This window comes from Rattus rattus, chromosome 15 (genome assembly GCF_011064425.1).
Source record: "Rattus rattus isolate New Zealand chromosome 15, Rrattus_CSIRO_v1, whole genome shotgun sequence".
NCBI lineage: Eukaryota > Metazoa > Chordata > Mammalia > Rodentia > Muridae > Rattus > Rattus rattus.
Genome location: NC_046168.1, coordinates 31,654,050 through 31,797,861, shown reverse-complemented (window position 1 = coordinate 31,797,861; position 143,812 = coordinate 31,654,050). Strand labels below are relative to the sequence as shown.

At 48.6% G+C, this 143,812-nt stretch overlaps 1 protein-coding gene and 1 pseudogene across 1 annotated transcript; one reads left to right on the top strand and one right to left on the bottom strand.

Annotated features, from left to right (window-relative positions):
* Window positions 1-30,054: 30,054 nt before the first annotated feature.
* On the top strand, window positions 30,055-132,385 carry Cables1 (Cdk5 and Abl enzyme substrate 1). Its single transcript, XM_032886110.1, is given in 11 exon segments — window positions 30,055-30,748; window positions 30,751-31,381; window positions 74,077-74,148; window positions 78,376-78,468; window positions 93,277-93,354; window positions 110,338-110,434; window positions 111,588-111,744; window positions 112,413-112,516; window positions 126,574-126,680; window positions 128,036-128,243; window positions 131,219-132,385. Coding segments are annotated over 11 exon segments (1,932 nt in total). The 5' UTR covers window positions 30,055-30,504; the 3' UTR covers window positions 131,360-132,385.
* LOC116884882 lies at window positions 51,620-60,502 on the bottom strand (annotated as a pseudogene).
* Window positions 132,386-143,812: the final 11,427 nt, after the last annotated feature.

Genomic DNA, 143,812 nt, shown 5'->3' with positions numbered 1-143,812 from the left:
CTTCTTTCTAAATTTCTTTTTTTAGTTTCTTAAAATTCTTCAGCTACATTTAGGGAGTGTGTTGCCAGCTCTGCACGGTATACATATCAATTCTAAAAAAAGTGTAAATTATAAATATGCTATTAAGTTGCAGAGCATAAAAGCGTGACTATGAGGTCATGGTGGCATAGCACCAAACCTGGTACTGAGGAGGTGAAGGGAGGAGGGCTGGGAGTTCTAGGCCAGCCTCAGCAACACAGTGAGACTATATACAAAAGAAGTGGGGCCCAGGGTTGTAGCTTAGGGTTGGAGCCCTTCTTAGCATGTCTAAGGCTCTCCATTGGATCCCTGCCTCCAACATCCAAACTAATGAGGCTAACTCTGAATATGTATACGCATAGATTTGGTTCCTAGCATCATTCCCCGATGGAAGTGGTTCCTTCAGCGACTATGAAAACAAGCCTACAATCTGGGAGCAGGCTCCTGAGCCAGGCTAGGAAAAATAACTCCCTAAGTGTGTTGCCTGGCTGTTTGTCTAGCCACACCAACCCAGCCATCAGGTCATGTCTGGGTCCCAGAATACCAGGTCTTTCTCACTGTTCACAGGGTTAGCAGGACACTCCAACGATGCTCCTGTGCTACAATGTATCAGTTCTCATTTAACAAAACTCCAGCAAACAAGTCATTGTTATCAAGTATCTATTTAAAACCATTTTCCTTTATCTGTTTACCAAGAGAGCTGGGAGCAAAGCTGGCCTGAAGCCTGCTCCATGTCCTGCCTCCGTTCTCATAGCTGTGTAGGCCGCCTAATCTTTTCAGCATCAGAATTCCTCGGTCCTCAAAATACATTTGTAACAAGGTTTGCTGTTTGCTTACTTCTCTATTCCTCCATTCTCTCTGCTCTGTCTCTGTCTCTACCTCTGTCTCCCTCTCTCTCTCTCTCTCTCTCTCTCTCTCTCTCTCTCTCTCTCTCTCTCTCTCTCTCTCTCGGCATGGGTGTGTGTGTGTGTGTGTGTGTGTACAGGAATATATGTTCTGGGTACACACAGGTGTGTTCCCATGCACATGTGAGTACACATGGAGGGTGGCTCAGAACATTGGTAATCATCCTCAATCATTCCTCCATTTTCCTGAATAGGGCAAAGCAAGAGCTTGCCAATATGGCTGGTCTGGCCAGCCTGTTGGCTCTAGGAATCTCTTGTTATTTGCCTTCTGAGTCTTGAATAACAGGCAAGTCACCACCACCAACCAGGCATTTGGTACCCTATGGTGTCCAAACTTTAACTTTCACGAAAACTGGGCAAACATTAACTCTTGAGTATTTCCCTATCCCAAGTCCCCTATTTGTATTGATTCAGAATACAAGGAACCCGCTCTCCTCTCGTTTCGCTCCAGAACCTCTAACCCTGTCTGAGACGCTCCCTGGCAGATGGCATCCTTCATGGTCATGACAATTGGAGACAAACCCAGGCCTTGGCTCACACTGGGCAAGCATTTTACCACGAAGCTGCATCTTCAGCCTGGCTTTTGCTTTAGATAGCAGTGTGCTTCGGAAGGTTCTCTTAGCTTCCTCCTCCTGTAGCTGGTCACTCAGGCACTCAGTTGCCAGGGGCCGGGAAAGCATTGCGCTCCTTTGGTCATGGAAAGTGAAATTGTGACTCTTGAAAGACCAGCAAAATCAGGCAAACCCACCTAAAGATGCCCGGGACCTCACACTACAGTTCATGCTGAGAAAATGTCATCCCATCCTGCATTTCCCTCTGACATCCACCAAAATGTTTCACAGACTCACAGGTCATGGTTGATTTTTACACAGCAGTGACTTCTAGAGAACATAGCCACATATTTATGTATGTATTTTGAGATACCCTTTTCTCCGAGCTTTTGAAATATTTCCCACTACCTGAGAAGTTGGTTCTCACAGGTCCCTGGTAGCATGTTCTCAGGGGGTGATCTGAGGTTCGTGGGAAGAATCAGGAGCCTTGAACTTCAGCAGAGTTGGGAAACATTCCCAAGTGGATATCACGATCATGGCTCTCCCACTCGGGTCTCTCCGCAAAGCACCTGGAGAACGTGTGACCAGGACCCAAAAGCCTCACATACACCAAGTGTGCTGTGCACTGGAAAACAGTGTCTGCTTGGCTTCCTCCATTTTCACCCCAGCTACCCACACGACTATGATCCTGGACGCTCCCAGTTGGGCCAGTGATGCAGAAGAGGTGTCCGTTACATGTGTCATGGGATGTATTTCCTGCTCTGAACATGAAAGCAGATCTAGTCCAGAGTCTGAAAGTTTGTGGTGATTGCTAAATACATCACAATTCTGCTCCTCATCCTCCCAGAGCCCTCCCCGAGGGCTGCTCCTTGTCCTCTGGAAACAGCCCAAGCGTGGGGAGCAGGAAGTATGAAGTCTGCTTGTGCTGTGTGCAGGCCACGCAGCCTCAGGCAAGTTGTTTATCCTAAGTCTGGAATTTCATTTTTGCGAGGAAGACGTGACCCTGTGAGTTATCACATCTAAGAAGAACTCTAGTTGTTTTTGGTAAATTCTGTACCCTCTGTGTGTAGAGTTGGTAGAAAGTTGGGACACGGGAAGGGCCAGGGTTGGCTTGATCGGATGTGCAGATGAAAGACCAGAGATGTCCAGGGAGAAAGAAACCATATAGGAAAAGAAAGAGAAGATGGGAACAGACAAGAGCATAATGAGGCTGTGTTGAGGGCAAACTGAGAGTGAGAAGATATCAGAGATGGCTGGGGCTCCATGGGGTGAGGAGACTAGAGAGAGGGGGAGGGGGGAGAGATGGAGGAGGGAGGGAGTGGGAGAAGGGGAAGGGGAGGGAAAGGGGAGAGAGAGAAGGGGAGGGAGAGAGGGAGGGAGGGAGAGAGGGAGAGAGGAAGAGGGAGAGCTGGGGCATGATAGGGTGAGGAGACTACAAAAACATAGTAGGGGATGGTGTGGATTATTACACCTCTCTTTAGCATTTTTGGGTAACTCGGTTAAATAAAAAGATCACTTTTAGTGTGCCTTTGTATTCTGCTTTGACCTTGGTTCTGTGGTTTAGATAGCAACATTGTCTCTAAAAAGCACCAGTATGTTTAAGTTCTAATGTCAGGATCCCAGTACCTGTTGTTCATCTTTAACCCTGTTTTCAGTCTCTATGTGTATAGCAGTACTTTTAATAAAGAGTCACAGAGATTTAAAAAAAATCACTTTTTATGCACTGGGTTGTTTGAAACCATTTTTTTCCTTTATTTGTGCAAACATGATTTCTCTAGTTGGATTGCTCCATTCTCATGCCCAGTCGATGCCGCCACTAAGACCCTGACGGCTCAAGGATATGCCAGTGGCCCAGGAAGGGGGCAACCCCATGTCATTGAATGTACGGTTTTCTGCACTGCCTTCGGATTTCAAGCCTGAAGAAAGCTGAGAGAATTACGACTCTTTTAGACTTTGACTCCTGGGCCTATGAAGTGTGTGCTATGTGTGTGACAGCTTAGGAAGAGATGCGTTGGGGTTGGGGATTTAGCTCAGTGGTAGAGCACTTGCCTAGCAAGCGCAAGGCCCTGGTTTGGTCCCCAGCTCAAAAAAAAAAAAAAAAAAAAAAAAAAAAAAAAAAAAAAAAAAAAGGGTGCGTTAACTTTGTTTCCTTTCACGACCCACTTCTCACACCCACCCCAGCCAGCCTCCCCTGCAGGGCGTCAGTCACGGCAACGCCCACCTGTAGGAACAAATGGTACCGCTGCCTTATTGCTGATGAGAGAAATGATGCAAATCCACGGGTGCTCCTGCCCAGGCAGAGATGCCCCAAGGGGGTGGAGTGGCATCTGGAGGGGAACCCTTCCCTGGCAGATCTTTTCATCGATTGGCAGAACACCTAGTCCCACCAATCTTAAACACTTACCACAGCAACTGCAAGTACAGCCACAGCAATTCCCCCGGCTGCTCTGTTCTCGCGAGAGCGCGAGAGCGGGTTGGTAAAATGCGCCCCTAGGATGACTAGAGATACAACAGTCTTGCAGCCATCTTTGTCTGTATTCAAAAGGTCATTTCCACATCCTAAAAAAAGATCCTGGAAGTTATTTCTTTCCTGAATAGGAAAGTATATCTTTGTGTTGAACATTTAAAATTGCAAGAGAGAAGTTACATAAAAGTTTGGTGAAAAAACATCATTCTAGCTTCTTTTTTGTTTCTTTCAAGACAGGGTTTTCCTGTGTGGCCCTGGTTGTCCTGAAACTTGCTCTATAGACCAGGCTGGCCTTAAACTCACAGAGACCTGCCTGCCTCTGCCTCCCAAGTGCTGGTACTAAAGGCGTGAGTCACCGTCACCTGGCTCTATCTTCTTTTCTTAATAGTTTTTATTAATTGTGAAAGCCATACGAGGTATTTCTATCATATTCACTTTTGACTCCTCTAGGATCCACCACCCCATGCCTCCCAGCTCATTATAGCTTCTTAGGTGCACTTATGTTTGTGGAATGGGAACATAATGGTGAAAATAAAATTACTTGTCAGACTGGTTTGTTGATTGGCGAGCGAGAAATGTTCCCATTTCGTTTGATAGTCTCTGATAGAAGCATCTGACGTGGCTGTGTGTGGCTGTCCAACGGACTCGTGCTGGGATTTAGTTAGCCAAGTCTGCCTGGCTACACATTAATTCACGTCTTTTGCTATTAAAACAGTGTCTCATGAGGAGTCTTTGATACAGATCTTGGCAGATGCCAGCAATAAATTCGTTGGCTCAAGTTTGGAGACGTCAGAGTGCCAGGTCATAACACGCCCACTGTAAAGGCCCCTGATACTCCGTTTCCCCAGGCCTGCCCTCCTGGCATGTTGTCCTAAAGGGCACTGCCAGTTTGATAAAAGAAAACACTGGGCTCCACGCCACGCCACACACTGGGCCATTTTGGCACAGTTAGAGCATGAATATATAGGATCACTTATGAGCTTCGGGGGCTTTTCTTCTTTTTATTGGCCACTAACATTTTTACTTTTGTTTGGCTATGTTCTCCATGTTTTTCAGAGCATTTGTCTGTTTCTCATTGATTTACAGGTGCTCTTTGGATACAAACCACGTTGAGTATGCTAGTAAGTCCTTCCTGGTGGGTGCATGCTGCCACACACGTGCTTTTTGGTGTACACAGCATTTTACTATTATGAAAACGAAGAGTGAAAGCCATCTTTGTTTTCAGATTGGGACAACAGTGCACCACTGAGGTCTGTGTAAAGTTCCTCCTGTGGTTCTGAGAGGCTAAGAAGATACAGAGAGGGAGGCGCTCATGCTTGCCTCAAGTACTGTGTGTTTAGTTCGTGGTGATCCATGCATGCATGAGAAGCAGGTTCTAGCTGAGCACCTTCCAGGGTGAGTCACTGTGTCTGAGGGGACACTGGCCTGTACTTGCTTCTCCGTGAAGCTCACCCAGCACATACTGAGTCATCGGCACAGGGAAGAAACCAGGCCACAGGAGTGGGGGCGGTGATGAATTGAACGCTGTCCACTAACAAGTTCAGAGTTCAATATACTTTCTAAAAAAATATTTTGAAGATGTATTTTGAATCATATATATGCACATGTGTCTGCGTATGGGTATGCACATGTATGCATGTAGGTGTTCCTGAAGGGAAGAGGCGTCGAATTCCTTGGAGCCACAGTTACAGGTGTGATCTAACTGACATAGGTGTTGGGAACAGAACTCGGGTCCTCTGGAAGAGCAGTTTTCTAACCACTATGTCCTCTCTCCAGATCCATCGTCATTGTTGTCATCATCACTGACATCATCATCGTCGTCATCATTGTCATCTCTTGTGTGCATGTGATGTGTGTGAGTGCAGCTATCACATGGGGGCCGGAGAACACATTTTAGAAGGCAGTTCCTTCCCTGCCTTCCACTATGGGAACTGAACACAGAACTCAGGTCATCAGGTTGATGTAGTGAGCACTGTTACGGTCTGAGTCACCTCAGGGGTCCTCAAACCACTCACACAAGCAGCTCAGCTTTGCCATCATTGACATGAAAACTGTGGGTCTTAAGGTGACGGCTCCATGTTCTTGAAGATGAAAGAAAGGTAGGACTTAAAGACACAAGGTAGGAGGTGTAAGCACCTGTTCACTGGGTCAGCCAGGGTGTGTGGAAAGGACCTTCTGAAGCAAGCGTTACCAGTGAAATGAGGTAATACTCTCCCCTTCCTGTTCTCAGAGAGACTAGGAACACACAGGACAGACTCGGTTTCTCCCTGTAGTATTATAAAAAAGTGTTGCCAGCTAAATAAATATGCTTGTTACTGACTCATAATACTCAGAGGGCTCAAGGAACAACGAAGGGAGAAGAATTCGATTTCGTTACTTCTCTTTCGCCTTTATATTTTGCTTGTGGTATTTTTGGTGTGCACATAGCTTGTTTCCTCAGAAGTTAAATGGTCTCAGATGATGCAGGAGACTCTGTTTTCCCAAGACTGTCACACAAACACAGGCTCACGAGTTCTTTCTGCATTGTGACCACTGCTTTGGACCTGTGGTAAAAATAGCACATCATGGTGGTGGCACACGGTGAAATGGCTCACCCCATGATGAGGATGTGAAAGAGAAAAAGACAGAGAGTAGGGTCTCACAATCACCTTTCAGGTCACACCTCTGATGACCCCAGATCTCTCACTAAAGAGCCCCTCTTAAAACTTTACCACTGTCCAATAGCACCAAGATGAGGATTAAGCCTTTAACATGTGGGCTTTGAGGGGTCACTTCAGATCCAACATTGCAGACCCCAGTCTGCTGACGGAATAGTCACATTATTCTCTGATGAGCAGGTAATGAGAAATACTGCTTTGCTCATGTCTGGAAACTGCCATCTGACACAGAGCACTGGAACTGAGATGCTTAGGAAGCAAGAGAGAATCCCTACACCGACTCTCAGCATTCAGAGAAGCCAGTGACCAGAAGGAAGCCTGGAAAACTGCCGCTTCCTGCACTGGCCACCCACTTCCAGCTTATTTCTTAGGAAGTGTACTAGAGTAAGTTCCTGTTCCCCAAACCTGACTTCCCATAATTTAATTCTTTATTTACTTTTCTTCTTGAGTTTTCAAGATAAGATTTCTCTCTGCAGCCCTGGCTGTCCTAGAACTTACTTTGTAGACCAGGCTGGTCTTGAAAGCAGGGATCCACCTGCCTCTGCCTCCTGAGGGCTGGGATTCAAGGCTCATGTGTCACCAGTGCCCAGCTCCCATAACTTCTTTTTTAAATCACTTTGGCTTTAGATTTTTCAAAACCTGCTTTAATAAAGGTTCTTAAATGCTCCAACCTCCCTTCTAGCCCACAAGCCGCCAGAGGTAGTGGAGGAGAAAAGTTAATAGGAAACGGGGTTGTGGACTGTTTAGAAATAGTTCTTTGTGGCCATTCTAATCTTCATTGTTGGCAGTCCAGTCCTCTAGCAAACACCCACAGGAGTCAGCAGCCGCCATCAGCCTGCTCGGCAGCTGCCACTCACAAATCAGCAGCAGCAGTTCGATCCAGAAGAAACATCGAGGCTCTGCCAATTTCCTGAATCCTCAGAAGCGGGGGGGGGGGGACCAAACAAACAAACAAACAAACAAACAAAAAACCCTGCCAGACCATCACGAGACATTCCTTGGCAAGTTACTCTCTATGAAGTCATGACAAGTAAAGATCAGCAAGGCAAACCAATGCCACAGAAGAAGACCAGCAAGGTCCACATGAGCCAATACCAGAGCACTGTCTGTGGGGTCCTATTTATGCTATTTCTAAACATCATGTGTGCTCTCACAAGTCTGCTTCAGCAAAACATCCTTTCACCTGTTCGCCCCAGCAAAGCATCATGTGACATGACAGAGTTTCCAAAGAAACCGGAAATTTCCACTTCGAAATAATGGGGGGAAAAATATAAATAAGGCTTACCACTTCGATCATTTGACATTGTCTTCTTCAACGGACTTCAGTAGAGTTACCATATCATAGGGACGTCTCCATAATACTCCATTTTGTATTAAACACCCTGGCTCCACCCTTGGTAGCCCTCCTACTTGAACGCTATAGTTGTGAGTTTCACATAAGTGAAGTCGTTCTTTACTTGGCTTTTGGGGCCTGTTTGTTTCACATAGCACAGGTCCTCATGTCAGGAGCATCAGCTTAACCTCCCTGAGTGGTGCAGGAGTCAATCTAGCCTGTATCTCTGAGGCTCAGGTTCGGAAGAAAGTAAAAGTCTTTGAGATCCAGACCATTAAGGATACAGCTCAGTGGTAGAGGACTTGCTCAGTGTACTTGAGACTTTGGCTTGGGTCCCTACCACACAAACGGTGATTCTCCAGAAAAAACAACCCCATCATATTGGGTCAAGTTTAAAGTAACCATTTATTACATATTACATAGTGACCAAGAGATGAACTTCAGTCAGAATCATTTGCCAAAATTTCCCAGTTGGAATGGCCTGGAACCACAGGTTACAAGGGCTTATAAAGACAGACTTATAGGCCACCTTACTTTCCCATGGGGCGTTGTTATTTCCCACGAACTACAATTCCCAGAATTCTAGGAAGTTGCCTGGTCCCGGGGCAGGTAGGGCTTACAGGTTAATTTTGACCGAAACCAAACCAAACTAGTCCCAGGTTGGAGACGACAAGCACCACCAGTTTCAGAGCAATGACCTCTGATTCCTAACTCTGCCTCCGATCAGAGCTATTGAGTAGCTAAGCCAAGTGCTTGTAGCTTTACTTCCTGCCAGATGACCATTGCCTTATATCTTGGAAATTTTCTTTGGCTATGAGAACCACCAACAGCAAGTCCCAGTAACGAAATAATTAAGTCTCTCTTAAGCCTTCTGGTCTTGTGCAGAGTGGTTCTGACCTACTAGGAGTTACAGAGAGGTGGACCCGTGCTGTTCCTTTAATGCTGTTTTAGATCGTGCAAATGGCGCTCTCAACACCCACTAACGCTTAACTCCAGAGTTAAAAACAACCGCATGGCGCTTTGGCCCCCTCCAGAGTCTGAGCCCCGCTTAGTGGTTTTTATGTGATTTGTGCACTGTGTAGGAGATTTGACCTGGAGCGAGCAGCAAGAGCTTTGTAATTAGAAGCACTTCCCAAGGAAATTACAGTAACAAGTAAAGGCTTGGGAGTTTCCATGGGAGCCTGGAGCCATCCATTACAGATACTTGGGAAGTGCAGCTGCAGTGCTACCATCTGCCCAATCACTGTGCCCTCCTCCCGCTCCCTCCCCGCCCCCTCCCCCGTGCAGACTCCGGTCAAACCCAGCCACCCCAGCTCCTGTCTATGACAGCGCTCCACACATAGTTAAACTTTTTATTGCTTAGAAAAGAAAAGAGAATTGCCTCAGGTTTTCCTTTTTTCTTCCCACCATATCAGAGTTGGTACTAACTGTTGCTACCCTGCAGGGCCAGCTTTTCCTGGGAACTAATGACATGCTGACCTACATGCCCTGGCTTTACCCCAGTTGGTCCCCAATTGCTGCATTAAGAAGTGCTTTCCAATCAAATTATTGTTTAATCCAAACAAAAGAAAGTAAATTGTTATTGCTGTCAACAGCGATGGTTAGCTCTTCCTAGGAGTCTAGGAATGCAGAGATGGTGGTGGAGTTTAAGTGAGGAGAAAAAATGTTTCAGATTGCGTGAACATCCTTGGGGACTTCTGCACTTAAGCTCCCGGGTAAACAGCCAAGCCAGAACGGTGCGTATAAAAAAGAAATAGGGAAACAGACAAAACAGAAAGTTTATAAATGGTCCTCACCATTTCAATAAGGTATGCCCCTGTTAGCTGTTAAGAATAGGTTCCTTTACTCTTATTTTATGTGCCTGAGTACATGTGTGTGCACCACATGCACATACAGCCATCCCATGGGTGCTGGGAATGGAACCCAGATCCTCTGCAAGAGCAGCAGCAGGGGCCCTTAAGTGCTGAGCACTGGTCTGTGTGGCTCTTCATCACTTTAAAAGGCAGTTCTATAGTGTTGACATCCAGTCACATGGTCCCCATCAGCGTCCGGTCCCCATCACTACTCACCCACGGACTCAAACTTCTCCCACTCCATCTGATGCCCCACACCCCTTCCCACAACCTTGGCAGCCACTGTTCCTTTTGCCACTGTGTCTTTGGCAGTTCTGTGGGGCCAGAGTAGTGAAATCAGATACTATGGATCGGTGACTAGGTTTCATTCAGGTTTCCGCACATACCGGGAAACCGTCCCCTTTGGGGGTTGATTTATATTCCACTGTGTATACAAGCTAGTACGGATGTGAGGACGGCTCCATCCCCCAGTTTTTGTCAATAATGCTGCTGTGTTTAACTGAGCTTCACTGAGCCCCGGGGAGGGGTTTACTGCCTTGCTGCCTCTCACACCTGCTTCCCCCTCTCAGGCTGATAACTGAGAAACTGCTCAGTTGGCTTGAGGTTCTGTGCTCAACCCCCAGCACCCAAACAAAAACCAGCAGCTGCTTCTAGGCCTGGAGATGTGGCTAATTCTACTTATCCCGCTTGATTCTCTGTATTTGATCCCCAGAACCCAACACTAACCGACTCCTGTCTGCACTTGATGCTGGATCACATACCTGAACCATATCTGTTGGGGTCTGCACAGCTCATGTCCTGAGTCCTACATTCTTCTTGCAACCAAGTGGTACTTAGCAAGAATGAGGCCAGGGATGTTCTAGACCCAGGGTGCTCATAATCAACTTTGTAGGTTGTTGTTGTAAAATTATATTAAAAATGGTTTTCTTTTACCCCGCTAGGTCCGGCACCGCAGTTCCCCAACATATCTGTTGGATATCTTAATCTCAGTCAGCAAAGCATCTCACCCACTCTGCTCCATCCCATATCAAACTGCCAAAGGCCTCTCTCCGAGCCTGCAGCAATCTCTCTACCTATCTAGTTCCCAAGGCAGGTTCCCATGCAGAAACATATCTCAACTCCATGGCAGCCCAGACTAGCCACCTCGAACTCTCTTACACTTAAATCTGCACATGAAAGAACACACAACACAATAACCTTTGATCCAATTGATAAGATATAATTGCCCACCTAAACATACAGTACACATCCATCCCTTAAGAGCATTCATAACAACCTGTAAAGGTGTAGAGTGGAAACTTAATGTCACCTTCCATGATGTCTCCGCTGCTACTCTGCTGTCTCCGTCTCTCTCCTCCTCTTCCCTCAAACTTTTCTCCCGCCCATCCTTCCTTCCCATCCAATGACAGGCCTCATTCTATCCTGTACTGGCCCTCACCTGTATTTTACAAATTCAATGGGGAGAAGGTTCTGCTGAAGTCACCTGAGTCCTGAGTGTGTGACTAGGCAGCCGTCCTTGGGGCAGTGGAATTAGCATCAAAATACAGATAACTCCAGGGCAAACCACAACAGTAGATGTAAGAGGAATATTGGCATTGGTTTGCCATAAATAGGGGGCACTATATTGATAGTTAGCCTGTTAGGACAATGACTTTCAATAAGCGAGAGAGTCACATGAAGAATTCTGTCCAGCCCTAAATCCTGCCTGTATGTCCCACTCAGATGACCCGGTCAGCTCTGGGAGCTCAGCACTGCTGGCCTTCCTTGACTTCCCTTCTCCCCTTCCTGTCTCAAAAGTAAAGCTCTCCTTCCATGTGAAGTGGTTACCGCATCCACTGTGTGCTCTAGGAGGCGAGGTCAGATATTCCTGATGGAGGAGACCTCCCCAAACCTCCTGTCAGGATTAGTCACTCCTTCAGGGGGACCCTGGTAACTCTTGGTATGTTCATACAATCTAGATTGTTTTCTCGTTTTGAGTACAATGGGTTTTCAGGAAATGGCTCTGCTACCCTTTCTCACTGAAAGCTCTATCCGGAGCTCACTGTCCCAGGCCTCCAGAGTTACCTGTAGCTCTGGGACCAGGCACATTTTTGTCTGATTCTCCCGACCTTTTCAACTTAAGCATTCTTCCCAGTGAATCTTCCAAGACTGTGGAAACAGAGTCGAGACTTCTGAACTCCCAGCTCCCTGCTGTTCACTTCCTATGCACACTGCTTGGTGACTGTGTCAGTGAGGGTTCTCTAGAGAGAGGAACAGAACTGACACCAGAGTGGCTCACATATCTATACACACATACACATACATACAAGCTTATGCACATACATGCATATAAGTATGTGTATACACATATGTATACATATACACAAATGCATACATACACATATGTGTGTATGTATACACATATATACACATATACATACACACAGTACATATACATACACACTTACATATATATGTATATATACACATATGTGTACACATGCATGTGGCCTTAGTACTAACGTATAGCTACTTAGACTAAAACTTTAAACAAGAGCTCAGCTAATACGGCCCTTAATGTTTATTATTGCTACCCATGCTGGTGGCATATCTACAGGTACATCCCTAAAAATGGTCACAAGGCAGACCATGCCATCCAGCCACTGACTAGACCCTTTCATGCTATGCTACATCCACATGCTGAGATCGTAGCCTCCACACCTCCCTACCCCAGCACAGTCCACAGTGGATGGCAGTGTGCTCTCAGGTGCAGACTCTCCCATTTCTATACCTGACAGCTGCCAGTCCGCACCTGCTGCCCATGAGCGTTTTCTCCGTTATCAGAAGTTTGGAGTCCCTTTTTGTAGCTCTTGTTAGTCGTTGGCGTATCAATATTTTGGATTTCTTTGTAGTAATATTAAGAGAAGGGGGTTTAAATAAATGTAAACATAAATTTAAAAAAAGAAAAGGGGGCTATGGATGTGGTTCAGTGGTAAAGTTCTCGTCTAGCACGCATGAAGCCTCAGGCCAGCCCCTCAGCATGGAAAAAGGAAAAGAGAAACACTTTTGCACTCATCTTTCCTCCAAATCGTCATGCTTAATATTCCTTGGTGGCTGATCTGCCTTCTGCTTTCATTCTCTGGGTTTTAATGTCATACTTAGAAGTGCTGCTCCCATATCTGAGGCATGAACTCATCCCATCAGAGGTTTACTAGGCCCCGATCCAAGGCTGTACTGAGAGCTGCTGGAGAGCAGGGCCTGTGAGGCTGGACAGGGACCTGAGTGTCTCCCTAGGGCTGACGTCTCTTTCCTAGCACTTTTCAACACAATCTTCAGGTTTTACATTTAAATATTTTCCCCCACTGAGAATAATTTGCTTTGAACTATAAGGGATCCCCCCACCAAAATTTCAGTCTAGTTGTCCCAACATGCCGACTGAACAACCCCCCACCCCAACCTCAGCGACTTTTTCCTTCGAGATTGTCTCTCACTGTATTACCAGGGTGACTTTGAACTTACCAAGCTGTCTGGGCAGGCTTCAAATCTCCTACCCTTCTCCCTCAACCTCCTCTGTGCTGTGGTTTACAGCCATGTCCTGCCATATCTGGTTCTATATTTTCTTGACTCATTAGAGATGTCAATCTTATCATCTTCTCAAGAAAATGTCTCTGTTTAACCTTCATGGATTGAACCCTCTGGCCATTAGCATATCCCATTCTGTCCTTAGCAGACTTGGTGGGAAGTCTGAATATTACTAATAGTTTTTGTGCATTTAAAAATGTTTTATTGGAATTGGAGAGATGGCTCAGTAGTTAAGAGGACCCAGGTTCATTTCCCAGCACTCACATCAGTCCCTCACAGATCCAAGTCTGGCACCTCTGGTCCCCAAAGGTACCCACACTTATGTGCACCCACCTACATGCACATACACACACACACACACACACACGCAAACACCCACACACACTTAAATAATTAAAATATATCTTAAAATTTTTGCTTTATATGTGGTGTGTGTGTGTGTGTGTGTGTGTGTGTGTGTGTGTACTACATGTGTGTAGGTACCCACAGAGGTCAAAAGAGAACCTTGGACTCCCCAGAACTGGAGTTACAGGTGGTTGTGAAATGACTTGGGGCTGGGGATTTAGCTCAGTGGTAGAGCGCTTACCTAGGAAGCGCAAGGCCCTGGGTTCGGTCCCCAGCTCCGAAAAAAAGAACCAAAAAAAAAAAAAAAATGACTTATGTGGGAGCTGGGGACCAAACCCAGGTCCCCTGCAAGAGCAGTCAGTGCCCTCAACTCACAACGCTGATTCTCTGCAGAATGGGTTGTTTTCTCTATTTTGTAGGTGAGGACATCAGGTCAAAACCAGACTCAAACATAGTCTTGGTGAGAGCCCCCTATTGACTTATGTGTTCCACATCTGTATCTCTTCGCCTGGAATAAGCTCTCCTTGGCACCATCCACCTCCTTTCCTGTGAGTGGAGGCAACATGACTGGCCAGCCCATGCTTGCTCTCACAAGCCTTGTCAGTCTGAGCGTTTCATAAGTTTGCAATGGAAACTTAGAGTAGCCACTCCTTATAAGTCACAAAAGTTGGAATTTGTCATGGGCCACACTTTTGCCCCGTGGACCAGAGAGGCATGGGGTGTGTGGAGGACACTGGAGGCTCAGGGCATCCTCCTTGTACTGTGCTCCAGTACACTGGGCGTGGCTGCATGGCCCTCTGTGCTCTCCCAGCCCTCGGGCATCCTTGGGATGTTTTCAAAACTTCTCCTGGGCTTACCATGGAGATGGGGAGGAGAGGAGGAAACCGGGCAGATGACAGAATCCCTGCTGTTCAGAAGGCAAAGCAAATGAATCACAAGTTCAAGGCCAGCTTTGGCTATAAGCAAGAATTTGCATCAAAATAAAATGTGTGTGTGTGTGTGTGTGTGTGTGTGTGTGTGTGTGTGTGCACGCGCACGCAGGTATAAATGAGAGGAAAGTCTCTTTGGTGCCTAATTTTTTCGTCTTGTTTGTTAATTTAAGACAAAGTCTCCCTACTTGGCTCAGAATTCTCTCTATTTACCAGGCTGGCCTCGGCCTCGGCCTCTGGGTGTTGGCTTAAAGGAATGAAGAACCACACCCCACACCCTGCACTGGTTTTTCTGAGACAGGGCTTCCTACTGGCCTGGAGCCAGGGTTCTGCCTTCCTCACTTGCCAAGCTCCCAGATTATAAATATGGGTCACCACGCCTGGTTTTTATGTTTTAGTATGAGTTCTGGGGAATGAACACAGGTCTTCGTGCTTGTATGCCATGCTTTTGACCAACTAAACTATCTCTCCAACCTCCTCAAAGCGCATGCTTCTAAAAGGGATAGATGGTGACTGACTGGAGGCCTACTTCGCTCAAAGTCCTGGGCTTGGTCTCCAACAGTGCAGTAAAAGGTGTGTGTAAGCCTCAGGATGCTTTGACCTGTGTTTCACAAAGCAGATGGAAAGCACCAGTCCCCTGTTACCCGAAGGGGACACATCCTAAACCCTGTAGTGAGTTGAGATAGATAATATTAAACCGTGCACAGATCATGGTGGGGTTTTTCCTATGCACACATCCCATCCCCCATGAAAATATTAGCTAATAAATTCAGCTCAGTGGAAATAAAAACTAATAATAAAGTTGAACAGTTACGGCAATATTTGATAATAAAAGTTATGTGAACATAATTGCTCTATTTTGAAAGAGTCAAGGCAAATTTTAATATTTTGGGTCACGGTTGATCAGAAGTGACACGGGTTGGGGGTGCGGGGGTGGGGTGAAAGCAGCCTCAGGTAAGGAGCAACGCTATGTGAGAGCTCTTGCTGGGGTGATGGGCTCCAGAAGCTAGTGTCCTCAGCTGCCCATGGAGTGAAGGCACGGTAGATAAGCTGGAGGATCATGCCAGCACAAACTGGGTGAAGATGGGTGAAATTGTGGTTTGCTGAAGTCATTCATTGTCCCCTTCTGTGAAGGCCAAGAATTGACTCATGTCAAACTAGCCTGGGTTTCACCTTTGAGTCTGCCTTTCCTTCCCCGGGTACTCTTAGTTCTTTGGGGAATTACCACCGCTCCCCAGGTTGCAGGCCTGTAAACCAGTGCTTCCTCAGTGTGTCTGGCCTTTGACCTGGCTTTTCCACTCTCACGGCCACGTTCAATTTTATTGCCTTGGGCCTGAGCGGTTGCAGTAGATGTCGTGTTATTGCCCTTGGGCCTTGTATGGCCTGAAATGCCCTGTGTCACATGGAAACTAGAGTCCAAGTACAGATATGGCTCTCCCTGTGGGGCCTCTCTGCTCCTAGAGGTCATGGCCATAGTCCCTCCCACAAGCCTTTCCTGTCATCATCCGAGTGGCCTGAGGTGCAGTACACCCTTGGCTTTGTTGAGGGGAAAGAGCAGGGCTGTGGGTGACAGAAATGATCATCGCTTCGCTGGCTGGCACATGGGAGCTAACTGCCCAGCTGCCCATGCTCTCTCTGCCTGCTTCCCTAGCTGTCTCCCCAGGCTGTTGATTCTTCAGAGCCTGGGCTCTTGTGCTCAGCATATGTGGTTACAGAGCAGGCCTCGAATGCTGACAATCCCTCCTTGTCCCTTCAGGTTCTTCTGCAGTCCCTTCTGCCTGGTGCCAAACTGATGTTCTTCCCATTGATTTCCAGCAAGCATGTCACTTCTTGTTTAAAATATCATGTGACCATGCACTTACTTCTTCTTTATATAAGCAAAGGGACTGAGAGAAAGTTGCCATACTCCCACTAGTGGGTGATTTGACCTTCTCTTCCATATTCTTCAGACATACCTTATTGTTTAAGTAGTCTCGTTCATTGTAAACAAAATCGAGGTATTGTAATTACCTAGTTATGACTGTGTCTTGCTTGTTTAGCATTATTTAAAAATTATTTTCATAATAGCCACAAAGATTAGTGTAGACTTTTTAATCGAAACATCGTATCTAGTCGTTTAAGTAAACTACCATTCCCGTGCCTTCTCATTATTTCCTTTTTCCTAAGTTACTTATTTAAACAGTGCTATTTGTGGACTTTCCTGTGCATAAATCTTGGATTCTTTTTTTTCTACACAGTTAGGAACTATGGCAGTGACTGTATCTCTCCAATATACATTGTATCTAAGCTTTCTTTGTTGATGCCCTGAACCTTCAGAGCAGTGTTCAGAAAGAGATTTTATCATTTCCACCCCACAGATGACAAAGTGAAGCGCAAAGAAGCCGAAAGATGTACCAGTCACACTGGAAACGCCATAGGACACCCTAGTCTGTCTGTTAGTAGTGTAACAGTGTGGGTGGGTCACAGAGACATCTGTTTTGACTCCTGACTATGTCCCAAGGTCAGGAGCCACATCTGCTGACCGCCTTCTTTCTGGCAGTTTTGAAGCAGGACAGGGGCTCACACCATGAGAGATAAGGACCAGGCATGGCTCTTCTTCCCACACCCTTCTCAAAAGCCGCTAGGATTTACTCTCTGGGGCCCAACCTAGTGACACTATTTAAACCCAATCACCTTTCGAGGCTTTCGCCTTTTTTAGTTTGTTTTTAACTTTTATTGATTCTTTGTAAATTTCACATCATGCACCCCAATCCCACACATCTCCCCCATCCCTCCATATCCACCCTCCGTCCTTGTAACCTCACCCAAGAAAACCAAAAAAATAAAAGTAAAAACTAAAACACCTCTCTGTGGAAGCTGTACTATGTCACAGAGGGTCCCACGGTACCCTTTTGCCCAAACACCTTTACTTGCAAATGTTCATTGCAATGGGCCTTTGGTTCGAGGCCTCTGCCGTCTACTATATTATCAATACTGGATGCTTGTCGAGATTCCTCTCAGATGTCCCATGTTGCCCTGCCCTGGAGATCCTGCAGCTATGGATCTTCAGAACTGGCTCCTTCACGCCCTCCACAAGTTTACTGATGGAGTAATCTTAACGTGGGTCAACTCAAAGCCCTGGATCTGGGTCTCTGTGTTGGTCATCCTGCCTGCTCTCCTGTGCCCACACTGTCAGGGCTGGGTATGGGTGGGGCCAGCTCCCTAAAGTACCAAAGCTGGCAAGGGGCAGGAACAGCTCTCCCAGGCTGCCCAGGTGAGGGACTGGGCCAGCTCTAGGCAGCCCTCAGACATCAACATGGTCCCAGGTGGCAGTCCTTTGCATGGCCTTTGGTGGCAACATGGCCACAAACATTGACACAGAGGCTCAGTACTGCAGGGCATGGGCCAAGACCTCACCATAGCCTGAGGTGGCAGTGCAGGCTACTCACACCAGGCTACCCAGTCTGCCCCTCCCTGTGCACACACAGTCCCCTCTCCCCACCCCCCTCTCCCACCATGCCCACACAGTCTCCCTCTCACCACCATGCTCACACAGTCCCCTCTCTACCCCACCATGCTCCACACAGTCCCCTCCCTCCACCCTGCACACAGTCCCCCTCCTCCCCCCATGCACTCCACAGTCCCCCTCCCCCCCATGCTCACACAGTCCCCCTCTCTCTCCACCCTGCTCACACAGTCTCCCCCTCTCTCCACCATGCCCACACAGTCTCCCCTCTCCCCCCCCCTCTCTCCACCCACACAGTCTCCCTCCCCCACCCTGCTCCACACAGTCCCCCTCTCTGCCCTGCCCCCCTCTCTCTGCCCACACAGTCCCCCTCTCTCCCCACCATGCCATCCACACAGTCTCCCCTCTCCCCACCATGCCCTCACACAGTCCCTCTCTCCTCCACCCCTGCTCCACACAGTCCCCCTCCTCTCCACCATGCCCCTCTCGCACAGTCTCCCTCTCTCTCCCACCCTGCCCACACAGTCCCCCTCCTCCCCACCATGCTCACACAGTCCCCCTCCCCTCTCTCCACCATGCTCACACAGTCTCCCCTCTCTCCACCCTGCTCACACAGTCTCCCCTCTCTCTACCCTGCACACACAGTCTCCCCTCTCTCTCCACCATGCTCACACAGTCTCCCCTCTCTCTCCACCATGCTCACACAGTCTCCCCTCTCTCCCACCATGCACACACAGTCTCCCCTCTCTCCACCATGCTCACACAGTCTCCCCTCTCCCCACCATGCTCACACAGTCTCCCCTCTCTCTACCCTGCACACACAGTCTCCCCTCTCTCCACCATGCTCACACAGTCTCCCCTCTCTCTCCACCATGCTCACACAGTCTCCCCTCTCTCTACCCTGCTCACACAGTCTCCCCTCTCTCCCCATGCACATGCTCACACAGTCTCCCCTCTCTCCACCCTGCTCACACAGTCTCCCCTCTCTCCCCACCATGCTCACACAGTCTCCCCTCTCTCTCCACCATGCTCACACAGTCTCCCCTCTCTCCACCATGCTCACACAGTCTCCCCTCTCCCCACTGTTCTCCTTCCCATCCTCTCTCATCTCCTCACCACTGACTTGCTCCTTTTAGTGGCACCCAGGCCTTTGGGAGTGCTCCATTTCACCCGCAGGAGACAAAAAACGGTAGGAGGGGTCCAAAGTTTCCATCATTTTAAAAATATATTTTACATTTATTTACTTTTATGTGCACGGGTGGTTTATCTACATGAATATCTGTGCACCACTTGCTTACAAAGGCCAGAGGTCAGATTCCTGGAAACCGGAGTTATAGTCGGTTGTGAGCCTCTGCGTGGGTGCTGGGAATTGAAGCTAGGTCCTCTGGAAGAGTAGCCAGTGCTATTAATGATTGAGACAACCCCCCCCCCAAGGTTCCATCTTTAAACACTATAGCCAGGTTAAATTCTATCTTCTCAATACCTCACATTGAGTATTAAACTCCAGCATGCATTTCAGAGAGAAATTCAAGCTATATTTACAACACAGCCAGGGTGTCCATAGCAAGGATACCCTCGTTCCCCAACAAGTGCTCATTCTTGACCCCATCCCCCCTCCTCTCTCTATCCCTCCCCTCTCCTCTCTCTCTCTCCCTCCCTCTCCCCCTCCTCTCATTTTGAACCAGGCTCTCACCAAGTAGCCAGGCTAACCTTGAACTAGAGTTCTCTTGTCTAAGTCTACACATGCTGAGAGTCCAGGGGTGTCCCACCTGTTCAGCATCCACTCAGTTTAGTGCTCTGGGTGCAATTGCCGAATGAGCCTCCAGAAAGGTATCTCTAATCTACTACTCTCCAATAATGAGTTCCCACCATCTTGCCTCCTTCCCTCAAGAGACGATGTCAACCATCCGTTTCCACCTTTGTCAGCTGCCTGACCAGGAAAGCTGTGCATCCAACAGCAAAAGACTCCCATATACTACACCATGGAGTCTAAGCGAGCACAGTAAGTGATGCGCTTGCAGCAGACGAACTGGTGACATTTCCTACAGAATTTGGCCACCGCAGTCCACCTTGGACATCTAATGACCCAAGGAAAGTCAGCAACAGAAGGGATTGTTTATGTGGAAGATACAGAGGACTGGAGGCAACCTTGACTCTTGCTTTGCCGTGTGTGTGTGTGTGTGTGTGTGTGTGTGTGTGTGTGTGTGTCCGTGTGTGTGTCCCTCTGTGTGCCTGTGTGTGAATGTGTATGTGTGTGTCCATGTATGTGTGTGTCCATATATGTGTGTGTCCGTGTGTGCATGTGTGTATGTGCCTGTATGTATCTGTGTGTATGCATGTCTGTGTGTGTGTGTGTGAGTCCCTGTGTGTGTGTGTGTGTGCGTGTGTGTGTGTGTGTGTGTGTGTGTCCCCGCAGGCTCATATGGATATACATAAGACATCCAGAAGTCATGTGCTTACAAGCTGTAACTCCAGGAAAGTGGTTTCTTTATGGTCTATAAGCCCTTCCTATGTCCCAGTATAACTTCAAAAAAATGAAAAGAAAAAGGGAAACTGGTTTTCCTTTGCTATGTTTTAAGTGTAGAGGTAGTAGGAGAAAAAAAAATGGTGGGTTTTCTTGTGCCAACCAGTATCATCTAAATTCTGCAGCTGCATCACACAGAGTCTGGGAATGAACAATGCCCTATTGGGTCCACCTCCCCCAAGCATCTGAGACAATGTTCCTAACAGTTTTTCTGCCAGGTCTCTTCCATGCCAGTACCTGAGGCAGCATGCTATATGAAGAGATATACATCCGGTCTCTGTTCCTGGTTCCTGGCACAGAGATCCTCCCCCACCCCCACAGCTCCCTGACTGATGGGTGCCTAGGAACATATTTTGTTCTAATACTGATCTTGGAGCCTAGGCTCTGACTCAGAGTGCCTACATCTTATAAAATGTCATGGGCACTATGGGGACAGGAGCAGTGAAGTGACCCTGGCTCTTGGACAGCTTCAACCTGGGAGCTGGCCACCAGAAAGGAGAAGCTATAATAAGAGCTTGGAACATCCAACCTCACCCCTTTCCTCTGGACGGAGAACAGATACTAATCTATCTTGCCTGTTTGACAGCACAGAAGCCCCTGGAAGAGTCTGAGACATTCCAGATTGGTGGATACTTCTGTGCTGTGGTGGGGTGGCATGCCTCACTTCCACAAAGGCCCTTTCTGTCACCTGTGTGTCTTTTCTTCTGGCTGCTCATCTGGATCCTCTATAACATCCTATTTAATACGACGGTAGACATGAGTATTTCTGTCAGCATCACAGCACATTATTGCTTTCTGGAGACGCCCATGGGCCCTGGGCTAAGGGACCCAGGAGGAGAAGCCAATTACTGACTGAAGTAGCGACCATCTTATGAGACTGTTGTTCCAGGTAAAGAATATCAAGATTGAATTGAGTTGAACTACAGCACACTCAGGTGGTGTCCACAAGGTTGGAGAACTGGTTAGTGAAGTGTAATAGAGATTTGATACAGGCAGAAGAAATGGAGTCTTTCCCATTCTGACCACGAAACAGTGGATCTGTGCTAAGCAGTGTGCTTCTCTGGACTGTTGAGATAGCTTCTGCTCACAAGCATCCGCTAAGTGCCAGGCGCTTTCCTGGTACTTCACACATGGCTGCTATCCAGTCAGCACAGTAAGTTCACAAGGCAGGCTCCAGCCTGAAGCTCCAGAAACTGAAGCCCAAAGGCCTTGGAGTTACTGCCTGGCAGGACCTGCAGACTGAAGCACAGGTCTTCCTGTGGTGAGGACCGCATGCTTGCAGGATGGACCACCTCCTACCCGACGCCTCTCCCTCTTCCTTCCATAACTGATTAAGCTACACCTGAGAAAGAGTCTGAGGGAAACTGAAGATTAGATGCTTCTGTACCATTAACATTGTTCTTTAACAAAACCGAGAAGAGTGGTTACCAGAACGGCTCCCAGGCAGGTGAGGTACTGACACCCATTTTTGACAGCATGACTGTGGAACCGTCCTTTCCTCCAAGCAGATCGACCTATTGCCTATTTTCCTCAGCTTTGCACACAAGTCATAAAAATCAGAAGGCCCTTTATGATCTTTGACAGGGAATGAAGCACAATACTGTCTTCCTGTCTCCAAGCGTCAGGTGACCAAATGCTACCATGGTCCTGTTTGAGCCTGTTTGACCAAGTTGGAGATCGATGGTGCCAGTTGCTGAGGAAATGATAAATTCTTAGGCAGGAAATAGAGCTTAGTGCTCAGCTGTGTTGCTGTGTTGACTTCACTGAGGCCCGGCTTCTGAACACACGACACGCACACATTTCACATGCGTGCTCTCTCACCAGCAACACTACTGGCCACTGCCTGAGACTGCTAGATTCTGTATCACTCCGGCTTTGCTTTTCTTGCCTTTTTTCTTTTTTCTTTTGGTTTCTTTGAGACAGGGTCTCTCTATTGGATCAGGCTGGACTCCACCTTACAATCAGGCTGCCTGCCTCTGCATCAGGACTGCTGGGGGAAAGCATGCGTCTCCATTACAGTGTTTTACTGTACATCCAAAGTTCTCTGCTCTTCCAGAAATATAATGCTTTAATTATGAAAATCAAAGGCTTTAAATGCTTCCCCTCCAGGATTTCTCAGCAAATCAAATCACTATATCTTTGCTTGTACTATTAAAATGTTTGGTTTTAAAAAATCACTGAGACAAATTGCTGACATAAATTTCATAGACAATCCCCCTAGCTACTTTGTCATTGTGTTCACAAATCTGACAAAAGGAAAGGACTTGAAGGTTGTAGGGAGCAATTCTGATGCTAAGGTCCTGTTCCCTAATTGGTTCTTGATCTGTCAGTAAAGACAGCCTTGGGCCAATTGTTGGGTAGAAGGGAGAGGTGGAACTTCAGGGTCCCTGGAGGGAGGGAGAGAGGTGCAAGGGTTAGAGAGAGGAGAACCAGACAACCATGAAAGATCTCAAAACAAAGTGGCCACACAAGCTGATCCTACAGGCGGTTGGTCAGGGGACTTTAGCAACTGAAGTTTAGGGCAGGTAGAAAAGACTAAGATAAGAAATTGGTAGGGGTTGGGGATTTGGCTCAGTGGTAGAGCGCTTGCCTAGCAACCGCAAGGCCCTGGGTTCGGTCCCCAGCTCCGAAGGGGGAAAAAAAAAAAGAGAGAAGAAATTGGTAAGGGCACAATTTTCCAAGTGGGAAATAGTAGCACCTGGCAATTGTGTCCTAAGGCAAGTTGACAAGGAACAAACTGTGTGTGTGTCTTTTGTCCAAGTAGTCAAGGATTCACCTGGCTAGGTGGGGGCTGGTAACATAGTCACCTCCTGGACTAAAGGCGGGTAGAGCTTAAAACTACACACAACAGAGGGCATACGGGGCATCACAGTAATGGCCTGGCAGCTGGGTACCAGGGGCTGGTCCCATGCATCTGTAGGCAGGAAGCAGGGAGCCATGAACACTGTTCAGCTCACTTTGAGTTTATTCAAGAATTCTGCCCATGTATGGTGCTACCCACATTCTGGATGGTCTTTTTTCTTCAGCTAAACCATTTTGGAAACACCTTCACAGACCTGTGTAAACAGTGTCCCTAGATGATTTTACATCTGTAAATCTGGTTAAGTTGATAAGTGACTATTATAACCATTAAATGAATTTTGGGTCAGGATTAGGATAGGATTTTTAACAGTTTCTGAATGGCCTTGAAGATACTTCTGTCATTAACACATGTCTTTTAAGGATCTACTTACTTTATCCATGTGCCTGCACGTATGTATGTGTACCATGTACACACCTGGTGCCTGTAGAGGTCAGAAGAAGGCATTGGATTTCCTGGAACTAGAGTTGAGAATGGTTATAAGCCACCAACTGGTTGTTAGGAACTAAATTGGGGTCCTTGCAAGAGCAGCAAGTGCTCTTTACTGCTAAGCTGTCTTCTCAGCCCCCATTTCTGTCATTTTGTGCTGTGTATTTATGTGAAGTGTTGTCCTCAGTGTAGAGGAATTTTAATCCAGCAGCATGGCTTCTCTTGCTAGGGATCACCTCCAAAGGCATTCTAGGTCTAGGTGATCTGGCTGGAATGCAGACAAACTCTGGATTATAGTATGATCTGACTAGAATACAGATAGGCACTTAGTATCTACAATTAGTCCCTAACAGTGGAGGTAAGGCTAGTTTGTAGAAGGAAGCAGCCATGTTTGGAAGTGATGCCTAATTGAGGGGCAGACAAAGTGATGGATCAGAGAAAAATTTTACAGAATGAGTCAGAGATAGGATATGCTCTCACAAGGACAGGAAAGAGAGGTGACTTGAGAAGCAGCACACACACACACACACACACACACACAGAGAGAGAGAGAGAGAGAGAGAGAGAGAGAGAGAGAGAGAGAGAGAAAGTTTTACTAAGACAGTATTGCAGAGACAGGTTGCAAGTGAATTCAGAATGAACCAGAGAATAAAAAGGACCCAGAAAATTGGAATAGATTGCCAGAGTTAGTTTGAGGCCATGCAGAACAAACAAGTCAGTGAGAAGCTAAGAGAAGCTGGTTTGAATCAACCACCTTGGAGAGGCTTTTGGGCCAGAACAGCTAAGTTGAGTCAGCCACCCAGAGTTCAGAAAGAACTAGAAAGGGTGAGCTTACTCAGCAGTAAGTCTCTGAGATGACGATCACATCAGGCAAACAAAAGACACTTTACACTCGCACTGATGAATCAGCTCTGAAAATAAGGAAGATAGAATGAATCCTGTACGATCAAATATCAGGTTCAATTTTAAATATATCATTAGTGCGCACATTTGAGTTTATCTGTAATAAATGACAAATTTATGAGTAGCTAAATTGTTTAAAACACATTTTATGACTTATTCTCAGCCAAAGTTTTGTGTACATATGCTCAATACCAATATACCGCAGACAGCCATACAAACATTTCTTGGGCAAAAGGAGGCATGAGTGAAAATGTGTAAGAAGCCTTGTCCTGCTAGACAGTGGTGGTGCACGCCTCTAATCCCAGCATTCTGGAAGCAGAGGCAGGGGGATCTCTGGGAGTTCCAGGCTATCCTGGTCTACAGAGTGACCCTAGGACAGCCAGGGCTACACAGAGAAACCCTGTCTCAAAAGAAAAAGAGGAGGAGGAGGAGATGGGGAGTGGGGAGGAGAAAGAGAAGGAGAAGGAAGGGGAGGAGGAGGAAGGAAGGGGAGGAAGAAAGGAAGGGGAGGAGAAGGAAGAAGAGGCAGCAGCAGCGGCAGCAGCAGCAGCAGCAGCAGCAGCAGCAGCAGCCCTGTCCTGAAGAGTGGCCTTGGAAGCAGAGGTTGAGTAACTGTTGTTCTCAGTTAGGAGGTATTCTGAGGGATGGCCTGGAGATTTTCATTTCCTGTGCTTCCCACCCCCTTTTCTCTTCAATACCTACTGCATCGTCATGCAAATTGCTCTCCTGGCTTGAGGCTCCAGAACAGGTCCACTCCTCACCACTCCTAGAAGTCACAGAATCCACTGGAGAACCTGGCGTGGACAGCATTTAGGAAATATGGAGACGGGAGCTATAAGCCACCTTTTATAAGTTGCTTTATGGGGCTATGTGTTACTCAGTGAGCTTATTTTCCCATTTAATATCCCTCAGCTTCCGATTTTACCCAAATGTTGTATCACATCCCAGAAGCCCTAAGGAAAATCAAGGAAATCAACAAGGATATTCTTGCCAAATTGCCTAAGGGGAGGCGGAAGCCAGGCCCCTGTCTGCCCTCTCTGTCATTCTCTGTCTGCAGAGCCTTGGGCCCACCTCCTGGGCAGTTCCTCCTCTTGTCTCATTTTCACTGCACAGGGGAAAGCAGGCTTCAGACACCAGGCCTCTGTCTCAGCCCCACTGCTCATGCGTGTGCCCAGTGCAGGAGGCAGCCTCGACTCTGGCAGAACACATAGTAAAATCATCTGATCGGAATGACCAGGGTTTCTTACAGTCCTACCTGCACAAGGAGACCACAAACATAAGACCCAAAGGTACTGGGCCATCTTCTGTTTGGTTCCTGTATTTTGCATTTTTCTAAAAACAGCTATCTGTGAGTGCTAGACAGACAGCTGCTGGTTACATAACCTCTATCACCAGTAATGCTCACAGCCCTCTCAGTAAACACCACCAACCCCACATTCATACACCAGAACACCAGGACACGGAGCTCAGCACTAATCCAAGTTGGACCTGCTTGTAAGGATTTGAGCTAGCCCTGAAGCCTGGTTTTCTGAGTCTAAAACGTATCTCTCCTGTGTCAACCTCTGAGTGATGTCACTACCATTTCTAGGCTAATTCCCAGACCTGTTGGTTCGTGGTATTTTTAAGGACCAAAATTTTGTGTATGTTCTTTTTGTAAAAGCCCAGGTAGGTAATGAATTTGTTGATCTAAACAGTGCATGCATTTTGGGTTCCTGGGAGCAACAGAAGTTTCTAGACTTGGAATCTGAAAGGGGTAATATGAAGGTTGTAAGGTAAAAGGTCAGAGCTCACTTCTGAGTTTGAAAACCCACCAATTCCTGGACTTACCCAAAGCTCAGGACTTGAAATCCCACCAACCCCCACCCGGGAAATCCCCACCCTCACTCTGGAAACCTTACATAAGCCCCATCTCCTGCTCTGTTCCCAGCGCCTCTCTCCCAAAGAGAGGCAGCCACCCTCTTGCGTCTTTCCCAATAATCTCTTGTGTGAGGTTCATTGTGCAGTGCGACTTTGTGGTATTCCTTAGCGCCTTCTCCCTCAGTGCCATAACACTTCTATTGGGGAAACCTTTCTCCTCAGAGTGGTAACACTTCCAGAGGTGAAAACGGGGGTGGGTGGGTTGCAGGGAGAACTGCATTTCATTTTCTAGTCCCATATGGCTACAACACACAAAGAATTTAAATGCACAATTGTGTTGCTGGCTGGCTACTTACTTCTCTTAAAAATACTTGAGCTAATCAACTTACAGTAAAAAGGGTGGGAGAGGGGGCTCAACAGATAAAGCCTGGAGCTACTAAGCCTGATGATTTGAATTGAATGCCCAGAATCACATGGTAGAAAAACAACTCCCTAAGGTTGTCCCTCTGACTTCCATACATGTTCTATCACACACATACACGCACACGAACACGCACACGCATGCACACACAATGAGATATTGAAAATATATTTACGTTGGGGATTTAGCTCAGTGATAGAGCGCTTGCCTAGCAAGCGCAAGGCCCTGGGTTCGGTCCCCAGCTCCGAAAAAAAAGAAAAAAAGGAAAATATATTTAAAGAGAATGGTTTATTTTAGCTCATGAGTTTGGAGATTTCTGCATAAATGATTGCCCCCAAATCTTTCAGAGCCGTGGTGAGGCAGTAAGTACACTGTGGTAGGGGACGAGATGTCCAAAGCCACCCACTTCAAGGCTGGGATACTAAAAGGACAACAAGCGGCCCCAGCATCCCAGTCTTCGGAACATGTACTTCCTCTCGTCAATGCCCGCCTCTGAATCACCTACATGAGGAACAGGCCTTTGTCACATGGACCTTGGGACCCAGAGGTCAGCTCAAATTCTGGTCTTGTTTAATGCCTTCCACACAGGTCTCACTTTAACTTAGGAGCTCCTTTGGGCCATGTTAATGACACCCGGCATTTTTTAAAGCGCACTGAGGGATCATCAGACGTCTCTTGGACAGTTCCTCTGGAAACCAGAGCAACCCATAGAGGAAATGAATTCAGAGGAGTTAAGTGACCTGCGTTAGGAACCCAGAGCTCTTGCTCCAGTTTGTAGCTCTCCATTCTAGTGGACTCTCAAGGATGAGTAGGGGGATGAAAAGTGAAGTCTCATCTGCCTATCAAATAGCCTTACCAGTAGGGGGCGCAGGAGCATGCATGGGCCGTAGTGCCACTGGGATCTGTATGCTGGCGTGGCCACTGAGAGCTATTTATTTATTCAAATTTTCTGTTACTAATCTTTAAAATATTAATGACACTAATGACAATATTAATTTCACCACTACTACAGGGTGATCAAGTATGCAGTTGCTCACACACAGCTGGGGAGCATAAATCATGTCTCAGGCCCCTCACTGTGGGATCATAGAGACATAGAGGTTAATTAGACATTGATTCCTCTTTGATGCTTTAATAAACACTTGAGATCGATCTGCCTACTCGAAACTTAAAGTTAGCACATATATATGTCAAATACATGGATTTGCTGAAAAGATACTAGTACCCAGCAAGACTTTGAGAAGGCAGATTAGATCTTCTCTGGGTGCAAGGCCTTAAAACAGGGCAGGCCATCTACCCCAGAAACTATTTAAACTTTAAAAAGTTAATATTGTATGAAAGTCTGGGATCTTGCATGATGGGCCTAGCCGTCTGAGAAGTGAGGCTGGAGGTTCATAAGTTCAAGGCCTGCCTGTACTACAAAGTGAGTTCAGGGCCACTTGAGACTACAGAGACCTGGTCTCAAAATGTAAGAACAAGAAAAGAGAGCTGGGGATACAGCTCAGTGGTGGAGTACATACAACCCTGAGTCCTTCATATTGCCCCCAAAAGGTAAACGATTTTGCACACATATGAAATAATGTATTATAATATACAACACATTTTATATATTAAATATATATCATATATTATAAAATATTATGTATATATTTCATAGTACAAAGACTGATTGTCACTGTTGTTTTCTTGATATTTCACGATAGAAACAAAAATATTACTATAGATGATAAGACTGTTAGTGATTTCCCCTTTGTGTTTGTTTAAAACATCATTTATTGGGGGGGGGAGGCGAGTCATAAAACAGTATACATATTTTTTTTCTTTTGCAGGCGCAGAATTGGCATCTCACTTAACATTATCCATCCCCAGCCCAAAAGCTAGGCCAGTGATTAGGTAAATGAAGTCAATTGTAATAAAGTGACTTGAAGTTTCAAGGTAGTTAAAATATTAAAAACTTAATGAAATTCAGAGTTGGTCACTGGGCTTTAACGTGAGTCGGCAGCAGGCATAAGGCCTAAATATGGCCCAGAATGAAATATAAACAATTGTTCCTACAAACAGCCACCAGACCTGTTTGTCCCTGTACTTGTAACCCAAACCCCGCCTATCTCCAACGGGTTGGCCGAACATCTCCAAGCCGTGTACGCTTGCCCTCCGCTACATAATTTACTCTGCTGAACTTGAAAAGGAGTGGAATTTCAATGTAGAGTTACCCATTAGTTCCAAGGTTAAATTTAAACCTCTAATTAAATTAATCCGTTCATCCTAAATACTTTTCTTCTTCCTTAGAGAAGTGTCACACGTCTTCTTAGGTGTCACAGAGCCTAATTCAGGGTGACAATTGTTCCATACAGTATGTAGTAAGTCACCCACGCCTAGAGAACTCAGCGGGGGCCTTCGGAAGTGGCTGGGCAGCCCAGAAGATGCTCATCTTAAAAGCACTTGTTGGGGTTGGGGCTGGTTCTTCTTAGACCCAGAGTCACTGTGTCCCTAGGCAGGAACCCATCTTTCCGGAACATAAAACCAGGGGCCAAACAGATGTTGACGAAACAAATGAGAATATCAGTCCGTTTATAGAAGAATAAAAGACTCGCAGACATTTGAGTGTAAGATTATTTTTAACCTGCTCAGATCTTCACGGAAAATGCAATACATTTTCAGAGACCGAGTGAAAACCCCAGCTGTCCTTTGCTAAGAGTATCAGGGGTGTGTATATTAACCAGCTGGGCCAAATAGAAGGCGCTCACACACCCAAGCAACTAGGTAGGTGCCTTTACAGCTTGGCAGCCTCCCCCTGGGTCTGAGAAATAGTGGGGTCACATCCCAGTGATTAGCGGCACTTTCCGTGGGGTTGTCCACAGAGGACTCCCACGTAACTGTTAACAAGAACCGGTGTGTCCAGGCCCATGGGTAACGCCAGATTTGGTTATTGGGTCAGGTGTAACGGCTCCAGGTGATCGCCCCATAACTCTTCCAGGAGCACAAGCCTGGGCTGCGGCTCACCGGACTCTAGAGACACCCGCGGCTCTCCGCCCGAGCGTACAGGGGTGACGTGCTCGCCTCCAGCACCTGGCTTCCGCGCGCCCCAGGAATAGCTGGGACCGTGGGGATGGGCCCGATGAGCCCCCGCCCCGCCACGCGCCTGGGCTCTGCCTCCCTCCTCCTCTTTCACCTCCTCCTGCGCGGTCGCCTCCCGCCGCTGCGGCCTCCGCCTGCGGCTTTGTTTTCCTCCCAGGTCTCTTTCCCCACACGTGATACTGTGTTATTGCAAAGAGCGCTCTGGAGCGCGAGCGCGGGGCGCGCGCACTTATAAATACGGACCGCCCGGCCCGGAGCTCGTGATCGCGCGGCACGGAGGGCCCGGCCAGGCGCGCGTGGGTCCCGGACGCGGAGGGTGAGCCAGGCGCGTGTGGGTCCCAGCGGCGCCCGAGCGCCCAGGGCCGAGCATGGCCCGCCCGCGGGAGGGCAGGGCCGCCTCGCACACCGCCCGCGCCCCGCGCCCTGCCCAGCCCGGGTCGCCGGGGCTCGCACCGCCGCCAGCACTCGGCACCCGCCACTCCTTCTCGGACACCGCGGAACTGACGCCGCACACGGACACAATGGCGGCGGCGACCGCCACCGCGGGCACGGCCGCTTGCAGCAGCAGCAGCAGCAGTCGCGGCGGCGGCACGGACGCCGCGGCCACCGGCGGGTGCAGCCGCCGCCGCCTCCCGCCACCGCGCCGCCCGAACCTCTCCGTAAGCCGCGCATGGACCCGCGGCGCCGCCAGGCTGCCCTGTCCTTCCTCACCAACATTTCTCTGGACGGACGGCCGCCGCTGCAGGACCACGAGTGGGGCGGCGGCGAGGAGGGCGGCGCGGCCAAGCCCGGAGCAAGAGCTCGGTTCAGCCTGCTGGCCGCCGGCTGCAACGCGTTCTCAGCACCGGGCACCGCGGCCGCGCCGTGGATCGCCGGCTCCGGTTCCAACCCTTGCCCGTTGCCTCCGTCCCTGGTCCCCCGGGTGTTGGGAGAGCCATCTCAGCCGCCCCGCTCAGCCCCAGCCGTCACTGGTGCTCAGCTGCAGTTGTCTGACGGGCCCGGAGGCGCAGGGCAGGAGGAGCTGGAGGAGGACGATGCCTTCACCAACGTGCAGGTGCCACCGGCCAGCTTCTTGGGTTCCGGGACCCCCGGAAGTGCGAGCGGCAGTCGGGGCCGCCTCAACTCGTTCACTCAGGGAATCCTGCCCATCGCCTTCTCCAGGCAGAACTCGCAGAACTACTGCGCCTTGGAGCAGTCAGGCCAGGGTGGCAGCACCAGCGCCTTGGAGCAGCTGCAGAGGTCCCGGTGAGTATCATGGGCACCACGCACGCCCAGCTTTGCTGTGTCCGGATCACAGGAACCCCATTGGGGTCGCTCCCACCTTCCTGCTTCTGATTAGATACCGGGCTCCTGGGCAGAATCCCAAACCACTAGGACATCTGAAAGGGGAAGAGGCCCAGGGAGTGTGTGGCCACATGTGTGCACGAACCCGGCACTAAGCAGAACGGACGCACCATGCTCCTGCTTTGGCCAGGGAGTTGGGGGTTGGAAGAAGCGGTTAAAAAGCGGAGCGTGGAGATCACTAGCTTCCTGAAAACCGGTCCAGACCCGGAGGCGCGCGTCCCCAGCTCCGGGCGAGGGGCCGCTGGGCGTAGTGGGTGGGGCCGGGGCGGGCTGCGCTCAGAGCCCCAACTAGTAACAGACACGTGGGAACCCCTCTGGAAAGTTTGTGGAGCCCAGGAAACCATGTTTTCCTAAGAAATGGAAAGTTCCTTTGGCATTTCCTTGGTTCAGGCCTAGGATGTGGGGACAGAGAGGAAATGTGGCCTGAAACTTTTCCATTCTGAGAAAACTGGTGTGAGACACACCGTACGCTGTGCTAGTTATCTGCAGGTTTGAACATCTTAGCAAAAACGCGAGATCTGCTTATTGGAGAAATAGCTGGAGTTAAGTGCTATATGCTAGGGCAGTGGCCTTGGTTCTGTGTGGGATAAGTTTGACTACCTACCTGTTGGGGAAGAATCCCAAGGCAGTAGGTGGGAATCTGCAGACCTGTGGCAGGAGTCCTTCCTCATTAGTTAATAAAGCCTCCTGAGAAATTATAGCACTGACTACCTTAATTAACTAGCATTAACTTAGGGAACCAAAACCCCTGTTTCTGCTAAAGGAAGAGGGCCTGGGTGGGTACGGAGACCGGCCTCTGTTGCCATTGCTTTCCTGGGACGCTCCAGTTCAGGGTTCGTGCTCCCTGTGGCCTGTTGGAAAACCTAGCTTCCTTAGTTAATGAAATAAGAGAAGGACCAGCCAGGATTACACAGAAGTTTGCTAGCTTCCCAGCGCATGAAATCAGACGTGTGCTGCCACGGAGTGTTACAGTTCAAGTGTGCATGGGCCTTGGGCAGGGGTGTGGATGGAGTCTGGGGTAGCAGCCTCGTGACTGCTCTGACAAGCTACTGATACTGGGTACAGATGACAGTGCTGCTCTTCTTCTCCCGTGGTGGATGGGCAGCCCTAGGCCAGCAGAGCCGCCTTACCACAGGTCCTGGGGGTTATGATAGGCACTGTAGTAAACTGGTGCTATGCTAATAATAAGCCAGTGTCTCCTGGGGGCCGGCGAGCTGGGAGTGGGATGGCCCTCCCCCACCACTGCTCCGGAAACTCTGTGTGGAGCATCAGCATTTCTGTGTGAAGACATCCAGAGCTTACTTGCTAGTCCTAGCTCTGGGAACCCTTAGGATGGTTTATTGATCCTTTCTGTCCAAACACACAGACTGAGACTGAGATGTGCCCAGTCTCAAAGATGCATCCTCCCTGCACAGTCTCATAAAGCAAACTTTCCCAACAGCCTGCATTTGGGAGCCTGATAGGTAAGCTTTAGGACAGGTTGTTTTTCCCAGACAGGATCTCTGTGTAGCCCTGGCTGTCCTGGACTCTCTCTCTGTAGACCAGGCTAGCCTGAAACTCAGAGCTCTTCTTGTCTCTCTGCCTTCCAAGTGCTGGGATTAAAGGCTTGCACCACCACCTTTTGGAAGCTCTTACTAGAGGGGACAGAGGGAAGGTTAAAGTGGTTTAAGAGTGGTCAGTGTAGCCAGCGAGAGACCTTTGCCTGAGGTATGTTATTTTACGATGCTGGAACAGTACATTCACCTGTTTACAGTCACTAAAGCCCAGGTGTGGCCTGCCCTGCTCCCTCCTCTTCCTGGTGCGGGACCTTCTGAAGCCCAGTGGCCCTTGGGACTCTCTCTATAAGCTGCTTAGCAAAAAAATGAACCAACTAAACAACAAACAAACATGGGTAGGATCTGAGCTGCCAGTCAAATTGGACTTTCTGTGAATTCTTTCCCAGCTCTGTAAGAGATTCTCTGAAGCCTTTTTGCTGCTGACTGTGGGCTCCAGACGCTCATAGAGAGATTAAAAGGCAATCCTATTTCACTCTGACGTGTGCCTTCCTGTTGGTTTCCCCGGGTGATGGACAGGTGCTACAATAGTGAGTTGCAAATCTACCCGTTTTCTTGTGAATTTAAGGTTTCCTATATTGAGTTTGTCCTGGATATACAAAAATAAGAAAATAAATCATAGATAGACAAATAAATAAAATTTTTAAAATCACAACTTCAAGCCCTGGATCTAAAGCTCTTTGTGGTCTTCCTCTGGACACCGAAGATACTGGAACTGGAACCCAGACCTTACAGGTACCAGAGAAGCCCTCCAGCGTTCAGCTATAACCACAGACTCTTAGACTAATTAGAATGAATTGCTGTGCTGTCCAGTGTTTGAACTACAGCAGGGAGCAGCATTTCTGTGGTCAGGCCTTACGGTCCGTGCTCAGTAACCATGAATCCAAGCAGTGGTTACTCTCTGTACATGGAAACTAGACATCAAAGGCGTTAGGCCCTTACAGCTGCCTGGGGCGTGGATTCTTTCACAGACAGGGAGACTCCAAGGTTCAGAATGGTTGAGGTACTGTCTCATACCGGACTTGATCCTGAGAAGCACCTTGGCCATGAACCCAGCCCGGGACTGGACTGCAGCCTGGCTCTTTGCCATGCCACTGTGACTTTTCCCCTCTGACTTCAGCCTTCTTACTGCCTTACCATTTGTCGGGAGCACAGGAGGCTAGCGACTCCATGTGAACCCATAGCTCTTTCCTGACAGTCTCTGACATTTTTCTTCCCTTTCTGATTCTCCAACTTTGTCACCCTTCCTAGTCTCCATTTTCAGAGTTTCCAGGGCTCCCAGGATCCTGCCATCCTGTGCTAGGGGCTTCACACTAAGTCTGGGGAAGCCACCAGCTGTCATTAAACTTTACACCCTGCCGTGCCCCTCTGCTGGAGCAGTGAGACCCACTGGGCATTGATAGGCAAAAGGGAGCAGATTTTGAAAATGTATTTTACAGCTTCTATTTTAAAGAAAATCATCTCGGCCACAGCTGGCTGGCAGAAACCCATGTCCTGCTTCCAGGATCTTCTGACTGGCAGACAACCACCCACAGCGCAGAGTAGAGCTCAGGTGTGAGAGCCAGCTAGAAGGGCTGCAGTGAGGGAGAGCTGTTTAAAAAAAAACAGGCCGCTTTTTAAAACACCTGAGTTAGTATAGTGCACCAGTCAGAGTGTGGTCTGTGGTAGATGAAGTCATTTGACAAGGACCCATATCCTGGCTGGAAAGCTGGTGACTTCATAAAAACTGTGTGACCTTGGGCAGGTGAATCAGCCCTTCTGAGTCACTTTCTTTTTGAGCTCTTCCACCTTTGTTTTGGACCCTTGCAAATGCCTTGGCTGTATTTAACTTTCTGAATGCTAAAATGTATCCAATGTATCTAAATGTGCTCTTGGGGTAAAGGCTGTCAGATGTTAATGAAGTTAGCACCCCCCTGGGAATCTATTCTTTAAAAGCAGGTGGTCCAGGCAGGCATGGTAACCTTGTCTGTAATCTTAGCACTCTGGGCCGGAAGGCAAGAGGATAAAGGCCAGCCTGGGCTACATATTGCCCCAAACAAAAGCTAGCAGTCCCTTCTAAGCAACTAACCAGCCTCAGGCATAGAAGAGGAAATTGCATGGAGGCAGGCACAGGTCTAAGGACGTCTGGGAGAGGCTGGTTAAATCACTTGCTTAGGATCACCCAGCCCTTCAGGGCAGAGTCCAGGCTCTTGGCAGATTGCTTCTCTTGGCCACTTAGGGGTTTCTGCTTCCTCCCTTTGCTGTTCCCACCTCAGTGCTGCTATAAACTGTAAACACTGAGGGGAGATAGATGGTCATTCTTACCTAACCTTGTCATCACCTTCCTTCCTGACTGAATTCCCCAGCAGTCAGCAAACCCAGGTTACCTCTGAGCCATGTTTCCAGCAACATGAGCTTCAGAATCCTGGCTCTTGGGCAGAGCCAGGCTGAACAAATGGGAGGCCTGGTGTGAGCTCGCTAGAAGAGATGTGGACGCCACTTGGGACTCTGTCTTGTCCACCCATCAGCTACCCTAGAATCTGTTGCTGCCTGTACTACCTTACCCCAGGTAGTTAGGCGAGGAGGAGTGGCTGATGACAGTGGGACTTTCAGACAGAATAAAAAGAAACTGTATAAGCTGCTGGCCTGATCCAGGATCAGCTTTGAGAATTCTGGGCTCTCAGCCTCAGTTTTCTCCCGGTATTAAAGCTTAGGATAAAAGCACCTGCCATATCCAGGGCTGGTACTCGAGCAAGCTGTGAAGAGCTAGGGTGTGTCTGGCTTGAGGGCATAGGATAACTTAATTGTAGAATTAGCTGCAAAGAGGTGGTGAATTTGTTTATGGACCTGTTTGGGAAGCAGGCATGAATGAATGAGTGAGCCAATGCCTGGGCTACCTCAATGCAGGGCAGACTTTTTATTTTTGAGTAAGGTCTCAAGTAGCCCATACCCCTTTAAACTTGCTTTGCAGGCAAGGGTGGCCTTGAGTTTCTGCCCCTCCCAACTCCTGTCTCTTTAAATGCTGGGATTGTGGACAGGTACGGCTTTCAGCTGTGCCACCTGAGAAACTGGAGGGTCCCACTGGACTTGAGATTTCAGGAGGCTATCCAAGTGGGAAGCCTTGTCCTGCCTGAGGTGACCATTCCCAGCCAATACCCCTCCCCATCAAGGAAATGGGCTGTAGTAACCCTGACTGCCAAGAGGCCCATTTATAAAGTGCTTTTGTAGATAGATGTGGATTGCAGCCGTAGCCAAGAGTAGACCAGGAGTCTAAGGTCACACAGTGGACCTCCGACGACCTTGGATGCTCCGTTTCTTTGCCAGGTATGTAGAAGAGGCTCTAGGCATGGTCTTGGTGCTCAGTATTGTGTATTCATTCAAGAGCTGACTATGAAAAGTTTCTATTACAAAGCTCCACTGTGCTGAACTCAGGAGGTGTAGACATAAAATTGGACCCCTTGCTGTGTTGAGTGGTACAAGTTAGCCCGTGATCTAGCAGTGATAAATGGTAGGCGAGCTCTTGGTTTGTGCTCCTACCTTTCACCCTGCCCTGTGAGTCCTGGGGCGGGACCTTGAACACTGCACTGTTATTCAACACACAGGGAATGCATTTTGAGGCTTCAGTGAGTCCTAGTTATGACAGTGCTGAGACAGTGTATCAGTCCTGTTTTAAGGTGTAGAGAGGTTAAGTTGTAGCTTGCCTGAGGACCCTCAGCCAGTATGTGGGATGTGGCTTTAAGGGCTTCAGAATCTGGAATCTGCTGGTGCCTTCACTACTCAGAGTTACAGTTTCTTTCATTGACTTCAGCCCCAGGAGGCAAACTTGGTGACCTCACAGGTCACTGCCCACACTGCTTTCCTATTTAGATTCCTGTACCCTTGTATGATCTAAGGAAGACCTCCTCCGTGGGCCAGGGAAGCAGGGCTTTTTGTGACCACCGTAGTGAAATCTCATGGGTTCCTACGTGGGACCCCTTTGCTGTCCTCACCCCTCTGATACTGTCCTTCCTGTTGTCACAGTCTCCTGGGTGGGCCAGTTCTGCTTTTTATCCCTGCTGTTCTCCTTAGCCTGGTCACCCTGCTTCCTTCCTGGGCCTTCGTTTGGACTCTCTGTGTCTTAGTGTCCCAGTCATGGGTCAGCAAGGTGTGGCCCACTGGCCTTTTATATATCCATTCCTCGGAAACAGTTACACACACAATCTGTGTTGTCTTTGGGTCTCTGTGCTTAAGATGGCAGAATTGGGGAGCTGTAACAGACCAGGTGACCAACAGAAGCCTTAGCTCAAGTCCCTTGGCTTGTCCTGGGAAATCATGGCACCTGTGGTCTGATGTACTCAGTGCCCAGAAGGTGTGCAGGTGCCCCAGGCCCCATTCCACCCACCTTTGGCTCCATCCTGGATGACATGGTATTTTCCGAAAGGACCCCTTTCTTCTTTTGGATTCAACTGTCCTTCTCCCTGGGTGGGGAGACCTTTCTAAGACCTACATCTGATCCTCCAGACTCAAATTCTCTGTATTTCTTACAGAGTGGCCTTTGGTGATTCCTGGTTGCTACTGCCCCCTTCCTCAGCGTATGGCTCTTCCACAGGTGTCATTGCCACAGATGTCATGCTCCTCCCTCACTTCCCGCTTCCACTGACCTCTCTGGTTTGCATGCTGTCGGGCACTGTGGGGTGGATCATTTGGGGGCCAGGTCTTACCAAATGGACTTCCTTCTCTGCAGAATGTCCATAGCCAAAACAAAACCCAAGTGGCAGGAGGGAGGTTCGGTTTTGGTTTGGATGGTGCTGAGGGGACAAACTCAGGGTCTGGCTCTACCAGATGTACCATTGGGAGGTACATCCACAGCCCAGTGGAAAAATGGAATCCTGGCACTTGGCCAAACCTCCTCAAAGCTGGAGCCTACCTTTTTCCTCAAGGCCATCTTCCCGCATGCCTGCTTCTTCCAGTTTTCCAAGCCTTCATTTTTTTTCCCCAGCAGTCACTCCTGCCCTAGCTCATTCAATGAGGCAGGATGCGTATGTACCACTTCCTCTGTTCAGCAGCCTGATGGGCCCACCCCAACTGTAGGTAGCCATGTCCTGGAGTAAGTTGAGGCTTCCTGTGTGGCCTGCACTGTTCTGCCTGTCTTCCTCCTCCTCCTTTTCCTCTTCTTCCTCTTCTTCTCTTCCTCTTCTTCCTCCTCTTCTCTTCCTCTTCTCTTCCTCTTCCTCTCTTCCTCTTCTTCCTCTTCTTCTCTTCCTCTTCTCTTCCTCCTCTTCTCTTCCTCCTCTTCCTCCTCTTCTCTTCCTCCTCTCCTCTTCCTCTTCTCTTCCTCTTCTTCTTCTTCTTCTTCTTCTTCTTCCTCTTCTTCCTCTTCTTCTTCCTCCTCTTCCTCCTCTTCCTCCCCTTTCTCCTCTTCCTCCTCTTCCTCCTCCTCCTCCTCCTCTTCCCTCTTCTTCCTCTTCCCTCTTCCTCTTCTCTTCTCTTCCTCTTCTTCTCTTCTCTTCCTCCTCTTCTCTTCTCTTCCTCCTCTTCTCTTCCTCTTCCTCTTCTTCCTCTTCTCTTCTCTTCCTCTCTCTTCCTCTCTTCCTTCCTCCTCTTCTCTTCCTCCTCTCCTCTTCCTCTTCTCTTCCTCTTCTTCCTCTTCTCTTCCTCTTCTCTTCTCTTCCTCTTCTTCTCTTCTCTTCCTCCTCTTCTCTTCCTCCTCTTCTCTTCCTCCTCTTCTCTTCCTCCTCTTCTCTTCCTCCTCTCCTTCCTCCTCCTCTTCTTCCTCCTCCTCTTCTTCCTCCTCCTCTCCTCCTCCTCTTCCTCCTCCTCTTCCTCAGTGGATGAGAAAAGGGACAAAGCTTCCCTTCATTGGTATGTGCTTAGCTTTATCTATTCCATATCCTTGTGTGATGCAGATTCTGCCCACTTTAGAGCTGAGGAGACTGAGTCTGGGTGGTTTAAGGAGTCTTGTCTAAACCCCCTTAACTGTGACAGTGTGCTGGATTTGCATGGGGAAGTATAGTCAGAGCTGATTGGTGAGCTCAGAGCTGGGCAGTAAACTGAGCTCATCAGGATGGGACTGTCACCACCTTGGGAATCCAGACTGCCAGTCAGGTTCCTTCCTGACTTCCTGAGAGCTGATGGTGCCCTGTAGGCTGCCCCATGAATACATGTTTGTGTGTCATTTTTCCCTTTTGGGGGTCTGTGCCAATGTTCACATCAAAGGAAGCATGTGGAAAATCAGTTTCTGAAGAATCTGCTGAGTAACTTAGGCTTGGCAGCTCATGCCTGAATTCCACACTCAGTTGGAGACAGGAGGACCAGCATGTCAAGACCAGGTTGGGCTACATAGCAAGATGTTTGTCAAAAATGCTTGGTGGTGGTGGTGGTGGTGGGGTGTTGGAGAGATGGCTCTGTTGTTAAGAGCACTGACTGCTCTTCTAGAGGTCCTGAGTTAATTCCCAGCAACCACATGGTGGCTCACAACCATCTATAATGGGATCTGATGCCCTCTTCTGGTGTGTCTGAAGACAGCAACAGTGTACTCCTATACATAAAATAAATAAATAATTCCTTTAAAATAGAAAATACATATATACACATATAATTAAAATAAAAACATTAAAAAAGTGCCTAAGGGGAAGAGGAAATCTGATATGACTGTCCCTCGGGATTACCGTCTGCTTCCCACTTCTGACTACAGGGCTGTGGTTGTAGCTCAGTTGACTGTTTTTGCCAGCATACAGGAAGCCCTGAGTCCCATTCCCCAGCACCACAAAAGAAAACAAAAGCTAAACCCGTCGTATGAGTGTGGTCTGTGGTAAATTTTAAAACAAAACTTTCAGGGCTGGAGAGATGGCTCAGTGGTTAAGAGCATGTACTGCTCTTGCAGAGGACCCAAGTTGGTCCCTGGCATCTACACTGGGCCGTTCCTAACTGCCTGGAATTTCAGAGCCAAGGATCTAACGCCCTCTTCTGGCCTCTTTGGGCATCTGTAGCATCCCTAACTATGCATACGCCTAACTTAAATTTTTTCAGCAGATACTGAACCTAGAATCTTCTGCTCAGTGCTTGGCACTGTGTGGGAATCACAAACGTACTGGTAATTTTTTTGTTTACAAATTACCGTGCTGTGGTTTTGTTTTTGCCTGATTTTTCTGAGACTTCCAGGAACAAAGCCTTGATCAGGGCTTCCCAACCCTTCTGTTTGTGGGAGTAGTTTAGATAATTGCATGCCAGTTCGTACTGAGCGAGGCTATCCCTGGGGTGGCCTGGGGCTTAATGCTGCGTGTTTAGCCAGAGACGACAAACACTTTCAAAGCTCTAGACTCTAGAGTGTAGAACTTTAGCACTTGGGATTGCAATGTCACGGGAGGGTATGGAGGAATTCAGTCTTACCCTTGATTCAAAGGATTCATGTTCTTAAATCATGATAGAATTAAAACAAACAAACCGAGAGTATAATAGAGGATTTGTAAGCATCTACGTGCCTAGAACACTGATTTTCACTCATCAACCCAATGATTAATAAACTGAAATGTCTACTTTGTGGTCCCAGGTAGGCAGGAGCTGTGAAGACAGCTTGGAAAGGTGTAGGGAGCCTTCTGACGAGGGCTTGCTAGTTGCTGATCTCACTCAGAAGCTGGCTCTCCCTAGTCCAGTGCAGTCTGCTTTACAAGGCTGTGCAGGAAGGAGTAGAGGGGGGACCACTGTGAGCTGTGGTTGTGGCGATTGCTCTGTCCAGTGGGGACTGTAACTGTGACTTGTGTGAGGCCCACAGCTCACAGAGGTCCTCCCTAGGTGCTTTCTCAGCAAAGCATTGAGAAAGGCCGCAGGACAGGAGTACTGTGCTGCCAACATCCTGTTCCCCAATTCTGGGAGTTTTAAAAGAGCCAAAAACTTACCCCTAGAGTCAGTCATGTCTGTTAACAAAACAAGGGCTTCTATTAAGTACTGCAGAATGAACCCCGATTCCTGTTCGGAGTCCCCACTTCTGTTAACATCAGAAGAACAGAGAGCTTAAGGTCAGACCTGCCAGAACCCGTCACAGTCTGTGTTAAAGGACAGAGTAATGCTCACCAGGGTTTGGGACTGGAGCTGACCAGCAGGCATGCTGATTGGCACATGATTACCTCCGGGACAGGCCAGCAGGACCCTGGGCTGGAAGGAGTGGTGGAAAAAATTTCCCAAGAACCCGAGACAGCAGCTCCTCCCATGGGAAAGGGCACTGGCACCTACGCCTTCTCCTCTGCCTCTCAGCTTCTTTGTTCTCACAGTGGGTGAATGGACTGAGAAGGGGGAGGACCACCCTCCACGTCTCTGCCACTTAGCAAACCTCACTCCCACAGGAATTCCATAAGCCTCAGTGTTCTCCTCTATAGATTGGGATAATGATCTCTGCCTTAATGGAATATATTCGTTTTCCCGTTGCTGTTATTGAATATCTGACAAGGACCTGAAGATGGATTATTTCAGGTAATAGCTCAAAAGGGGCGTGGTCCCTCACGACGGGGACAGCTTGATGGCTGGTCACATAGTGTCTTCATGAGGAATCAGAAAGAGAAATGAGTGTTGGTGCTCAGCCCCTTTTGTTCTTCAGGTTGGGACCCGAGTCCCTGGGATGGAGCTGTCCATATCCAGGGTGGGTCTTCCCCCTCAGCTAATCCGCCAGGAACCTCTAATAGACACACGGACACACCAGTGCTCCCAGTAAGCCGACCTTGTTAGCAAACCATGGCAGCAGTGGTTGGGGGGGTGGGGCACTGAAGCATTCAAAGTGGGCTGCACCCCGACAACCATCTCGGCACCTCGGGGTAATGAGGAAGGTGCCACTATCCATCTTTGCGTGAAGGGCAGCCAGCAGATGATGGCCAGGAAGACCCCTGTCACCGTACTGAGCACCCTCCAGACAAGCCAAGGAGACGCTTTCCCACTCCTTTTGTAGAAGCTGGGTTCTCGCCCTGGGATCAGTCGGGTGCTGTGACTTAGCTTTCAGGGTCTGAGTGGGATGGCTCCTTGGGGGATGGACAGGACAGCAGCAGGGACACATGCAGTCCTTTCTGCTCAGTGACTTGGCTGATTCCTGTTTTAAGTTCCTCCTCACCGACCCCTTTGCACCCCTGACCAAACACTTAGAACTTTGCTCGAGGCTCTGAGGTATAATGTATTTGGCACTGGGCTAGCAGCTTCAATATCAGCTCTGTCCAGATGTCTGATAATGTATTTCTTGACCAGAAGAAGCACAATCTCTTTGCCAGGCTAGCAGCTTGGGTAGCAAATCAGCCACTGTCCAGATGTCTGGGCCCAGGATACCAGTGGCTGTTAGTAGGGAATCTTTTGAGCTTCTGATGGGCCTTTCAAAGACATACCTTTTTCTCTTGCTCTTGTGGGATTGTAGTCTGTTGATGCCCCTTTTCTGGGATGGACAGACAGACTCTCCAGGAAGAGTCGGCAGCAGTCACGTACTTTTGTGGCACTTTTTTCTCTTGCTCTTGTAGGGTGTACCTGGGTGAACAGCGCCTCCTCCTTATGGCCTCCTGGAATTGCAGAATGGGCCCTCTTCAAAAGTGAACACAAAAATGAAATCAGAGGACAGTCAGCCCTAGAGAATGGAGAGAGGTTTTTGTTGTAGATGTAAGGGAGAAAGCAGGCTGAGGAAAGAGTCCAGGCTGAACGTGGCCGGCAGAACATGGGCTGCAGAGTTCAGGTTATCGGGGTGTGTGTGTGTGTGTGTGTGTGTGTGTGTGTGTGTGTGTGTGTGTGTGCCAACCATACCCTGTAACAGGGAACTGAGGGATGCTGGGAGAAGCGGGCAGACAGGGGTCTGCTTTATTATGCTAAATGGCACCTCAGTTGGCCATTGGTCTTGGACTTGAGACCTAGCAGGAATGGATTGTTGTAGATGTAATTACGTAAGATGAGGCTATGCTGAATTAGAGTAGCTCCAGATGCAGAAAGACTGTGTCCTCCTGAGAAGGCCATGCCGACCAGGAAGATGGCAGCAGGGACAGGCAGACGGGTTGGTGTGATGCTTCTACCGTGCTCAGAGAATTTTAAGGAATCCTGGCAACCGTGGAAGTTGCCCTAGAGTGCCCAGGGGAACCAGCCTTGAAGCACCTTGAGTCTTCAGAACTGTGGCTGTCAGTAGTCGATGGTCACAGTGAGAAGTAGGAGCCAGTTCTCCATGGATACACCAGCCTTCCTCCCTGTGGCCAGCAGGATGTAGACGTTCTGTGGTTATAAGCTTTCTGTTGCTGTGACGAATAGCCATGCGGAGGTTGGCTCACCGTTTGGGAGGTTGTAGGCCACTATCTGTTGACTCAGTTACTTTTGGGCCACTGGCAGGCAGTCTGTCCCAGAGAGAGGATGTGATGGCACAGAACCGTGCAGCTCATGACGAGGAAACAGGTGAGGAGGAGACCAGGTTCCACAGTGCCCTGTAATTGACCCAATGACCTTTGACCCAAATTTGGAATCTTTGGATCCCAAAGGCCTTTTAGTAACCAGGGCACAGACCTTTAATACATGGCCCTTGGGGGACGTGTGTGTGTGTGTGTGTGTGTGTGTGTGTGTGTGTGTGTGGTGTTTTTGGTCAGATCTATGGCAGGCTCTAGAGCAGCATATTCTGAATATGTTCCCTAACAGCGCCCTTCTGAGGAGCAGGTGAAGGAGCACTGCTCACACATAGGCACCAGGGGAACCATAGGGCTGTTCTTCAAGGAAAGAAACGCAATCACTACCTGTTGTCTGCCGGAAGTCTGCGAGTGGGCATGCTTACTAACCTGCTGCCTTTTACCCTAACTGTGTAGTTAAAGACTTTCCCAACACTGGATTCTCCCATCCCCCTTTATCAAAGAATCGTTCTTTTCAGTCAATTTATAGAACCCATCCTTATAGAAATTACAAAGGGTTTTGATGTAGTTACTCCTGGCCTAAATGTTCTGCAGATTTTATGGGGGGCCAAGGCTATCACATGATCATGCTGGACTTATCCCCAAGTCTTTAGAATCAGCCGGGACCCCACCTGACTCTGAAGGTCATACCTTTTCCCCTCTGGGTACTGTTGCCCTTTGACATGAGGAACATTTTATCCAAATGAGTTTTGGGCTCAACTTTAGGACCTAGGTGCCCAACACATTCTTAACATTCCATTAAGAACATACCCTGATCACTGCACAGCTTGGCGTCTGACAAAGGCTGTGTTGGTAGGATGCTACTTTGTGTGCTGGGGAAGGAGGTCACATTTTACAAGTTTACTCTTTGCTTCAGACACCAGTGTTTCACAGAGGCCAGGCAGATTGGAAGCATCGGGAATGCTCTATCTGCAGGTATCCTGTCGGCAGTACTTGACAGAGGGAAATAATGTAACCAGCATGGCTGGGTTAAAAGGTGGTGTGACAATTCGCAATGTTTAAACATTCGCTCTCTGGAGGCAGGAAAGGAAGAGTCAAGACTGAAATACAAGGGACTCAGTAACATTGTATATAGGCTGCTGGAGCCCCGCCTTTCCAGACAGGAAAGATGACTCTCAAGCTCTTCTGAGTTGGACAACAAATCACTTTGCCGTTTGAAATGATTTGGAAGTTGTTTTCCCCTCCCATCCCCTAAAGGGTAAAGAATTGTACTACATACTTCTAAAACAGCACTTTTGTGAATGGTAATTAACAGATGATGCCCCAGGGAGGAAGTCTCCTGTTTCTTTTTATAACCCTGGCTGAAGCAACAGAGGTGACATTTCTAGCATTTGCATCTCCTCTCACTGGGAATTGGTTCAGCCTGGTGTAGCCATCTCCAGCCCTGGTCATTCTTTTTTCTTTAACCTCCTAGCACAGGAGAAACACAGAGACTTCTATCTAGGGCTTCAGGGCTCGTTTGGGCTACTGTGGTAGCATCCCAGGAACCAGACATGATGGAGTGGATTTCCCTATGGTTGAAAACAGTGTCTTTTCGTTTGGGGACATCCCCCAAATCCCCACCCCCGTCTAGTCTCGGCAGTCTTCTTATGCTGCAGGCAGTTTTTCTTGCTGGATGTAAATCCTTTTAAAATAAGGTTGGATGGTCTGATGGTTCCTGCAAGGCTTTCTCAGAGGGCTGAGCTGACTTTCCTTGTGCTTGTCAAAGGGTCACTGGGTAACAGGGAGAATAGTCTGCCCTGGCTCTGGTGCTGCGATGCCAGTAGACTGAGAACCTGAGACTCAGCCTGGAAAAGCAAAATGCATGTGAGGATGTGGTGGGCGCAAGCATGCCGGCCATCCAGCTGTGTATTTGTCACTGTCTCAGTCTGGGTTTCCACTGCCACTTGAAAACACTATGACTAAAACTACCTTGGGGAGGAAAGGGTTCATTTCACCACAGCCTGTGATTTCATCACTGAGGGAAGCCAGGGCAGGAATCTGGAGGCAGGAACAAGAGCAGAGGCCGGTGAGGAGTGCTGCTTGCTTACTGACTTGCTCTCCTGGCCCTGGTTTCTTATAGCATCCAGGGCCACCGGCCAGGGGCGGCCCCTCCTATGGTGAGCTGAAGCCCCCCCCCCCAATCAGTCATGAAATAAATGTTCGTGTCACCACAGGCCAATCTGGTGATGCGAACTTTCTCAATTGAGGGTTCTTCTTCCAAAATGACTAGCTTGTGTCAAGTGGACATCAAACCAAAACAGCACAGCCTCTCTTCCTTGTGCTGACAAAATATCTGAGAAGAAGCAACTTGGGAGGTAGGGGTGGGCTTATTATTGTTCGAGGAGTTACATTCTAGCATGGTGGAGAGCCAGGCAGAGGCAGGACGCAGGTGGTTACATTGTGTCTGTAGACAGGAAGAAGGGAGAAGAACTCCTCCTGACCTAGCTTACTTTCTCTTTTACTTTCTGTCTGGGATCCCATGAAATGGTGCTACCAGTATTTGGGGTGGGCCTTTCCTCCTCTTTTAAGCCTCTCCAGGAACAGGACCCTGATAGGCACACCAAGAAGTGTTTGTTTCCATGTGGTTAAGCCAGTCAGAAGGGAAAATGACTTACACAGCTGGGCAGTAGTGTAGCCATGGCCAGGCGGTGTACTCTCACGTAGTGACTCACTGTGTACACAGAATGAGATAGGATGAGGCCTCTCGGCTCTGCACTTCTGTTGGCCAGAGGTTTCCCAGCTGCGGACTGGAAACTCAAGAGGACTGAGGGCATCAACGTCGTGTGTAGAAGTCTTTTAGTGGCCAGGTGCCTATGTTCTGTCTACAGCTGCCTACATGCCACACAGGTGAGTTTCTAGAGTAAAAGTCCTGCTGACCAAGCATTCTCATTGTTCTTACTTATTTTTAGCAAAGCTGCTGGAACTCTGATTAGAGAATACTGAACCAGGCTCAGACTCCTGAGTGCCTCTCTCATCATACTTTTGTCATTTCATCGGTACATAGCCTGGTCTCCATGTGTTTTGAAACCCCTTATTTAATACATGCTGTAGGTATGTGGTTGAGCCCACAGATGACAGCCCTGCGACTCATGCCTGAATAAAAGGTCTCACATATATCCAAGGGCACATCCCAATTGCCTTGTGCTTGATAACACTCAACTACACACTAGCTTTATGGTTGGACCATTTCATTTCGGTGAAATCATGATAAAACTTGGAAAAATGAAGAAGAAAATCCTGGATAGACAAAGATGAAAAAGAAAATTACTCGAGAATTACAGAGAACCAGGAGAGGACACATGCTTGTTGGCGTCAACAGAAAGGAGAGCAGTCACCTGGTCTACCACCTCTGACATTCAGGTCACGGGATGACTGCCACTCCCACTGTGCGCTTTCCTGTCGTGGGCACAGCATGGGTTTGATAGAGGAGTTACTGGTGAGTTCTGTGGTTAGAGATGCACTCGAGTTGTGTGACGTGGGACAGGATATCCCCATTTACTTAGTACCAGGCACCGTGCTTGCTCCATGCCTAACCCATAGAGTGCCTGAGTCTTGAGGAGTCTGTGCATTGTGTTCGGCTGCTTATTGCCGTGTTTTCAGGGGATGGAGGCTAGAAAAGGCATCCCTTTTCTTTTAAAGTCTGCCATCATGCAATCCCGTTCATCCCTCTCCAGCCCCCTTCAGACTTCATCCTCTTCCTTTGTGGAAAGGGAGCCAGGGACAAGAGTGCTCACATAGCTGAGGTCATGACAGAAAAAAAAGACTACTTGGCTCCAGTCAGTTCTCATGCTGTGATGTTGTGCTTGGCAAGGGAGGTCAGAGACACAAAGACGACGCTTGACGACCTGAGTTTGAATCCACAGCACCCGTGTAAAAAGCCAGCACAGCAGCACACAGTGATCCCAGTGCCGGGAAAGCGGAGACACTCAAGTCCCAAGTCCCTAGTAATGTGCCGCCCTAGCCTAAGAGGCTAGCTCCAGGTCTGCATGCACATATGCACGCGCACACATGCACGCACACACTCGCACACACACGTCTTTCTGACTCTTGGTTTCCTGCTCATAAAGTAAAGGCAACAACAAACCCAACCAATAGGATTGAGTGTGAGGCTGGATTGCATGGATTCAGATTTGGTGCTAGAACCTTGTGAGGGACCCGAAGATGCCCTGTATTTTAGCCCAGAACTATACCGAGTGTGCTGAGTGCTTGAGATGAGCCTGGCATCTCACCTGCACCCTGGAATGACAGAAATGGCCCAGTACTGCTGTGATTCACAGCGCCAGGCCAGGGAGGATTTTGAAATTTTCAGCCTCTTTTTGGTCCATGTGGGTCACTTCTGAGCCTGGGAAGTCTGTTTCGAGCTTTGTGTGTTCAGTTTGACTGTTACAGTTTACAGGTTGAACTTCGAGTCTTTTTTTTTTTTTAATGAGTGGGCAGCTAATCAGATGAACAGTTATTATCTGGCACCTGCTGGGCTCCCCTCAGGGCCTGTGAAACTGTAAGCAGTAGGAATTGAGACCATGGGAGGTCACAGAAGAGAGCACCATTTATTCCGTGCTACCCCAACTCCCCCTCTTTAATATATACTTACGCATATTTAACCAGCCTGCCAGTTTCTCTCCTTCCCTTCCTCCTGCTGCCTAGCAGCACTAAGACAGGTTCATGCTCCATGAGTGTAGAGAGGGGAGAGCCACAGTGTGTGGGGCCCGCAGGGACAGACCCATCCTCTGGCCGTAACGTCTTTATGCAGCGATGACAAGGATGTGGTCATCGCTATACCTTTGTAGTTACTAATTTAGGAAATCGCTGACCTTTTCCTTGCTCTGAGAACCTACTCACACAGCTGTACGCGTCTTTGACCCCATTCTTACAGCCAAGTGGCACAAAATGAGTACCTCCAGAAACACCACTGCTATGAATGCTGTACTGGGGGACAAGTCAGTAAGCTGTTTGCAGTGGAGCAGCCTAGGAAATCCCACGAGGGTCCTCTCACCTTCCAGCCCAAGGGACCAAGGAGGAGCTCCTCCTATGTTGTCATTTGTCCTGTCCTGTGACAGACCTAACCTGCCTGTGTAACTAATGCATGCTCACAGGACCACCATTTGCAGAAAACCCCCCCTTTCCTTGAGAGGGAAGGCCACCATTCCCATGCACAGGCCTTTGTGCTGGGTTTTATGTGGACTTGCACTAAACGAGGATTTTTCTGCAGTGTATATACTTTCTGTAATCGAACAATAGACTCTTTCTTTCCATCTGTTGATTCTGCCTGGGGCGATGTTGCGAGATGCTCCGCTAAATAGAATCCGGTCAGATGACCGCAACTGTACAAGCCTGTAAAAGACATCTGTTTAAGTTTAAAAATAAATAATTAACACAGGCACCCAGACAGAAGGGTACTGCTCCCAGCGAGATTAGAATTTTCCTGCTGCGGCAGGGGTGCCTTGATTCCTCTCAAAAGAATCCTTCTCGTTTCATCTGAAGATAGAACTGAAAAGGAAACGAGGGTTTGACTCTTCCGCCCTCTTTAAAAAGGCACATCTGTTAGGCAGTTCCGTAGTTACACTTCCCATGGCCCTGGCTTTGTTTCCTCTCTGGGGCTCGGGACTCTCGTCTGCTCCTGCTTGGAAATATTCTTTTCTAAGAAGAAATTAACCCAGATAAGGTTTCGATGATATCCTGATTTTCAAGGAGGGATTTGGTAGAAGCTTGATGGATTACTAGAAGCTTGACTTTAGACATGGCAAAATGGAGGCTACAAGTGTGAGGACCTGAGTTCAAATCCCTAGAACCCGTGTAAAAAAAGCTGGGGTGGTGATGTGCACCCACAGTCCTAGTCATATGGCGAGCACGGGAGGTAGACGCAAGTAGAGGTCCTTGGAAGCTTTCTGGCATTTACACCCCTAAACGACAAAGGGATCCCACAAATCAGGTGGAAGGCATGAGTTGACATCTGAAGTTGTCTTCTATCCTTTATATGAGACCACACTTTGGCTACACTCTGCGTGAATATACACAAGCACACACATAACACGCAGCAACACACACACACATTCTCTCTCTCTCTCTCTCTCTCTCTCTCTCTCTCTCTCTCTCACCATTCCGAAGATACAGGCAGAGTTGTTTCTTCATAAGACTGTTTGTGACAGGGACAAGGCTAGGCAGAGCGTGTGTAGAAAGCCATGGAAACCGCCGTGGATGACTGTGATGTCCCAGCAGCACCCATACGGCCTGTCAGGTGTGCCGGGGGCTCTGCTTGGAGGGTTGTTGAACACATCACTAAATCAGCAAGGTCAGGTGTCAGGAACACATCCAAGAGAGTGTTGTAAAGAAGGTAACTGCTCTGGGTTGCATGTGAAATGTCTCACGTAGGCTTAGTCCTTGGCAGTAGAGCTCTGTTGGGAGGTTAGGGAGCTCTCAGGTCATGGAACTGAAACACAAGCCACAAGGGTGAGCCTTTTTATTTTTTATTTTTTTATTTTTACTTTGGGAATTTCATACACTGTTTTTAATCATATTCTTTCCCACCCCCTAACTCTTTCTAGAGTTTATTCCCCTCCCCCATCCATTCCCCACCCACCCAACTTCATGGTTTTTTTTTTTTTTTTTTTTTTTCAACAAAAAACAAAAGGCCATGAAACACTGTGGGATCTGATTTGTGTTGGCTCCTGAGAAGGGCCATCCCAGGCTGCGGTTGACATTCATTGTCACTCCATTGAAGAACACTCATTTCCCCTCTTGGGGGGCGACTCTTAAGGGCTGGGAGCACAGCACTCAACACAAAGTGCCAGTCAGGGATTTGGGGGCAAAGTGTTTACTTTTACTGAGGTCTTGCATGAGGCTCCCAGGCTCAAAGGGATTTGGCTTCTCTTTGCCTCCCAAGTAGCCTGGCAATGTGGTGAGTGCCATTTCCACTCTGGCCATGGTTCATTCAGAAGGGACTCTCACCAACAGAGGAACCTCAGGCTGAGGACGAGGCCTTGTGTTTCCTGCTCTTACCTCACAGTGAGAGAACACGTGACAGAACAGCCGAGAGGTAGAGGACTTATGTGGGCACATTCCGGGGGATCCTGGTTGGGGGAAGCATGGGCCCTCATTGTGGCAGTGGGAGCTGCTTGCTCACACCGTGGCAGACCAGGAACAAAGGTGGAGCAGACATTAGACAGCTAAATCCCAAGTCCTTCCACAGACCTGACGATTTTCTTCTTCATAGGTTCCTTCTGGGTTGTGCGTGTGTGTGTGTGTCTGTGTCTGTACGTGTGTACCAAAGGCTGGGCATGGGGCATTGAAGGAAAAAACCCTCCATTCTCAGCCTCAGGAAACGTGCTGTCCTGCACAGGGGACAAAGGCATAAGTAGACCTAAGGTGCAGTATATTTATATTACAAATATAACCCACATTAAATGTCCTGGAAGAACACTAAATTTAAGGGCTGTACTCGGGAAGGGTTGGAGAAGGCTCTGCGGCACATGGGAGGAGTCAGGGAGAGCTTTCAGAAGAGTCTTAGTTCCTGGCAGCTGGTGAGGAGTGGAGGAAGGGGTGCCAAGGCCAGGTAGCAGTCGAGAGAGCACATTTAGAGGGGGAGAGGAGACTGCATCAGGGAGCCGTGACAAGACGGTTCATGCCCTGTGGACTTCAGATCTCATGTAGCCCAGGTTGGCCTCAAGTTCCATATGTAGCCAAGTATGGTCTTAAACTGCATCCTCCTGCATTCACCACCATATCTGGTTTTAGGTGGTGCTGGGACTGAACCCAGAGCTTAATGCTTACTAGGGAAGTGTGTTCTCAACTGAGCTACAGCTCCAACCCCTGAAGCATTTTTGGATGCAAGGAGAGAGTCATGGGTTTGAAGCTTTGCCTGTACTGGCACCGCAGGAGGCTGAACAGGAGGGTCAGTGCCTGGTCAGTGGGAGTGGGCAAGAGTATGGATGATTCAGGGTCAGAAGTACACAAGATTGTGGTGATGCACTGAGGAGGCATGTCGGTGAAGGGCTTCAGAAGTGACTGTTGGGGTTGTGACCTGGCTCTCCTGAGGTTGAGCAGCTTGAGGGAGCAGGGAGGGGGCTGAGGTTGGCATGTGAGTGACAGCCATCTGTGCAGACACCTCTTGGACACTGAGGAAGGCTCACTGGAGCTTGGTAGTGAGGAGGTCTTAGGAGCGGGCTTGAAAATGGAGTCAGAAGTTTTGAGAGGCAGCAAGTGGAAGGAGCATGTTTGGAAGTTGAGTGGAGCGGATCACAAAGGGGTCACACCATGTGGAGGAAGAGGGACAGTGAAGGGGGCTGGGAGGAGCAGGTGTTTGGAGTACAGATGTTGCAGGCTCGGACGTGGAGGTGTGTCCAGTTGAGGCCAGCAGGGATGAACTGCAGGAGGACAGCTTGTCGGTGTGGGCAGTTAACACCAAAAGCAGGCTGTAGTCACTGAGACGGAGGGTCTTCTCAGACTGGGAAGCTACATGGATGAGCATGTATGTCTCTCACAACCTTTTGCTATGTCAACATGGATGTTCATCAGTATAGGTTTTCTTTAACAAGATTTAAAGGCAATTACTTTAAAACCTTAGCATGTATGACATATATGTTTAAAACATTGGTGTGTATGTAGTATGTGTTTAAAGCATTGGTGTGTATGTAGTATGTGTCTTTAAAATGTTGGTGTGTATGTAGTATGTATGTTTAAAGCATTGGTATGTATGTATTATGTGTTTAAAATGTTGGTGTGTATGTAGTATGTATGTTTAAAGCATTGGTATGTATGTATTATGTGTTTAAAACGTTGGTGTGTATGTAGTATGTGTCTAAAGCATTGGTGTGTATGTAGTATGTGTCTAAAGCGTTGATGTGTATGTAGTATGTGTCTTTAAAATGTTGGTGTGTGTAGTATGTATGTTTAAAGCATTGGTATGTATGTATTATGTGTTTAAAACGTTGGTGTGTATGTAGTATGTGTCTAAAGCGTTGATGTGTATGTAGTATGTGTCTTAAAGCATTGATGTGTATGTAGTATGTATCTTTACGATAGATCCCATTCTTCTCTTGAAAAACTGAGGCACAGGGAGCCAGTTGATCACATCTCAAGTTCTAGGGCTGGGCTGGTAAGCTGGCTCAGCAAGTAAAGACATCACTAGCAAATCCGGTGACGTGAGTTCAGTCCCTGGAAAGCCACATGACACTATGAAATCGATTGCCAGAATCTGTCCTCTGACCTCTACACATACAGGTGGCCTCTGCACACACAGTACACACAATGTGAATGTTATTTAAAAAATAAAACTCCAGACTGAGAGGCCATTCTGCTGGTCTGGGGTGGAGTTCTTAAGCATCATGCTTGCCCCGTCGAGCTCTGCGGTAGCCTGGTTAGCTTTCGGCACACTCCTGGAAGGAAGTGGGACTGTGTCAGGAACTTTTCCTCCTGAAGTCTCTGGGGCCCTTTCCACCTCAGACCTCCCAGAAACAGCGTGGGGAATGAACTTCACTTGGCAGGGTTAGCAGTGGGCCAGCTCTCCTTAGGCCTGTGCGTGGAGTCAGGTGACCCATTAAACCACCTCTAGAGGTGACCAGTGCACGTACACTCAGGGATGGATCTGGTGCTATCAATTATATTATGTGCACATATCGTAAGTAGTTTTTTAAATTAGAGATCGGACAGCATGCACTTTGGGAGGGTGAATTTTATTCATGAGCTGATACAGTGTGCTCATCCTGTGTCCCATTCTATGTGTGGCTGGGAGTGGCTGAGTTCTGCCCGCAGCGGCTCCTTGTCCAGAGTCGGTGTGCCCTGCAGTCTGTGCTGCTGAGTATCCTCTGGAATGGGGAGGTGGTTTCTTCTGCCCATTTTATAACAAAGCAAACCTAGGAGTAGGAACCAGCTCTGAATATGACTTCACCGGGAGACAAAAAGCTGGAAATAGAAACCTGATCACCCTTGTGCCTGCTCCTGGTTCATCTGATAGGATTCACTTGCCTCAAGATCGCTATCAGCGGAAATTATTTCCCTTAATCTCCTGGGAGCATGCTTTAATATTTTTTATGCTTGCTTTATGGTAATTTCCATTCTGCCTTCTTTAATTAAGAAAAAATGAAGTCTATCCAGGCTACTTCTGGAGACTTCATGGGCGTTTCCTATGTGTGAGAGAAATATGTGCAGCCACATCGTGAAGGGAACCGAGATGGGCTGAAGGAGCTGGCGCCTCACCGTGCTTATCAACCCTAGGAGTCCTCAGACTCTGGAGAGTCCAGCTGTGGGCCACTGCTTTCCAAAAGCAATTTGTCCATTCGGAGTCTCTCCTGTCTACTGTGTGCTTTCGCTCTGCAGTTTTATTAGTGGTTTTAGTGCACTGTGTAGGGCTCACAGGTGTCCTCCACGGACTGATAAGTTCCTAGCAGAGCCAGACCTGAATGCCGACCCTACCAGTGCAGGGATACAGATGAGACATAGCAGAGGCCACCAGGGCTCTACCTGCAGGGAATGTTGAGAGAAGGACAGAAGGGGCGACTGTAACCCAGGGCTTGCATTCAGTCTTTTAGGGGTGTCTTCGTGTGGTCCTGCCTTATTGAAGGAAAGGGGACATTTGTTTGGAGGTGTGACCGGAGGCTCTTGGTCAGCTTCGACATTTACAGCCACCCTTAAACATGACTGAGAAGGTAGGCTAATGGCTCCCAGGATGCCATCAATCACTGGGAAGGAAGACAGTGGACTTCCTGAGGCTGTCCCTCCCTGTTCCTTTCACTAGTGAGGCTTCTTGAGGTCACCCACTGATGCCACAGTTTGTCCTGAGAAAGTGGGTGGGGGAGTGTGAGTATTGTCCCCCTGTGTTTCCCACAGCATTGTTGACAGCCAAAAGGTGGACACAAGCCAGGTGTTCACTGGAGTGGCAGGCCGAGGGTATGGTGACACCCATGCCAGGGTATCATTCAGCCTTCAGAAGAAGGGAGTCACCCCAGGACAGACAGCCACTCCACCTCTCTCCCTTGTCTTTTAAAGTCAGTTGAAACTGTGGAAGCGTAAGGGTGGCAGCCAGTGGCCGGAGGAGTTGGGAGACTAGTGTTTGGTGGGTACAGAGGGTTTGGGGCAATGCAATAGGCGATAAATGGTAGCGAGGGCTGTGCGGTAGTGTGCGTGCATGCCTCAGTCCCAGTAAGCAGTACACTTGGATGTGGTCATGATGGTAAGCATGACTATGTTTCACCATAGCAGATCTGGATGAACAGCGGAACTGTGGCTCAGGCTTGTGGTAGAGCCTGGAGGAAAACAGCTCACCCATTCTCTTGGTGTGTTGAATTCCCTGCTTGGATCATCTGGTGCCCTATGCTGCAGCTCCCAGCAGAATTATTTAGCTTCCCATGGTACAGTCTTTCTACTGGGCTGCTGTTTCCTAAAGACTTGATCACATCGTGGAACACACGTCATCTCTCACCTGCTTCTAAGACAACTGCCTCTCTGATGGTGGCACCCCAGAACTCTAGGGGTAAAGCTATCCCCAGCCCAGCCCAGCCCAGCCTAGCCCAGCAGCCCAGCATTCTTAGGTTTACTGCTTACAACCCCAGTCATTTCTTCTCACCTGAGCAAAGCTTAGATTGCACCTCCACTCCCAACCCCCTTGGCAAAGTCACTTCCAATGGAAACAGCTTTGAAGCTGAAGGTGGAAGAGCTTGCTTTCGGCAGCCGTAGCTGGAAAGAGCTTCACTTCTTTTGAAGCAAACTTTAGGAGGAATGGCGAGACGTTAAAAGGAGCAGAAGGGAGATCGGCGCTGTGTCCCTGGAGTAAGTACTAAGGAGGTTTGAAGTAGTGTGATGCTCAGAGGCTCTCAAGACACTTTTGGAAACCAAATGTTTGCAGAGGTAGATATGCTAATTATGTGACTTGATCATGATATCTATCAAAGCATGGTACTGTTTCTCTATAAATACGTAGACAGTATGTGTGTATGTGTGTGTATGTGCATGTCTGTGTGTGCATATGTGTGTGTGTGTGGGGGGGGAGATAGAGACAGACACAGACACAGACACAGACACAGACAGACTCTAATCATCTCCCGTAATGATTAGGGCCTGCTTCTCTGTGTAGTATAGACAGCTCCCTGCAGGGTGAGTGAGTCTTGCCTGGATGAGTTCTTTATGTTGGTCTGCAGACTGACTCAGCATAGGCACACAGCAGGGAGCCACCATCAGAAGGGGCAGCAAGCCCCAGTGAGGGGACAGGATGGTGAGACAGCCTTCTGTCCCTCCCAGCTCCCCTCTCTCTAAAAGACAGCCCTCACGTTTTCCTGGAGACACTGAAGGGCTGCTTTGCAAGGCACAGCGTGTGCACCTTTTAAAAACGGGACCTCAGACATATCCCTTCCCTTGGCTCTTGGCTCTGACCCTGTGGGAGCTTCACTTTCTCCATCTGCAAAGTGAAACTCAAGGGCACTCACGCTGAGATGCTCTGAGAAGTTAGCACTACACTGTCAACTCATGGCAGAAGGCTTGGTACATCCATCTCATCCCCCTGAGGAACCAACACAGGATCGGTTCCGATGCCCTCCTTAAAACCTAAGTGCTGTATTAAGTAAGGACTGTGTGACCACATGAAAAATATGACTCTTCTCTGCCTCGCCTGCCCCCTGGAGGGGCCACACCTGCCCCCCGAGGGACTGATGGACAGGGCTGTTCCTGAACCTTACCCGTGTAGGAGTTCCTTGTCTCCCTAGTTGACCTGCAACATTTCAGCATGCTTTCATTGTGCTAATAGCTGACACCCAGCCCTGAGAGTTCTATGAACTCAGGACAAATGAGTTCCCGATGAGTACAAGGCCTTAAAGCCCAAGCTTATTTAACAGGCACAGTTCAGCGTCAGGATGAGTCTACTATGTCTCAGGGCTCTGCAGCCTCACCTCTAAAGGGCTTTGGAAACCCAGACCAAGCTTGAAGCAAGAACCAGAGGCAGGGGCAGCTGTGCTTTGCAGAAGAAAGGTTGAGAGCCTTTTCCCATTAGGAAAACAAGAACAGGGAACAAACTCCTGCACTCTCACACAGATTTGATAATGCTTACGGGGTGTTGTGTGTGTGTGCGTGTGTGTGTGTGCGTGTGTGTGTGTATGTGTGTGTGTGTGTGTGTGTGTGTGTGTGTGTGCGCGCGTGATGCACACTCAAGGTGTGCCTGGGCATGATTTTCCTACCCTGGTTAACGACCTGACTCAGGTTCATCCCCACACCAGCTTCCAGGAAGTCTTGGATTCCATGTAATCACCCCCAGGCTGGACTGGGGGCCTGTCCTGCCTCTGGCACCTAGGGAATAGCATTTACTCTAGTTTATTTTGTAATTATCTCGTAACCGCGTCTGCCAATCAGATCGTTCACTGTCCTTGTGTCCCTGCTGCCTTATAGTGGGTGCTTGATCCAGTAGGACGTGTGGCTCATAAACAAATGAAAAGTTTAACTTCTGGTGATTTTTTTTTTTTTTTAACTCCAGAGCAGAAGGAGGTTGATGGAGCCCTTTTTGTGGTGTGTGCTGTTCTTGTCTGCCTTGCCTGTTTTTAGACATGCCAATTTCTTGGTAAAGCTACATAAAGCCCATCTCGCAATCCCCATGTTTCCTTTGAGTATGGCTAAGTGGTATTTCTCCTTGCAACTCTTAGGTATGTGCCCATTTTCCAGATGTGGGCCTTATCTCCCACTCTTGTCTTTCAGCTTTCCTCTCAGCTGTCTGTCACTTACTGTCGCTCTAGAGACATGGACTTAGCCTGTGAGTCACAACCCCCTTTGGAGGTCCAACAACCCTTTCACAGGGGCTGCATATCAGATACTTACATTATATTCATAACCAAAACTAGAGTTATAAAATAGCAATGAAATAACTTTAAGGATGGGGTCACCACAACGTGAGGAGAGGTATTAAAGGCCACAGCATTAGGCAGCCTGAGAACCACTGTGGTAGAGCCTGGCCTGGGCCCCACAGAACACAGGCAAAAGTTTCTACAGGTATGGAACAGCCATCTGCTGCCCACACCATTAGAACCTGAGGTCCCATACTCGTCTAATGCTAACCTGCATCTGAAGCCCTGACTGGTGACCATTAAGGAACGTTGTAACCATTATGTGGCGCTTAGAACAAGGACCAAAGTCTCCCATTCTTCTCTTCATAGCTTCACCCTAAAACCGTGCACATTAGTGCATCGGTGGTGATGGGGACAGTGACAGCTTGCTTGGTGTCCTAGTTCCAGTTTTACTGCTGTGAACAGACACCATGACCAAGGCAACTGTTATAAGGACAACATTTAATTGGGCCTGGCTTACAGGTTCAGAGGTTCAGGCCATCACGATCAAGGTGGGAGCTATGGCAGTGACCGGGCAGGTGGTGCTGGAGGAGCTGAGAGTTCTGCATCTTGTTCTAAAGGCAAATAGAAGACTGGCTTCCAGGCAGCTAAGACGTAGGTCTTAAAGCCCAAGCACACAGTGACACACCCACTTCAGCAAGGCCACGGCTCCAAATAGTGCCACTCCCTAGGCTGAGCATAGTCAAACCTCTACATTCCACTCCCTGGCCCCCTTAAGCTTGTCTAGACACATGAGTCTAGGGAGGCCACACCTAAGCATAGCATAATTTAAAACTACATAGAGTCCCCATAGTCTATAACAATCTCAACAAGGGTAAAAGTCCAGAGTTCGAAGTCTCTTCTGAGAGCCATCCAATCACTTAACTGTAATCCCCTAAGCAAGACAGGAAACTAGCTGGGCAAGGTCCAAACTCTACATCTCCTCTCTGATACCAAAGCAGTCTTCAGGTCTCCAACTCCTCCTTCATCTTTGTTGGCTGCAACAAACTTCTTTTTCCCGGGCTGGTTCCACTCCCTATTAGCTTTCTTCAGCGGGCATCCCACGGCTCTGGCATCTCAAACATCTTGGGTTCTCCAAGGTAACCTCAGCGTTACAGCTTCTTGTTCCAATATCTGGGATCCACACATGATCTTCTGGGCTCCTCCAAAGGGCTGGCTTCACTTCTCCAGCTCTGCCCTCTGTAGCTCTCTAGGCTCCGGTGGACTCCACTCCACTGCTGCTGCTGTTCTTGGTGATCCTCCCATGGTACTGGCATCTCCAGTACACTGGACTCTTAAACGCTGCACTAGGCTTCACCAATAGCCTCTCATATAGGCTTCCTTCTTGTGCTAAACTTCAACATCTTTGCGTGGCCCCTTCAGTCCTGAGCTGTCAGCTGTAACCGAAGCTGTACCTTCACCAATGGCCTTCCATGGCCTCTCACAGTGCCCAGCCTCAGCTGCTCTCCGTGAGACCCCTTCATGCCTTCAAACCCAGTACCACCTGGGTGACTCTTACACATTACCAAGTCCAGCTGCAGCACGAGGTAGAACCTTGACTATCTCTGGAACACAGCTTCTTTGTGCTCCCAAAAGACACTTCCCAGAAGATTTCACCTAAGTGATGCTGATCTCCTCCTCAGCTCCAGCTGACCAGCGTCAATTGTCCCAGGAGTCTCCTTCTCCTCTTGACTGTAAAGCCAGAGCCACATGGCTGAAGCTGCAGAGTTCTGCTGCCTTCAGGAGCTGGAACATGGCCCCCTTGTTCTATTACATTATCACCAGCTTTCTGTTTTCCAGCTCCTTCACTGCCTAAGCTTGGCTGTCTTGGCTCTTGCTCTGTAGATTGACCTTGAACTTAGAGATCTGCATGGCTCTGTCTCCTAGGATTAAAAGCGCACCACTTTGCCTGGACTTACTTTGAGGTCGCCATTCCCTTAGGATTCTACTTCCTAGTGTCCCTTTAATACTAGAACCTTATATTGTATTCTTTTCTTTTCTTTTTCTCCTTTTACTTTAATGTCTAGTAAATAAGTTGGCAGTAAAAGCAGACCAAGTTGTGGAGGTTAGACTTCAGCAAAGAGCCCAACCCCATCTGTCTGCACTCCAGTATGGTCCTTCCAGGACTTAGAAGTATTCTCCCCAAAATCAGGACTACGAAAAAAAAAGATGGCCAGTCCCTTTCGGGTTGAGGTGGTCAGAGGTGAGATGCACCAGTCTCCTTCCCCACGGCCTTCTTTCTACAGTGAGAGCACTCCCTTTTCTCTTCGTTCTGTTCAGAAGGCCCTTGCCGCCTTCTGCCTTCTCTGCCTGCAGCTCTGGATGACTCCTCATGCTCATGGCAGCTGGCCTAGAAGGCCAACCAGGCTGTAGCCATTGTTTGGTATAAACTCAGAGTCAAGTCTTGTTGGGGGAGGTACCTCCAGTGTAGACCGTATACCCCTCCTGCCTCACAACTGTCTTCCCCCGTTACGCAATGGAAGAGGTTACAGAAGAGCTCGTACCAGAAGAGCATGAAGCCAGCGGAGAGTGCAGCCTTCACCAGACTGGGGACAGGCCCTTGAAGAACCTCTGTGTGGAGATGTCCAGGAGGCCCCTGTAGCTCTGCAGCCGGCCAGAGGCAGATAGGATATGTTCAAACCCACCCACCTGCAGGGGCTTCTTGAAGAGGTCCAGGGGATATGTAAGGGTCTTGCTGATGACTCCAGATCCACAGCTACAAAGCAGGTTTTTAAGGTTCCCTGTTTGCTTCTGTCTGGAGGTATGACCTATGACTATAGGTACGGTTCAAGGAGCGGCAGCAGGAGAACTGCGGGGCCCGTAGAGGGGAAGATGGTGATCGAGGTGGGAGTCAAGCCTTTGTAGAAGACGAAGGGGCCCTCGGTCCTATACATGGTCCGTATGGCCTCTTGCAGATTGTTATAGATCCGAGCTGCTAGGCAGGCGTGTAGCACATCCACAGGGTGCACGGTGAGGGTGGCTGTACCGGCAGACAGGCCACCATGTACATAGTGTGCTGAGAATTGGTGGGTTTGATTACAAGTTGGCTCGGTAAAGCAGTTCAGTCAGTTCTTCAAAGGCCAAAAATTGGACCTCTCCGTAGCCTATGGACAGAATCTGGGCTGGAACATGTCCTTTCCAGGACGCTCTTGGATCCTCCTCTTACAAAATCTGCTTGGCCGCCGGGAAGATTCTGTGGTATTTGGCACTGGGGTCACTTGGACACAGGTGTTCAATCTGGAGCTGGAAACGGATCTTGATGACGTCCGAAAGGCTGATCAGGACACAAGTGACAAATCCTGCCACTGATCCTGCCACCGCCACCTCTACCATTGCCTTTGGCACCATAGCCAACCATCCCTGCCTCTGGTCTGTCCAACGTCCAGGAGTATCAAGCTGACACTTCAGTCTTGGCCGGGCTCCTTAGCTCAGTTCTCCCTCCCTCTCAGTGTAGCCCAACAGCAAAACTTAACTGCCTGTTTTTTTCTTTTTAAGCTTGCTGTTTCATCAAAAACACTCTCCACGAGACGAAACCACAACACAGAGCCTAAACTGGGTTGTTTTGAGACCTCCTTTGTCAAAGCAATTAATCTGATTTTCTTCAACTTAGACTTAGCCTCAGGCTGACTCCAGACAAGGGCGAAGAAAAGCAGCCACATTCTTCAGGAAAATACCACAAAAACAGTCTCTAGGCCACATACTGAAACTGTTCTCTGAAACCTCTAGGGCCAGGCTTCCACAGTTCAAATCACCTTCAGCAACAAAGTCTTCCATATTCCTATTAGGATAGCCCATTCCTACTAGGAAGCCTCACATAAAGCATTCCACTGCTTTCCAAACCCAAAGTCCCAAAATCTACATTCTTCCAAACAAAAGCATGGTCAGGCCTATCACAGCAATACCCCAGTCCCTGGGACCAACTTCTGTCTTAGGGTTTCATTGCTTGTGAACAGACAACCATGACCAAGGCAACTCTTACAAGAACATTTAATTGGTGCTGGCTTACAGGTTCACAGGCTCAGTCCATCATCATCAAGGCAGGAGCATGGCGGCTTCCAGGCAGGGGGTGGAGCAGGAAGGATGGCTGAAGGCTGCTAGGAGAAGACCGGCTTCCGGACAGCTAGGATGAGGGGTTTAAAACCCAAGCCCACAGTGACACACCTACTCCAATAAGGCCACACCTCCTAATAGTGCTACTCCCTGGCCTAGGCAACTCAACCCATCACTCAGGGCACAGAGGAACCATTAGTGTTACAGTAGTCCCTAATCTTTATGCCCTCACCTCTAACGTGAGCAAGCCATGCAACCTCCAAGTCTCCATCGTTCCAGTCAGAAGAAACTGGGCTCCACCTGAAGTTATCCAAGTGGCATTCTGAGGGTCTCAGCAAAGGCTGTGGAGCCCCACAGATGGCTAATTTGTTTTCAGTGTGTGTCTTGTGCATACATAGATTTCATATATCCTACATAAATATTTTAGCAGTTCTTTTGCAGTAAACTTCACATGCCATGTGCTTGCTAAATCCAGTGAACGCTACACTTACTGTGCGCTCACGCATTATATAGCCGTCATTGCAATCTGATTTTAGAAAACTTTCATCACCTCCAAAAGAAACCCTGTAGTCACTGTTGGTCCCTGTTCCCTGGCAACCTCTAATCTAATCTGCTCTCCGTCTGTGGATTTGCTGTCCTGGACGTTGCATCTCGATGGATTCCTAGTTATTGTGTCTTAGCAGGATAGCCTCAAGGGTCATTTTGTAGCACATCTCAGGACTTTATTTCTTCCCAAGGCTGATTAACATTGTATTTTATTGAACATCCACCAGTTCTTGGGCTCATGGACTTGTGTAATTGTGCTGCTATGAGCATCTAGGCATTCCTGGTGAGTTTTTATATAGACACGTTTGTGTTTATCTACAGCAATGGAACTATTGATTATATAAGGTAACATGTTAGGGAATACTTTATATGAGCTTCTGTATATAACACACACACACACAGAGAGAGAGAGAGAGAGAGAGAGAGAGAGAGAGATTGATTCGTTTTAAATGTCAACTTGCCACAGCCTGTATCATCTGCAAAGGGCATCTTGATTGAGACCAAGTTGGTTGGCCTGTGGCTTATCTGTGGGAGATTTTCTTGATCATTGATATAGGAAGACCCAACCCATTGTGGGTAGCATTATTCCCTAGGCTAGACCTAAACTGTAAGAGTAGAGAGAGATGTCTATGCAAATAGGCAGCTTTTAGCTATCGACTGTGAATGTGATTGTGGCAAACTGTTTGAGTTCCTGCCTTCTTCCAAAATGATGGGTGATAATTGGAATTATATACCAAGTAAGCATCTTTTCTTTCCTGAATTGCATTTGGAGGGTTGGTGAGCAGGGGAGATCATTGTATTTTTACAGCCACTGAAATGACTAGAACAAATATATAGTTGTATATTGTGTTTTTAAACTACAGCAAAATTAAATAAACCCTATTATTACATAGCAAAGCCTGACACAGTAGTGACCTGTGTGTTGCTTAACTATGCACTAATTAACTCATGTTGCAAGAGTAGGTGAAATTTATGCAGTTTAATTCCTCTTCTCCCATCTACTAAAGTGAATTGGGTCTTAAGATGTTTGAAAGTGGTTACCGCTGGTACCTGCTTATCCTTGCCAAGAGAGATTATTCCCCTACTGTACAAACCAGGGCCAAAGGAAACAAACAAAAGGTCATCCTTGCCTTCAGGTGTTTTCGCATTTGTTTAAAGACCAAAAGAGGGGGCTTGAGAGATGGCTCAATGGTGAAGAACACTGGCTTCTCTTCCAGAAGAATGGGATTCAATTATTAGCACCCAATGATGCCTCAACCATTTGTAACCACAATTCCAAGGCACAAATACACTCTCTGGCCTCCCAGGGCACCAGGCGCATACGTGGCACACTGACACACATGCAGACAAAATATTCATACAGATAAATAGTAAGTAATTTAAATATCAAGGAGCGTGAAGTTTTATAGCCACGATTGAGCCCTAGATAAATATTGAAGCAATTGTGATTATAAAGTTTTGGAATTCTTTTATTTGGCTTTGGGGGGCATTGCTGTTGCTGCTTTGCGGTTTTTCTGAGGCAGGGTCTCACTACATATATAGCCCTGGTTGTCCTGGAACTCACTACATAGACCAGGCTAGCCTAGAACTCAAGAGATCTGTCTGCTTTTCCCAAGTGCTGGGATTAAAGTCGAGTGCCACCACACCTAACCTGGAACTGTTTTTAATCTAATCTGTTTTATGTTTTGGAACTTGACGGAACACTTAGTTTAGGGTAGGGAAGCATTTAGCTCCTAAAAGTTGGTTTTTTTTTTTTTTTTTTTTTTGGTTCTTTTTTTTGGGGCTGGGGGCTGAACCCAGGGCCTTGCGCGTCCCAGGCAAGCGCCGTACCCCCCGCCCCCCCAAAAGGTTGAAACCCAGTGTCTCAACTGACATGTAAATTTTTAGCTTGGACTTTGGCCTCACTTTACCATAGCTTGTCCTTCTGCGGGTGTGAGGAAGTGTGTGTGTGTGTGTGTGTGTGTGTGTGAGAGAGAGAGAGAGAGAGAGAGAGAGAGAGAGAGAGAGAAAGTATTTGCACACACGCACACATTTTTTTTTTTTGCACTTATACTTGCTTGACCAGAGCTCACTAGTTCAGCAGTTTGGTGAGCCAGCTTGCTCCAGGGAACCCCTTGTTTCTTCCTCCCAAGTCCTGGCAGGCCACTACACCCACCATGGCATTTATGTGGGTGCTGGGGATTTGAACTCTGGACTTCATGCTGGTATGCCAAGCTCTTTAACACTGAGCCATGTTCTCAGCCCTCTCTGACGAAGCTCTTCTGACTCCCCAGGACTGTCCCACGCCATCCTGCTTCTCTTCTCCAGCTCTGACCGCTGAGTTGTTCATGCTGTGCTTAAAGATTTATCGGAAGCCTGTATATACACTGTGCTCGTCACTGAGGGAAGACCAAATTACCCATCCTTAAGGTACCTGTAGCCAGCCTGGAGATAACTACAAGATTACAGTCACCCAGAGCACATGTTCTTAGGAGCTAGCACTTCCAGAGACTGTGGGACTTTAGAAAATGCCCAGGGTAGCTACCTGGAATGGGGGTGCTGTGCTGTGTCTGAGGATGAAGGTAGCATTTTGGTGGAAGAACAGAGGTTGCTACCAATTCTTTAGAGCCAGGACTAGGTCACCTGGAGCATCTTTTCCCCTGAAGCCACTTATGAGACCAATGCTTCAGTGCCTGGTCCCCGTTCAGCTTTCGGCAAAAAGAGATAAACATAAGAAGCCAAAGAAAAGCAGGCATTTTACTTTACAAGCGGTTTGCAGAAAGGAGTTGAACACTCCATATCCCTGGATAGGAACTCGGGGTGGGGAAGCAGCATACGCAATGCTCACTGCACTGCAGTCATCCAAATGGTTCTAAAAAATCGGCATTTACAGAGCTCCATCGATTTCAGATTTGCTGTAAATAACCGTGTGCTGTTTCAGAGCTGTTAAAATCAGTTGCTGCTGATGAAGGTTCCTCAGAAAAGAGACATGTCCTACCAGGAGCTAAGAGATAGAGATGTGTGTACATGCGTGCATGTGTGTGTGTGTGTGTGTGTGTGTGTGTGTGTGTGTGTGTGTGTGTGTGCGTGCGCGTGTGCGTGCGTGTGTGTATGCAAGCTTTAATGCTGATGTCCTCACTGAAACGGGCTGCTTCCCCAGCACTGAGTCAGGCCATTATCAGGTATGTGACAAGAGGAACACAGAATGAAACCGGCCTCTGAGAAAATCTAGAGCTGGCCTAATCGTTCTCCTGGGCTCGTGCTCCACTCCTCCTTGGGACTGGACTTTGTTCCAAGGCATTCCATGCCTCACACTCACCTGGGTCCTTCCTCAATGGAACCTCCTGCCCATAGTCTGGGCCTCTCCTGGCTACGTTTTCTAGCCTTACCTGTTGTGAGTGCAGGATTCCCAAGACCTTCCTGCCTGGCTTGGAGAACAGAGAACTTGATTCCTGGAATCTTAACCCCGCTTAAAACATCCCTGACCTGCCCCCAAGCTACTTGGTTTTCGTTCAGTCTGCGGGGCCCTTGTCTTTACAGGCCACTCTAGCCTAAAGTCTCGTCGAATGCTTTTCCCTTCTCTACTGTTTCCCTCCTACCCTCTGACCTGCCATGGCTCCCACTTGTCATCTCTGCCGTCAAAGGGGAATCCGGTATGTTCCATAGAAAGAGTAGAGTTCTTAATCCATAAGGCCTGTCTGACCCTGACTTTTAAAGCCAATACATTTGCTTTTCCTAGTTTGACCCTCTGCACGTTTGACCAGCCTGTGTCCTCCAATCGAGGGAGGAACCTTCCTTCCTCTGTAGTTCTGAGCGATGTAGCTCACAGCCAGTGACCCTCGCTCTGCCAGCCTCCGGAGTTCCTGAGACTCAAAAGTATCCCAGGCCTCAGAGCACAGGCTTTTTAATCCTGGTCCTGTGGAGGCAGAGGCAAACTGATTGCTGGGAGTCCCAGGCTAGCTGTCCCAAAATGAAACAAAACAATAACAACAAAAGCTGAGGAACTGGGCAGATGCCTTCAACGTGACACAGTGCCTTGTCTACTTGTTTCTCAGTCCCTTGTCAGAGGGGTTTGAACCCGTCCCAGAGGACTCACTATGTGCTTCCGATGACACGCCCATTCCACTTTGATCTAGGCACTCCGCAAATGTCCTGTGTCCCATTGCAGAGCCTGGGTACACAGAGTAGCCTGCAGAGGCTGACAGTGAATGTCTGGCCAGGTCGTAAATCCTGTCAAAGCTGTCTGACCTAAACAGCTAGCACTTAGTGCAGTCTCACACCTTGATTTTCCAGGGTTTGCAAGTCTGTTGAGAAACCTCCAGGCAAGAAAAAACCAGCCACGCACGGTTTGTATTCTCTAGTGACAGTTGAAATCTTTTTTAACCCACCTACAACAGCGTAGAAACATTATATTTGAACAAGCCAGTTGATGGCTCTTGGTGTTTTGATTTTAATTTTCTTTCTTTGCCTGATTCGTCAGCTAGAGACTTAAAAAATGGGTTTGAAATAATTTTTTTGGCTTGTCATATTTTTTTAAAAGTTAAAATCCTAACCACTTACTTCTTTTTTAAAAACTTTTAGATTTTAAAGACTTTATTATATAATTTCAACATTCTCCCTTCCCTATCCTCCCTCCAAGCCCTCCTGTATACCCCTCCTCTCTGCCAAATTCATGGCCCCCATTTTCATTGTTATTTTATATATATATATATATTCTAAATGTAACTTCCTAAGTCCAATGTCACCTGTTTGTATGTTTGCAGGGCTGACTGTTTGGCGTCAGATAATTAGTTAGCATACTTTTCCCTGAGGTACCTTCTCTTTTTTGTAAAACCGAACCTGATTTTCTTCCTTCATGAGGAGGAGCCCAGTAGCCCTTGGGAGTTTCTAACCACTGTTGTCTGTATTTGGCACGGCTCTGAGTTCAGGAGAGTCGCTGGAATCTAGAAAGGAGGTTGGTACACGCAGTAAGCCAGCGCGGAGTCCTTTGCCCAGTGATTGACTAGCAGGGGAGTGCATGGGCTTGGCTGGGTCTGAAACTGTTGATCCAGCCCATGCGGAACATCAGTGTCCTGTAAGATTCCAGCTACCCTGTGGCTTCTTACACTCTTGTTACTAGGTGAGCAGCTGGAGGCTGTGCTCAGTTTGGAGCACTTTGGATGACGTTTAATATCTATAGCAATCGGGCAAAGCATGCATTTGATGAATGCCAGAAAAGGCCATTTCGCTTTGCAACGTAAGTCCTGTCTCAGGGAAGTGATTTGACTTCTGCCGAAGGTTCTTTTGTAGCACAAGGCCAATAAGAGCTTAACTTCCTTGCTGAATGCAGGACGAGTTCAGAGGGCTGTGGCCCTCAGCAGAAAACCCTCAGAAAAAGAAGGAGGCAATGCCACCACTCCAGTTTAGATTTTGCTTTGAGAGCCTAGTCCTTGCAAAGCATCGTTTTTAGAAGGGACGCATGAGTGATACCAGATGCAGGTTTATATACAGCTCTGTACTTATGGGCTTCTTTCAGTAGCAGCTTCCACAGTAAACCAAGGACAAATGGCAACTCTGTGTGTGTGTGCGTGTATGTGTGTGCGTGTATGTGTACGTACATACACGCGGGCATGTGCACACGCTTTGGGAACAATACAACTGTTTTGTAGAGCGAAGACTGTCTCTTACGCAGGGTGCATGAGCCCAGGCTTGAGGCTTGTTCTCAGTAAATAAGAAGTTTTCCCAAATCGTACAAAGGAACTCTCAGCTGCCCAAAGTCCTGCTCTGGCTTCTAGGCTGGCAAGCCTCAAGCATTTTTTATTCAGAACCCCAAGGGCCCAAAGCTTTTAACGTCTTTGATTCTGTTATGAAGCCTGGGGTTACAAGCTTCCCCGGCTTGTAGGGTAAAGATGAGATTTTGCATTATGCAGACCCACCTTTCCTCATTCAGTAGTGGGAGACTTTCCAAGAGTGGGTTCTAGGCCTTGTGAAACAGGATGGAGACTCAGACTTCCAACATTGCTCACTGATTATACAGAGAGGAGATGTTCGGGAATACCCCTCTGCCTAATGAAGTTCTGTAGCCAGCAGGCCTGATTGAATACCTACTGTTTGCTCAGTCTGGTCGCTTCCCAGGAATACCCAGGAGAGGCTGGCACAGCCCCATCCTAGGCAGCTCAGGTGGTTTGAATGAGAACAGCTCCCATGGGTGCATATGCTTGAATGCTTGGTTCCCAGTCAGTGGAACTGTTTGGGAAGAATTAGGAGGTGTGGCCTTGTTGGAGGAGGTGGGTCACTGGGGGTCAACTTTGATGTTCTCAAAATCCCATGCCATTCCCGGCGAGCTCTCTGCCTGGCCCTTGTGGGTCAGTATGGGAGCTGTCAGCTCCTGCTCAGGCTCATGCCTGCCTCCTGGTGCCATGCTCCCTGCCATCATGGTCATAGACTCACGCTCTGAAGCTGTAAGCCCTAAATGAATGCTTCTATAAGTTGCCTTGGTTGTGGTGTCTTATCAGAGCAATAGAACATTAACTAAGGCAGAAGACCTCTGTCTAGTCTTTGGTCTTGTGGGGCAATGCGGGGAGGAAGATTTCATGAACACATGACAGAACTCTAAGGCAGATAAATTATATGCTTGGGGTAGTCTTAAGCATACACTAAAAAATTCATGTTATTTATTTTTCGTTATAACAACCCTCTGAACAGATGCGATCATTATGTGCTTGGTTTGCCACCCATTGATGTAATTAACCAAGGTCTCTGCCCTCACTTCTCACCCCTGTGAAGAGATGACTGTGCCCTCTAATAGTGCAAACTCCTAGGCAGGAAGATAGGAGCTCAAGGCAGGAAGTGTCTGGCCCGGCTGCTCCCCAAGGTCCCGACCTGTCCACCAAGCTGGTGTTTGGTTCTTGTTCTTCTGGTCCTCTGTGTGTGTGTGTGTGTGTGTGTGTGTGTGTGTGTGAGAGAGAGAGAGAGAGAGAGAGAGAGAGAGAGAGACAGACAGACAGACAGACAGACAGACAGACAGACATGCATAGGTACTTCATTCCCATTTGTGCTAGAAACTCACCAGGTACTCCTTAGCCTCAGTTCTCCAGGCTAAGTGGCCTGCTTTCCTTTGCTCCTTGGCCTTTGTAAGGTCTCCCTGCAAGGATGAATGAGACAGCTCTGCTCAGTGGCTGGTTACAATCACTTCCAGTCCACGTGTGCTGATACAGGAGAGTAAGGGGATTAACTGTGTCACTCACTCTTGACCAGAGCAGGATGTTGGAGGTGACCTTCTTTAGTGGGATCAACTGTCCTGCTCATTAGAATCCCCTGATGGTTTCAAAAAGAATCCCTTCAGCCAAGCCAGATAAGTAAAACTCTCTGGAGGCTGGCCCAAGTTATGTCAAGGGGCATTCCAGTGTGTAGATAGGCTCGAGTGGGTTGGCTTAAGGTACCTTCCTTGTTTTACGTAGGGACACAGACTAGTACTAGTACTAGTACTAATGTCAATGTCTAGTACATCTCAGACTGGTTCTAACTCGTGGGCTCTGAATTTCCACTCCTTGGGCAGTGCTCACTACCTTGCCTTGTCTTTCTAAGAGAGCTACTGAGCTGCCCTGGCCACATATGGATTCTGCCTTCCCCTCACTCTCTCAGCGTCACTGTTGGTCACTAAGAAGCCGTTCAGAATGATCGGACCATGGAGCCCACTTGCCCCTGGACAGTTCCTTTGGATAGATGGCAGCTGTTTCTACCCTAGAAATGGGACAGCGGCTCTCTTTTGTTTAGATGCTTCAGGGATGCTGGTCCTAGGCCCTCCTCTTCCAGGTCTGTGTCTGACCTTATTGTCTACTGTGTAGTTCTCTTCTCCTACCCACAGCCATTTTTTCCTCGTAAGCCCCCAGTGGATGCAGACGAAAGTATTAGAACACAGCCACTCTGCCCATCTCTCGGTGCTTGGGGTATACAGTGACTTCCCTGTAGATGAGCCTTGAGTGTGTAATCAGGAGTAATTTGGCTCCTGTAGGTGTATTCAGATGTGCAGATAGGCTGTCATGGGTGGTGGCAGCTCCTTTCCTGATCAGAGTCTGGCATTCGGTGCACAGTGACGAGGCTTTCAGGAAGCTGCCTAGCACGTGGACGGTAAGTGTGAACCACACTGGGGTCGATGTGGCTGGTGTGGTAGGTCCTTGCTGTGATCATTAGACAGGAAGAGGACCTGTAGGTGCATGCTCAGCCTGCTAGTCATAAACGTTTCGGTTTGGTGTCGTCAGCATAGAGTGCTTTGCTTGCTCCTTGCTGCTCTATTATCTGCGGTTGATAGAGTAGCATGCTATTTTGATCCAAGGCTAAGTATTCTTTCAGTCATTAAAATACACAAAGACCTCTGCTGGCCAACTGTGCCTATGATAAAGGGACGGTCCGGTAGTGTGCTTAGCCAGGAGAAAATGCAGGCTGGAAGCAGCTGGTCAAGTTGGCCGGCCACTGCCCTCAACCACCTCATCTAGGCAGGGCCCTGAGGTCAGAGGGTGAGGGAAAAGGTGTTACTACGATCTAGCATGGCAAGGGGTGGAGTTGGATACTGACTAGCTCATGGAATGCACCCTTCTGACAGCAACCAGCTCCTCTTCTCAGGAAGTGCAAGACTTGGTGTGGTTTGTCATGGTGCTGACTACTATCCTTTATAGAGGCTGGTAGCAGTTATTTCTCAGTTATGTATCTCTGTCTCAAAGAATATTGATAAATGAGGGAACCGTGCCCACTGATTTAAAGGAACAGGTGAACATTCGAGTTTGAGATTTCTCTTCCCCCTTTAAAGAATTGAAGCCTTAGGAGTGTCTGACTGCTCATCTGTCTGATTCTGTCTGTCCAGTTAGCTATACTGCTCTAACAAACTGCCAGTTGCTAGATAGCTTATAAATAAATGAACTTGTTTCCTCACAGCAGGCGGCTGGAAGTCTGTAATCCAGTCTGCTGACTTGGAGTTCAGATTGGCGAGAGCCTATTCCGAGTCACACCGACTCCTCTCCCACGTGTCTTCATGGGGCAGAAAGGGAACTGGAGTGTTTTCTTGGGGCCTCTTTATAAAGGCAGCACTCCATTCCTGAGGGGTCCTCCCTTGTTGACCTAGTTGCCTCCCTGAGACTCACTTCCTAATTGAGTGTTAAGCTTTCATGTAAGTCGTAAGGGGTGGGAAGCAGAAAATACTTAACATGCAATAATCTGCATGCGTGACTATACATGTTCAGCTCACGAGGAAAATACCCAGTGTGCTGATCTTACAACAAAACAACAACAACACAACCCGAAGGTTCTTGTAACAGCACAGGAGATGTATTCTCACTCAACATGTTCCAAGCATGTTTCCTGAGTGGGAGAGAACTGAGCTGGGTGTAGCTTTTCCACAGGAGTGCCACTGGGATCTGCACTTCTGTGGACCAGCTGGGCTTTGTAGGGCAAGCAGCTAGAAAGTGGTGAAGGAGCCTGGGGGAGTGGGGCAGCTCCTGAGTTCCGGTGCCATTTGGCCACTCTTCCCTCTGCCCCTGTGAAAGGTGTTCTCAAAAGATGAAGGAGCTTGAGGGATTTCAGTGGAATTTTCCCCAGTGGTTCTGTGGACTCTAGTTTGAAGGTCGGCCTCTAAAGAACAGGGTCAAGCATGGGCCAGGCCAGTAGCCATGCTGGGTAAGCCGGCTGGCAGACACCAGTATCTTCAGTAGCTGTGGCCACAGAGCTTGCAGGGACCTGCTAAGGGTGACTTCAGAAGGGAGGGCAGCCCTCAAGGGGAGCAGTGGTTACATCACATTCAGCAAAGCACTCCTCAGGGTTCACCCCAAAATGCTGTTCTACGAAGCGGGGCTCAGAGCACAGCAGGATTGGTTGAGACTTCTGGTGTCTGTGATGCACATCTGCTTGTGTCCGTGTTGTATCTAGCACTGTTTAAGTGAGCACCTCTGTTATTATTTTATTTCTATCTTAAAAGCTTGGGTGGCATGAGATATGTACCACTTTCCACTGATGAGGGATGGCAGTGAGGTGGGCAATGAGGTGGGCGTGGAGGCGGGGCATGGAGGTGGGTGTGGATAGAAGTGCAGTGTTACTTAGCCTCACAATGAAGCTGTTTGTCCTGAGTGTCACCAAGAGAGTGAGGATTATTTTAGGAGATTACTTAATGCAGTTGGCACGTGAGCATCTGAGACAACTTAAGCTAAAGCAGTCTAAAGTTAAAAAAGAAGAAACTGGGTGTATAATGTGGGGAGGTATCTTTGTATATTCCGTTAACACACGATAGGCCCCATACCCAGGGGCTGTGAATCCTTGTTCTAGTAAGACACCTTTGCCTGGGGGAAAGTGTGTAGTTCTCCTGAGGAACAGCCCCCAAGGTTGTCCTTCACATGTGTGGACATCCACATACATGTATGGACATCCACAGGTACATAAATGATTGAATCTCTTCCCACTTAGGAAAAGAAGGGACCATGGGACAAAATTGAATATCCATTATTCCTAAGTTATCAGATCTTCCCTTCTTCCCTCAAATTACTGGCTATGAAGTGGTCTTCATTTAGATAGATTTATTTAAAGTTACCACCAACTCTTCCCGGCTGTATCTTACCAGATATTTCGAGTTAACTAGGACTGGTTCTTATTCAGCCTGGCAAAAGAAACTAGACTGGTGGATTTGGGCATACGACCTGCAGTTCTTCAGCAACCCAGAAACGTTATTGTTGTGTGTGATCGTGTTCACTATTTACTGTCTCCCGCCTCTGAGGATTGCCCTCGAAGAATCATTTGTTTCCAGTTCTCGGAAGTGTCATGGGCTTCCCGGGACTAACTTTTTAAATAGTATCCTAGTGATCTTGAGGTTTTTAGTAAGATTTGAGGGCAGTAGGAGAGAGTTCAGGTTAAAGCACTCGCCATGCAAACAAAGAGGACCTGGGTTCCATACCCAGCATCCATGGCAGAAGCTCGGCTGGCTGATGGTCCTGTGCTCCAGGTACTCCCCAGAGCCCACTGGCCAGCCAGCATAGTCGAACCCATGATCCTCAGTCTATGTAAGACACCTTCTCGCCTCCACATGCATGCACCCATGTACACACGAGGACAGACACAGCAACACAGATGATAAAATATGCTTTCAAAATCGAATACCCGTCAGTTCCTAGGGACAAATGATGAATATTTGAATGCTTGGCAGTATTACTGGTGCTCAGGCAATCTCAGTGTCCCAGTGATCCTGTGTGTTAGAAGCAGCATCTTGGTATTTTTTTTGTCATGTGGAGGCAACTGAAGCTTGAAACCCATCATCCACTTGTGCAGTCACCACAGAGGCTCTGTCCCTGAGGGGTGTGGTCAAATCACAGGCAAGCAAGATGGGCCTGGCACCACTGAAGACAGCTGTTGACTAAATTTATTGTGTTTTAATTTTATTATTATTATTGTCATTATTAATATTAGCAGTGGTAGTGGTGGTAGCAGCAGCAGCAGCAGCATGGCAAGGTACATAAGTGCCACCAAGGACATGTGGCTGTTAGAGGACAAATTTGTGGAGCTCATTCTCCCATCAGGGGCAGAGGTCGTTGAACCTACCAAGCCATCTCCCTTCTTTTCATGTTTCGTGTATTACCTGAGATCCTATACAATGGTGCCATTTCCCCTCCCCATCCTTTCCTCAAATCCTCCCACAGAACCCTCCATGCTTGCTTTCACCTCATTAATCGTTCTTTCATACATAGATGTGTATGTTTATACATTTATATTCCCAAACACATACATGAGTGTGTTACGTACACATGCGTGTTTTCAGGGCTGGCTACTTGGCATTGGATACCAATCTGTGTACTCCTCTCTGGGGAAGACACTTCTCCCACCCTTCTACATTCTTTAGTTGCCTATAGTTCTTGCTGTAGGTAGGGTTGAGGCCGCCTGCCCCTTCTCCCGTGCCCCACCCCGTCCCACACACATCTGTTTGTCATGTTATGGCAGTCATGGTGGTGAGACTATGTGGGCGGAGCTCCTGACATTTTAGGAGACCATGTTGCTCTGGCCCTCACACTTTTTCTGTCCCCCACAGTTTTCCCCAAGCCTTAGTGTGTGGGGTGTTTTTGTGTCCATCGGAACTGGACTCCACAGCTCTGTGTTTTGATTGGTTGTGATTTTCTGTAGTGGTCTTTGTCTGAGGCAAAGACAAGTTCCCTCGGAGAGGGGTGAGGACCATACTTCTCTGTAGGGATAAGGACAGATGTTCCAAGTGTAGTTAGGGATTATACGGTTTTGTTTTGTTTTGTTTTCTGATAGTTACAGATTTACACAGTTGTTTGATCGGTTTTATTGTACTCTATTAACCTCTGGTTTTTTGGTCTCTGTAGGCGTCGCCTCATCTCCCAGAGATCATCTTTGGAGACCCTGGAAGACATTGAGGAGAATGCCCCTCTCCGGAGGTAAGTTTTCCATACTTCATGTATGTGTATGTTATCAGAGCTGTTAGTACACAGATGATTTTTTTTAATTCTTGGTCTTCTTAATTAAATTTTAAAAATAAATGTTCGATTCCCAAGGACAAAGAATTTGCAGTGTGGAACCCCAACCCTGGAAATATGTGAAACCTAGGACATACCCCACTGATATACGGGAGCAGGCCAGTCTGCCTGCAGATTTGGTAGCTGTTTTTCTTGTGGTTGCCTTTGTGGTTGGTACCGGGAAGGTGCTGTCAGCTAAGCCTCAGGTCAAACTAAGCAGGGCCCATATTAACCCTGGTATTACACAGCACTTAAGATCGTAGGCTTCACTCTCAGCAGGGAAAGAAACCAGATTTCCTTAGGAGGTGACCATGACGTCATTCCCTAGCTAGGTTGCTGGGGCAACCTGGTGAAGATCATTGCTAAGGCTCCCTTGGGTTTGAAAGCATTCCGTTCCATTTCCCCTACTGGATTAGAAAAGTGCTGGCCAGGCACATTTTTGGGATGACAGCGATTGCCTGAGCCTGGCAGGTTTCCCTCCCCTAGCCCTGCCCTCTCTGTTGGCCCACATCTGTACCAGGCTTTCCTTGTGATGGAGAAAACACGTGCGTGTTGGTTGGGTCTTCTCCCTGCAGCTCCAAGCTGGCAAGGTAGAGGAGTGTGGTTCAGACCTTTGAAAGCAGGAGACAGATGTTTGGGCTTCACGGGACCGTGAGGTGAACTGCAGACAAGAAAGCCCATGGGAGGCTGGAAGTGTCCGTAGACTGGCGTCAGCCCTCCCCAAACCTGCACCTGTGGCCCATCTGCTTGGCTGCGACCCAAGAAATAGCTTCTCCCACCCCCACCCCAAACCTGGAAAGTGCCACTGCAGAGGGCAGAATGTTCTCCTGAGACAGTTCCTCGCCAGTCCGAGAAGCAGAGGGCAGAGCAAAACCCAGTCAGGTGACTGTGAATCTAGTTACTGACATCACCAGGAAGGGCAGGGTTGGACAGGCTGGTCTCTACTTTTGAAGTTTGTTCCGAAAGCCCCAAAGGACTGTTCTGTGAGGCCGTTTCCCCGTAGGCGCCACAGTTCCATTAAAGCACAGGGCAGGGAACTGGCTTTAGTCCAAGTAATTTGAGGGTGGAGGAGAGAAAACAATGCTTGCAGGTGGCAAGAAATGGTTTTGGCCTTAGAGCAGTAAGGTCATCTGTACCGGCGCCTCCCCTGCCCCCACCTCCACCCCTGTACCCCAGCCTCCCCTGCCCCCTACCTCCACCCCTGTACCCCAGCCTCCCCTGCCCCCACCTCCACCCCTTTCCCCACCTGCAGCAGACAGTGACACTGAGAACAGGGGGCAGTGAGGGGCATCTTTCAGGTGATTTCAGAAGCCAGTGTTTTGCAGGTGTGTGGTAACCAGGGGTTCAAGACAGAGCTATTATGTCCCCAGGAGGTAGTGGGCTGAGGGAGACTTAGGCGCCCCTGCAGCCTCCTCTTAGAATTTACCCTGAAGGGGCAGCTAATTCTGCTTCAACTGACTTCTCCCAAATCTGGGTTACAGAGTACAGTCCTGAATTTCAAAGGAAGTTTGTGTACATGTAAACATCTAAAAGCAACCTTAAATCAAGGTAGTTTTAGAAGTCTTTATTTCTCCAAATAAACTTAAAGAGTAAAACAATAAATAAAATTAAAACAAACAAACTTCTTAGGCCAGTGAGGTGCTCAGTGGGTCTGATGGTCTGAATCTGATCCTTGGACACAGGTGGCAGAAGAGGAGGGAACCTGTGGGCTGCCCCGGTGGCCTGTGCGAGTCCCATTAATCAGTGTGTACTGTGTACAAGCAAAAAAAAAAGCAACAACAAGGGCGTCCGTATTTACTTAGAAACGGCTTGTTCCTTGGAAATGAACAGATGAAGGGGTGTTTATGCTAAGTATCCCTTTCTAAGCAGCAACCTCATGCTCCTGGAACCTTCTGATAGAAGGGTAGTGATGTATTTTATAAAACCACGGATATATTTTATCGAGTGTGGTGTGGTGGGGTGGGAGGGGTTTCCTCAGCGGGCCCAAGCTGAGGCATTCCCTCCCCCACCCCACCCAGGTAGCAGCCATACTTCCGGTGTAGTATAGAATAGAGTTTATTTAGGGAGTTTATTTGGAGACGGGAGTAGAAGCAAAGAAAGAGAAGAAAGAAAGAGGAGAGGCCAGCCAGGAACATGTGGAGAGGGGGTAGGGAAGAGGAAAGGGAGAGATAGAGAAAGGGGTGAGAGAGTGAAGGGGGTCAGAGAGAGAAAGGGAGCAGAGAGTCAGAGAGGGAGGGGCCAAACAGTCCCTCTTACAGCAAGCCCGGCCTACCTTGCTGTTGCTAGGTGACTGTTGGGCGGAGCTTAGAAGGAATGCTAATGGTTTGGAACCTTCAGTAGATCTAAGCGGTCGGTCTGGAATCAGCATGGGGGCAGTGTGGGGTTCTGGGTCCGCTCCTCTGGAGCCCCAGAACTAGGAAGTCTCAAGTCTGTAGAGTAGGACGATGGAGCGCTGGATACAAACTCCGCTTCCGCCTGTTCTTTACTGCCTCAGGCAGAGCTCTGCAAGGCTTCTGAAGAAAAAAGGAACACACAGAACAAAACAGAAAAACCAACAAAACCCCTCCATTTAGGACTGTGGATTCACAGCCTTTAATAAAAGATGCTGGATTTTTTTTTCCCTTTTTCATCTTTATTAACTTGAGTATTTCTTATTTACATTTCAGTTGTTACTCCCCTTCCCGGTTTCCAGGCCAACATCCCCCTAACACCTCCCCCTAAAAGATGCTGTTTTGAAAAATGTAGGTACCCTCCCCCTTACAGCACTTGAAGTTTGCATGACTCTGTGTGCATTTGCGTGTTACGTACACTCATTCCAGTGGGTTACTTGGCATTTATGAAACACACGCATATATGTATATAGTCACTTAATTTTAACGTCTATTTTAAAAAATTACTGTGATCTGTACTCTAAGAAAGGGCTTTTGGAAAAGCTGGTGTCTGCTAGAAAGGCTGGTTAGGGTAGATGGGGATGGACCAGGCCTGATTCCATCTGGAGATTGCCCTGGGGGGAGGAGTAAAGACTAGGCTTGCCCTGTAGATCTAGAACCTTCCTTGTCCCCCAGTCCAGTTCCCACATGAGCCCCACTCCCTCCACCTCTGCTGAAGCGCAGCCTTGAGACAGAACTGACTGAATTCAGATGACGTCCCACCCACATCCCCACCCAGAGCTCAGCGTGGCTTTGGGAGCCTGCACAGTGCTTTTCCAGACTTGTTTTTGGAAGTATGAGGTTATGGGCATTCACGTCCTATAGCAGAAGCCATAGTCGGAAGGACTTACGTAGAAGGGTCATAATTCCTTTTGTCAAGAACGGACAAAACTCCAGCCCTTCGTGGTGGGCTTTTCGGCTTTGGTGGTGGTGTCTGTGTGGTTCTGTAAGGTAGACTTTACCAGGTTATTTCAATAGTCCTTACGTACAGTATGCTTCCTTCATCTTGTGATGCGTGGGACGTGGGACGCACGGGGAGATGCCGACTCCTCTCGAGCAAATTTTATTTTATTAAGTTCAGGTCACCTTGGTTCAGTAGATGTTTACTTATTAAAATTTATTCTGAAGCAATAAAATGGAGCAGCAAGTAGCTGGGTCCTGATTCTCATTCAAATTTAAGCTGTGACTTCCCAAGTGGAGTCAGGAGTTGGGGCAGTTGTCCAAGGTTTTGAGGCCAAATTCCCTCTGCAGAAGGAAAATGACTCAGAGCCGTTTTTAAAGTGAAATTTGCATGTTCTCCCTCCCGCTCTAAATACCTTCAGTTTGCAACCTTCAGTTCCCTTTACCTGTGCCGATTTAGGAGTTTTCTTTGGGATGACCACAAAGACTGCTGCCCTTGGGATGCATTTGGGTTATATTACTGTAAAGGAGGACAATAGTTTTCATTAGCTAGCCTTTTAGAAACTCATAAAACGTTATCAGTATTATCAAGGAAATTATCCATCGTTGGCTTTTAAAGTTTCCTTGTTCCAGATGGGCTGTGTGTCTTCATTAGCACCCACCCCTCTCCGGCGGCCTCTGGGTGACTCAGGCCACTTGTCAGCTCTTTCCTTCCTGTCTTTGTGTGGAAATGGTCTCAGTTGTCCAGCGGCAACTGACAGTATTTTTTAAATGACTCTTTTTTTTGTTTGTTTGTTTATTTTCTTTTTTTTTTTTCCAGATGTCGAACACTCTCGGGTTCTCCCAGACCAAAGAATTTTAAGAAAATTCATTTTATCAAGAACATGCGACAGCACGATACCAGGAATGGCAGGTACCATTCTAGCGCAGAGCAGAGCGTATCGGGCTGCTGGGGATGGGGCAGGGGGAGGGGGAGGGGATGACCAGGAATTGCAGGTGTCACTCACTCTAGCACAGAGCTGCTGGGGCCACTGGGAGGGCTCCAGGGCCAAGCAGAGCTAAGCTAAGTTTTCATAGCAGATCCCACATCCCCAGACATCTTGACCCAACCTCTCTGGGATCACCCAAAGGAATGTGGAGAATCCATGTTCTAAAGGCCTCCTAATAGGCTTAGACCAGCAACTGACTATGTTTTTGATAGGGCACGAGTATGTTTTAAAGAAAACTGTCCAGAGAAACAGTTGCTTTGTTGGACTTGTTTTCCATGCTCACCGGCTCTGTCTGGCTCGACAGTAAAGGCTGCCAGATATGTGCCTGAACTTGGCTTCGGCTGTGGCCTAGGTGACTCTTTAGATGGCCAGAATCTGGACTTTGGCTGTTTCTGGGCCTGCCGACATCTACTGGAAAGCTTTCTCCATCATTCATTGAATAACAGTTATGGTCGAAAGTACACAACCTTAATGTTAAGCCTCTACGGAGGATAAGTAGATTGGAGTAGTTGTCACCGTGCCTGTAGTCCAATGGCTGAAGTTCATTCATCTGAGGCCTCTGATGTCCATGATGCTCCCCCGACCCCCAGAGCTGACTGTCATCCTAGAGCAGAGGGCCAGGCCCACCTCATGTGATATGATTTCTAGAAGGCTGCATGGTCTCATTAACACTCCAATCCTTACAAAATGAAATTGTTAAGCAGTCTCTCACAGAGGCTCACTAAAGCCCAGCATTCCTGTGATTCTAAGGGTAGAAGATACATTTTACATTCTTGTGGAATAGCACTAAGAAGTGGGTTTTTAAAGGCCTGCTTTCTTAACTTATACCTTTTTTTTTGAGCCTTATCAGGGAAAGGAACATAATTTTGTAACAATCGTGATGGTTCCAGAACAGCACAGTTGAGGTTTACTTTCTGCAGACTTAGAGTGGATTCTCCCATTACGGTTCCCTAGCCAGTGTTCATTGATTATTCTGAATTTTTGTTTTCACTCTGACACTCCCTGTCACATCAGTGTGCCATACTCATTCATTCACTTACCATTTTTGTTTTCTTGGAGCCTGTTTCTAGTGCCATTTTTAGTCTTTAATTTTGTTGGTTTTTTTCCTGTTATTTTTTTTTTAACCATAACATAAACACAGAAAGGCTACAGTTCCCCCCCACCCAAAAAAAAAAAAAATCAGTGGCAAGCCAAAGAGACAAGTCCAATGAAAAGGATTCCACTTTTAGTCCTGACCATCCAAGCACAGCATCAGAAGATTCCCAGAGGTGGTTAGGCAGCGAGAGGACGTAGCAGAGCTAATAGCGGATCAGTAGGATGAGATTTCTAATGTACATTGTGGAGCTGTCTCCCTTTACACCCTACCTAGGAACCGCAGTAACTTTTACAGTCCAGGGAGGCTGCAGGATCGGAAGTTCTGATAGTGAGGGATGAGCCAGTGTCAAGAGACTTGGCCTCCCTGAAGATCTGGGACAGGTAGGAAGGGTGGAGATCAGAACTGTAAATCCTCGGAAGAACCACAGGCTGTAGAGAGTGCCTGCTCTACCTGTCCTAGGTGAGCACAGGAAAAGGCCACTGAGGTTCCCTTCCTCCCTGGGATTTGTCAGTAAGAGTGGGTGGATTGCCCTTATGTGAAGCAAAACTGGAAGGGAATGGAGGAAGAAAACTGGATCTCTGAGGTAAGAGAGAGAAGTTGGTTGGGGTTGATGGATGGGAGGAGCTGGGCTGGCCCCTTCAGAAAGCAGAGTAGCACCTTGGCCTGGCCATAGGAAGCACCGCAGAGTAGATGTACCCATACAGTGAGGTGAGCTGCAGGCCCAGCCTGCTGGGTTGAGGGATCTCTAGTCTTGTGCTTTGAGGGGAGGGATCTGTGTGGTGGCTAAGGTTTTGGTGCCCCTGCCTCAGGAGTGAGTGTTTGCCTCAGGGCCCCAGCAGGCTCCCACCTGAGATACTGATCACTGCCCCACCCTGGCCCCTCCACCCCCTGCATGCCCACTTCCCAGACCTCCTGATGATTTCCCATAAGTGCATAGCCTAGTTCCTCAGTCTACAGTGCAAACCTGGGCCCTTGCTCATACAACTCATCGAGCAAAGTTCGAGACATAATTTTGAAGTAGAAATGAGAGAAAGGCACCCCAAAACAGAACGGTGTATAATGGAGCCAGTATTGTAGCATCAGAAAACAAAGCAACAAGCAAGCCTCAAACCTGAACTTGTCTCGTAGTCTCTTGTACCCCAGTGTCTGCTGAGGAACAGCATCTCTCTGTGACTCAGATGAACCTAGCTGGCCTGTGAGGTAGTAGGAAGCACCTTGGATAGAAGCATGAGTTTACCATGATGGGTTCACATTTGAGTTCTGATAAATTCCGTGAGAGGTTTTTGTGTGAGGAAAAAGTGCAGAGGGAAACAGAGCTGAGCCTCTTCCTGCAACTGGGCAAGCTGAAAAGGACCGTCCCCTGAGACAGATGACAGGCCAGCCTCTGAGGGGGAAGGGGGAGCCCTCACCTGATCACTGCAGGTGCTCGTCCCTGGAAGGTGGGTGAACTACGAGGAGACCTTTTGTTCTAGATCTCTCTCACACAGGATGCAGGTTTGTGCTCCAGCCCTGGGGAGAGGGGGTCATTTTGGGTTTATAGTAGGAAGGAAAGAGTGCGCCCCAGACTAAAGCACAGACTCCTGTGGCGCAAGGGTTATTTTGCTGAGAGTTGATAAAGTTGCAACTATCACCAGTAGAACTGAGTGCTTTCTGGGTGCCAGGTTTGAAGAACTTAATGTTTTGTTTTATGAACTCAAACTCAGCAGGCACCCCAGGATGGCCTCATACGACTTAATCCCAGCACCCAGGAGGCGGAGGCAGGTATCTGCATCTCTGAGTTCCAAGCCAACCAGGGCAACATAGTAAGACCTCCAAAACCAAGAGCTTCAATAGGTAGCTGAATATGGTGATGCGTGCCTGAAATGTGAGCATTTGCAGGGAGGGGATAGGTTCACAAGTTTGAGGCCAGCCCTCAGGCTGTAGGAGTATGTAGGAATCCCTGTTGGAAAGACCAAGGGCTGCAAATATGGCTTCCTGATGTAGCATTTGCCTAGCACACACAAGGCCCTGAGTTTGAAGCACTGGGGAAAAGTAATAACCCCCATTATTTATTGCACACAAGAGCATAGGTGACTTTGAATGAGTTGTAGTTGAACAGCTCTAGAACTCAAGGAATGAAAAGAATCAGAAATCCAAATAATCAGGGTTGGGGCTGGAGCTTAGAGCTAGAGCACTTGCCTAACACGTAAGGCCGTGGGGTCCACCCCCAATACTGCAGAAAAGTAACCCAAAGAATGACTTTGATATGGAAGCCATCCCTCTAGTTTTCGATAAACAGATGTGTGACCGCCAGGGTGTCTGTCCCCTACCTCGGCCTCAGGAGGCTTTGACATTGCTATCGAGCTCACCTTCAAAGTGGAGGTGATGACCTTTACAATCAAAGTCCTTCAAGGTGGAAAACAGCAGCAGGACGGTGAGATATGTCATTCATTTGCTTTGATTGGCTCTGGAGGTAAAAATGCTAAAAAAGACCATCAAACCATCAAAGCCTCCCCAGAGCCTCCAGAGGAAACCAGCTCTGTGCTACCTGCAGAGCGTCTTGGTGTCCTGACTGCTAGAATCAAAAGCAATAAGTTTGTGTTGCTTTAAGCCACTGACAGTTACCAAGGCTGCTAGAAGAAGAATGCACTGGTTAGTCCCAGTTAGAGCAAACATTGAAAGGAAGGAAGGAGGTAGAGTTACACACAGCCCAGGTCTGGGACTGTAGAGCTCATCCGCTTCACCACAAGAATGTATGGTGGGAGCTGGCAGTCCACTCATTGCACCGCAGCAGGTCGCAGAGCAGTGGGTAGGAAGTCACAGCTACCCTAGCCATTTCAGTGAGCGCCAGGTTCAGTGAGAAACCCTGCTCAAAAGATAAGGTGAAGAGTGACTAAGACAGCCTCTGGCCTCTACAGGTGTACATTCAACACACGGGCCAAGAAGAAAAGGAGAGAGAGGAGGAGGAAAACCGGGGACTCTTGGTCATGATAGATGGGACTGCAAAGTAGTCTACTTGCCATCGGAAACAAACGCAAGTTGCTCAAAACAGCAGCTCACTGAGGAGCTGTAATAGACAGTAAGGTGTGTCCTTAGAGGAATTGAAAAGCATCCAAACCAGTACAGCCTTCTTCATGGAAAGCAAGAACTGGAAAGAACTGGTTCAGGGAAGAGTAGGAAAGCAATCATGGCTGTACACAGAGGGTGCCGTCCAGCCATGATGGGGAGCTGCACCGGCACACAGTACAGCTATTGTGAACCTTAAGAAAAGCTGTGTTGTGAACAGATTAAGCCAGACACAAAGGTCAGATGCTATAAACCGCATTTATATGAAATACGCACCAAGTCGTGAGAAACAGAAAACAGATGAGCTTCGTGGGGGTCCCAGGGAGAGGGCACAGGGTGATGGAGAAGCTGTGAACGGTGATGTGTGCACACATGGTGGCTGGACCCAGTCATCCCAAGGTGCACTGACAAACTGTCTAGTGACATGTTTTACAAAGCCATTCTCAGAAGAAGGGACGTGTAATGAATATGTTGGCAGGGGTCGATGGCACAAGGTCAGCTAAGGTCAGCGAAGGTCAGCCGCTGGCCTGGTTAAGCCTCTTCAGGTAGAACTGGAAAGCGTAGGAACAAAGCAGAGTGCCAGGCACACAGTAGATGCTTACTCACAGTGCACAGAATTTTACATGGAGTTGCATCTTCAGGACTAGACCCTGGGGATGGAAAGAATTAGCAATATGAAGTGATCTCCGGCCTGCACACCACGAAGCCTTTTTATTTTTAAAGTTCTAAGCCTAATGCCAGGCAAATGCTGCCTTAAAGTCAAAAAGAGCCTGTGGCAGAGGGTAAGTTTTAATTATCAACCCAACAGGCCTCCGGCTACTTGCTGGCAGAGATGAGGAACAGATGGGGGTTGGGGGGTTTAGAAGAGAGGTCGCTAGCCATCCACATGAGTTCGCTGAAGAGAAGTCTTGTTAAATTAGCTTCATTTCCTCGTTGATGGAATAACTAGGTTAGTAAATTAAGAGACTGCTGTAGACATTACGTTTCTTGATTTCAGCAAAATGTTAGGCTGTTCTTCATTAAGCAGATCCCAGTGGATGGACTGGAAGGAGGACTGGGGTGGTAGAGCCTGAGTCTGGGCAGTGGCTACGGTTTGCTAGCTGATCCCCTCAGCTAAAGGGGGCCGGCATAGAATAGCTGGTGTGTGGGGGGCACGCGCACATGCACACACACACACACAGAGAGAGAGAGAGAGAGAGAGAGAGAGAGAGAGAGAGAGAGAGAGAGAGAGAGAATGATATGAGAACGAGGGTTCAGGAGATCTTTCCCACTCTCCGCCATACTTGTCTTACGGTGTAGAGCTTTTTGTCTCCCACCACTCCCGCCTAGAGACGGAATGTTTTATGGCCAGGTGATTGCATTGAAGTTTCACCTCCCTTCTTTTTTTCTTTTTTCTTTTTTAAAGATTTATTCATTTATTATGTATAAGTACACTGAGGCTGTCTTCAGACACACCAGAAGAGGGCATCAGATCTCTTTACAGATGGTCGTGAGCCACCATGTGGTTGCTGGGAATTGAACTCAGGACCTCTGGAAGAACAGTCGGGGCTCTTAACCGCTGAGCCATCTCTCCAGCCCCTTCACCTCCCTTCTTTAGCAGCTTACTGACTATATAGCATACAGTGGTGAATGTGTACAATGTCTCCTGCCAACGCCTGCTCTGTATGGGTCTTATAGAATGCATCCATGAACAAAACAGTGGTCTTACTTCCAAGAGTCAGAGACTAAGAGACAGAGGATGAATGAGTTAGTTTGTACTGGAGATACAGGGTAGACAAACTGAAGCCACTGCGGTAAGCAGGAGAGCATGGAGGTATGCTGGGGACCCGCAGAAGCCCTGCAGTGGAGCATGAAGGCTGTGAGGGAGCCAGCCCTGTGACATTCCGGAGGATGGAGGACTGAACATCCAGGTGTATTTGAAGAACTGCAGGAAAGACACTGAGGTAGGATAGAGTGAGAAAGGAAGCAGGAAGAGGAGCTGGACCCTGAGAGACTGGGGGTGTCTGTACACGTACAGAACTGGCAACACAGGGAACTAAACAGAGACAAATTTGAGGCTTTGGAGTAGGTGGGTGTCATCTGGCTTGTCTTTGAGTACAGTCATTCAAAACAACCAGAAGTCAAGGACAGAGCACTGTGGGACACTTAGTGTAACTTCTGTAGAAAACTACAGAGTGGGTCCGTATGATCTCTTTAAAATGGATTCACTTTGATGTGAAGTTAAAAAAAACGACTCAAGCGGGGCTGGAGAGAGATGACTGCTCTTCCAGAGGTCCTGAGTTCAATTCCCAGCAATCACATGGTGGCTTACAACCATCTGTAATGGGATCTGATGCCCTCTTCTGTGTCTGAAGACAGCTACAGTGTGCTCATGTACATAAAATAAAATTTTTAAAAAACGACCCAAGGTTGTTAAAAAGCGGTCCACAAAGTTTGTGGAGAAAGAGGGGGCCATCTGCCCTGTGCTAAAGAACTTGAACACCCTGGGGTAGGAGGTTGCCAAGGGGAGCAGCCAATCATCACTAGTGCCAGTCTTCACCAAGAGGCCTGCTGTGTACCAAGGGGAGAAAGTTAAACATAAGTCGGTCATCGGGCATAGATACCCTGGGATAGCAGGTGCTTGCACAACCTCCTAGGACAAGGCTACCTGGGACCTCCTTGAGAGCTCATTGCTGGACAAGTGGACCTGAGCCACTGAAATGACAGGCTCCCCATGCTGAGCATGAAAACTGAAGGCAGACAATGGCTGACATGACACTTCTCACCTGCAGTCCTGTTAGGAAAGATGAGAACTTCCCTCTTGGCACTCAAAGCCCTCGAGACTCCCCAGTCTTTGGAGCTCTAAGCTGGTTGGCTGTGAGTGCCCAACTGGGAGCTGGGGTGGTTGCTCCATGCCCTGAAAGTGTCACCTCCAGAGACTGCTGAGAGAGTCATTTCCTGCCTCTTGTGGAGGGACTCGCAAAATGATTTAGAGGTCTCAAGATGGGAGGAGTAAAGAGTGACGCTGTTGTCTTCTCTAAAACACAAGATTTCAGCTCCTTTTGCCAGCTTCTTAAAGTAGCTGAAATGATACTGCAACCTCTTCTTCTGGACCAGCAATTTTTAGAAGGGAGAGGGGCAGCAGGGTCAGAAGGACAGAAGGCCTGGCTTGTGACCTATTCACCTGTAATCCCTCAGACTAATGCAGTTTAAGTTGGAGGAAATAGCACATTTCAGAAACTACACTTGATTGATCAAAGCGCCTCCAAGAAGACGGGCGCTGTCACTCATCTTGCTGAAGCAAGAGCATGTATTGCAGGGATGGCAGGGGTGGCAGGGTTGTTCCACTTCGCCCTTCTCAGAGCTTAGTGTTCATGACCAGACAGGCTCTCACGGTCACTGCCATGCAGGGAGGCCCGTGGGTAGTATCCCCAGTCATCTTCAAGGAAAGTGAAGTCCAGGGGGACAGTGAGTGGACTCGAGCCTGGAGGACCCTCCTGCAGTGTCCCTGCATCTTCCCTCCAGTGCTGGTGAGGGAGGAACGACACTTGCTGACAGGCTGTGGCCAGAGCACAGGCAGCCAGGTCAACCCCACACGCACTAGGCTCACAAGAATTGGGTTTTTTTCTTTTTAAAGCACAGAGGTCCTCTGAATGTGGGAGGATAGGATGCCTGCAATCCCATCGCTTGAATGACTTAAGGTGGGAAGATCATGCCCCCACAGCTTGTCTTTAAAAGTCCCTGCACAAGCAAACAGGTTCAGAGGTCGGACACAGATGCACGCCTACTTGCTAGAGTGAGGTAGGATTATTTGAGGACAGCTTGGGCAACATAGCAGGACCCTGTCCCAGAACAGACAAAACCAGTCTATAAAAAGCACAGCAGCAACACTGGCGTGCATGTGAGAGTGTGAGCGTGTACGTAGGAGTGTGTGTGATTGAGTGCGAGTGCATGAGTATGTGGTGTGAGTAGAGTGTGTGTGAGGGATATGTGTGTGTATGAGTGTGTGTGTGTATGCTGTCGGTGTGTCTGTCTTTGGCCTGCAGGTCCTTCCTCGTTGCTCTCTTCAGCTAGAAATGTATAGAAGTTAAGAAAAGTCAGAGGAAAGGGTTAGTGCTGGGAACCAGTTCCATCTGGACCAGATCTTCCCGGAGGGGCTCTTGTTCGTTGTTTTCCCTTAGTTCTCTAATCCTTCCACTAGGAAGGTCTGTTTGTGACTTCAAAATCTCCTGCTCCACCCTCTTGCTTGCCGGGATCATAGGTGCCCGCCACCATGCTAACTGATGGTGAGCGAGTGTTCATTCTCTGCTTGGTTTCTGGGTGGCCTGGAGCTGGGGGAGGCTTGGCCTTGGTACCAGCGGTGGCTTCAGGCTAGAGTCATAACTCACTGTGGCGCCAAGTCCTGGAGGAGCTCTTTAGTCTTCCTAGGAAACGTCTTAACTTCTAAGCCATTACTTCTGCAACCCCTTAACTTCTCTGATCTGGGTTGGTGGGCCCCGGATTTGTATGCTAACATCCTAATCCCCCTACCTCAGGACATGAGCTCGTTTGGAAATTGAGTCATTGTATGTGTAATTGGGTAAACTGGGGTAATGATGGGTTTAGAACTCAAAGTGGTCCTCCTGTCCAGCCTCCAAAGTGCTGAGATTACAGATTACATCATACCCAGCTTATTTTTGTAGTCCTACTGGGCAAGTACAGCTAGAAGCCATGTGTACAGGGCACAGAAACAGACTCAGGTCATCCATGACTGAGTGTTGGCATGTCCAGCTCGTGTGGATGGGGAACAGCCTTCCAGCCAAGTGTGCAGTAGGTGGAATGTGGGCGAGTCCCATAGTAGAGGGCAGAGGGCAGCATTGGTTGGTCCTAATCAATTCTTGGTTGGTCAATCAATCATTACTCTCTCTCTCACATCAATCAATCTCAATCTCTCTCTCTCTCTCTCTCTCTCTTTGTCTTCTTTCCCTCCACTCAGGCCACTCCCTCCACTTCACTCAGCCACTCCCACTCGACCATGCCCCCTCTCGGCCACTCCCTCCATTTGGCTACTCCCTTCCCGAGCCCAGACCTTTTCTTTGTAAACTGTGCTTCCCTTTCCGTTAGGCTACTACCTTCAGTCTAGTGTGGATGTTCCTCCTCTCTGTGTGTGTCAATCAGTGTGTCAGCCTGCCTCCCATCCAACAGTAAAACTTTGCAGGGATAGGGCTCTGGCCTGTGCAGTCATCAGATCCCCAACACTTAGTGCAATGTCTGGCATTGAAGGTGTGTTCAGAGGGTATCCGTGGAGGGGCAGGTTGGGGAAGGACAGGATTATATAGCCTGTTTCTCAGAAATCTCCTGCCCCCCTAATTAGATGGGAGCCCTAATTAAATGGCGAGATAAGCGTCAGCTCCCTAGCATGCAATAAGGGCCAGGTATGTGGCAGGAGTAATTAGGAGTGTGAGCTGCTTAGCACAGGTCATCAACAAGCCAGTCTACTCAAGCTGGACCAGCTGACTTTCAGCCCCTGGGTTCCTGAGGTCCCTGTAGATAACATCACGAATCTTTCATCCTGATTCATTATTCTTGCCTGCTAGAATCCCACGCCCCTTAGAGTCTGACCCCGGTACCAAAAACTTATACCAGGCTAGCTCTGCTCTGCGGGCCACAGGCTTCGTTCCAGCACCTTTTCTCAGGGCTTCTCTTTGCTGCCAATTCCCCACACAGAGACCGTCTCTATCCCACTTCCGGGAGGAAGGGAACAGCCTTTGTGAAGAATGTTCTTGGAAGCCCCACAGATTTCTGCTTTGCCATTGAACTTAGATGCAGCCCATCCAACCAGCGGGGGCTGGGATAGTTCGAAGGCGGGAACTCATCCTCCCAGTGGCTGGCGAGTGTGTAAATAGGCCGGCCGTACAAGAACATTTTCTTTTCGTTGTTGCAGTTTTCACTCAACACGCATTATGTAATTGCCAGCTTCAGGCTCAAGAGAAAGCAATCAAGTCTTTCTTCTCTCTGCTTTTAATTGAGCTTTGTAAGAAAGAGGAAGGAGCGGGTGTGGGAAAGGTGGTGTAAGCGCAGCTGGGAAGAGTGGGTTTTCCAGATACTGCGCTGGTCTTTTGACCCCTGGTGCCCCTCTTCAGCACTTTGTGTCCTCTGGGTACAACAAGCGTAGTGTGCACACGCAGAAAGAATACAGCCAAACTCTAGCCGTATCCATTTCCTGGGTTCGCTTACAGAACCACATTCTCCCTGAAGGCTTTAGGGAGAACTATCCCTTCCCTTCTCCATCAGCAGCAGCCGGCAGCAGCCGTAGGCATCTTGGCCCTTAGCAGTATCACTCCTCTCCGTTGCATGATCTCTGTGTGTACCTAGGTGTACAGATCAGCCTTTCCTTGTAAAGACATCACGACTCCACCCACTTTAATGTACCATCCACCCTAAGTCCCCACTGCTGCCCAAGGCTGTATCCACAGACATGGCAGCTGGGATTTGCCCAGGGTAGTACCATCCGTCAATGTGTTCTCTCGATTCTCAGGTGTGGAAAGACTTGAGTTTGGAAAATAGATTTCTACACATGTCCAGTTCTTGCTTTGGACCCTGGATTGTGCTTAGCTGTCACTGTACTGCCCCACAGGTGTAATATTTGTTTCTCCATTAAGCTACATGCTCATTTTTCAATATCTTGGTGGGATATTTCTGATATTTTGGGCTAAGGATGAAGTTTCTCAAGACCAACAGACTCCTCAGGGGCAGGAAAATGGAACAAGAAGACAGCATTTCGGCATCAACAGAGCACGTGAAGATCGTAGATGGTGTTACACAAGGCCCATCGCTGGACTTGAGGGTGTGAAAACAGATTCTGTGGAAAAGCATGTCTGTGGAACGTTTGTGCTTACAAGTTAGTTGCAAGATTCCCTGAGTGGCTGCACTTTCCACTTTCCAGAGAAATGATCCTCTGTGGATAAGAAACTCGGCTCTGTTGAGCTGCTAGACAAGCTCTGAACCTCCTGAAGGTTTTAGAAAATGATGTGTATTCTAGAGGCAGTGGCCCAGCCCCATGAAGTTTTGTCCGTGTTATCATGAGCAGGTCCCTCTTCCTGGGGTCGATGCCACATTTATGCCCTCAACTTTCTAGAAAACTTTCTGGACGTCTTGCCTTCAGTAAAGTGTTAGATGTCACTGATGAGGAAGATGGCGTGAGCTTTCTGCGTGCCCTGTGAAAAGAAGACGGCATTCGCATTTGGAGGCAGGGACAGGAATGTGGTCAGTTTCAACAGCCCATTGGAAACAGCACGTGGTTGTCTTACATGCTGCTCACGACTACCAGTGCCCAACTTAATTTTCTCAGGAAAAGCAGATGCCCTTGAAGGAAGCAAACAAATTGGATTTTCTTCTGAGACATCTCCATTGTGATAGATGGCTCCTTAGAGCAAAGTTGTAAGTTCCCATGAGCTCTCTGGTTCTAAACAGGACGGGCCTCACGGTTGCCTGTGTGAGAAGAAGTCTTATTCTGCACTTGTTGCTGCTTGCCTCTTCTGGCTAAGGCCTGCAGTCCCTGCTGTAGGCCAAATCTACTCCAGGAAATAGGGAAGGTGTGTTCTCATTTGTTCCAGTGGCAATGTTGGTGCTGCTGTCATGAATCCACCATGCAGGTCTCTGGCCCCTGTCAAGATCAGAATCCAAGGGAAGGCTGAGCCCGGAAATGGCAGGAAAGAACTCAAAGAAGCAGGGCTCCTACTTCCCTCCCTCCCTCCCTCCCTCCCTCCCTTGCTCCCCTCAAGACTGGCCAAGGAGAAAACCACCCTAGCGGGATTGTTGGGAAACCGTCCATGTTCCTGGTTGCTAAGCTTGGCTCGAGTAACACAGTAACACAAGTTTCTGAATGAGATCCACAGCACCAACATGGCCTAGCCTTAATAGTAAGGACCACCCAGAGTACACCCACAGTTTGTAGAACATTCTGGCCCATTTACTGACAGGCGCCTTTGTGGTGGAAATGCTAGAGGAGACTTGGGCTGCACTTGGCACTGACAGTCTCTCATTTTCTTGCTCTGTTAAAGATGTCCAAACACATTTGGTGTGTGGGAAAGAGGGACACATTAATACTGAGTAATGAGAAGGGCGCAGCAACATCAGGTAGGGTTTGGTCCACACCCTCTTCCCTCTGTATTCAGGGACATTGATGATGAATGGCTCTGGGTATGGCAAGAGTAACAAGGAGGGTGACGGGCAGTGGGATAGGGCAGGCCTCCATCCGTCTGGAAAGGTCAGGGCTGAGCAGAGCAGACTGTGGAGGCTCTGTGGCTCCAGCAGCCATGATGATGGTTGAGACTGTGATCCATTGAGGTGGCCTGCAGGCTGGACTAGAAAGGTACTGTGGAACACGTGGATAAAGGCCGACTCGTTGATATCCAGGAAACCCATGGATAAGAGTCTGCAGGCAGATCTTTCTAGTAAGTTAGATGAATTTGCAACTAGAAAGAGGTCAGGTTCAAATGCATGGGCTTCCACACCTACTGATGAGTCTGTCACCTTCTATGAGTCCTTCATAGCTTGAACCTTACTGGCTACAACATTTATGACCTAGCACGTAATCAAGTGTTTCAGCCATTTTGTGTCTGTGTAACACACCAGGTGGGAAGTCCTGTCTCTGGGCTTCACATGTAATGGCCCAGGCAGGTAGGATCAGGATGTGTTTGACTCAAGCCTCGAAGGCTCAGTCAGGATGAAGCACTGATGGGAACGAGGTCTGATGGCTGATGCTCTCTGTGTTAACGTCATTGGGTGCATGTTTTTGCTCTGTCAGCCATCCCAACATTGTCCTTTTGCTTCTTAGCAGCACTAAAGTTTGAGGGGTTCTGAATACAAGTAATCTGTTGCTAAGACAGCTCTACCGAAGGAAGTAGTATACACTGAAAATCATACTTATTTAATGTCATGTCTGCCAGGTAACAGCCCACGGATTTTTCTCGAATGAGCTTATTTTCTCTTCCGACTTCCCAGTAAGATCACTATTAATTTTACCTCATTCATTCATTTGCTCATTAATTCTCTCACTTTTTCTCTTGTTTCTTCAAACACATGCCATGTAGCCCAGACTGGTCTCAGGTTTGTTGCATAGCCAAGGCTGGGCTTGAATGCTTGATCTTCCTGCCTCTGCCTCCAGGTACTGAGAAAACAGGTTTGTGCTTCTGTGCCCCAACTCCGCACCATTTTTGGATGGGGAAATTGAGGCTCAGAAGAGTGAGATAAGGAGACAAAGCTGATATCAGAAGCTGGACACCATCCTTGGTCCTGTTTGTCCCTGTGAATAGGGAGCTACAGATATCAAAAGGGTTTCTGAGTGCTTGGGTGCCTCCCTGATTCCAGACTGGTCTCAGGGTAGAGGGTGCACATGTGGAGAGGAACAGCCCAGTGGTGACTCCTTAGGCTTGCCCTCTAGAAGAAGAGATTCATAACCAGGAGCCTGTTCCCACCAGTTCACTCCCACTTACCTGGAGGGGTGCCTTCCAAGTTAGGTTTCAAAGACTCAGTGAGAGTTTGCCAAGTTTGTCTGAGCAGGGCATCACAGGCTGAAGAAATAGCATGTTTAAGACAACAGGATAGAACTGGCTTTTTTCAATAGGTGGAGCACAAGTACTTTAACATGCGGACATGATAGGGCATATGAGAAAATACTGTGTCACCAATACGCAAGAGTCAGGGTCAGTAGTTGATCGGGCTTGCCATGCCAGGGACCAGACTTCATCCCAGGGCTGTGGGCAACTGAATAGCACAGTTTCAAAACAAGACTAAGACCTCCAAACACTGATGCTTCCGTAATGGTGTTTTCCCGGCGTGTGACACTAATGTTGAAGGAAATTTTAAACGTGAGTAAACTCCGTATGTGAACCGTATTGACCTCGTGCCAAGAGGAATGGTTTAATTACTTCCACTCCACTCATTGCTTCATTTTTCCCACTACCAAATCCCTTTGGCCAAAGTTATTCTCAGACGGCAGGATAAGTACTTTTGAAGGGTTTTGTTTTTGTTTTTAATGTTTTTTCAAGTGGCTTTGATTACATAAAAGCATCGTGTAGAACTGTTCCCAGTAGATTCTTTATAGCAGGGACGGCCACTAAGACTGATTATATAATTGTCCCCTAATCTATTCTCAGAACCTAACGTGTTACCAGAATACCAAAAGCTAACCATGGTAAGGGTATCAACATCTTTCCAGCACACAGTCCTAGGCACTGTTGCCCTAGCATCGTTTACTGCAGGGCAGAAGTCAGGTCTTGATGGGATATTAGCCTCTTGGCCTGCACTGGCTCCCCAAGATTCAGGGTGGTCTACTCTGGCTTGCACGCACAGCCCACGGCCCAGCCAGCACCTCTCACTATGGCTGGCCTTGCACGTGTTAATGTTTGAGTGAGAAGCAGCAAGCTTGTGCTGTGCTGAGGCTTGGGTTTTGCAAGAAGAGCAGAAATGGACTGTTGGAGGAGGAGGCGGGAGTATGCAAATACTGCTGTAGATGCCATGAATGCTTAATTTGCTCTAGAACTTATTTTTAAGTTTGTTTTATTTTTTTAATTTAGTCTTTGCATTTAGTTAGTTGTTTGTTTTTTTGTTTTTTGTTTTTACTTTGTAGAATAGTCCTTATCAGTGGCAGAAGATCCTTCTGTAGTATATTTTCCGTGCTGCCGTATCGAGACAGTACCCAAGTCGGGTATGTATATGCATGCTTTCCCGTTCGTTCTCTGGGCAGAAAGCCCAGGCGCCACTGTGCACCATGTCACTTGCTTTCTCTGTTCATGAATTGGCCGAGATCTGATGTCACAAATTCAGTGTCTGATCTGAGGGTGTGTTCTTCTTCCTTTCCAGCCACAAAGTTTTCGTGTGTGTGTGTGTGTGTGTGTGTGTGTGTGTGTGTGTAGGGGTGTGTGTGCATACTTGCCCATCCTCTGCTTTCTAAATGTGCGTTTTGTCATTTGTCCAATACTATAACCAAGAAAAATAATAAGGCCCACCATATGCCATTGGGTCTCCCTGAATATTGGAAACAGGTAGGTCAGGTAAGGACCGAATCCTGTGACTGTTCTGTATCCTGTATCTTGGCTTCAGTTGAAGACTGACAGGAGAGCTGAAGCCGCCACCATAGGGCAAACGTGTCACAGCAGAGTGGCACCAGGAACAAATGCACATTATTAGGGGCATGCCAGGCTCCTGTCTCTGGGTCAACCAACCCCGCCTTTCACCTTGAACAGGAAGTAATACTAGAGGGTCGAGACTTGCAAAGTCGCCCTTTCCTCAGCACCTGTAGCCTCTCAGTTTCCCCCAGTGTGTCTAGACTGATCCCCACTACACTGGCTCCAGCAGCGTGCAGCATGGTGCTGCTGCTATCTTGGGTGGGGCAGCGTGCAGCAGGTTGGTGTCGGGCACTTCTCTGGCACTGACAATTCTGTTCACAAGGGCTGAAGCTGCTCTCTAGTCATGGTGACAACAGACTGAGGCAAGTGGCCCACGTGCCACTTCGCTACTGCTCTTCCCTGCACTGTCCCCATAAGCTGTTCTCCAGCTCATCTGCGACCTTTTCTTTCCTGTGTACCTTGGACAGGTCATTCATTGCCTGATCCTCACTCAGCTGGTTCTTACTCCGTGTGAGTTTCACAGGGGGGTAGCTTAGGTGTGTGCTTTAGAGAACATTCTCCCTTTATTTCAGCAACCTTAGAACAACCTTGCAAAGTAGGTGTTCTAGAAAAAGTACCGGCAGATCTTACAGCTTGGGGGTTTACAGCCCATGTGGGGCAGCCATGGGGCTGGTTTACAGCCTATGTGGGGACAGCTATGAGGCTGAAAAATATCCCAGAGAAGTTTTCTTTGCCTGTCTAACCTGCCACAGCTACATCTGTGGCTGGATCAGAAGGTTAATCTCTTCCAGAGAGAGCAGCTTGTGGCTAAGCCCAGAGCAGCCTACCTCTTCTCCAGACCTGGGGAGATCTGCATCCACAGACCTTCACAGGCACAGCCGCTTCTGGCTATGGCTGAAAGGGTCCTGTGGTGCAGCCTCTTCTCCAAACTCCTTTGCTGATCTTTCCTGTTGATTCATTCTTTCCCCTGCTCTGGTTGGTTGATTGTTGGATTTTTTTTTTTCCTGCATACTGCTTACTACATGACCAGATACTGGGGATGCAGGAGGAGAACTTATCCTCCTGAACTTACTGTATGGAAAAGAAGACACATCAGTTTACATACAAAACTAGCCACGGCTTTTCATAGATGCTGAAGATGTCCCAACAGGTGACTACTGCCTTCTCTCTGGCTTCTCTAAGATAATTTGGCCATACATTTCATCTTTGAAGTGTTCATGGTAGGTTCATTCTTGAAGGGTCAATTTCTGTGTGTGCTTACCCCTTACTGCTATGCCGTTTAATAGATAATATCTGTGAGAGCAGTGGTCCCAGGCAAGAGAGGGAGTGGTGAACCAGTTATACGGCTCCCACCTTCACGAAGGTTCCCCCTCCCATGCAGACAGGTGACATGAATTCCACATCCGTGGAAATCTTCTCAGGATAGGCAGCATCGGTGCTGTCTGCTTTCCAGAGGGTGACTGAGGCTCACTGGAGCTTGCAGACTCAGGTCCCCAACACAGCACTCAGCATACTGAGAGGTAAGTGGGGCCCACTAGTCAGGACCCCATTTTACTGACAGCAGAATTGGAGAGGCGGTATAGAGAACCGTAAAGGTTTATGCTTCTCACAAGAATGTCTGAATGGAGATCATCCAAACCCTCTCACTGTGGCTCCATGTGGCCTTCTACATTTTTAGATACCTCAGCGAACTACAAGCTGGCAGGCAGCTCGTGTTGGAGGCAGCATCTGTCCAAGCATGGTGTCCCTGAGGCTGGGAAGGCCTGCCTTTTTGCCACCTGTGGATCTGACTGCTCTGCCTGTGGTACTCAGTGAAGACCTAGATAGAACTTCTGCATCTTAGACATGAGCAGATTCGAGTCCACCACTTTTCCAAGGATTAGAGTCAAGGAAACTAAGGGGCCTAACAATGAATTCTATAACCAAAGAACACAGTCAGTTTCTCTGTAAGGCCTCACACGCTAACCAGCCTGTGGTCTGTAACAAATGCTACATTCTTCCAAAGTGCTGGAGAAACTCTGAACGTGATGCCAAATACTGCACTCCAGTGGCTGGGGGTGCTCTGTGCTCTTGACAGTTTAATAAGCCTGTATCCTGTTTATAAATTCTACTCCATTTGCTGTAATTACCCACTGATAGCTACAGTTCTTTCATTAATGAGAAATAACTGTGCTCAAATAATAGAGCTGTATTAATAAACATATCTAAGAACATATGTCTGTCTGTATAGTACAAAAGTATTTATGAGTAAACATTGGTGTTCTATAACACATTCCCACTGTGGAGTATGCCTCCTTTTGCCCCAAATATTCTTCTTGTGTCACAGCTCCATCTGTCATAGGGGTTCAAGGGTAAAAGCCATCAGAGGTCAGATAATCTGTCCTTCCTGCTTTGTGTCCAGGGTGGCCACAGTTGTGCAAGGGTGGAGTGAGCTTGTATATCAGCCCCAGAACTCCGAGCTCTGTTTTCTGGGACGCATGGCTTCCTTTGTGATTATATGTGTGGAACTGACCTCGGGCCTGATTCCTCCAGATCGTTAATTGCAAACACACACAGCAGCGAAGGGTAGTCCTGCATGGTTCTGGCTCTCACAAGCGTATCATAAAAACAGGAAGCCGAGCAGTTCCTCTGCATGTACTTGAACCTCCTCTGCAGGTCAAGCATCTCTCAGATTGGTAGCCTTGTCTTCCTGGGTGTTTTCTCTGTCTTCTCTTGCAGCGAGGCAGCTTCTCAACTCCACCTCCCATTCTCTTGGCTCACCCTGCCTCACCTCCTGCTATGGCCCCAAAGTGTTGTGCTTGGTGTTTTTACCTGAAGTGAAAACTGATTTTAGCTCCTGGTCTCAGTTGAGCCCATTGACAGATTGACAGATTGGCATTAGAAGAGGTTTAGCATCCATTCTCTACTGTTTTTGCTTTCAGTCTTTCGTAGCCCTACGTGGGCATGAAGCCTTGATGGAAGAATGCTTTCCTGCCCCTGAATCTTCATCAGAATCATTTGCTGTGGAAACAATGGGGCCCCACCCACCTCTCCAGTTTCTTTCCCATCTCTACTCATCCCCTGTATAGACTTTCAAGCCCTACTACTGCAGAGCAGAATTCATTCCTGTTCTTGGAATCTAGAGAGTACCTACAGGCACTGTTCAAGGCAGTGGGCATGACCATGAAAATGTCTTGTTTTCTCATAGAGACTAGACACCAACCTAATTAACCATCAAACAAAACAGCTCATCAACAGTTGAGTCCTAAGTAATCACCCCACTTAGGGCAAGTGGAGCCCAGAAGGAACTGAGAAAATTCAGACAGATTGGTTAGAGAACTCTCCAGGGCAGTTGTACTAGATGTCTGAGCCCCTAGAGACATAGAAATGTTTGAGACTCTGGACCAAAGTTAAGTCTTAACCAAATTAAGTCAACTTTTAGTATGGTTAATGGCCCTGCTATCTGGAGTGACTTCAGTAGAGTCATGTCCAAGCCTGAATCCTGCATCTGAGCAGGTATTCCACCCTAGTTAGGGAGAGTTCTGAAATGAGTTTGCCATGTATCCAGGTCATAGGATGTCCCCAGTTCTCGCAGGACCATTGCTCAGCTGTCCACCTCCATTCCTTATGGTTTCTACTGTGGATGCTCAGCTCATGTCTCCAAAGCCACTGTGGGCTCCAGCCCTTGCTTCCGTCCTTGTCTACCCTGCTGGGGTATAAGCTACAAATCTGGTTGAGTAGACTTTACAAGTGAGACATATGTCTCACACTCCCACCTGTCAACAATCAGTGGCTTTAAGAGCTCACACCTGAAAAATTATTCTTCATGGGACTTTTTAAACTCAAATTTCAAGACAGGGTGAGTTTTGTCAGTTTTCTAGTCTGGACTCAATCCACGTGGGCCTAAGAGCAATGTGAGATACTTAATGCTTGGTTCGTGCTCAGCTGGAGTTAGAATGGTCTCCAAGATGACTTGCAGAACTTCCAACAAAAGGCGATGACCCTCGTTATTTGAAACTTGCCCCAAAGTTCAGACAGCCTTGATGTATAGAGAAAGCTTTCTGAAAGCTTGTCTGTTAGGGCATAGCTAGAGGTCTATGAGCTAACATAGCAGAACTACAACCAGGGTATTATGCAAGAGCAACAGAGCAGTTTCCTAGTGCCTTCCAGGGGTGTGTGCCCATTCCTTCCAAGAACTGGTCCAGTTGGTGGTCATGTTGTCATTTTGCTTGAGGGGGTTGAGACTCAGTGGAACTAAGCAACCTCAGCTGAGGAGAGTGAGAGCAGAGGGTATTGGGGTTGTATACTCCTGTATTCATTGCCGGGACAGCTCTGCCCCAGCCATGATTCCCTTCTCAGCCTCCCCTTTAGGACTGGACTGGTTGGTTCAAGAATTTATGGTATTTATGGGTGTTGCCCAAGGGTCACTTCCTGGGATTTGGTGGCCAAGTTGTTGGGTAATAGTTTTCAGGAGGTCATGGGGGTGGCTTGTTTACCCCATGGTATTAAATTCTCCAAGAGTAACTCCAGGTAGCTGTGGGCAGACCCCTCCCATACATACCCCATACTGAAGATGAACTAACACATGATGGGCAAGTTCTCTACCACAGAGCCACAGCTGCAGGCTTGATTATCTGTTCATTTTTATTTTAAGATCAGGCCTTTCTAAATTGCCCAGGCTGTCTTCAAACTCATAATGCACCCAAGTAATGAGAATGGCGGGTATGCACCGCCATGACTGCTCTGGCTGGAATCTTAAATGAAAAAAATCATCTCTCCTCTGGGTATTTCTGTCTTTTGTCTGAGGCAGTCTGGGAAGAGGGAAAGTGACTGGCGCTGTGCTGTGGTGCTACCCACTTAAGCACCTCCCCACAGCCATGCTGGCTGCCTGCCTCCTCCTCTAGTATTGGAAAGGGACTCGGGGACTTGTAAGTGTTTGACCCCAGGTCTAGAGCCTGTGTGTGAAACACTGGTCCTGCTGGAGTGTCCAATGCTTCTGGGAGAGAATGTCTGTTCACAGCATGTCTCTTCCCCCATGGGTGACAGGACTTTTAAAATAGGATTTTCTTGCTTTTCAACTTATTTTTAATCATATAGGGGGGTGCGTGTGGGTGCAAGTGCCTGCAGAGGCCAGAGGCATCACACTGACCCTGGAGAGACCAGTGAAAACTCCAGCCATTGCCCCAACATCATCCCCAGAGCTGGACTTTACAGGTAGTTGTGAGCTAACATAGCAGAGCCTTGGTGGTGACCCCAAACTCAGGTTTGTTGGAAAAACAGCACATTTTTAACTATTGAGCTGTCTTTCCAGTCTCCAGGCAAAAACTTCCTAACTTCTCCATAGTTATCTGCATATGACATTTCAGAAAAATTTCCATTAGTATTTTTGATAGCTCCTTTCTTGGGGGGACCTTTATGTTAGAAATTCAGGGTCTTGCCTACTACAGGACACCCATGTACTATGCTCTGCAGTGGCTCTGTAGCCCAAGACTGCAGGGTAGCTGTAGACACTCAGTGTCAAGAGCTGCAAATACCAGAATCCCTTTCATGGTCAGGGTTTTGGGAAGCATTCAAGACCTCACAGACTGTCCAGGAAAAAACAAAAGCAGCAGAGGCACCAAGAATAGCCAAGAATAGTGCAGCTAGGGCAGACACATGCCACAGCCCCAGGGCCTCTCCCACAGAAATGCTCCCGTCACAGTTCCCACGGGACCCCTAAGGCGTGCCGAGAGTGCTTAGCTTGCCCAGGTGTCACCCGTTTCCACCATCAGACTTCACATGGCACTCAGGCCTAGCAGGACCTAGGCTACCTCTGGGGATCTGGGAAATGTAGGTTTGGTCTTTGCCACAGTGGTTCAGTGAAGACTTCACTTGTACTCACACTGAACCTGAAGAGGCCATTGCCCCCACATCATCCCCAGAAGGGGTCCCTGAGACAAGGACCTACAAGTCTCCATCCCCATGCCTGTGTTACCCTTAAAAACAATTGTTGATCAGACTCCACAGTTAGTAACCCACAGAGGAATTAAACCCCAGGGAACTATGCCCCTGGTCCTGAGTTCAGCAGCAGATAGTACTGCCTGTCCGTCCATCCATCCATCCATCCATCCATCCATCCATCCATCCATCCACAGCCTGAGATCTGAGTTGCTGTCAGGGAACACTGGTCCCCACTCTATCCCTCGGTCATTCTTATGACACTGATGCTGGCCTCTCTTCCCTGCTCGACTCTGTGGTTTCTCTGTGTGACTGTTCTGAGAGCCCTTGTACTCTTGTCTCCTTGTCTGGGCCCAGGAACATGATATAACTCCCAAGGACACCCTTCCCTCAGTAACACATTTCATCCACCTAGGTTCCCCCGACACCCAGAGTATACAGAGCCACTCAAAATACCAACCTCACCATGTCACATGAGCCTTGTCACCAATGTCACATGAGCCTTGGGGGGGTGTCATATTTAAGCCATAATGTTGATCTTTTTCTCACTAAACACCTAGGCCCTTGCTTTACCTTTTATAATCCTGAGCTTCTCTATAGACAAGTGTCTTAGTTAGGGTCTTATTGCTGTGAGCAGACAACATGACCAATGTAAGTTTTATAAAGGACAACATTTAATTGGGGCTGGCTTACAGGTTCAGAGAGGTTCATTCAGTTCATTATCACCAAGGTGGGAGCATGGCAGCATCCAGGCAGGCATGGTGCAGGAGGAGCTGAGAGTTCTACATCTCCACCCCAAAGAACCCAGGAACACAGCATCCTCAGGCAGCTAGGAGGAGGGTCTCCAAGCCCACCCACACAGTGACACACCTACTCCAACAAGGCCACACCTTCTAATAGTGCCACTCCCTGGGCCAAGCATATGCAAATCATAACAAGGGTTCTTCTATCTAGTGCCATCTGTCCCCAACGGCATCTCAGACACAGCAAGATGCCTGTAGGTTCCTTGTCTACCCTTCCTTCCTTAGGGGATTTTCATCTGAAACACTGTTCTGTTCCTCGTTGATCCCAGCCTAGTTTGAATGAAAGCAGCCTCACCAAACTGCTTTGTTAGGATTCTTCCCCAGCCCCTAATGCCTCACCAAGGCTTGCTAAGACTGTCTGATTGTCTTTGCTGAGGCCGGTGGTAGTGCTTATAGCGTGTGTTTTTAACTTACTTCAATTGTGGGTATGCACTATCTTCACGATCGCCCCAGCACTCTGCCTGGAACAGTGAACATTTCACTTTCGTACACAGATGGATGGCTGACATGTTTTCCAGGGCTGCGTTTCTAGGCTCTGTGGAGGAAACAGCATTGCCCTACCGAATGCAGACAGGTAGCGTGCTGTGGTGAGAGCAGATGCTCTGTGGAGTCCTTGACTTGGCACTTGGTCCTTGTCATCTTCACAGAAATGGAAGAGCTGGACAGATGGCCATGAGAAGGAACCACCAGTGGGCCATAGGGCTCTGCCCCCTCCAAGTGGCTTCATCACAGTAACAAGACACTTGCCCTGTAAGCCTAAAGAGACAGGACCTCAAGCTACACACAGCTGCATCTGGTGAACACAGCTGCTAGGCCTCTCCTCCATGCTTAGGATTCAGAATCCGTGCAGCCTACTGCATTTGGCCTCACTGGTCTGGCAAGTGACTCATGCTGGGCAGTCAGGCCTGTACTAAGGTCACAGGGCTTCTGTCACCTTCCCCTTGGCCCCTTTGGTGTCCCCTGGCCTTTGTCAGAGTTGACTGCCTGAGCACCTCTAAGATCAGAAGCTAAGTAGTGTGTGCAGATGAACACACTTTCCCTTTGGTCGTACCCTGCTTCTGCCTAAGGGGGGCCTTTTGGGTGGGGCCTAGCTTAGCACAGGGCAGTTTCCTCCTGGGGTAAGGTGAAGTATACCTGCCTTGGCTGTCTTTCTGGCACTGGTCCCAGCCACCCTCTGGTCTTCCTTGCTCAGCTGTGTCAGCCGACAGCATCTCACAGCTAAGCACACACGTTGGAAAGGGGCGGGACATGCTGACCTGCCTGGATTGAAGATGGCTGTGACTGCCCATTCTGTTCAAATTACCCAGGTGCTGAGTTCAACAAAGGCAGTGCCTTGAGGCGTTGAGAGCTCCGAGGGCCTTAGGGACAGGTGTTAGCTGTCACCTTCTCACTTCAGAGTTTCTTGCTGCTCACACAACACACATTTACATAGAGCTCCCGTCCCTAAAGAGGTAGCCACCAACTGCTCCAAAGAGGATGAGAACAGGAAGCCCCTCCTCCCCTCCTCCCTGCCTCCCTCCCTTAGGCACGGCCCAGTCTTTAGCCATCTTGGAGACCTGTATCAATGGGCACCTGAATCGAGGCGAGGGGTTGGCCCATGGGATGGACCTGGCAGTCAGGCGGGTCCTGCTGACCTCAGTCTGTCTACTCGTCGTTAACAGTGGTCATAATGTCTACCTTAGGGAACCTCTTAGTGAGGAGGCCCGGAGCACCGTGTGATTCTGGACAGCAGCAGCAGCAGCAGGTCTGCTTTTGTGCAGTGTCAGAGAGGATCCACCTGCTTCTCAGGCCGCCAGCAGTGTGATTCCACAGATACTACGGTTTCATCTTCACATTTTTCTCATTCTTTAGCTTTGTTTCCTCTCAATGGAGCATGCACGTTAAAGCCAGTTTAGGAAATATATAAAAATAAAGTCAAAATTATCAAGCCAAACCTCCTCCACAAAGCCAGTGTTAACATTTTGGCCCCTTTTCTTCCAGTCTGTCCTTTTCCCCCTAGCTCTTCATTCCTACAGAACACAGTGAGGGTGGGGACAGACCCCACTGTCCACAGCATGCGTACAGCACGGTGACAGAAAAGGAGAGCGGATGTGGCCCCTCCACAACTAACCTCCTCATTGTGAGCACTCTGTCAGAGGCCTGGAGCTGCACCACTCTTGGAAGAACCTAAGCTAGGTGCTTCAGCCAGTACTTCCCCACTGAACTCGTTGCCATCCCCTCTAGGTGGGTCTGTGGTTAGGCTTGGAGACCCTCTGCATAGAAAAAGATTCGCAAGCAGCATCCCAGACTCTCGCCCGCTTAGTAAGTGGTGTCATGTGCCTCTACCTGAGACTCCTCTCACCCTCCAGCCCCTACCCTGAACCCCTGAGGTTTGGTACCCATGGAGCCAGGAGTAGAACACCTGGTACAGAGGATTATGGAGTTAGATACAGAAACAGAAGACATGGGGAAAGCTAGAATGGCTTAGCATCCTGAGAAGGAAAAGGTGATCTGAGAGGGAGGTAGAATTAATGCAAATTTGACCTTTAACTGTTGGCTAACTGAGCTCAGTCCCAAGCCAGGAAAGCAGGAGGAGAGACTCACTTCCTCCAATGCTTTTCTCCGCTTGTACCCTCTGGCTTTCTGCTCAGACAAGCCAGAGCTCTGGCCCACACAGGGGATGAAAGGCTCTGGTGTGGTTGGTCCGCACTTGGAACTGCATCCAGTTCTGGGCAGCCAGCTCGGAGGGTTTTGGAGCACAGTCCACTAGTGAGAGACTGTAGGCAGCGTGTTATGGGTTATCTCGGCATCGTTTCTGCCTAGATGAGTTGGCACCTGTGAAATACACAGGCAACAGCGGGTGGTTCTGCCTAGGTATCTGACCAGAAGAAAGTAAGAGTGACTGGAGGCTAATTTGTTATCTGGAGGTCTTGTAAAACAAGAAGCTAGGTGATTCTGGCAAAAACAGTTCCCATGATTGTTGAATGGACGCAGACCCATTTGTGTGACAGCCCTTAGTTGATAGCCACTGGGTTCACTTCCTACAACGCAGCAGGCTTGGATTGCTCAGTAGCCTGTAAGGTGTCTTTGGGGGTGTGTTCCTGAATTGTCAACAGCTTCCACATGGTGTTTGTGTCCTTGGCTTTTGGCGTGAGGCAGTCAGATGAGGTCATCGGCTTGGGTCCACTTCCTGATCACTGATCATTTTAAGACACACAGAACAAATTCTATTCTTAGAGAACCTTCAAGCCTAATGCACCCTGCCTGGTCTAAGGCCCATCCCTTCCTCCCCACCCACTCACCCCAGAAACATCTCTTTTTCGTTGTGGAAAATTACACATTCACAAACTGTTTTTTTTTCCCCTCACATCAAGCATATTCCCACAGAGCGACTGACTCTGGAATGATCTCATGGGTGAATCATGCCATTATCCTGCTGTTTATAAGAACCCGCCTTTAGACAAAGATTTTGGCGTAAGCTCCACTAAGACCCCCTTCATTGTCTGCCAGTCACCCTTCTGGGGATGACTTACCTATGAAGTGCTGAGTCTGAGAGGCCAAGCCTTCTCAGCTACAGCCTGCCATTGTTCTATCTTTCTGTCAGCCGTGGCCTTGTTCATTGACTTTGCACTTCGGTGGTGTAACTCTGCCTCCGTGTAAGCCAGGGAAACTGATCCAAGATGTTCACTGCACTTGAAGGAGCAGGGCATTAGCTCTGTAAGTGGACAAATGCCAGGGAGAATGGGCTTATGAAAAAAGAAAAATAGTGTCTTCATTTATGGCTTTGGAAGACTCTGTGAGTGGGGGATCATTCATGCAAGCATGGAGACCTAAGTTCAATCCCTGGCACTCACATGGAAAAGCCAGGAGCCATGGTAAACATTTGTAATCCTCTACAGGTGCAGACAAATGAATACTGCGGCCCTCTAGACGGTGAGCCTAGCTTATTAGGCAAACTCCAGGCCTATGAGACACTGTCTCAGAAACCAAGATGGACAGCTCCTGAGGAAGAACACGTAGAGCTGTCCAGTGGTTTCTGTGCGTGCGCACGCACACACACACACACACCCCTACACAGAGATCTTCAGTCTGTGTTTTACACACACACACACACACACACCCCCTACACAGAGATCTTCAGTCTGTGTTTTACACACACACACACACACACACACACACACACACACACACACACCCCTACACAGAGATCTTCAGTCTGTGTTCCGCTCACCTGTGGTTCTCTCCCACTGGGCCCTGTCTCTTAGGGACTCCATTGCCTCTCAGTAGTCTACCAGGCGGGGGAGTAAGCTAGCTCACAGCCTGGGGGCAGTCTAGACCCAAACCACAGCAGGCCACAAACACTCTGTCCTGGAGTCCCTCGGTGTGTGATCTCTTAATTAAGACTCATTCACAAAGGGCATTTCCTTTCCCAGTTCAGTTCTCAGTGCCCTGCTTTCTCCTGGTCTTGTTTGAAGGGTCTAGAAATCCCATTAATATTTAATTAGCTCTTAAATTATTTACACATCCAGGCATTCGAGCCATTGTTGTCCTTTAAAGAGCAAGTGCCTGGTGGTGCTCCCTGCCCACTTCGGTGACAGCACAGCAGTGTAGTGAGAGGTTAGGCAACCCCAGCTGAGGAGCGAAAGCCTGATGAGACCACAGGTCTGTTTTCTCAGCTCCTTCCAGGGGTAAGTGTCCGATGGTATACTTTCTAAAAGTATCATTGTATGGGGTGGGGTGCGTGATACAGAGGTCAGAGGATGACTGTGTGGCGGTGATTCTCTCCTGCTCTTTAGAGTGTTCCGGGGATCACACTTAGCTCAGCCGGTTTGCACAGCTGGCACCTTTACCCACTGACTCTCAATCATATTAGAGCAAATATTGATTCATTGATTTTTTTTTTTATTTTGATATTTTTGATATTTTGTCTCCCTGACAGGGAGTCCTGTTTTCCCACCAAGATAGTTCTGTACCAAGATAATGGTAACCAAATGAGCCCTTTACGAAAGATGGAATCAGGAATTGGCTGTGCAGTAGTTAACAGGGAGTAGGTAACCTTTGAGGACGTGATAATCTAGTTGTCTCAACAGTGGCGAGGAGCGCTAAGTTTGTTTTACTGTCGCAGCAGAGGCAAAGACAGGGTCCAGGGGCCTTCCTCCTGTGGGCTCACAGGACTCCATGTCATGGCACACCACTGTGAGGGATGCCGCGGCCCCTGTAATGAACCAACCTGGTTTTCACAGGACTTAATTTTAACTGTTCTCTCCAGCACACTTTCATCTCCCTATTGCCGCAGCCCCTCCCTGGCCCCACTGCAGCCCCTCCCCTTCCCCCACTGACTGCTTCAAATGCTGGTCTTTGCATTTGCAAACTGTTGAAGCTGCAGCAGACTGAGAATTATGAGTGGGGAAGTCAGTCCAAGTTGCCCTGTCAGCCCGAGCGAGGGCAACAAGGAATTAGAGCCTGAAGTTGCCGACAGGGTTCCCCTACTCTGGCTTCTCTGAGAGTAGGATGTTCTCCTACAACCTAATAAACCATGTTTATCCTTGGGCAAAAGTACTGAATTTAAACCTTAATATGTGCAATTCTGGAATACCACAGTGATAACTAAACTTGCTTTAAAAAAAAAAAAAAAAAGACAGGGATTCCTATGCAGGCCAGGCTGGCCTGGAGCTCATAGAGACCAATCTACCTGTGCCTCCGAGTGCTGGGATTAAAGGTATATGCCACCATGCTACAATGCCTCTGTGATTTTAAAAATAATCTGGAGTCTAAGTAAATTAGTATTTGAACCCTAGTATAGCTGGGATTAAAAGAGGATCCTCTAGGCTTTTCAAGGAAAGCCCAGCTTGACTCTGATTCTAATGGCTTTAACTACTGATCCCTGACCTCATACTGTAGGTTTAAGGCTAGCGTGTGAGTCTATGGATCTGCTTCATAACTGTTTTATAAGAGTTAGAACAGTGGTCTTAGAAAATGTGATTTTTATCCCTACTCCTGACACTTCTGCTTAGTTCTTTTTCACTGGATGCTTTTGGGGTACATCTGTGCAAACAACTTCTACCCCCTTTTCTGCAGGTAACCCCAGCCATTCAGGCTTTGGAGATGCCTTGCCCAGGGCTCTCTTGTTCTTTCTGCACTCACATAGAAGACCAAGGCTGTTATCCGTAATATTAGGGAGTCTGTTGTGAAATTACTGCTATTATGTCAGTCAAGTGTAGCTCCAAAAGGACAATTTCCTGCAGTCGATGATAACATCAGGTTTCGGTGACATCGCCTGGAGCACTTAGCAGGAAAATCTCACCCCGAGAGGATAGGATCCTGACTCTGTTCTACCCAGGAATTCAGAAAAGGAAATGGATACTTGGGCTAAGGATGTTACTCAGTAGAATGCTTGCCTGATATGTACAAAGCCCTGGGTTTGAGCCCCAGTACCACATAAATCAGTACACTCACATTTCCCAGCACTTGGGAGGTAGAAACTGAGGGACCAGAAGTTCAAGATCAGCTTCTGCTTCGTAGTGAGTTCAAGGCTAGCACGGTCTACAGGAGATCAGATCTTAAAGAAAAAAGTTCCGTGCTCATCAGAAATGTCATGGATGGGCTTTGTTTTCTGTGATGTGGGTATCCAGGCAGCACATGTGTGCCTGCACTCTTAACTCGCGCCCACCAAGAACTGGGTCCAGTCGCGATGGCAGCTTGAGAGAGTGCTCAGAAACGTGTATCTCAACAATTAAAGTCACCCATGTCCTAGAGTAGCTGTCATGGTGGATTCCATGTTGGAATCTAGCTACAGCTGAGTGGATTCTCCGGTCCTTTCAATCTGTTATCCTCTCTCTCTTGCCATCCCTACACAAGGTTTCATAATGACTTTTTCAGTCTCTAAGACTGTATGACATGAGGCCTAGGGCAGCGTTTCTCCACCTGCAGGTCATAGACCAGATCTCCTGCATATCAGCTATTTACATTAAGATTCAAAACTTAGGAAGTAGCAACAAAATGATTTTATGGTCGGGAAACACCACCCCATGAGGAACTAAACATCTCAGCATTACAAAGGTTAAGAGCATGGTCTGGGGACCCTTTAATGCCTCGGACCTGGAGGCCACACACTAGTCATTGTTCCCTGGCTTGCCCTGACACTGCCTGTTCTCCCCCCCCCCCCATGCTCCTGACTCCTCCAGGCCAAAAGATCGCCCATGCCCTGTTCACTTGTAGGTTGTGGACTTTGCTTACGGCTGGGAGTACTTGGTCACGGAGCACTGATAGAGGGGCAAGGAGGAGGCCTGTGGTTGTCATGGATCCCCACTGAGGATCACTCTGATGTGCGCATCACCCTTCCTGCCTCTTGGGTGCCTGGCACAGTTTCCTCAGTGAGCAGTGGCCTGAAAGGTAAACATTAGAGGCTACAGACAACAAATGGCTATAGTTAGGGGGGGAGGGAAGACCAGAGCCACATTATTAAACACATTGTATGTGACAGTGTGGTTTTGTCATGGAAATTACCAATGGATTGAAACACTAATTTAGCCCAATATGGTAGCCATTAGCCATTTACATTAAGTTGATTAAAGTTTCATACAACCTATATGGACATGGTGGTATATAACCCCAACACTCTAGGAGGCTGAATCAGAAGGGTCATGGGCTAGCATAGGCTATGTTGTCTCTCTCTCTCTCTCTCTCTCTCTCTCTCTCTCTCTCACACACACACACACACACACACACACACACACACACACACACACACACACACACACTTCAGACAACTGGAAAATCAGGTTTCTTGGCCAAATCATATTTCAAATGCTCAGTTGTCACAAGTGACCAGTGGCCACTGTGTGGGGCAGTGCAGAAGGAGGTCACCTCTAGCCTAGGGAGGGAGTTCTGTTGGATGACACTTGTCCATCCTGAACCATATGTGACCCGAGGCACAGGTGAAGGTTTGTCTTTGTTATTACTTATCTCATTCAGCTTGGCCTGGCCAAGGTACAGTAACTATTCTATCAGAAGGTCTAATGACATAACGGGAAGCCGGGGGAAATGTTACACTAGCAAGTCCCATGAATTGGCATGGGTAGATCCCTGTGGGAAGGCAAGGCCGAACCTAGCCTGACCTCTCTCTCTCATGGACCCAAGTGTCCCTGGGCACTTGGACAATTGCCTGGGTCCGTGCGTCTCTGATTTTCTACAAAGGGCTTGTGGCCTGACTCACGGGAGGAATCCTGTGTGGAGCATAGTTTCTGTTACAGCTTCCTTTCCCTGTGGGAAGCAGCAGGAAGGAGTGTTGGAAGAGATAGCTGCTTGGTTCTGTCAACCTTGTTGTGCATATCCAGCAACTGACTGGACCCAGGCTGTTCTGAGAATTCAGAGCAACAGCAGAATGGGATTTCACAGGAACCATGCTGCACCGTGAGGCAGGTGACTACTCGGAAAAGGCTTCAGTTGCTTTACCTACTAGATATTCTACAAATGGAGCGTGCGACAAAACGCTCCTCCTGCAGGCTCTTCAGACCCAGGTTGGCTTTCGTGAAAAGAGGAGAGAGTGCCAAGAACTGTTCACTTTCGTGCTATGTGACCTTGATATGTTTTTGAGCATGGCGAACCATATCCTCTCAAGAAAATGTCTTCAAAACTATAGTGCTGCTGAGAGAGGAAGGTCTGTGTGTTGATTTCGAGGGCTGTCCCAATTCAGAGCCGCCAAGCCATCCTTGGTGTGCCCACAGGTCAAAGCAGAGCTCAGGTGAGCTGGAGACACTTGCTTTTCCTGTGTGGAAAGTGGCCTTCTTTCCTACCCTCCCCCACGTATCACTCCCCAACCCTCTCTCGCTCTTTCTCTCTTTCCTGGGTTACCTTTGACCTTTCCATATTACTTCCTCTTGCTAAAGTTCTCAGTCTCTGGTATGGAATTTCCAGCCAGGTCCCATGATGAGCATGCTTTCTGTCTAAAGTGGTATTCCTAGCAAGCACTGTATATTAGAGACAGAAGCTGGAAGGCAGGACCCAAACATGGCTGCAGTGTAGAACCCTGGATGTCCGGTTTTATTCCACACTCCGTAATGCAGTGCCTGGACGTAGGCAGTCAGAATGGCGCTAGGTGACTCTGGAGGGAACTCTTCCTTTGACACAGTTACACCTGGATATAGTCCCAGACTGCCCATCTTGCTTCTCCTGGGTGGTAATGTGTGTTAGGAAGAACATTAAATATAAAATACTCCCCACAACCTACTGTCTTGGTGGCCTCAATCTCCTCCTCTGCAAAATGGGCTAATGGTAATTTCTACATATGGCACTGCCCTAAAGAACCAAAAGAATGGTGGCAAAAGGCATTAGAAGCGTGCCAGGCTGTCCAAATGCTTATTGTGATTCCTGGGGATCCTTTTGATGAGAGCCACACTGTCAAGGTGTCTGCTGCTGTGGGGTTGATCTTTTCATTACCAGCAAGCACCTGGCAGCTGCTGAAGACACTGATCTGTCCTCTCCGATACAGAAGAGTGGCAAGGAGAGGTGATCTTAGCAGCTAGCTCCCAAGAGACCTACTGTCGCCAGCACTCAGGAAATACATAACCCCCAGCTGTGACTGAAAACACAGAGGCCATGCTGAGGATAATGGTACCCAAGGGCTTCCAAGGCCCACCATGTCCTCACTTCCTTGTTTGTTTGGATTTTATTTACAGGAAAGTGAAGGAAGGGGGTTTGGGGGGAGGGGTACTCCCTGGAACACTTGTAATAACTCCCAAGGAGAGGCAAATGACCACCCTACCCCATGGGTCATTTTATCAGTGTGACCAGACATCTTGTGCAGTAATCGTCATTCTTTGAGAAACACACAAGCATTATTCTCTCTTGGCTTGTCCTTTCCAGGGACCTGAAGTTGGATGGAGGGAGACAGTCAGCAGGGGCCATGAGCCTGAAGGAGGTCATTGGCCTTGAAGGTGTGGAACTGGGTGCTGACGGGAAGGTGAGACTTCCACGTTCTGAGACTGCAGATCCCTCAAGGCAGCAGAGTGGAAAGGGGGAGAGATAGACCTTAAGACCTACTTGCGAGGCTGGGGCAGATTCCCAGGTGCATTATACCATGTCGCCCAGCTCTGCCAGGGACCAGACAGAGACCTGCTGGGCCAGCGACTGGGCAGACGCATGGCTGGAGATCTGCAGATAGGAGCATTTCTTTGCTAACACTGTTCACAGCTTTTTGTAATACACACGCATGAACACACATTCCAGGATCGAGTGAGGCTTCGCGTGCCTGTGAACTAGAGGTCTCAGTAAACTTTGGCTCCTCGAGATCCCGTGAAGCCCAGAGCTCCTCAGCTCCACAGAGTGACCACTGAGCCCTCACATTCCTTCTGTATTCACAAAGCAGTGAGCTTCTAAGTTGAAGCCCAAGGAGCCACATTTTAAAGATGAAGTAGACTTTTAGTACTGGGCATAGGGCGCTCCATAAACCCCCAAAAGCCTGTGCTTCTGTGTGGAACCTATCCCAGAAGAGTGTGCCTGCAGGCGAGCTCCTCACCCCAAGGGCATCTGTCATGACAGGGTCCCTAGCTCAGGCTGCAGGTGGGGTGCATACAAGGTGCTTCATGGGGCAAGTAAAGAGACATGCGCTCACCCACCTGCACCCTAAAGGGTGAGTGCTCACCGTGGAATGAGGATTCTGGGGTAGAGTTGAGGTAGCTGTGATCAGTACCTGTGTGATAGGAGCTAGCAGCCCTTGTCAGAGATTCCTGAGGCCCTGTGTGTTCTTGAATTCCTCCTTCGGACTGTGAGATGGAGTAGATCATGAACCTCATGCATGACTCAGCATCCCAGCACACTCTGAGGCAGCACCCTGTCGCCTGACATGTGGACATTTTGCCACCTACCAGGACAAGTTAAAGCAGATGGGGTTAGTTCCAGCGTAGTCTGCTCAGGTGAGGGCTGGGTGGGAAAGCAGCACACATTTGTCACAAGTGGGTACCAAGCAAGCTGCCTTTTCCAACGCCATTAGACGCTAGAATTGCATGGTTTTTCAAAAAGCAAACCCAACCTTAGGGAAGCGACAAGGCTTGTACAGCATGCAAACCCAGCCTCCCTGGGTATAACCTCTGCCCCGTATGTGTTCCTCCTTTCAGACAGTGTCTTACACCCAGTTTCTATCACCCACAAATGCCTTCGGAACCCGTAGAAATACCATAGACTCCACCTCCTCCTTCTCCCAGTTTCGGAGCCTGAGCCACCGAAGCCTCTCCATGGGCCGGACTGGCAGCACCCAGGGGAGCCTTGACGCAGGTAACTGTGACTCAGAGGTTTGGTGGTTCAGGGTAGGGAGTGCCTCGGCTCACAGGGCACAGGGGTCTCCAGTTGTGTCAGTTAGAGGGCAGATTGCAGGTGAGGTTGGGGGTGGGGGCATATCTCAGGAGACACAGACACACACACACACACACACACACACACACACACACACACACACACACACACGAATGGAAGGTAAAGTTCTGTAGGTCAGCCTGCCCCCGTCCTAATGTCCCACCACCTGCAAAAGTCATTCTACCTGTGTTCACTGAGGCTGCCATGTTTGGAATATGATTCACAGACAGTAGCCAAGGTCATGAAACCTTTCTCAAGAATAGGCCAGTGCAGGGCTGGCTGCATCCTGTGACCTACAGGGGTTCCAACAGGTCACATGTATGAATTTTTGTGTTCTTCCTGGTCAGGGAAATAAATACATAATTTGCTAACGTAGAAAAAGTCGGAGTGGTAAACCCTGCCAGTCTCTTGTAGGTGCATGAACCTCATTCCCATGTGGAGATGAGCCCTAAAAGTCAAAGCCATGGGGTAACTCTGTGATAAATGGCTCTGAAGCCACCTTGACCCTAATGGGTGTCCTAACATTCTCCTAGTAGCCTTAGCCTCAAGAGTACAGGGTCCCTAATTACCATTTTGCTTGTGATGTTCAGGAAATGACCTGGGAGACTTTATCGACTACGACCCAAACCTCCTGGATGACCCCCAGTGGCCTTGTGGCAAGCACAAGCGAGTCCTGACATTCCCTTCATACATGGTAAGTAGTCTCTGGTAGTGGCTGGCTGGCTTGGTAGTTCCCATAGCCTCCGAAAATGGCCCCAGATAGCTCACTGGACTTTGCCCCTGGGCCATTTTATTGAGTGCACTGGTCAGCTGCAGGATTCTGGCTACCTGGCCTGGGGATGCCACTGTCAGAGAGGCTGAGAAGGGACAGTACATCAAAACCACCAGCTCAGTTTTCAGTCCCCGGATTCTGAGTCTGTACATCCCCAGGTTCCCCTAGGGAAGGACCTGACCTTTCCCTGGAGCACCAAGTTCAAGTGGAGCTGTGTTTGGATCATCCCAGTGACTGTTGCATGCACTCTAAACCAACAGTTGGCAGTAGGAAACCTGCCATTAGGACGTAAAGTAGGATATAGGTGTGATGTGCGAGAGCTTCCCTTCTGTGTGTACTGCATGGGACACAGGTGTGACCTGTAAGAGCTTCCCTTCTGTACATATGTGTAGGACAGGTCTGACATGGGAGAGCTTTCCTTCCGTATGTATTACACAGGACACTTCGTCAGTCTCCCATTCTATAATTTTGATTAGGTTTTCTGGCTGTTCACCTCCCCTACTCGATCGTTCCATAGACACGTCCTTTCTTTTGGTAGATCTCTAATTCAAGGGTGGGGTGCGGGGAGCAGGAATGAGCCTCCTGTGCAGAGAAGCAAACTGGTCAGACCTGTCCTCTCAGACACACAGCATCCACAGAGAAAATATCTGCCCAGATGCCCACCTCTCTGTGCCTTCTGCATCTCATGGGGCAAGCAGGACAGGCTATCAGGCACGTCCTCCTCTGGGCCACTCTGTCTGCTTGTCTTAGAAGCCCAAGGACTCTCACGGTGGCCATCCATATCTACAGGCGCCACAGGGCAGAGCAACTCAGGGTCAGGGTTACAGTTAGGCGCGCCAGGAAGTACTGGGGCCTTTGCCGGATATGTCCAGCATTTGTACTCAGTCCTGCTGAGCCAAGCTTAAGACCTTGTCTTCAGCCTTCTGTCTTTACCTAACCTCCAGCCACAGCTGTGTATAGGGACTGTTGTGTTTGGATGGTCTTCTTTTCTTCTCTTTCTTCTTCTTTTTTCCATTCTATGACTGGTCCATCCAAGAAACAAAACCAAGATTCGTTGGTCTCCACAATTCCAGCACTTAAATATTCAGTAAGTGACAAAAGCCAGTGTCCTTGTTAAAAGAGCAACTGAAATGTCATTTACGTGAGAACATGTATTTCCCTTGTGGGCCCACTTTATGAATGTTCACTACTAACTAACTTGGGCAGGAAACTGTGGCTCTGAATGCTAGTGAGACCTTTTGCTGTCGACAGGAAGTGAACCTCTAGCTCCTGACTCAGGTCTCAGCTCGATGACTTTGCCTGGTTGCTTCTAAATGGCGTGTTCCTAGCAGTCAGCCATTCTTTGACCAGAAAAACAACATATATCTAGTGGTCTGAGACAATATAAAGGTTTGTTGCTTATGGCTGATGGTGGGTACAGCAAGGGACGTTCCTATGGAGATGTTAGGTCTGGCGACAACACTGGCCTCCCTCTGACAAGCCTGGCTGGTGCCAGATCCATTTGTCACTTAGGTTGTTTCGTTGTGAGTGTTGAAGTTCTGAGGCACAGTTGTGTGTACGCTTACATGCATATGGTCAGTTTGTCCCCTGCAGACTCTTGGATGACTGTCCGGGTAAGAATATATGTGCAGCCCACTTTTTCCTGTGTTCCCGAGTGGGTCATCTTCCATATGTTCATACTGGGCTATGCGGTCTATGCTTCCACCAAGAGCCCATGTCTTACAGAATGCCATTACTCAGTGGCTGCATTTCTTAGTCCTGGGCATCAGGCTTCTCCCCTTCTAGCCTGGCCTCGGACATTGGTACTTTTGATAAAAGACAGGCCATTGGTTCTTTTGTATTATCCTTAGATTGTCGACATGTGTAACAGACAGCTTTAGACCAGCCTCTCCAACTCACAGGAGCCTAGAGGTTCCTTGTAGGAACTCGAGTGTAGTGGTCTTTACTTTTGTATGCTAGGAGCAAATCTAGAATTTCCTCATTCAGCAAATGCAGTAGCTACCCTACTGTGTGCTGGGCCGGTTGCTTCCTCATCCGTCAGAGAGCTCACCAGTCACAGTCCCCATTCTCACTGGCCTCATTAGAATGAGTGGGCAGTCCAACAGCAAGCAAGTAGACAAAAGACTACAGTTGTGACGAGGGTATAAATTCATCCTGAAAACCTGGTAGGAGTTGACAAGGAGGGGCAGAGGTAGGTTCCCATGTGGGAAAGCAAGAGTATGTGCACAAAGTGGGGTTGAGACCCTCGAGTGACGGCCCTTCATCTGTGACCATGACTCCAGGCCAGTGACTCCCAAGAGATTCAGTAAGAATTGGAGTTGTTTGAGTGGGTTGCAGAAGGGCCTTCTGTGGAGAGAATATCTTGTGTATTCTATGGATGCTTCACCTGTCAATTTAAAAATTTACGGCCTATAGGAAAGGGTAGAATAGAAGGTGGGACATCTAGGAAGCAGAGAGAATTCTGGGACAGCACAGGAAGCCAGTCACATGGCAGAATGTAGATTAGAGTAAATGGGTTAAAATAAGATTTTTTCCTAAATATTTATTTATTATATATAAGTACACTGTAGCTGTCTTCAGACACACACCAGAAGAGGGTATCAGATCTCATTACAGATAGCTGTGAGCCACCATGTGGTTGCTGAGATTTGAACTCAGGACCTCTGAAGATGCTCTTCACCTCTGAGTCGTCTCTCCAGCCCTTAAAATAAGTTAGGATCTAGTCAGAGAAGAGCCTAGCTATATGGACAAGGTATTTGTAAATGTATTTTGAGTCTGAGTCTTATTTCTGGGAGCACAGGACTAGGAGGAAGAATCAAGATCAAACTTTTTTTTTCTTCTTTGAAGGAGAGCCATTTTTATTGGGATTGCACTGAGTCTTTCTTTAAATTGGATTGGAGAAAATTAACATATAAATAATCCAGGTCTCCTGACCCATGGACAAGATGTGCCTCCCAACTGACTGGGTCTTTAATTACTGTAGCAACATCTTGTAGTATTTAATATACAGACATAACTTCTTGTTTTAAAGATTTATTTTATGTATGTGAGTACACTGTAGCTGTCTTCAGACACACCAGAAGATCATTACAGATGGTTGTGAGCCACCATGTGGTTGCTGGGAATTGGACTCAGGACCTCAATGCTCTTAACCACTGAGCCATCTCTCCAGCCCTAGACATAACTTTTCATACATAGATAATCCACATAAGTACTTCATATTTTGTGGTGATTTTTAAATGACAGTATTCCAAAAATACAAATACCGGCTATCATATATCCCCCAAAATGTCAGTGACCAAATACGTAATAGTAATTTTTTTCTTTTTTTTCTTTTATTTTTTGAAATAGGAAATTTTATTTATTTACATTTCAAATGTTATCCCCTTGCCCAGTTTCCCCTCCCCAAACCCCTTTACCCTGCTTCTACTCCCGGCTCACTGCCCTAGCATTCCTCTACACTGGGGCATCGAGCCTTCACAGGACCAAGGGCCTCCCCTCCCACTGATACCAGATAAGGCCCCTTCAGCTCCTTCAGTCCTTCCCCTAACTCCTCCACTGGGGTCCCTGTGATCAGTCTGATGGTTGGCTTCAAGCATCCGCATCTGTATTGGTCAAGATCTGACAGAGCCTCTTAGGAGACAGCTATATCCTGTCAGCAAGCACTTCTTGGCATCAGCAATAGTGTCCAGGTTTGGTGTCTGCATGTGGGATGGACCCCCAGGTGGGGCAGTTTCTGGATGGCCTTTCCTTCAGTCTCTGCTCCACTCTTTGTCCCTCTATTTCCTTTAGACAGGAGCAATTCTGGGTTAAAATTTGGGAGATGGGTGGCCCCGTCCCTCAACAAGGGGCCAAGCCTAACCTCTGGATATGGTCTCACAGGTTCTCCCTCACCTTCGTTGGGTATTTCAGCTAATGTCATCCCCGTGGGGTCCTAGAAGCCTCTTGCTTTCCTGACATCTGGGACTTCTGGTTGCTACCCCTAGTTCCCCATCCCCCATTGTTACATACCTCTGTCTTTGTCTAGTCTATGTCTTTTTATTGGGGAATTGAGTCCATTGATGTTGAGTGATATTAGAGACCAAGGATTGTTGTTTCCTATTATTTTTGTTGTTAGAGGTGGAATTATGTTTGCGTGGCTAATTTCTTGCCTTTTTTATGGTGCATTTCCCCTCCTTGTGTTGGAATTTTCCACCTATTATCCTTTATAGGGCTGAATTTGTGGAAAGATAATTGTGTAAATTTGGTTTTGTCATGGAATATCTTGGTTTCTCCATCTATGGTAATTGAGAAATTTGTATGATATAGTAGCCTGGGCTGGCATTTGTGTTCTCTTAGGGTCTGGATGACATTTGCCCGGGATCTTCTGGCTTTCATAGTCTCTGGTGAGAAGTCTGGTGTGATTCTGATAAGTCTGCCTTTATATGTCACTTGACCTTTCTCCCTTACTGCTTTTAATATTCTTTCTTTGTTTTGTGCGTTTGGTGTTTCGACTATTATGTGACAGGAGGAGTTTCTTTTCTGGTTTGATCTATTTGGAGTTCTGTAGGCTTCTTGTATGTTTATGGGCATCTCTTTCTTTAGGTTAGGGAGGTTTACTTCTATAATTTTGTTAGGATATTTGCTGCCCCTTCAGGTTGGGAGTCTTCACTCTCTTCTATACCTATTATCCTTGGGTTTGATCTTCTCATTGTGTCCTGGGTTTCCTGGATGTTTTGGGTTAGGAACTTTTTGCATTTTGCATTTTCTTTGACTGTTGTGTCAATGTTTTCTATGGTATCTTCTGCCCCTGAGAAGATCTATCTTCTATTTCTTGTATTCTGTTGGTGATACTTGTATCTATGACTCCTGATCTCTTTCCTAGGTTTTTCTATCTCCAAGGTTGTCTCCCTTCATGATTTCTTTATTGTTTCTATTTCCATTTTAAGATCCCGGATGGTTTTATTAAATTCTTTCACCTGTTTGGTTGTGTTTTCCTGTAATTCTTTAAGGGATTTTTGTGTTTCTTCTTTAAGGGTTTCTACCTGTTTACCTGTGTTGTCCTGTATTTCTTAAAGGGAGTCATTTATGTCCTTTTTAAAGATCTCTATTGTAATCATGTGATTTTTAAATCATAATCTTGCTTTTCCAGTGTGTTGGGGGAATCTAGGGCTTGCTGTGGTGGGAGAACTGGGTTCTGATGATGCCAGGTGGCCTTGGTTTCTGTTGCTTATGTTCTTGCGCTTGCCTCTTGCCATCTGGTTATCTCTGGTGTTAGCTGGTCTTGCTGTCTCTGACTGTGGCTTGTCCCTCCTGTAAGCCTGTGTGTCAGCAATCCTGGGAGACCAGCTCTGTCTGGGAGGAATTTGAGTATGGAGAGCTGTGGCACAGGGTCCGCTCTGGGTGCAGATGGAAACTGGAAGGAACCTGTCCCAGACTGCTCCTCAGTTCTTGTGTCCTGAGGGCTTTGGGTAGGCCTCTCAGAGCAGAAGTGGTAGTCTTGCCTGTGTTCTCAGGTCTGCACTCCTGGGAGACCAGCTCTCTCCCAGCAGGATTTGGGTATGGGGACCAAACTTCTATAAATAGTGCCCCACGTTGGGTGCCAAAATGTTGTAATAAAAATTAATTGGGAGTTTCTCCCCTACCTTTGATCACTCAGTCCCCAAATAAAACTTAAAACCTTTATATTTATAATTATCCTTAAAAGCACCAGAGCTGGGCAGATATCAGCCTCTGTGCTACTTTGTCTGCTTCCCTCTCAATAACCCAGGATATCATTGCCATGCTCTGCCTGGGCACCCCCTACTCCAACTGGCCAACCCTCATGGCCATGTTCTCATGATTCACTTACCCCATGATGTGTTTTCTCTTCACCTCTCTCTTTTCTCCTTCTGGTGGTCTCTGCCTCAGATCCTAAGCATTAGAATGGAAACACTGCCTGCCTCCCCTCTGCCTAGCTACAGGCTGCAGGCACCTTTATTCAACCAGTAGTTTAAAGTTAAGGAGCAAGGTTCCATAGCATCACTTGGTTTACAGGAGGAGCTCTCCTCCCTGAGGCAGCTAGGGCCAGGGTTTAAAATGACAATGCCTAGCAACAGGCCAAAGCCCAGAAGCCCTCACTAGAAGCCTCAGGCACACAGAGAGGACTGGGAAGCTCTGCTCACACTGACACCCGTCCCACTGGATGGTGCCAGGTCTGGGAGGCTGGGCTCTGTTCTCTGCTGACCCCTGGCACTTCCTGGCTCATGGGGAGTAGGTTCTAGGGACTATTTGGCCTGTGGATCCTGTTGCCTTAGCTTTGTCTCCTAAGGCCACAGTCCAGGATGGAGCATCTCAGTGGAGGAGCCATGCCTGAGACCTTGCGACTGTTGTCCAGTGTTACGGTGTGCTATGAATTTCAGGCTCCATTACAGCCATTTTAAATGTGCAGTCTCATGAATTCTGTTACTGTCCTTTGATCCCAATACAGGTGTAGTCTCTTTTTCTAGTTCCCGGAGGATTCAATAGTGCTAATTCTAGTCTAATCTAGTCTAGATTAAATTAATTCTAGTCACATCTTTCTGGTGAATCTCCCATGCGTGGCTCTGTCCCAGAATCCTTTCTGCCTCCTGGATATCCCACCTTCTATTCTACCTTTTCCTATAGGCTATAGGGTTTTTTTAAATTGACAGGTGAGGCATCTGTCTAATTTCTAATTTCTTTGGTAAGACTACCACTATTCTGATTTCAGAACTGTATGTGTTCCTGTCCTGGAGGTTTGTATACATGGACTCAGGCTGTATCCTTTCTTTGGTCCGTCTTTCACACAACTTGGTATTAGTGAGATTTACCCGAAGACTTCTGTTTATTTGCTGAGCAGTGTTGGAAACACAGTTTATCCATTCTCCTGCTGACGGCCACTCTGGTTGTCTCTGATGTAAGGCTATCATGAAAACCGCTGCTCTCAGTGTTCTGCACATGACTCACTGTGGGCATTTGTGTCTTTTGTCCTTGCATAAGCACCTGGGATGGGTCACTCAGCATCACCCATCCAAGCCATAGATGGATCTGTGCTCACTGTCCTTGCTGTAAGTGATGGCAGCCAGCCCTGTGGGAGGTGCCACAGGGGAAGTGACACTGTGTGAGGTGGCCTTGGGCTCTTCTTCCATTTGTAGTTTTAAGTGTTGACCCAGCAGGTTACTCCCACGGTCATCTGTCAGGAAAATGCAAAAGTCAGACGTTAACTTGAAGCCTCTGGGGCAAGTATGAAGACCACAGGGTAGCCTCACCTGTGGTTTAGCTGGCAAAGCCGTCATAGAAGGCAACCATAGACCAGGAAAGCCGTCAATGGAGGTGACCACAGACCACAGACTGTGAAGGCTGCCTGGCTACATGCACATTCTTGTCCGGTGTTAGCTAATGTGCAGCCGCAGAGGACAGGAGGCCTTCTGTATAATTCGGTGTCTCTGGAGTGTTGATCTTATCATTAGTACCTGGAGCTTGCTGTGGTTTTCACTGCTACCTTGCTTTCTCCTCTCCTCCTGTGGGTGTGGAAAGCAAGTAAGAAGCGAATGTAAGGGGGAGCCGTAGTAAAGTCTACACAGTGAACCCTGTGCAAATGGACTGTGAGTCCTCTTTTTTTTCTCGCCCTGCTCTGCCATGAGAAGGAAAGCTGACAGACAGTCCTAATGATGTCCATAGATACCCACATCTCAGCAGAACACCTCTTCCCCCATTTACCTAACAGCAGAACCTGAGTCCTGAGGTCCCCGCATCGCCCTTGTATCTTAGAATTCGGTTTTCCGGGACACTGTGAAATGCTTTGCAATGGCAACTAGGGAACTCAACAAAAAGATTCGTTCAGCCTGTTTGGTGGCTGGACGCTGCCCCTGCTTCCAGAGATAAAAGTTTTATTATAAATGCTTGTTTTCATTAAGCATTATTTATATCGGTGGCTTAGGTGCTCACCTGACTGCAGAATGCCCAAGAGATGAAGCGTCTGCAGCCCATCAGCTGACTGACAGTGCGTGTGCCCCCTGTCACAAGGCATGGTGACCCCACAGTATGATCAACCCCATATAACAGCCATAACTACGCACCACTGTTCTCTGGGGGGTAGAACGCCACCAAATGCACCCCAAGCTGCTTAGGCCACAAGCCCCTGCCCAGAGTTTTCTTACATTCACTCTTGTCCTCAGAAAGAGGACTGAATGCATGGGACAGCTGAGATGCCCATCTGCCGCTGGTTAGAGGGATTGCGTCTCTAGCCATCACCTGCTTAATCAGCTGAACAAGCAGAGCACCTGCCTCCCGCTGCCCCATTGAACTGGGAATGCTGATGGCTATTAGGCTGTCACGGTTGAAGCAGAACTGAGCTTGAAGCAGAACTGAGCGCTGAGGTTTGCAGGGCTGGAAGGAGCTGTCTAGATCACTGGTACTACTTCTTCCCTTTAAGGTGTGGTGGGGAAATTGAGGCAGTCTCCCTTCCTTGGGATCTTCCCACCCTGGATAGGGGTGATTTCTGACCCCGAGAAACAGTATCAGAGCGGGCAGGTAGATTAGGCAGCCTACATGCCCATGTCCAGAGCTGCATGTGCAAATGCTCAGAGGAGAGAGGCCAGCGCTCCACCAGAGCCTGGGAGCTCTACACAGCCAGTTCCCCAGGATCTTTGCTGAGGCAAATGGCTCCCTTCCCTCTTCCACTGCACTCCGAGGGGCCTTCTCTTCACAGCATCACTGTGAGCTAGATGAAGCCCAAGGTCAACTCCTTGGAGGCCCCTCCTTCGTGAGTCAATAATTCTAAAAATGAGTGGAATAATTCTAAAAAGCAGGGTGCCCCCGTGTCCACAACAGATGCAGTAGGTACTTACACCAAAACAAGCTGTGGGTTTTTTAATCTTTTCAGGGTCCTTTCCAGTGTTCTCTCTGTCTCTGTCCCTGTCCCTCCCTCCCTCCCCCTCCCCTCACTCCCCTTTCCCCCCTCTCTCCTTCCTGCCCCTGATGAGGTGGGCGTGACCAGGCTCCTTTGTGGGGCTCATTGCTCTGGACATAGTCTTTTGGCTGGGTTCCCCCTCTCAGCTGACCCTCCTGGCTTCCCTTTTACACAGCTGGTTACTCACAGCCAGAAAGCAGGCCGTGGCCTTCCTTTGGATGCTTGATCAGAAATGCAAGTGCTGCAGCCCAGCCCTGCTGTCAGACACAGCTGCAGGTCAGGAGGAGCCTTTAATCAGGCTAATCCTGTGGCCTGGAATTAGGTGGTAATGCGCCAGGCTGGGAAGGGGCTACACCTTGCTTCATTAGCACTTTGATTTATAGTAACACACCTGCAGATCCCAGCACTGCAAGGTTTTAAAGCTAGTGTGTCAGACTGGCAGGTGAGCTTAAAGCATCAACTTCCTGTTTAATTTAATCTCCCCCAAGTCAGAAAGGGAAGCTGGCAGGGGCTAGGAATTCCACGCCTGCTACAGAGTCTCCCAGTCTCCTGGCTTTACTGCCATCACTGCAAGGACAGTCTCTTGGGCAGCTGGGATGGCCAGGCACCAGGGGTTACCATACAGCTCCCTCAAGGGAAGATAATGTCAAGTTGTCAGGGCTTGGTCACACCTTAGTAGTCAGCAGGGGGACCTGTAGCTCAGAAGCAGTGAAGACGCCATCCCTCTGACACCTCCTAAAGCCGAGGGTGACCCTTCCACATCCTGCAGAACACAGGAAAGGCTCTGCAGGTCGGGCGTCCTGTGTGTGCCGCGCAGCAGCACCACTAGATACACACCATTACTGTGGTCAGGACTGGATCCCCTAGGAGCTGCCGTGACCTATGACCTTAGGCTGTGTGTCTGATCTGCAATGGGCTCTCTGCAGATGTGAATGAGATGAAGTGAGGGGAAGGGTGGAGACCCAATCTCACATGATTGTAGGGGGACAGAGAAGACTGCAAGGGTTGTAGGAAGCATCCCTCTGTCTTGGGGACCAGATGCTTGGGAGGGGCAAGGAAATTTGTAGAGACAGAGTAACGCAGCATTTTATTTCCACAAGGACAGCCTACCAACCTGCTGATTCCCAAATCTTCGGCTTCCAGCTAAGTCGCTAGGACAGCCTGCAGTTGTTAACACTCTCCAGATCGCTACAGCAGACCAGGAAACCAGAACAGCCACTTCCTGTTCCCAGCCACTTCCTGTTCCCACACAGCCAGCTCCACACAGCAGGGCTTACCACCGTCCTCTCCCTATCATGTCCTAGAGGTATTTCACTGTCCCCAAATATAGCCTGTCTGACCCCCAAATAGACCGAGGGAGACCGGCTAGAGTGACTGGGGCCCTTGCCTCAGTGATGTGGATTGTCACCGCCTACAGCTGTCCCAAGTTCACGGATACCTTTACAGTCCCTAAAGCAGACGCCCTCCCAGATACTGGTCCCACCCGGCCTGTGCCCATCCCATTCTTCCTGAAAGGAGCATCTTTTTCCAGGCTTCCTCTGCCTCTCACTCTGGAGCACCGTCGACCACTTGGCAGTGAGATGCTGGGCTGGGAAGAGAGGCTGCCAATCAGATGGGATGCGGTAACTGCTGCCTCCCTGAAAGTGGAGCAGGGGCTTCTTGTTTCAGCAGCATCTATTTCTGGGCTTTAGCAGAAAGAGCATTTTATAGAGGAGCCTACACACGCCTCAAAATGCATTACCTAATTTAGGAAAGACTCAAGGTGGGCAGCGTGGCGGGACTGCCCGGAATGTAGCACTGGAGGCCAGGGCAGGAGGATTGTAAGCTTAGGGCCAGCCTGGGCTACATAGCGATACTCGGGGGACAGGTGAAGCTCAAGTAGATAAGCAAGCCAGATGCCAGATTGGGCCAAGCCTTATGTTCACTACTAGAACAGGAACATGGACTGCGGCTAGAGCAAACACACAGTAGGTCAGGAAATGGTCCTGAATGTCACTTGTGCCTGCAGGTGGCATCCCTGTGAACTTGAGAGTTTTGCCATCCAGGTAGTTGGAACATCTGCCACGGCCTGGGCTGAGGGTCTCACATTAACACTCAGCTGCCCAGACTTCCTCTCACTACCAGGAAAGGACCCAAGCGCATGGGATGGGTGGGGCCACTGCAGTACACACGTTTCTGTTACAGTTCACTGCAAAGTTCAGCACCCACTCCAGGTGGGGGCTGTGGTTCTGTTGGTAAAGTGCTTGTCTTGCAAGCCCGAAGACCTGAGTTCAGCCCTCAGTACCTATGTGAAAAGGGTTGGGCATGGATGCACATGTGTGACTGCAGATCTGAAGCGGTGGAGAGACAGGAAAGATCCCTGAAGCTCCTCCCAGTCTCGTTGGCCTAGTTAGTGAGCTCCAGGTCAGTGAGGGATCCTGCCTCAAAGAGGCAGACCAAGTTCCTAAGGATGACACTTGAGGTTGTCCTCTGACGTGTGCTTGTACACACATGCACACACATGTGCACCCAACCCCTCACACTTTCAAAGCCAGGTGATGTGGGGTATTATGTGGTAGGTTTAACAGGTAACACTAACAGAGTAAGAGTGATCTCCAACCCACCTAAGGGAGTCTTACCTAGAGGATTAGGACTCTAGCTTCTGACCAGCACCCAGGCTAGCTCCAATACCCAGGTAACTACCATAGTTGGGAATCTGCTACCTCTACTGCTGGTTGTAGGCCATGTTGCTGTTGCTAGGTCCTGCACCTACAAAATAAACATCCAGAGCCTAGTGAGCTACAACTTCTAGGTAGCAGAAATGACAAGTCATTTCTCCTCTTCTCCAGGGTTACTTTCTTTGTACCACAGCACAGGAAGAGCCAGAATTGTATTTGTCACCCTAGCTGCAAGGGAGTCAGGAAACATAACCGCTAGTTTCCTAGGCAGAAATGTATTGTCACTCTAGCTGCAAGGGAGTCAGGAAACATAACCGCTAGTTTCCTGGCCTTTATGATGGAGTAAGGCTTCCCAGATGGAAGCAGAATGTTTATGGAAGGTTAGTCATAGGGAACTTAGCTGAGTGAGCCACGAGACACAGCCTCATATAGTTAGCTGGAAGCGAATGTTAGTTGTCAAGGATAACCTGATGCACAAGTCTTGGCTGCTAGGCCAGGGTTTGAGTGTTTCTGCTTTGACTTTGACTTATTGAAGTTGACTGCTGCTTTGTCTCTGTTTAGATCCATACATCTTTGTGATAGCCTCACAAGCAGGGAGCTATTCTCAGCTCTTCATTGTATGGTTAGGGAAGAGCAGCCTAGAAGATAGTGTGTTAGGGGAGCTGTAAATGCCAGGGTGGGAGGCAGGCTCTCACTCTGCTCTGCCTGTACTTGTCAAGACTGGGACAAGCTTCTCCGCCACACTAGGCCTCAGTTTCTTCACTTCAAGAGAAGTGTTAGGTGTCCTTTCATATCTCCCACATCCAGCCAGCTGCGAGGTTACTACTGCAGGAAAGGATCTGGGCCTGTTGGAAAATTCAGATGCTCATTGGCATCGGATATCCTGGCTTGGAGTTACTCAGCTCATCTCTCATCTCCCCAGATGTCACGAAATTGTGAGCTGGTTTAACAGAATTGAGTCAGTATCGCTACGGTTAGTGTTTATGCTCCAGAGAAAGAAAAAGCCACTGGAGTCCCTTTGAACTGGGTTATCCGTGGCTTGTAGCTGCCACCAAATGCAGTTCGTATGCTTATTCTAAGTATCCTAAGCTGGGGTGTAGCCCAGTGGCAGAACACTTGCCAGGCACACCCAAAGCCTTGGGTTCAATTCTCAGCATCACCCAATCTGAAAAGTCATCGAGAAAGACGTCAAACCAAATGCTCAGAGAAACTCACCAGTGTTAGCCAGGGTCACTGGGAAAATGTTAGATGGGTTTTGCTGGCAGTGGGCCATCCCTGGGACTCCACGTCACAAGAGGTAACAGCCCCTTCGTGTGGAAAGCCAGTCACCTGCCAAAGGTGACCTCTGTTGTCAGCCAAAAGAGACCCTTACCATGTGTACTTTTGGGATGGGCTGAGGCTAAATGTGTGACCCAGCAAAAATACGAATTCGGTGTTACATGTGCAGAGCACTGAGCAGGGAAACCAGAACACTCCCAGGGGGGCTCAGAGAAACCTGTCTTTAGGGACAGGCAGGATTTAATCAAGGGACTGTTAAAATAGTCACCATTACATACATATAAAGGAATGTCACTCTGCCTCTGAGGGGAAATTCATATGCAAGCTCCAGTGCCGCTGAACCTGGAAGCATCAGCACGCAAGAAACCTGTCCTGGAGAAGCAAGCGCGTTGTGTACTTGCATGAGGCAGTTAAGCTGGTGAGATGGCGAAGTCACAAGGACGCTTGCCACCGCTTGCTGACAACAACTCACGTGGTAGGGAGAGAGAATCAACTCCTCACCCTCCCACTCCACCCCGTACACACATGCAACATGGTAAAAGCAATCATGTACACGTGTACATATATATGTATACATGTTCAAAGGGTATCTGGGCGTGGCACTTAACATCTGTAATCCCAGTCGTAAGAAATCTGAGTTCAAGGCCAGTCTTGACGACCTAAGAGCCCTGACTCAAAAATAAATGAAAAGATGGTGGTTGCCAGGACTGGAGAGAGGACAGGGAGACGTTCCTCGGGTATGGTTACATAACAGTGTGAATCTGCATAACGACACTAAATGGAGTCCTAAAACGGTAAGGCTTATACATATTTTGTCACATCTTGCAAAAACTATTTAAACACTAGCTAGAATTTGTTGAGTATCTATGATGTGCAAGGAACTTGCACAGTTGGGAGGTAGGACCTGAGATGCCGGAGTCTCCCAAAGCCAGGCTCCTGAGTGGGCTTCTGTGGATTTAAATCCAGAACTCCAAATCCCAGTCCCATGCCTCTGAATCCTTCCCACTGTGGACCATAGGCTGAGGCCCAGGCACTCGCCTGATGGTCTGCTACTGGCTGCTTCGAGTGATTCTGGCTTCTGCCTCCTGCTGCAAATTGGATTTAGCTTGTACATTGTTAGTACCTCTGACCTGTGGTTGCCTTCTCTGTTATAGACCACAGTGATTGACTACGTGAAGCCCTCAGATCTCAAGAAGGACATGAACGAAACCTTCAAGGAGAAGTTTCCTCACATTAAGTTAACACTCAGCAAAATCAGGAGGTATGGAAGCCGCCTGTGACCCTGGCCTTCTCTCCAGGGCCCTCCAGCACACAGTGTATTACACTGAGCTCAGTGTATTACAGTTCTTCTTGTTCCCCGGGAAAGGAAATACAGTCACGTTCACTAGACACTCTTCCGCTGCTGTCTGACTCGTGTCTGGATGGCGTGGGAGAGCCTGGGGCATCAGGCATTGGGCCAAGCTGACCCCCTGGTTGACACAGCACTTGGGGCGATGTTCATTCAGTGAGAAAATGCTGTCTGCCTGCAGCTTCCCCAGCTCAGTAAAACAGAGGTTATAAAAAAGACAGAGGATGGATCTGGGTGTGGAGCTCAGTTGATGGAGGGCTGGCTTTTCCCGCATGGAGCACTGGGTCAAGTTCCATCACCAAACAACGCAGGCATGGTTATACAGTCCTGTGAACTCAGCACTTGGGAGACAGAGGCAGAAATCTGAGGTCAGCTTAGGATACATGAGTCATGTCTAAAAAAAAAAATAATCCAGCCAGAATGGGCAGCATTTGGGTCCTGGCGTTCCGAGATGCAGGCAAAACAGAAGTGCATAGAATGGGCACCTTAAGGAATGAGAAACTCCACCCACCCAGACATGACTTCAAGGCCCTATCTTTGAACAGCCACCAAAACAGCCAAAACAGAGAAGCAGGCCCAGATTTCCCAGACAGATGATTGGATGGGTTTGTGGTGACCCACATCTGCCAGCCACTCGCCCTGCCAAGCTAGAGAAGACTCGTATTACAGTGCCCACACAATGTATCCAACATGGCCAGGGTGTGTTATGCACCGCTGAGAATCCTGGTATGTGCAGGTTTTACCCTGCGGTGTATCCTGACATAGTTTGATTCTGGCATGTTCCAAACCAAAGAAAACATTAAGCACATGCTGTGTCCATCCATGTTACCTAGGCTTCCCCAGGGACACCAGCGGGGCTTGCTCAGGCCCAGCCCTTTTCCCATCTAACTTCACAAGCGTGATAATCAGTAAGCACACCAGCCTTACTGAGGTACTTCTAAATAAGTGTGGATCTCCTCTTTCACTTTGAGGAACCCCCCTCCCCCAATTTTGCTAGGGACTCAGCCATAAACTATGTCCAGCAGTGTCCTTTTGTGTCTTATATTTGGAGCCGTCTGCCAATCATCCCTGGAAGTGGGGATCTGGACCAATGCTGTGTCTCTGTCAGAGCCCCAGCTACATGGTTCGCTCCCACATCTACTGTGGACTAATCTTGGCCCATATCCCTTGTGGGAGTAAAATAGAGAAAATGTTTTCCAGATGTTGTCACAGTGTTCTTGTGGGTCCCCTGAGCTGTCTCAGGACTCCTGCTTCCTGTCTTTCCCTAGCCTGAAGAGAGAGATGCGGAAGCTCGCCCAGGAGGACTGTGGTTTTGAGGAGCCCACGGTGGCTATGGCCTTTGTCTACTTTGAGAAGCTGGCCCTCAGGGGAAAGCTGAACAAGCAGAACCGGAAACTCTGTGCGGGAGCCTGTGTGCTGCTAGCAGCCAAGGTTGGAAGTGACCTCAAAAAGCATGAAGTCAAGCATCTAATCGATGTGAGTGAGCTGCGTCTTGGCTGTGGGGAGGGTCCCCGGCAGTCAGAGGACCTTAATGGCCAATAGAGATGAGGGCTGTGAAATGGTTGTAGGAGAAATTGATGATCTACCTAGATAAGACTAAAAGGTCAGCATGGGTCGTGACCTAAAAACCTTCCTTGGGTAGCATGAGGGATGAATTCACAGCCAGAGAAGTCATGGTAACCACAGGGCATCTTTGGAGCAGTGTTACTGCAGAACAGACAGGCTGGTTCAATGGGGTGGTGTTGAGTGTCTTAAAAAGGCAAGCCCTGCTAAAACAAGGACACCCTAATCACCTAGGTTGGATTTATGAGTGCCTGTCTTAACACAGAGTGTACAGGCAGACTTTGTGGTATAGGCCCATAACCCAGCTGCTTGGGAGGCAAAGGCAGGAGATTGAAGTTCAAAGACAGCCAGGGCAACCTAGTAAGACCTTGTCTCAGATTAAACAGAGTAAAGGATTACAGCACGGCAGTGGGTTCCTGAGTGTGGAAATTATCTTACCATGTCTGCTATAGCACCCTATGGACAGGTGGCTGGTGACTAGAAGGTGACTTCCCATAGTTGTTCAAGGTCACCGGCTTATCTACTTCCTGGCTTATAGGTGCCTTTTTTTCCCCTGAATCTGGTCTCCCTTTTGTCACTAAGCTTATCAAGACCACCCAACTCATCCCAGCCTTATAGTACATCACTGGGGCCAGAGCCAGCCGCATTAATTTGTGAGGGAACACACATTCAGTACATATAATCAGAGCCCCATGGGGATGGAAGGAGCGGGGAGGGGTTGTAGGCAAGAGCCGTCATGGCTGTTTCCAGAAAGGGGTGCTCACCAGGTAGGTGTGCAGTTAGGGGTGGCCAGTTTGAAGAATGCCAGTCAGCACTGGGCTGCCTGCAACCGGAGAGTGGGCTCATTAGAGGGAAGGAAGGAGCAGGTGTGAGAAGGGAGCTCTGGATTGATTAGCTGGTGTTTTAAAAGCATTCTCACAGGTGAGTGGGGTAGACCTGGGGAAGGCAGGACAGCCAAGAGCACAGGACAGTTGATACGATGTCCCGTACATCTGACTGCCCCACTGAACACAGAAATGCTCATTGGATGCCAAACCCAAGCTGAGGGTCCGTAGACTTGTGCAGTTGTCCCATTTCTTCCCTGCCTTGTCAGCCACAGCCCCAAGTACAGCAGAGAAAAGGCCCCCGATAAGCAATCTGTACATTTTAGGTTGTGCACAAAGCACGGTGATATAAGTTTACCCTGTCCGACCTCAGCAGTGAGTGGGCCCTGTGTCCTGGGTAGCCCCCTTGTGTACACCAGCACCTACTAGTCACCTAATTTGTGAGATTGCCTGACTGCCCAAGCATCACAGGGCTTATGTCTGAGTAATGTCCTATAGCATGACACCTTCGTCTCACTCCAGCTCATCCTGTAGGCATCGCAGGGCCAAGCACAGAATAAGCAAATGAGAAAACACATCATCTGCGAAACTCTCACTACATTTGTTTTAGTTGTGTTAGTCTTAGTGTGCACACTTTGTAAGTTAAATTTTACCATAGATATACTATTTTATTAAAGATCTACAAGATTTGATACTGTGGTTTCAGGGATCTACTTGGGGAAAATGTACACGTATGCACATACATGCTGAACTAATGCATTTTCAGATGTAACACTAACACAGTGCTTAGCATTTTTACACTGTACATATTTAACACCGTTCAGTGTTGTTCCACACAGCATAGGCTGACAGCATCAACTAAGAATTCAACAGTCAGTCGAGAGCAGCATCCTACCCCGATATCCCTCCCAGTTTAATCTCAGTGCTGTGGGTTACCACTGTTAGCAAGACATTTCATTAGTCAAACGCTGAGCTTAAGCCAAGACTGGGTGATCTAGGAATAGGGAAGACTCCCTGTCCCCCCCACACAGTTTCTGTATCTAATCCCGGAAGCATGTATTACTGAGTGAGGAGCCATTGGTCACTCGGCTGTTTAAATGTGGGACAGCCTTATGGGGACTTGGGATCATCACCAATCCTCTTGTGCCATGCAGATTGCCTGGGATATTTGCTGGCCAATGTGATCTGACCTCGAAGCCTGACTCAGTTATAACAGAATCCAGCTAGAGTCAGGTGGCGGTGGTGGCACCTGCCTTTAATCCCAGCACTCAGGAGGCAGAGGCAGGTGGGTCTCTGAGTTTGAGGCCAGCCTGGTTTACAGAGTGAGTTCCAGGACAGCCAGGGCTACACAGAGAAAAGGGGGTGGGGGTTGGGAATTCTAGTTAGGTTGTTTCTCAGTGCATCGGTTTTCCCATCCTGTGACTGTAAAAGGGGGGTGTCTTGACCTCTCGAGTTGTTGTCACCTATAAAATGGGCAGAAATGTGACATCAACTCTCTTTGAGAACTCTGAACTCTTAGAGTGAATGGCGTTGTCACGGATCCCCAGATAGACCTCTGACCCTTGGGGAAGGTGTGCTGTCCACATCGCCAGGCGAAGGCGGGAAGCACTGCCTGGACTAACCCCTCCTTCTCTGCTGGGAATGGGTAGATAGGTGGTTGGGCATCTTTTTCTCATACCTGAAACTCACATTGAAATTAGTTTTTATTGCAGTGGTTTTGGGATTGGGCCACACTCATGCCTTTCTTGGGGAGTTGATGTCTCTTGAAACTAAAGTAGCTACAAGGGTGGGAGGAGGAGTCCAGCTGCGAGGCTGTCCGTCCTGGTTTTACCCTGAGATGGATCAGCACACAGCCTTTACTAGATGCATCTGCCTGACTCTGGACTTCCAGCCCCCCAGAACCTCTATTCTTTTTAAAGTCACCCAGTCTCTAGAACTCCGTTGCAGCAACAGAGCGCAGATGCATCAGTGATAAGGACTCACTCACTTGATAGAAAAGTTGCACTTGGGGGAAAAAAAACTGTTTTTAAGTGCAAAACTAAAATGGCTCTCTTGGCTTTGCAGAAACTGGAAGAGAAGTTCCGGCTGAACCGACGAGAACTGATCGCCTTTGAATTCCCGGTGTTAGTGGCCTTGGAGTTTGCACTTCACCTACCAGAGCATGAAGTCATGCCTCACTATAGACGCCTGATCCAGAGCTCCTAGCACCGGCCCCAGGAGGGCCGAGACTGCTTCCTCAGTGCAGTGGAGCCTCACTGACTACCAGACAGGGGAGAGGCGAGGCGGCCACCGAGCTCAGTCTCCTTGCAGCTCTGCTCTCACAGAGAAGCCTGGAGAGACTAGGGAGAGCTCAGGCTTGATGAGGAGGCATGCGCTGGGGATGATGGAGGCCCTCCCAGCTCCGCAGACAGAGCTCAGCTGTGCCCAGCTCTTCCTCTCAGGCACATGTGAAGCTTGACGCTGCCTCAGAGCCTTTCCTACGGGACCGGTCCTGAACTTGTAGCACGGTGTGCTGGGACAGAGGAGGGAACGGATTCGGGGATACTGCTTCATGTTCCCTCGCCCTGTGTCAAGAGCGTGCCAACCTATTTTTATATCTACCATCGGAAGTGCACTTCCCTGGGGCACAGGGGTATGGGTGTGCAAGTGTCTGAGGGGCACTGTGACACTCGACCTCAAAGCCAATCCCCCACCTTCTATGGAGCTGACTTGTAATGCCTTCTAGGTAACAACGACTCAAATCCAGATTGACATCTCTGCTCTTAGGAGATAACACTGTTCATGAAACCGTACCTGCCACCCACTGGATAGGGTGACAGTTCTCAGTGTAGGGTAAGTCACTTGCAGAGTGGTGCGCTCCGAACTCCTGCTGTCCCATCACGGGCCGCGGTTTAACCCTCTAGCTCTTGCCTGTGGAGACACGAGGGCTGCACTCCATAGTGTGTATTCCTGTGCTCTATGTTAGAGTGCATAATGAGCGCGTTTATTGTGCTAATTACATGTGTGTTTTATAAAAGTCTGTACTGGGGGTAAGACGCATGATCAGTGTCTTGTGGTTTTTGCAGCTGGGACAAACTACATTTCAAGCTGTGGTTGAACTGATCGTTAGTACAAAATTGTGACTTGTCCTGAAGCATTGGCCATGCTGTCACCAGGCGGTCACTCAGGTGTGCCCTTCCTGACGAGAGCCTGTGGTCATGGAAAATTAAAATATTTTGTTGTTTACATATACACCAATGTGTGTGTGAGCGTGAGTCTCAGTTGCTTGTACACCCAGCTTCCTTGCTTCCATCCCATGTCAGTTCACAGTAGTGGCAAAGGCTGCAGGAATTCTCTTGGAATTTCCTGGAGAAAGAAGAGGGGAGGAAGCAGGTGTCCACAGTGAGATCTCAGCCCTTCAAGATGGCTCTCACTATGTAACCCAAGCTGGCTTCAAACTTGAATCCTCTGCCTCCGCCTCCCCAGTAGGACTGTGGCACTACTCCATCAAACAAACTGCTCATTAGGCCTAGTCTTGACTGGGTTGACTGACCAGTCTGGTCTCAAGTCCTCTTCCTGCCTCAGCTTCCCAGCAGCCAGGCCTGCGGGTGCACACCACCACTCCCGGCTCCTGCAAGGTAGGACGCTCAGCTGCAGCTACTGTAAAAACATGAGCCTTGCAGGCTTTTCAACCGTGTGCTTAGCTGAATTCAGCCTAAGTATGTTGCTATCAAATTCCCTTGTCCAGGTATCAGTTGGGTAGGATATGATAGCACCTGGTCTTTTTTGGAAACTCAAAAGTTCAGTTAGCTAATATCTAAGGAATACATCCTGTTTACAAAGCAAATTGGGAAACACAAAGACTCCAGCTCTCTTTCCTCCTCTTCAAAATGCTCCCGGCCATCCTTTGCTGGCCTCTTGTCACCATGTACATCACAACGAGGCTCTGGGCTCTCAGCCCCTCTCTCAGAACCTGCAGAAGACAGAACTACCCTATAAACAAGGCTCCTGTAGGTAGGAATGGCCCAGGCAGTTCCCAGACACTAAGCTGGGATTTGGGGGACCAATGCTTCCCTGTGTCTTGAAACCAGATTGATCTTCTAGGACTTGGGACAATGGGTTTGAGTGACTAGGTGGATTAAGACATTACTAGTCTTTTTCCTTTTAACTTAAGTGCTATCGTTACAAGTGTGTGGAGTTGGGAGTCTTAATTTGTCGGGGGTGGTGCCTTCATGAGAGTGAGAACATTGCGACAAGGGTTCTTCTTGCCGTGTTCACAGCTCCAGCTTTCTGGCGGCCAACGAAGATGAGGGGCATCAGCGATGTGCATCGCAGACTCTAGACACTTCCCCAGCCTTGGGTTCTGGCAAGGAGTCCAGGGGAGACCTGAACCTGTGCTGTGAGAAAGTCACAAAGTCACGAAGGCCAGTTCTAGAAGTTTCTATGGCTTTGCTCTTTGGCCTTTATCACGGGGAGATCCTAAGCCCTCTTTCTCTGAGGACCGCCCTGTACTTTCTTTCTCTAGGGCAGTCTCTAGAAAAGCTCTATCCTTGGGTCAACAGAGAGGTTCCCAGTCTGGCCTGCAGGCGTGGATGGACATCTCTGCCTCAGTTAGCCCTGTGTGTTAAGGAGGGCAGAGAACCAAACAGAAAAAAACTTTGACGGGGCCAATTCCCACGCCTCTCTGTACCTGTTCAGGAAGCCCCAGACAGCACGCATTCAAGTCACTTCCTTTTGCTAACTCAGGAAATCTATGTCAAATGAAAATATGGTTTGTTTTCCTCAGCCTTTTCTTTCTAATCAAAAATTCCAACAAGAGGAATTTTGTCATCAACCAGCAGGCTCCACTTGGAGCGGGTCACTTCACACAAATCAGTCCTTGTCACATGACCCATTTCAGTGACCTAGGAGCAAGACAGGATTGAGGGTTCTTCCCTCCCTTGTTCTTCCTTCCTGTTCCCATGCTAAGCTCCGTGCCCTGCAGGCCCTGGCCTCTGATAACTCAGGAGAACCTGGGCTTCCTGTCAGGGCAGGGGAGAGCTCAGGGGCACCCCTAGTGAAGGCAGAAGTCTTTCCAAGTAGGGGATTTGCAGGGAGCACCCTGTGGCCGGGGCAGCCTGCAGTCACCTTCCTGGAACAGTTTAAGGACAATGCTGCCGGGTGGGGACAATGCTGGGGACCAGAGGAGAAAACAAACACCAGGAGCACAGATAGGGATTCCCGTGTTTAGGTGAGCACCAGCCTGAACAAAGGCAGTTCCAGGGGTGCAGCTAACTACAAGGCAAGCTGATAAGGGCTGAAAGAAGAAAGTTGGCTGCATGAAGTAAGTGGTGGGTGGTTTGAGAGGACGCTGGGACAGGTTACTGGGAATTAAAAGGTGTATTAGAAGAGTTAGTAACACCATGGACAGACAGGCAGGGGCAACAGCAAGGCAGGCTCTCTGATAAGACCCAGCCTGCGTGGCAGAGAAGAGACTCTCCATGGGGAGGCTCTGATTCCTAAGCAGGAGGCAAGGAGACTCACCTCCATGAATGTCAATTCTGTTAGTCACAAGTCTCTGCAGTGTCAGCAGTCGTGAAAGGGAACAGCCTCTGAAAGAGCAGCAGCAGCTAGATCCTAACATTAGGTCCTTATGGTTCTCCACACAGCCACTTGGCAGGGACCCCGCGGGGGGAGGGGTGTCCTAGCAAGACTTTACCCTAAACGGGCCCATTCAGAAATAAAACTTTCCAAACAAAGTTTGCAGGTACGGGGCTAGGGCCCCACACTGCTCTGAGTGTATTTAAGGCTGCTAGGCAGCCGTTCTCCATAAATGCAGAATATAAGTGACCTCTGAGAAAGAACCAGTCACCATGTATAGAACTGTCTGAGTGGAGAAAGGCGTACAGAAAATAAATGCAGATGGTTTTTGGAACAGCAAAGAGCAGTGCCAGCCACTGGCTATCAGCCCATGCATCCCTTAACCCAGCCTAATACCATCGGGATGCACAGGACCAGAAAGACACATGCTGGACCAAGCCACCGTCATAAACAGGGCCCACACACACAGCTGGCTCGAAGTGGATCCATGCTCGTTGTGACTTAAGTGTGAAATGTCACCCAGAGGCTCGAGTATTTCAACACTTGGTCTGTAGCTGGCAGTACTGCTTTGGAAAATTGTGAAACTTTCTAGAGCCAGAGCCTCTGTGGAGTCTGAGGGTCACTGGGGGCGGGACTTGAGGTTCTGAAGTTCCTCTGATTTACTTCCCGGCTGTTCTCTGTCAAGAACACCTGTGACCAGCTGCCTCACGTTCCTGCCACCCTTCCCTTCCTGCCATAACAGAGTGTGCCCTTTTCTAGACCTAACCAAACTTCCTCTGTAAAGTTGCCTCTTGTCAGGTAAAGAGAAAAGCAACTTCTATAATCACCTAGGCCAGCAGTGGCCATGGACACTGCTCGGGTCAGGCCTGAGCCCCAGGCTGCCCAAGGGGCAGGGAGTTTCCACAGCGGAGACTTGGTGCAATAGAGTGAGCTGTGCAGCTGGGACCTGGTGCCATCATGGGTAAACCAACCTTCAGATACTTGGCATTTTTTCAGTGTGTCTCACACCAGGTTCTGGAAGCTTCTAAATCGAAAGGCCAGTGGGAATGGTGATCCCCTGGTCAGGGATAGGGACCTCTGACAATACAGATACAGAACCAAAGAGAAACTCCAGGTGCAGGCCAAGGCCATGCAGCAGAGGTAGAAGTCCATATTCCGGAAGGACAGGTGACAGATGGGACAGTTTTTAGCAGGGGCTCTGACAGTCACTGGGAAGAAAAGAAGTCCTATAGAACCCCTAGTCTATGCAAGTCTGGGAGGGTTGAGGTGCATAGTGTGGCCATCAGAGATGTTCTAGAAGATCAGACAGGAGGCTGGCAGTCGGGACTCAGAAGATGGAAAATACTGAGCCTAACTGAGAATGTGCACATGACGAGGCACCCCTGCTCCATGGAGAACACAGTAAAGCACTTGACGAGGCACCCCTGCTCCATGGAGACCAGGGCGCGTGCACATGTCGAGGCAACACCTGCTCCACGGAGACCAGGGCGCGTACACATGATGAGGCACTCCTGCTCCATGGAGACCAGGAGACCAGGGCGCACGTGACGAGGCACTCCTGCTCCATGACGAGGCACATCCTGCTCCATGGAGACCAGGGCGCGTGCACATGACGAGGCACTCCTGCTCCATGGAGACCGGGGCACACATGACGAGGCACGCCTGCTCCATGGAGAATACAGTAAAGCACTGCTGGATCACCTACAACTGTGCGATGACAAAATTCACTTAGATTCCACCCCTTTCTCTTCTTTTAATTTTCATTTTTGTTTTTCAGGACAGGGTTTCTCTGTGTAGCCCTGACTGTCCTGGAACTCACTCTGTAGACCAGAAAGGCCTTGAACTCACAGAGATCCACTTGGACCTGCCTCTGTGCCACCCCCACTAAGCTCAAGTCTTTTCTTATTCCCATTGCTTGGTTGACAGGAGTGTTGAACCTTAAAGGACACTGGTGAAGTCCAAGGCACATGACGCTATCAACTATGTGGTCCCATAGCAGTGAGTATTTGATGATGTCTCTAACAAGATTACCCCCCTACCCCCGCCGGCAGCTGACTTAGGGTGATATTGAAGACCTGTGCAGTCAAGCCTTCCTTCTGGTTGGTTACCCCCGGTCCCATTCCACTGCCTGGGCAGCCGACCTCCAGAAGCCCTTTGGTGGCATTTGTCTGCAAAGTTACCTGTGGCTTCTCCTCCCCTCCTCTGTTCCCATGCAGAGTTGAGAGCTGATCTTCGGCTTATGAATGCAGGGCTAGCAGGCTTCCAAGATCTCAGGTGTATGAACCTAGCACCCCCTACTCCAGGCCAGAGCATTCATTCCACAGACAGCCAGGGGCAGGAGGCCGTGCCAGCTCTTGGCTCTACAATGGTTTCCACGCAGGGCTGTAATTATGGGCCACGGTCACCTGGAGCAGCTTCTTTTTTTCCTGTGGAGGACGCAGCAACCGCTCACAGACAAACTATCTGTGGGTCTTTAAGCCACTAACAGATTCCCCAGGCACCCAGGTTCCAAGAGAGACATCCCCATATTGTATAATGGGTACAACTCAGTTAGGAAAGCTCTGCCCCTCTCAACTGTCCCCGGACCTTCAGCGTTGCACCTCCCTTCCTAGAACACAAAACCCTCCTCCTCCTCCTCTGCCTGACTACGTAAAACCTCTCCCTGCCCACGGGACCTGTGTGAAGACTCTCTCTGCTCTGCCCTTCAGACCGGAACACTCCTCAGAGTCCCCACCATACTGTTTGCCTGTCCATGGGGTTGTGGTCCAGACTTTCCTCAAACCCCTGCCATGCAGCTGTCTGTCTGTAAGTCTGTATGTCCGTATATCATTAGTAACTCTTCTAATAAACCTCTTACCCAAGTGGACAGCCTGCTTCAGTTTCCCCCTTAAGTCCCAAACCTGAAACCTTTTCATAATGAGCTAAAGTCTAGGGTTGAGCCTGGGCCTTTACATGGAATAACAGGATCCATAATACAAACAGGAGCCTGAGGAGGTGACTGAAGCCCCACCCCCTCAGAAGTCCACATCAGAGTCCAGTAGGAAAATGCTAACTGCTGCCAGCCTCTCACCGCTTACCCTGTAAGACCTGCAGTGGACGGGGAAGAGGCAAGACTCTTTGTTACTGGTAAGACCTTGCCAAAGCCCACTGACAGGAGACGGGCGCAGGGGGCTGGGGGCGGCAGCAACTTGGAAATAAAGGAAACAGACATCACCAGAAACAGAGCTGCCCCTTTAAAGAACACCTTTAGGGCCACAGTCTCTCAACCACAGTTGTGCCTGCCGTGGTGTGGGGTGGTCTGGGGATTTTTACAGGATGGGAAGGGGACGTTAGGGATGGCGACTCCATCTGTAGGTCAGTTGTCCTGCAGTCTCAAAGAGATGGGTTGATTCTCTCACCTTCTGGAATCTGACGGCCAACAGTGTTACCTGTGAGGCCAATGCTCCTGTCCAGAGAGTCTCAGTCCACCCGAGGCTTTTAGGGCCTTAGCCCCTCAGGACCTTCCCAGTTTCCGCTCTGTTATCCAGTATACCCTTAGTCGCCAGACACAACCCCCGGCTGGAGATGAGCTTCAGGAAGAGAACTACTGCATGCAGTCGAACTGAGGTGTGTTTTAGGTTCAAGTTCAGATTCGATCGAGCTCTTCCAGATTGGCACAGTCTGGCCCTGGTGACCCTCTCCAGGTCAAGGTTGCTTGGCAGTTCCATTCAACTCCCTGGTCTCCTGAGCTCAGAAGGATGTCTTAGCCCAATCCCACCTTGTGCGTTTACACCCCAGCCTATGCTGGCTTCTGTCACTGGTGCTTCGGGCTGCGCTCTCCCAGACTGCAAACCCACAGCCTGCTTCCAGCTGATTCTCCTTTTCCTCCCTGCCAACTCTCCATGTCATCCCTTTGCACCTCTGCTTCAAGTCTGGGGTTTCTTGTCCATCTCATGGCCCTCCTCAAATCTCCTCCTGGACCCTGGCTCCCCTGAGACTACCCTGTTCCCACCGTCATGGGCTCAGCCCTGCTCCCTCCCCAGGCCCTTTCCCATGTCACACTCACTGCACTCAGACACGCACGCCTCCCCTGGACTGAGTGTCCTTTGGCTACTCCGTTGGGAAGTCCCTATGCCTCATTGTCTTTTGCGGCTGGGTGTGTTCCAGAACTCTGGACATAGAAGCATTTGGGGTCCATGCTTGCTCTCAAAGGTCCCTAGAGATCTGTGCCGCCACAGACTGGCCTCAGAGAGTCACCTAAGAAGGTACACAGACTCACCTACTCAGGAAGCTCAGAGGGCAACTTTCAGTCTTTACATAGAGACTAAATATGATTTTTCAGGAAGCTGTTTAAAAAATCAAGACTCCAAGAAAAAGAATGACTGAAGGTGAATATTCATGCTCAGGACTTTTGCTCATTGAAAAATTCCACCTCTGGGTCCTATTGTTCTGACATCTGGGCTTAGAGACATGGTTCTTATTGTTGTCAGAAAATACAGTTTCCAGAGAGGGCTGGGGAGCTGGTCCAGCTGTTAAGAATGCCACGTGTTCTCAAAGAGGAACCAGGTTCCGTTCCCAGTCTCTACAAGGTGTCTCGTTACCATCTAACTCAAGTGCCAGGGGATCTGATGCCCTCTGCTGACTTCTGCAGACACTAGGCACACGCGTGCTATACATACATGCAGGCAGAGCACTCAGACACATAATTAAGTAAATAAGCAATCTAAAAACAGTTCCCAGAGACCAATTTACCATTCCAGACCAGATCCTTCTGGGGAGAATAAAGAGACACTTGACTAGCACTTGCCAAATGCAGTCCTCAGAATCACCCATGGGGCTTGTAAAACTGAGACTCCTTGTAATTCCAGAATCCCTGGAGGTGGCATCTGGGACTTCACAGCTTACCCAGGTGACAAATGCTTGACAACCACAGCCATAGAGGTGTCAAGGTGTCATAACAAAACACGTAGAAGACAGTCAAGGATTCTGATGTAGGAAGAGGAAAAGACATAGGCAAAGAAATGTTGGGTGCACGCCTTTAATCCCAGCACTTAGGAGGCATAGGCAGGCAGATCTCTGTGAGTTCAAGGCCAGCCTGGTCTACACGAGGACAGCCAGGACTACACAAAGAAACCCTGTCTCCAGAAACACAGACAACAAAACTGTAAAGTGAATCATAAATCCTAGCTGGCCTGAATAAAAGGCACTCAGTCCGGGCATTTTATTTACAAGCTGTCAGCCTAGACTGGGAGTTTGGAGCAGTCCTCACTTATTTCCGAGCCACATGTCCCCTGTTACTTGCTGTTTTCTTGGCCACGTGCTCATGGCATCTCCTCTCATGGCTGGCCTCCTCCACTCTCCGATTCCTTTCTTCTGTCTCCTCTCTATGAAAGCCCGCCTGTCTCTATGTACTAGAGGTAGAGGCTCTAGCCTTCTGTTGACCAGTTAAATTGGAGTTCGAGGTTTGTATAGCATCAGCTGGTGTACAGGAGGAGCAGACCAGGGAGCCAGCATTTAGCACCTGAATAGAAGCAGCACCAGGACCAACGCAATGCACAAAACAAGCAAACAAACAAACAAACAAGGATGCTATGGCAGCTAATGGGCCACACAGGCCACACAGCCAAACAGGAGAAACACAGGGGGAAGCAGACCCTTGTGCCCTCCCAGTCGGGGAATCGTTTGTTACGATGTTAACTCCAGTGTCTGCAGAGCAAACTGTAAGCTCTCAGAAGACACTCAGAGGTGATGCCAGCTGCTCTGAGTCCAGAGCTTCAGGCTGTGCTAGAGACAGATGGATGACCGGAGCCATGTGAGTTCACAGCAGTGCCACCGGAGAAAGTGGGGTGATGGAGCAATTATGAATGGAGTGACTGAGCACAGCCAATCACAGCTAACCATGACCTCATACCACAAAACCACTGCTCTAAAAACCCGGCCTCGCCAAGAGTCAAATATTGACCAATGCCCTCATTTACATGGTACAAACTAAGCCACTAAAAGGACACCTGCATGCCAGGAACAGCCACAGCCCACCGGGCCACACAAAGCAACAGTTCAAGCACTGAACCCTGCCTGCTGCACCTTCTCCATGCACTCCGGAAACGTGCTTCCTCTTTCACTGTCAGTGAGTCCAACCACCGCAGAAGGAGCAGGCAGTTAGGAGAAGACCCAAGTCTTCAGAGACATAACACCTAGTGACAGGGCAGAGGAGAAGGCGTCTACAAAGAAGAGGAGGTGTGGGGAGTGAGGGGAAGATGGCCGGGAGAATGGCACGGCCCAAGAAGCCAGGACAAGGACTGATTCTCACGAGAAGGCAGCAGTGCTTGTGAGATGAGGGAGTCGCAGCGTGAGTCAAAGACAAGAACACAGCCAAAGACTCAGGAACGCTATTTTAGGGATGTGAATGCAGACCCAAGCACTGGACAGGCCAGGAGACAGGAGGTCAGCAAGGAGAGCTATGGCTTGGGGAGGTTTAGCTGTGAACAGGAGAAAGGGGCCGGAGAGTGCGTTGAAAGCCGAGAACCAAATGTCAACTCCCACAGTCAGTGTGTGTACAGCAGAGAAGCCTCTGCCTTTGTGAGACTGCTCCATGGCCTTGGGTCACTCCAATTCACAGCTTGGAACTGGCTCTGTAAGGCCCAAAGACCCATCAACTCACTGGAAAACAACAGCAGACCCCGAGAAACAAACTTTGAAACCACATGCCATAGCCTCCACTTTAAACTCCTTCCTTTAAAAGTCTCCCCTAGAACCAGACCCAATTCTCAGCAATGGCCTGTCTTCCCTACACTGAAACATGAAAACGTTCTTGTTCCTTCCCACTGCTGAATTAACTCAAACGTTGTCTCTTTGATGGATATGCTGGAGATTGGGGGCCGCGGGGGCGTGGTCTCTACATACACAGAGGTGGTAAAGAAAAGCTTTCTTGTGTGTGCTTCCTAAATAGGAAAGACAGGGCATTTGTATCCAATAGAGAAGCTGAAGGTTAAGTAACTAAACACATCCCTGGATGTACTGGCTGGTGTTGTGTGTCAACTTGACACAAGCTGGAGTTATCACAGAGAAAGGAGCCTCAGTTGTGGAAATGCGCCCTCGAGAATTTGAACACTGCCTTTTAAGCTGGTGGCACTATTTGAGGAGGTGCTGCAGCCTTGCTGGAAGATGTACGTCACTGGGGAGAGGCTCCAAGCGTTTACAGCCTCACCCCACTTTGCTCTGTTTGTACGACCCCTCAGCTTCCTGCTCTGCCTACCTGCTCTCCTGTACTCCCCTGGCCTTATGGGCTTGCTCTCCGGAACCATAAGCTCAAATAAACTCTTTCTTTCCTAAGTTGCCTTTCACAGCAAAATAACTAATACCATTACTGTGTGTGAGTACAAGGCAAAGTGCTACACACAGATACATGCCTACATACACACATACATACAAACATGCATACAGACACATACACACACACGCACACACACAAACACAGCTTTCTTCATTTAATTCTTTCAGTAAAGCAGAGTGGACTAATGTACTCTTTGATGATGTAAACCTAGTGAGTAACCCATCCTGACCTGAGAAGAGTTACTCAGGGAGCTGCTCACCTCAACAGAGGCAACCCTGGCCTCTCCTGATGAAGGCAAGGCAAAAGACCATGGGGGATGAGGAGAGAGAAGATTCCTGAGGAGCAAAATCCAGCTTTGCTACCTAATGAAAAGGAGTTCTTTGCCTCAGAATGAGGTGGAATTTCCTCCCATAGTGAACCCCCGCACAAAGGGGTGGGGAGTTGGCTATAACTGTAAACTAAGTTTCCCCAGGCAAGTCCGAGCAGAGCCCTTCCCCTGACTGCCACTTAGCTCTCCCCATTCCCCCCACTCCCACTCTTGGGGACCCAATCTCTAAGGCTTCTTGAGTTACCCTCCCCCAGCTTTAACTGGAGCTTAGAGCTTGCTTTAAAAGCTTGGCCCTACAAGATAACCAAGTCTCTGCTTCCATTTGGTGTCTGCGTCCTGTGCTCTGGAGTGCCTGGCCCTTCTGCAGGGACATTAGTCACTGGAGGTGTATCCATGTAGATACCCAGCATACTCCAAGTCACTGTCCTAAAGCTGCGGTCGGCCTTAGTTACAGGGATAGCAAGGTCTATAGGCAGGACAGCCCTATCTCAAATAACCACAGCGATTTATGGTAGTAGCGTAGCCTCCAATAGATCATCCTGGAAGACCCAGACTTGGGGCCCTCGGGGGAAAGCAGGTCATCTAAAGGCCTACCATGCAGGATCAAGGCAGAGACAATGGCAGGCAAGGACACACCTTGGCCAGCACAGTTGAATTTATACATCCTATTCACCCTGTCCTGATTCTTGTAAGAACACAGGCCTGCCCCTAAAAGACAGTGGTCCCTTTAACAGGCCAGACCCATCCCATAGCCTACAAATCAGGCCCCACCTCCTGGCAGCTCTCTCTGGAAGAGTCAGGAAGCTGTCAGTGCTAGGGCCTAAAACAGCAGCCCCTGTTTTATGGCCCTAACCACTACCTGGCTCCTCCATGCTCTCTGTCACGTACTCTGGTCTTGAACTAAATCACACAGTGTGAAAATTCTGGCCAACCCAAAAAGGTCATATTTCCTTGTTTTGGGGGATTGACCTAGAGACTGCTCAGGGAAAATTTTTCTCAGAGATATTCCTCCTCTGAAGTGTCCCCTCCCCCACACCGAGGCTTACTCTTAATTAAGCTCCTCTTTGGCTTAGAGGGAAGCCTCTCCTTCCCAGAAGTCCCTGTCCTTGTTCTCTCTCAAGAATATTGTTCCTTTGTCCCCCTCCATTAGTAGGTATCGGTGCTATGTCTCAGCTGCTTTTTTTTGAAAGAGTTTTTTTTTTTTTATGTGAATGGGTGTTTGCCTGCAATTGTGTACATGCACCACACACATGCAGTGTCTGCAGAGACCAGAAGAGGGCGCCAGATCCCCTGAGAACTGGGAATCACATACAGTTGTGAGCTGCCATGAGGGTGATGGGAACTGAAGCTGGGTCCCCTGTACCATCTTCTGTCCAACGCTTTTCCTCCCACTGCCCTTTCTCCTAATAGACTGCATTCTTCAGAAGGAACCATTCCTCAGCGTTGTTACAGATTGACC